Genomic DNA, 121,896 nt, shown 5'->3' on the forward strand with positions numbered 1-121,896 from the left:
AATTCACTGCTTTACCAAGAGCCTGAAAAGGTGTCTGGAACTAGGGCTGCAAACAAATCGAGCTGTTCGCGGACAACTCGATGTTCGTTCGATAACAGCTTGATTCGACTCGACAACAAACTGTTCTCGAACAGTTTAATGTTTGTTCAATAATGTGTTCGATTCGAGTTCAAACATACTACATTCAAGTGATTCATCCGTTCGCGAACACCCTATTCGCTTATTTGTTCATTTATGTTTGAAAATATGATATACATTATTATATATATATATATATATAATATGGTGCTAAGTTTATCGAGGATTTCCTAAGGCTTAGTGTTAAAAATGCAATTCTTCTAACTTTAAGGTCCTTAGTTCCAATTGTATTAATATCATATTTATATTTTTTTCATATTTTTTTTCTTTTTTATATCATGTTTGGTTTAGTTTTGATGAATTTTTTTTAATGGTAATCAATAACAAAATATTATGACGCTTTTGTTTTTTTTATATATATAATATGTTTGAAATATTTTTTCAAATGTCATCAATATTTAAATATATAAGTATATAGCATTTTAATTAATAAATAATAAATTATTATGATACATAGCATGGCAAATTTAATAAAATAATAGATTTTATAATCAAATGATATATAACATAACAAATCTAATAACATAATAGCTTCATATTTTTCCAAATGTAATCAATAATTAAATATTATGAGATAACATTTTAATTAATAAATAATAAATATAGTATGATAAATNTCTAATCTAATTGGAAGAAAATTTGTCTCTATTAGTTCCAAATTCACGGAGATATAACCTATCATATTTTTTCTCAGCTCCCCATTTATGAAGATATATAATCTACTGTGATAACCTATCATATTTTTGGTGATTGTATTAAACTATTATGTTATAACAAATTTAATAACGTAATAGTTTAATTAAACCTAAGTTATATATATATATAACAAATTAATCATACATTTGTATTGATCATATATTACAATAGACTCTTATACCACTATGAATTTATGGGTGTTGATACAAAATATATATGTAGACCTTTAAAATTTTTATGATAATTTATGTAATGATAATATATATATGATAACCTATAATTTTGATAATTTAATAACATATTAAACATATTTAATTTATGATTAATATATGTATGATAATAATTTTGTATATACACAATTACACACACACACACACACACACACACACATATATATATAAAATAAAAACTCAATAACCAACAAACTAACCTGGCCTAGCCCAAATTTGGTGTATATTTTTTATTCAAACATGTATTCGAACAATTAGTTGAACGATCACGAAAAGCTCGTTTTGTTAATCGAACGAACACGAACGGCCATTCTGTGTTCGTATGAGTTCGAACACGATTTTGAACAACCTTTTGTGCTTATCGAACGATTTTTGAATGAGGGTGTTTGTTCGTGTTTGGTTCGTTTGCAACCCTATCTAGACCCCAATAAAACTAGATGGTACCCAATTGATTAGATAGACTGCTGAAGTAAGTGTTTTTCCCCAAAAAGATAATGGCATGTGAGCTTCTATTAATGAGGCACAAACAACCTCCAATAAGTATCGATTTTTCCGCTCAACAACACCATTTTGTTGGGGTGTGTTAGGACAAGTAGTTTGATGAATAATATCATGTGTGGCCAAGTACTACTGAAAATCCGAACTTTGATATTCTCCTCCATTGTCACTTTGGAGTACCTGAACCGGTGCACTATACTACATATGAACCATTTTGTGAAATTTCCAAAATATCAAATTAACCTCCCCTTTGGATTTCATAAGACATACCCAAGTCATCCTTGTACAGTCACTAATAAAAGTAATAAACCAACGGGATCCACCTAAAGTAGTAACTTGTGATGGCCCTAAGACATTCGAATGTATAAGCATAAAATGACTTGGACTTTTGTTTATTGTTATTGGAAATGGGACTCGATGACTTTTTGATAGTTCACAAATGTCACAACAGAAGTTATTGATATCATTTTTTTCAAACAAACTTGGAAAAAGCTTTTTTAAATAACCAAATGAAGCATGTCCGAGGCGTCGATGCCATAATCGGATGTCGGATTTATGTTTATCTTTTTTAGAGTAATCTACTATCAAAGCCTACTGTACCATGGCGTGACTCTAAATCCAAGTAATTCAACTGCCCCCATCTAATACCACAACAAATCGTCTGCTTTGTTTGAATGCTTTTAAACTCACAAAATTCAGGCAAAAAAATCATCACACAAGATAAAGCTTTAGTTATTTTAGAGCTGACAACAAGTTATAATTCAAGGATGGAACAACTAACACATAATCTAATTGGAAAGTGTTTTTGAGGGTTAATGATCCTTCCCTAATGACTAGAGTGGACTCACCATTGGCAGTAGAAACAAATTTTTGGGATGATGTTTTAAGGTTAGAAACATGCCTAGAATCAAATGTCATATGATCGGTAACACCATAATCAATTATCCATATAATATTAGAAATAGATGTGCACATATGTAAAGACTTACCATCATTTCTAATAGTAGCTACAAATGATGAAAACTATTTGACATAGTCTTCCTTTTCCACAACAACAATAGAACTTCTCTTCTTGTTGTTGAGCTTGTTAGGTTTCATCTATGCATGTTGACTTTCAATCTGAGCTATCATTGTGAAAGTTTCAACAAAATTTGAAACAAAGTGTTTTCGTATAATTTCTCCACACATCATTTTTTTTTTAAGCCCTTTTGACTTTTTGACTCTTTTTTTGATCTTTTGACTTTGACATTGACTATAACTTTTTGACTTTGACCTTTTTTTTTCAAGTTAAAACAAATAGAATTAAAAATGCAAACTCACAAACTCCTTTCTGGTGCATATCGGTTTTGGAAGTAGATTAGAGATGGCAGCAACAGATCGGAGGGCAGATGGGCAGTAGCAGCCAGTCAGCAGCAGACGATTAGCTTTCAGTAGCAGCAATTCAGTGTTGGTGACAACAGAACGATAGCAAGAATGTCTTCGTTGGTGTCAAATCAGAAGCGACGACGTTAGCTTGGTGGTTTGATTTATTTGTTCTCGGCTGAAGCGGCGGCAAGAATGTGGATTGGTGGTTTGGGATTCAGTTGTGGGGCATCAGCAACGAACGATTTGTAGTTTGGGATTTGAAAATTTTCGACAGCGGCAACGACAACATGATCAACCGACGGTGGAATTTGGCGTCAACTTGATCTGACTTTGTTTGGAGTTTTGGTTTTTTTCTTTGTATTTTGGTTGTTGGCAGTGGCCAAAGTTGGTGGGGTGTTGGTTTGATTGGATTCTGGTGTTTGAGTTACAATAGTTTTCTCCTTCTTGGATTGACGATAGTTCNTGGTGGTTTGATTGATTTGTTCTCGGCTGAAGCGGCGGCAAGAATGTGGATTGGTGGTTTGGGATTCAGTTGTGGGGCATCAGCAACGAATGATTTCTAGTTTGGGATTTGAAAATTTTTCGGTAGCGGCAACGACAACATGATCAACCGACGGTGGAATTTGGCGTGAACTTGATGCTGACTTTGTTTGGAGTTTTGGGTTTTTTTGTTTGTATTTTGGTTGTTGGCAGTGGCCAAAGTTGGTGGGGTGGTTGGTTTGATTGGATTCTGGTGTTTGAGTTACAATAGTTTTCTCCTTCTTGGATTGACGATAGTTCTCCAGAAAATTTCCCAGCGATTAGATTTGATTTGATTTTAGAATGAGATAATGGCAGTGGTATTTGGATTAGAATTGGATAATTTCGTGGTTTTGAGATGGAAATGGCAGTGATGGTTTGCGTGTGTTGGTTGGTGTTTGGAGTGATTGGTTGTGGTCGTTTTCTCCTTGTCGGATTGACAGCCATTGGATGAATGTTTGCATGCCGGTAAATTTTCTGACGGTTGCTCTACCATGTGCAATTTTTTATATCTTTAATTCTATGTTTATTTGAAGAGTTGGATGTTTTAATTTATTGATTTTCATTATAGAGTTTTAGGCCTTATATAGACAAAATACAATCTATCGAATCTCCTAATTATGTCAGTCACAATATATAAACATAATTAGGAGATTACAGGATATCAAGAATATTATGAGTATTTTAAAACTGACAAAATTAGAAGATTATAAAATATTCAGGAAATCTTAACACTTTTATTATTATTATTTTGTAAATATTGTCGGTTTGTTGTAATATGTGTCTTTAGGGCATACATTCAACTCACTAGTAGATCAAAAAAAAAAAAAAAAAAAAAAATTCAATGCATATGATATACAAAAAGCCAAAAAATATAAATTTTAATGTATTGATACACTAATTTTTTATCTTCTGATGAACTTAAGGGTATATGTTAAGACAACCCAACACAAATATAAACTTATAATTAATCAATTCCTCTCTTTTTTTTTTCTGTTTTTTTTTTAACCCTTTGATTTCATTTTATTATTATTGACAACGGGAATCATCAGTTTTATGTTATGTTGTTTAAATCCTTCTTTTCTTATGATTAATATGAAGTGTTTATTTATTTATTATTTTAGACTTATCATATATTTTTACTTTTAGAAAATATTTTATTGATAATGAAAATTTATTTATTTCGTAATCTAACTCATTATTTATGCAACAAAAAAAAATTAAGAGTTGTCTATTCAATAAAATTTCTGTGTCCAATCTCCATCAGTGATGTTTGTAATGACAAAACTTCAAAAAGATTTTGAGTGGAAATGTGAAACGCATAGGTCATAACCACGACCACCTATGTATTTCTAATTTAATGAATGAAATTTTAAACTATTTTTTAATGAGTGATGCTATGGGTACTAATGAATGAGTACTAATATGTGTACTAACTAAAGCATAGTACCCGTACTATGCGCATAGTACAAGTACTATGCTTTAGTTAGTACACATATTAATACTCATCCATTAGTACCCAGAGTATTATTCTTTTTTAATTCTGACCAGCAGAAGTGCCTAAATCTTAGCAATTTCTAGGAGCATCAGATCAGATTGGAGTTCTAGAATTAGGGGTTGGTGACTCCAATTAATTTAGACGAACCGCCGCATTGTGTTGGGGAACTGTTGCTACAAACACAAGTGTCTCCTCCATATTATGAGATATTGTTAGATGTTCTTTTTTGGATTTTTCGTCCGAATAATACTTTGGATACTAATGGATGAGTACTAATATGCGTACTAACTAAAGCATAGTATCCATACTATGCACATAATACAGGTACTATGCTTTAGTTAGTACGCATATTAGTACTCACCCATTAGTACCTATAGCATCACTCTTTTCGTCCTAGTACTTGGTTTGTGAACACAAACACTCATGAAGGCTTTACAGTTTACAACAACCTAAAGAATAGAGATATTTATTGAAGATATAATTCTCAGCTTCAGTCAACTCTAATCCACCTCAGTCAACTCTAGTCCAGCTTCCAGCTCAGCACATTAGTTTGAAGGATTAGTTAAGAATAGTTAAGTTGGTTTTACTGATGTAACAGAATTAATTGTAACTACGGTTAGTTGAGTAGAACTACAGTTAGTTGAGTAGAGTTAGTAATATGAGTACTTAACTTAAGTCAAGTGTAAATGATTTCAGATGTGATTTTTACAATCAATAATATTCTGCATTATACAAATCTCTGTGTAAAAAATCTAATATGGTATCAAAGCATTAGGATTTTTTTCTTCAAATCAATAAAAGAAGAAAAGCTTAAATTGTTCATCAATTTTGTTTTGATTCAGTCGACGATTAGCTCAAAGTTAGCTCTCAGTTGGTGATTAGCTCAAAATTAGCTCGATTTGCTCAATGATTAGCTTGATTTGTTTGAATCAGTTGACGATTACAAGTCTGAATCTTCTTTTGTTTCTTTCGGAGCTTAAATTTGTGAATTACAGAGCAATTACACAAGATGGAGAATACTAGTGGGAAATGACGATGAATCTTCCAGGTTCAAACTTACCAAACTTGCCACTCTACATTCACTCATCAGATACACTTGGTTCAGTATTGGTGACAGAGCAACTCACAGGTACAAAAAATTATAGTATCTGGAGTAGGGCTAAGACAATTTCACTTCAAGTCAAGTATAAATTGGGACTTGAGATGGTACATGCAAGAAACCATCTGATTCAACTTTAAGTTCACAATGGAAGAGATGTAATTCCCTTGGGATCTTCAACACGGTTTCGAAAGAAATCTTCAATGGAATTGTTTATTCTACCAATGCACATCAAGTGTGGCAGGATTTATAGGAGCAGTATCACAAGGTGAGTGGAACTAGGATTTATGGAGTACATCGGGAAATTGTTAATCTCACACAAGGTACTATGTTTGTAGCAATTTATTATAACAAGTTGAAGGCATTGTGGGATGAGTTGAGTTCTATGATTAGTTTACCACCACTAGACAGTGTATCAGCTAAAGCATACTTTGATCACTTAAATCAACAGAGGTTGTTACAGTTCTTAATGGGCTTAATGATACTTATTCCATGGTGAGGAGTTAGATACTCTTGATGTCACCATTGCCTTCAATTAAACAAGCCTACTATATTGTTAATCAAGATAAAAGTCAGAGAATTTTGTCAAGGGCTGCTCTATATGCACAAAATACACAAAAAAAATCTAAGTACAAAGGGAAGAAGCCCTACATAAAATGTGATTTATGTCATCTGTCAGGCCACAAACAAGACACATGTTATAAAATACATGGGTATCCAGCAGATTTTAAAGGGAAGATGAATGGATCCAAGGGCAAATCATCAGCTCATCAAGTGCATTGACAGTCCAATGTTCAAGCATCTACTGCTTCTATTGATTCTACAAAAAAATCGCTTGGAACAATTCTCTCAGCTGAACAATATTCGCAGCTTCTTCAACTACTTGGTAAAGAGAATGTTTCAGCCTCAGCCAATGTAGTAGGTACTGCCACATCCCTTTTTTCTTACTATAATGAAACTGAAAATTGGATAATAGACTCAGGGGCAATGGATCACATGACTAGTAGGTTGTCTAGCTTAGATTCTCCTATCGATATGGATTCTAGCCCAAACCTTTATGTTGGCCTGCCCAATGGTAGCAAAACTAAGATTAGACACACTGGTTCTGTCAAATTGGATGAGAAAGTTAGTCTTGATCATGTGTTGCATTTACCATATTTCAAATATCATTTGTTTTCAGTTTCAAAATTCACTGCATCTAATAATTGTGCTGTTACATTCTATTCTGACTTTTGCTTAATCCAGGGCCTCTGGAATGGCAAGTTGAAGATGATTGGTAGACAATGTCAAGGCTTATACTTCTATGTGCCTTTTACACGGTCAACTCTATGAAATTTTGACATTTATGAACTAGCCAAAATGATTTCTACAAATGATGTTAGTAATTCAATAGTGAATAAAGTTTCAAGTTTTAGTTCTAAATGTGGTTCTTCTAGTTCATGTACTGATTTTCATGTTTGGCATCAAAGGTTGGGTCATGTACCAAATTTTGTCTTTAAACAGATGTTCAAAACTTTGCTAGTTGATAATCTTTTTCATTGTTCAGTCTGTCCTTTGGCAAAGCAAACTCGAATACGTTTTCTATTAAGTCAAAATATTTCAAGTTATGCTTTTGATCTTTTACGTTCGGATGTATGGGGACCTTATAAGGTTCCTACTTATGGGAATGCTAGGTTCTTTTTTACAATTGTGGATGATTGCACAAGAGTTACATGGTTGTTTTTAATGCAATTTAAATATGATGTTTTCCAAATATTACAGCAATTCTTGAATATGGTCCTTATTCAATATCATATGACTCCCAAATGCATCAGAGCAGATAATGGCTTAGAATTTTTCAATAAAAATTGTAAAGAGTTGTTGCAAAAGTTTGGCATTCAACACCAAAGTTCTTGTGCTTACTTTCCACAACAAAATGGTGTTGTGAAAAGAAAGCATAGGCATATATTACAAGTGGCTAGGGCTTTAAAATTTCAGTCACATTTGCCACATTTACTTTGGGGTCATTGTGTTCAAACAGCTGTTTATTTGATCAATAGATTTCCAACCACTGTGTTAAAAGGCCTTTCCCCATTTGAAATTTTTTTTGGCAAGTCTCCTTCACTAGCACACTTGAAAGTTTTTGGTTGTTTAGCTTATTCTACTATCTTTACTCCTAAAGATAAATTTTCTCCAATATCAAATCCATGTGTGTTTGTAGGATATTCTTTAGATAAAAAGAGATATTTACTGCATAATTTAGAAACTCATGCTATCCAGGTTACTAGAGATGTAGTCTTCTATGAGCATGTTTTTCCTTTCAAATTGTCTACATCAAATAAGTTTGTTTCCCCCTCATATTCTTTCTTAGATACAGATTCATCTGATTTCCTTACACATTCTGGACAGTTTTCTCTTCCAACCACAGAACCAGCTGTGACCTCTAGTCTAGCACCTATAATAGAATCCTATGATACACCAGCTAGTTTAGATCCTCCACTTGATCCTGAAATCTTAAGAGAAACCCCTCTTAAGCCTTTAAGAAAGTCCAATAGAATCACCAGACCACGCATTTGGACTACAGATTTTCATTGTCCTACACTAACCTCTTCATCACAAACTCATCTAGTAAACTATCCATTTTCAAATTGCATTTCTTATACCCATCTTTCACCTAAATACCATGTTTGTCTTAGCAAAATCTCTTCTTTAACTGAACATGACAGTTTTTACCAAGCTTCCAACGATCCTAAATGGGTTGAAGCTATGTCAAAGGAGATAAAAGCTTTAGAAGATAATCAAACCTGGTCATTGGTCTCCCTGCCTCCTGGTAAACATCCAATTAGATGTAAGTGGGTGTACAAACTAAAATTTAATGCTGATGGAACCTTAGAGAGGTAAAAGGCTAGGTTAGTAGCCAAAGGTTACACACAACAAGTAAGGATTAATTATGAGGAAACTTTTTCCCCTGTTGTGAAGAAGGTGACAGTGAGAGCTATCTTATCTCTAGCTTCCATACATGATTGGCCATTATATCATCTTGATGTTGACAATTCCTTCTTGCAAGGAGATTTAACTGAGGAGATTTAAATGACCTTGCCTTAATGTTTTCATAAGCCACCTAGACAAAACATTGTGTGCAAGCTTAGAAAATCATTGTATGTCTTAAAATAGGCTTCAAGGGCCTAGAATTTTAAGCTTACTTCTACCTTAGTTCAAGGAGGTTTCTCTCAGTCCAAGTCAGATTATTCTTTATTTGTTAAGAGGCATGATAATCAAATGGTTGCAGTTTTAGTTTATGTGGATGATATAGTAATTACTGGTAGCAGTTCAGAGTTGATAGCTAATACTAAGCAATTGCTTCACTCACATTTCAAGCTTGAAGATTTGGGGCTATTAAGATATTTTCTTGGTTTAGAGGTAGCAAGGTCAGTTAAGGGTATTACTATTTGTCAACGAAAATATGCTTTAGAGTTTATTTCCACAACTGGTTTATCTGGAGCTCGACCTTCTCTTATTCCTCTTGACCAGCATAAGAAATTTACCTCATCAGATTATGACAAACAGTTTGCCATTTCTAAAGATCCCTTATTACCTGATGCTGCCATTTATCAACAGCTCATTGGAAAACTTCTTTACTTGTGTATGACACGTCTAGATTTGAGTTACTAAGTTAATTTGTTGAGTCAATTTATGTTTGCTTCCAAAGTGTCTCATATGCAGGTTGCCTTGAAAATTGTTAAGTACATTAAACATGCTCCTGGTTTGGGGTTATTTTTCCCATCTGATAACACAATCCAGCTTAATGCTTACTGCGATTCAAATTGGGCTTCTTGTTTGTTAACCAGAAGATCAGTCACTGGCTTTTGTGTGTTCTTGGGGAATTCACTTGTGTCTTGGAAGTCTAAGAAGCAAGTTACAGTGTCTAGTTCTTCTTCAGAGGCTAAATATAGGGCCATGGCCTCTACTAAATGTGAGATTGTTTGGTTAGTGCGGTTATTTTCTGATCTTAGTTATCCAATTTGTTCTTGAGTCCCTCTTTTTGTGATAATTAGTCAGCCTTACATATAGCTTCTAACCCCATGTTTCATGAGTGTACCGAGCATATTGGCTTTGATTGTCATATCATTCAAAAGAAGATTCAACTTGGTCTTATTCAACCAAAATATGTCCCTAGTAATGAGCAGCGGTCTGATATTCTTACTAAAGCTTTAGGGAGTCATTTACATCATCATTTTCTGTCCAAGTTGGAAGTGCTTAACCTTTATCACTCACCAACTTGCTTGGGGGGGTGGGGGTGTGGTTATTGAAGATATAATTCTCAATCAACTCTAGTCCAGCTTCTAGCTCAACACATCAGTTTGAAGGATTAGTTAAGCATAGTTAAGTTGGTTTTACTGATATAACAGAATTAATTGTAACTACGATTAGCTGAGTAGAACTATAGTTAGTTGAGTAGAGTTAGTAAGATAAGTACTTAAGTCAAGTGTAATGATTTCAAATGTAATTTTTACAATCAATAATATTCCGCATTACACAAATCTCTCTGTAGAAAACCTAATAATGTTGTTGCAATTACCATGTTATCAAGCGTTGACAACATTATTTAAAAGATGTAAAAATATTTATGGAAATGTCGGAAAACAGAAAAGCAGTGGTCTGACAAGCAAAACAACTACATTTAGATCAACATAACAAGTTGATAACATAGGGTTATTTCCCAAACCTGCCCTAAGGTTCCAGTTTTCCTCACACCCCAAAGGTATGAAAAATTAGCACTGACCTCCCTTCAAATTTCAAGAATTATCTAATAGCTCTCCTCATCGGCCTTAATTGATAGATTTTTTTGTGTTCAGTGACTTCAGTCTATTTTATTTAACCCCATGAGATTGATTAATATCGTACAAATCCATTTTTGTTTTAGAAGTATTAAAAACACCCTTGCTGTAGTGATAAGTCTGTCTTACCCTTCCATCATTTACTAACTCAACAAATTTCTTAAATCTTTCACTCAATAAATATCCAAATCCAAAAAATCAACCTTGAACTTACAATTATATTTTCCGAGGGAAGGTTACACATTTAAACAAACATTTAATGAAAAAAAAAACAAAAAAAAAAAAAACTGAATTTTGGTAAAATGAAGTATTTTCCTTCAAAAATAATTAAAATAAAATTCATAAATAAATAATAAATTATATGGAAGCTATTTTTATAAGAACAATGAGGTAGGAGGAATAAAAAAATATTTTTTAAGTTGGTAAGTGATGGGAAAGGATAATATAGACTTTTAAGTTTAAAATCGAATGAAACTTTCGGAATAAGGGGAGGTATTGGGTATTTCTCCAAATGTGAAAGGAGATCAGGGCTTAATTTTTCGTACCTTTGGGGTGTGAAGGACTAAAACAGAAACCTCAGGGTAGGTGTGGGATAGTAGCTCAATAACATATATACATTATTTTCATTATTTTTAAACTTAGAACCTATATAATTACTTTAAAAATAAATATTTATATGATAGGCTTTTATTGAATTCAAACATGGAATAAAGAGATTAAAATTCTACGTGGCACCACAATGTTGTATTCTAAATTTTATATCCCAAAGAAATAATATTTCATTAATGATCAAATAAATAACATGATATGTTCGCAAAGTTGCAGGATAAATAATTAGTTTTTGAGAACTAGACAACTAGTGTTATAGAAATACAACAGGAATGAACTCAACAATGGAAAGGCATCTGAAAACTCATCCTCAATCTTCAATAATATTACCATTCGAACTGTACTCAACTGTAACAATTGAACTATAGACTTTTCACAGACTCAAATAACTCGCCACAATAATGAACAGCTGGCAAAATAATACAAGACAACAAAAATAAGAAATTATACAATTTTTCTAGGGGCAACAGGCAGCACACAGATCACTCAATGGAACATCAAAATACCAGATAGACAACATACTGCATGAAAAAAATAACCTTAATCCCCAATGGAGGTTTCTGCTCCCCTATTAAATTAACTCTCTTCCTCTCCATGCCTTCTTTCTGACATCATCAATCTATTTCCCATGGTGAATGTGGACATTTAGCCCTTACTACTGGGTTGAACTTGACAAATTTTTCATTGGGTTGGATCATCTAACTACAGTGAAGGAACCAAAACTTTCCGCCCAGCAATTTGACAGGTAGCAACAAGATGATGCTTAAACTAAAATAGTGTTACAAGTATTTTGTTCTTTGTAATTATCCAAATGGGTTCCCCCCAGTCGACGAGAAGGGTTGTTGGGTAGCAGGAGCTGAGTATCTACCTGCAGGCGGTTGATCTGGATTCATAAGGCCGAAACCAGCCACCTCACTCCCAAATCCCCCAACTCCTTGCTGCCTGTAAAGGATCATAAAAAAATTCAACACATATACCTTGATCTGCCAACAAATAATTAAAACAATCTACTTCAGATCCAAAAAAATAAAAGTTAAATCTCTTTTAGGTAGGATAGTTTATAAATTAGAAATGCAAATCATGTAAACATTTTGTTAAATGTTATCCTGGCAATTTTTATTTTTTTCCTTTTGCTGGCACACTTCCCATCAGATCTATGGTGGCCATTGGCAATCCATCCACTTAACAGATCCAAGTCTGACCATGAAAACAACAGGTTAAAACTTTATCAGGAAAATCAATGTAAGCTTGTTTTATTGCTGTGCAATAAACCAAGAAACTTAAGGTCAACCCCACTGCCCTCCCAGAAAAGAAAGAAAAACAGATTAAGCCAAGAACAAGTTCTAACACATTAAAGAGAGACAGAGAAAACTTCCAGCAATTACACCTAATTAATTTGCTTTATGTCATCCTAGGATTAGCAGATACCTTAAGAAACGTCAAACACATTTGGACTTGTCAATCGAATAGTTACCTGGAAAGTGGGATATTACTGGGTACTTGTGGTCCCATATACGCCCCTGTAAATTTGTAAAGCATTAGACGGGAAAAAAAAAAAAAAAAAATCTGTTTAAAGCACACCCAAAAGAAGAGGTTTTACTTGGAGGCATTGCTGATGCATACGTAGGTGCATGAGAAGGCATTGCTGATACATATGTAGGTGCATGGGAAGGCATTGCTGTTGCATAAGCTGGTGTCTGGGAAGGCATTGCTGATGCATATGTAGGTATATGGGAAGGCATCGCAGCTCCATATGTTGGTGCTTGGGAAGGCATGGCCAATGGATGAGGTGATGACTGGGGGGATGGCATCCAAGCTGGTGACGGGGTACCTAAGCTGGAAGTGCGCAATAAGCCAGGAGGATGTGACATATTTGGCAAAGCACCTTGTAAGGACACCATGGAAGGAAACTGCATCATGAGGAATACAAAACAACAAAATTTTACTAGAAAATACTTGATTTTAGATAACAAAAAAGTCAACAGCAATGAACAAGATCAGTTCAAACATACCATTTGGGCTTGAACTGGTGGTGATTCACTGTTGACATCAAATGGGTTTGTCGACTTTGACTGCACAAAAGTTGGCATGGGCTGAAACCATAAAATATACACAATTGTGAGTAACTTGTCGAGCAAAATTATATATAATAATCTTTTGGTATGTAAAGGTACCACTGCAGTATTATATTGCATTGAGAACCCCAAGGCACGAGGCGGACCAGTTTGCCACCCCGGAACTGCTTGAAAGGGTGAATAAGTTGAAGCAAACAGATCCTGCAATCAAACCGAGATTTATTACAAATATGTAATCCAGATGTACCACAAATATATCATAGGCGAAAACTTAAAGGAAATATCACCTCAGGCAGTTCTTTCCTTCCAGTTGACTTTACTTCCGCAGGTGAAGGTTGTGAGACACTCCCGGAATTGAACTCTGCAGAATTTGGGACAAATTGAGGAGCTTGCATAGCTGGTGCATTCAAAGGCCCTTGTGAATTCTGAGCATGAGACAAATTCCATGGCTGCCAAGAAGCCCAGGAAGCAAAAGTTTGAGCAAATACTGGACTAGAATGAAATATCATCTAAGATTTGAAAATACCACATTATTAAGCTCACCTGATTGCTTGAAGCTCCATGAACTGGTGCTGTAAGTTGTGGTGCAACATTTTGACTAACAGTAGTAGAAAATAAAGAATGTTGTTGATGCTGCACGCTAAAGGAATTACCAACATTCCCAGGCAATACTGGCGTTGTTCCTGGGGCAGCTGCCAAAGCATTAGGTGGGGGAAATGTAGCAAATCCACTAGCCGGTGCAGCTGCAGGGGCAACTGTACTAAAGGGAGAAATTGGTGTTTGCCCCACAGGTGCAACAGGTGAGTTACTACCAACTGGTAATACACCAGCATGAGCCACAGATGCAGTTATTGGAGCACTTGCACTACTGGGTATTGCAGATACTTCCAGAGAAAAGACAGATTCCAGCGTATTCAAATTTGGAGCTTGAGATTCTTTTGTCTCGGGGGCAAAATCAAAAGAGGCCCAATTGTTGTCATTGGTATGACTTGCTGGCTGTGCAACATGTTGAGGTTGAATACTCTGTTGTGCTTGTGTAGCTGTGGCAGTAGTAGGAGGTTCAGGATCAGCATCAAAATCAATTAAGCTTCCAGTACTCTCCAATTTGACTTCAGCTGGATTCTCATTGGCAGATCCCAAGCTGCTAGAAGATGCAGTTCTCTGAAAATAGAGATGATAATATGGTAAATCCATATCCCTTTCTATCGGTTCTTCCAGAAAATTTGGAAGAAAAAAACAAAAGAAAGTGTAAGAGAAGATGAAAGAAATTCAAATTGACATTTATGCAGATGTCTAGATCAGTAAAAATTAAGGTATATAATGTGAATCCTCAAATACGCAAATCAGTCGAAGACAAGTACACATTAAGTTCTCTTGGAATCACATCAGAGTGACATAGAGAGAGCCATACAGGATTTCTTTGAATAAAAAACATCAAATAATAAACCATAAAGGAAGAAAATGCAGTATATAAACAATATCTGGCTATTATTTGTCAGCACAAGTAATCTGACGATAAATTTGAAAATTCACTGTCAAAAGAAAAGCTCCCACTATTTAAAGTTACAATTTTCTAAAGATTACAATAAAGTAATACTGGAAGCATTGAAAAATATTGTCAATGCTTCCATGCTGATATCTATGGCTCTGCCGGCATGGCAGCTACTGGTGGATTATGGAGCATTTCTCTACCAGATTGAGAAACAAGAAGCAGACTTTAAGGAATAACTCATATTAACAAACATGAACAAGTATGCAGCTTAAATTAACGGAAGACCCACCTGTGTATGTGTAGAGCCATCGGCAGCCCTGCCACCGTTGGCTTTAGGAGGTTCACTTATACGAAGAGGCAAAACATTTTCTCCTAAAATTTCCCTAACAGGACGAACTATAGGGGGGCTAGATGACTCCAGATCTTTAGTTCGCTCAGGTGACCTGCCTTCCAGCTTTGAATCTCCATCGGATCCTTTCCGGCCATTTCCAAACCTATCATCTCTACGCCAATCATTGACAATCTCTGGACGAGCAGGACTACTTCTCCTATAATCACCATACTGTCGACTTTCTTGTTCATATCCAGGACTTCTTCTTTCATCATAACCATATCTAGAATTCCTATCATCACTTCTTCCACCAGGACTAGACCTGTCACCGTAGCGACGCTCAAATGTATCTTCATATGGTGGGCTTCGGGATCTCCCTTTCTCGTAGAAGTCTTCCTTATCACCCTAAATGACATGCCATTATTCAAACGACAATAATTGGAGACAAATCCATCTTACAATAGAAACAACCAAACATGTCAAATTCATTTTCAATTTAATTACATTTACTACATTATACCAGATAGTATCTCAAGAGAAATCAAAAAGAGAAAAAGTAGCATCTTACCATCTTTGCCCTCGGAGGCTTGTCATAATTCCTCTCACCACTGTATCTTCTATCCACATAAACATGCTTGATGAAATCTCGAAGTCTCTCAACATTACTGCCATTAAATAACTAAATCAGAAATGGGATAATTGTGAATACATATAACTAAACATAATTTAAATGAGTAATAACCTGCCATCGGGAGCAGATTGGCGTTGTGGATCCCATTCTTTAAAGTAAATTTCTTTTGCACGCTATATATACCAGACATATGATTCCAAAATAAAAAGCGAAGGATTAGTAATAAATATGACATGGGAACCAGGAGAGGTTTAACAAATCAAAAAAAGAGGAAGAAGAAGAAGGTATGTGTACCTGATTCCCCCCTTCCTGAAGAGCACTAACTTCTTGTGAAGTAAATTTAGCCATTGATATTGATTTGACTCTGTGCGTGAACTCCCGACTGGAAATATTTAAAATAGTTAAGCTGGGAAAGCAACTTATTTAACTCTCTCTCTCTCTCTAAGAAACACCGTGATGTACATGTATATTCAAGGAAACGTTTTTTTTTTCTTTGATCGGTGTATATTAAGGAAACTTATGAACAGAAAAAACTTGAAATCCCGGATAATAAGAAAATCATAGTCCAAACTTACTGTATTCCACTGCAAGTGGTGCAAACAAATGTCCAGAAATTTGTGCAAACATATTGTGGTCCCTGCTTGGCAGAAAAGTAAGTTAGCAATATTATAACAGGTCACATATTTTGCTTCTTCATATAGGAAGAATAGTTGCGCACACACTCAGATCCTGTGATATTCCTATTATAGTAAATGTACAATTGAAATTTGAGATATAAGGAGAACAAGGAATGATCACCTACTCGATCCTTAACTATCTATATGAAATCCCCAAGGAAAAACTTAATAGAGATTTGGTTTCATTTGCCAAAATTTGAATAGTGAGACTGCAATGGTATTACTCATGGAGTTTGGAGTCTAAACTTTGCTTATTCGACTATGTCCCCACCCACTAGTTGAGTCTCCAGAGTTCATATGATGACTTAAAACCATTATATTGCAAGACACAAACACTTCAGAAAGAACTTTGCAGAAGAAAGCAAATGCCAGTGAGAAGCTTATGGATATTAATCTATTTCTCTAATATATATATATATATATAGCAATTTATTCGTTGTTCAGAGATTCAAAGAGTTAACTAATCGTTCAAAGTCTACTGCACACCAGTAGAATTCTATCGCTTCTTATCATACTTTTAAGTGTCAGTCTACATAAAGCCTAAGTTGAGAAGTATTTGGGTTGCAAAATTCCATCTGTCCAATTTCCCCAAATACAGAATGTTTCCATGTCAAGCCTAAATAAGTTATAACATAATTCTTTTCATTATCAGCAAATAACTCGACTTATTCATTGCACCCAATTGTTCCGTCTTGTTACTTTCCCAACAAATTTGGAGTAATTTGTAAAGCATTACTTTAATTTAACTTACTTCCTGAGCAACCTATCAAGTGTTAAACAAATGAAACTAACTCAATCCTGGCACCAATATTTAATTAAGCAATCATGAAATATACAAATCCAGAACTTCATTTAATTAAGCACAAACAAGGATGCAATAGATGGCATACCAGACTGTTACAATTAATACATCTGCGATTATCAGTTAGTTTAAGGAGTCCCCGAATTATTCGCTCGTTTTTCTCCTCTTCCTTTACTCGATTCGCCATTCCAGTTTCCTGTAATTTAAAACCAATGCTATAAATAATGTGATCGAATTATCTCCAAAATGACTTACGAAAAAAGATTCAGTCTACTTCAATTTTCTCCAAAACGACACCTAATAACATAACAAATTTTCGAAGAATCAATCATCCGATTGTTCAAGAGGGTGATCAAGCTAAGAATATTTTATAGTGTTTTCATCTCAACAAAGATGCAAAGGCACTGTTTAACATAGAATATAAGAGATAAAGAAACGTAAACTGAAAACAAGTTAAAAATAATAAATAAATAAAGGAAACAAAATGTTTTTGGTTCCATACAAAACACAGTCTCCGCAAAAAAGGGAGCATAAATTAAACAAAACGCATAACAAAATTGGACGTTACTGAGCAACGGATCTGAGAAATCAAAGCTTGTGAAAGTGGAGTAAGGCGAGAAGAGAAGAAGAAAACGAACCTGAATCGGTTGGAGCAGAAGGAAGAAAGTTGGTTGAATTTAGGGTGCTTATTTTGAGCTGGTGATGATAGAGATCCAGAACTTAAGACTTAATTTCTTCGAATAAATAAAGCGCAGTAGACACCGAGAGAGAGAAAGAGACAGAGAGAGAAAGAAGGAGTTGCAGATCTTTCAAGGTTTGGTAACTATGGCTATTTTTTTGTACAGCTAAGAGCATAACCAAAGTCTGTTTTTCCTAAGAAGGAAGAGAGAGAGAGAGAAAACAATGTTTTTTTATTAAAAAGAGAATACAGAGAGAAGTATAAATATAAAGAGCGAGGTAAATGAGACGCTATTTTCACTGTGTTATCGGCTACCACTTGCTGTTACAATTACTGTTCCGTGTGCTTTCTTTGACTCAATTCAGTCTACTGCCCCAACGTTTCAAGCACACCAATCAAATGATTCGTTCTTTATTTTTTATTATTTTATTTATTTTTTAAGAATGACTGAAGTGAAAGGTAACTATCAAAAACAAGGGATTTAATTTACGAATTTGGGGTATTTTTGATAAATTATTAACGATAACTTATCTATTTAAGTTTAAAATCTTTTAGGATTATTATTCGAAAGTTCTGAATTTGAGTTTTTCTTAATTGCTAATAGAAATGGTTATTAAAATTTTTATTTGATCGATAGTTTAAAGGTCCCAAAGATTTAGTTTATGTGTGTGTAAACTGTCCAAAACTCCCAAGTCGTAATAAAAAAAAAAAAACTTTACTAAATTTAAAGGATCAATACTGAATTATGTATAAATTTCGAAAAAATTAGAAAAATAAATTATTGCTTACCAATATGTAAAGATTGGTTCAATGATTTTAGAATTTGTGTATAAAAATCTCAATGAATTATGTAAAATCTAGAAGAGTTTTTGAAAGATTTTAATATTTTATAAAATTGAAATTATCATAATGTACTTGCATTCAAGATAAAAAAAAAAAAAAATCTATTAAATAATAAGAAAATGGTAAATTTATTAATATTATCATACAAAAGAAACTACTTTACTTATATTTAATATGAAGTTGATTAATGAAGGCATATGAACCACTTGAGAGCCATCTTGGGTCAACTTTAGTCATCTTAAACACTAATGTCGCATCAACAAATTTTCATCTACACTTGCGAAAGAATAGACGTGTCAATAATCAATAATGAGTTTCAAAACTAAGTAGTTACCAAAATGTTATTAGAAAAAAGAGTTACAGGTTTTTTTTTTTTTTTTAATCATTTAGGGTGTTTAGATTAGTTTATGCGTATTTCAACTAATCTCTCGAGGTCTTGAAAGTTCGATTGAGTAATCCTCCCGTGACCATCTTTATTAGCGTCTAGGAGGACTTAAGCTTAAAAGCTTAGAGAATCTTTTTTTTTTCTTTTACTATTATATCATCTAATGGTGATTAAGATATAGTTTTTCTAATTATAATGAATCATTTATTTTAAAATCATAGATAGAACTTAAATAGAAAGTTTTGGTTGCACAAATATGTCCAATTGCATGCAAATTACACTTTTATATGTATATACAACCATGATCTTCAGAGCATGTAAGCATATATCAAGAATGTGAAAAAGAAATTGATGTTGGCTGTCGTCGAATTTGCTAAATAATGATTTGAAGTCTTTAAAACAGAACAAGCTTTAAAGAAAACTATAAAGTATTATTTGGATCTAAGCCAAACAATTATATTGTTCCCACAAATAATTAATATATATAGCATGTAACATGGCTGTCACTTTCAATATTTATAGACATGGCTTTAGTAAGGACGAGATAATTTTTTCTTCTTTAAATTAAATAATTTTAGCTAGTTAAAAAGTCATTTTTGTTCGTTACAATCATTGATGACTACTAAAAAAAATATATATACAAATAAACATAAGAATACGAGCAAAAAAAAGAAAATGAGTTTTTTTTTTTTTTTTTTTAACGAGACAATTATTTTACTAGTATCTAAAAGGTATGTTTTAAAATGATAAAGTAACTTTTGTTTACATATTCAAAAAGTGCTTTTATAAAGCTTAAAAAGCAAAAATGTTTATGTGTATTAAAGGAAAAATAACTCATAATCAGTCTATGAGTGTGCTATTAACCAAACTAATTTCTCTTTACCATAATATTATATATACAAAGTTAGGATTCTAATTTATTTATTTATTTAATTATCCTAATTGGGGTTATTTGAACCAGCTTAGTGCACATTAATTAATCCTTCGAAGTCCTAAAATTAACGATCTAGTAAAATTAATCCTCTAAAGTCTTAAACTTAATGATCTAATAAACTTTTTAGGGATCATTCCTATCATAGCATGTAAAAACTCAAATTTAAGAATTCATAAAACCTTTTTTTATTTTTTTACAATCAGATTAAGGGTGGTTTATTATTATTTTTTAACTATTTATTAAATTGTAGTATTAACACGAAAGAAACAATTATTTAATTATAGAAAACGACGTTCAACGGCCAGGCGCCTATTGATGGTTTATGGGCTCCTTTGAGGATCCAACCATCAGTTTACGGAGTGGCTTCATATTTGCTTAAAGCCGCCGTACAACGTGGGACCCAAAACAAACTGACAACAATATTCTTGCGGTGCTGAGCTGGCAAAAGCGTAACAGAAACAGACAAACGGGAGAGGAATTGGTTCTGGCTCTTTTTCGGCGCGAGTTCGGATTAAAAACGAAAAATATAAATTAAAATGAAAACTTGGCGCTCCATTTTCAGCATATCAGTGTAGGAACAGAGAATTAAAAATCATACGCAACAAAGTCAAAACTCAACTATTCTTTCTTATCGCGAAGCTCAACCGAGTATTCTTGATAGTTATTTTTGCTTGAAGAAAGAGTGAAAACCAATGGCGGAGTTTGTAGAAGATGACAAGGTAGAAGAAACAGAGTACGAGAGCGGATGAGAAGAGTCGGTGTTTGCTCTGGTAATGCGAAGAAAAAATGCAAGCGATGACGACGATGATTTTGTTAACAATGAAGGAGAGGCGAGAATAAGGATTGAACGGAGTGATCGGAAAGTTTGTGTTGGTTACGGAGACGATTCGGACGGTCTAGGTGGATACGACGACGGTGAGGAGGTGTCGTACGTGGATGAGCTGGCAGATGAGGGAGTGGAAGTATTTGAAGAAGAAGAGGAAAATGTTTATGAAAAAAAAGAATGCGAAGAGCGTTGTTATGAACAAGAAGTTTCGAATGAAGTGACGGTGAAGCAGAGCAAAGAAAAGAAAGAGTGGCAGCCGCCTGTGGATCCCAAAAACGGCGCGTTTTATATGCACGATGATCGTTCTGTAGGCCGTCGCCATAGTCAACGCAGGTACTTTTAATTTCTTTTTAGTATTGTATAGATCTTATTTAATTGATTTAAATCGTTTGTTTGACTAGAGTCTTAAAACCTTCAGTTACTCGCTTTAAATATCTATTGATTGATTAATTTTTTTGTTCGAAGTTGTATACATCTCTAATTCACTGTTAATTGCCAGGTTAATAGTATATATAATATATGCCCGAATACTTTATGAATATTTGTCTCTTTCAGGTGGAAATTTGATGAAAGGTCTAGGAAATTCAAAGATGATGAAAAATGGAAGCATGACAAGTTTGACGAGATGAAAGTGCAGGAAACATATGATAAGAAGTTTAATGCCCCGGTGAATAAGTTTTGTGTACATGCTGATTTTTCATGAATTGTAAATACAAATATGAAAGCATCAGCATGACAATTTGTTTAACTAATTATCAGGTTATGAGGACTTCTGAACAATATTATCAAGGACACCACAAGAATCAACGCAAAGCTGGTGGTTACGTTAACGCAAGCTCGTCTAAAACCCATGACAACATGAAAAATCAAAATTCATCTAGAATCGTCAGAGGGAGAGGGCCTATGAATTATAAACCTACTACAAGACAGTAAGTTAACAATATGGGTATATATATCCTTCTCATAATCTTCCTTGCATTGAACACATTTTTCAGATTAATATTATTTTGCTGAACTTTCAGGCCTAATAAGCCACTGGGCGAGACTTCTAATACCGAATTAGCAAAAACATTCTCAAGAAAGAAGTATGCTGACCCTTTTTTTACTAACACATTATTTTTTAATTGTATACATTTTTAACATGAAATTCATTGTCTGCTGACCTTTCAGATCCGGGAACTTTGTGGAAGTGGCTTCAAATACTGATTCAGTGAGAGTATCCTCACAGATTTCAAATCAAGAGTCTGATTCAGTACTTGCCTCTGAGGAGCTTGTTATGGCAGCAAACACGAGTTCTGCTTCGCAAATGTTTAATTCTTCCAGTCCTTCTAATCATTGTACCGGTGCAACACCGAAAAGGGATACACAACGTGGAAGAACATCGGGATATTTTCCAACTTCTGCACGTCCAAATCATAAAATATTGGCGCCAGAAAGCAATTCACTGCTTCATACGAAGATTGCCGCTAATCCTATTAGACAAGACCTGTTTTATAGAGAGAAGCTTATCCATCCAGCTCCTGAAAGTTATCTGACAAATCTGCCTTTGCAGTCTCCAGTAAGCTGGCTGACCTACCCGATAGAAACTCCCCAGGTGATGGTTCCAAGGGATTTATCTTTCTCAACAATGTTTACTCAACAGCTGAGCCCAATCTCCAAACAAGTTGGTGGAGTATATCCACAAGCACAGCACCCTGTTCTTCAACAAATTCCAGTTTATAGTCCACTTCAACCTCCTTTACAGTTTCTTCCTCTGGAGTTGAGTCCATGCTCCGGGAATGGATCTCAAGCTTCCTCTGAAGCATTGTTAGCAAACTCATATGAGCAAGAAACGCCAGGATCTCTACCCGGAGCAAGTAAGTCAAAAGTTGAATTTGGTGGAAAAGGAACAAGCTCACTTGAAGATTTCAGAAGAGGTTCCCTTCTATGTGCTGAGACACAGGGTGATCCGAACTTTACTGCCACTGCAGCACTTATTCCTAGTATACTACAATAGTTATTATAATATGTGGTGTGTTAACCTAATAATAATAACAAATTTCTACATCAACAATGCTTGTGCAAAATACTAGTTATAATTATTGTTTATTATCCAAAGGTTCCTTCTCTATCCATTGGGGTTGACTAGATGGAACTAGTATTGAATAATTCTAATATCTGCTAATATTGATCCAACTATGAATAGCTTAAAACTTAGTAAGCCAATGAAACATAGAGTTGCTTCTGGGAAAAAATTAGCCTTGGTTTTGATTTTTATCTTTCTATAATCATTAGAAGGTAGAACGTCCAAGTTCTTGGTTTAAATCTCTTAAGAATTTTCATTCATTTAGAGCTTGAATGTTTGGATATGCAGCTATGCGACCTGGTGGGCAGCACAGTGGTGATCCTGCTGTTAATACGGTGGTCTCTAGTTGTATTTCTCCATCGCATAATGGTCTTGGAAATCCCGAGATCACATGGTATTCTTAATGTTCCCCTATGGCTACTTCTTTGGAATTGCTTTCATGAATCAACTTTTCCGCTTAGATGCATCAAGGCCAGTATTAATATTGGATGTTGAGATTTTTTTATTGAGCCATGCTCATTGGTAAGCCTGTTTTGCAATTAATCTGACTGAATAATTATACTAGTCTAACAATAATTCACAAGGGTGGGACGCAGGGTTATGATTTATAAGTGAAACTAAGCTAGGGGTATTGCATGGCTGCATCTATGCTCCTCAAGGAGGATGGCTTGAGATCACCTCGTGTAGCATTTGAGGGTTTTTTTTTCTTTTTTTCTTTTTTCTTTTTTTGTGTTTCCATTTTCTTCTAATAGTTGACATTTGTTAAGATATTGAAACTAAATTCATCTTCAATAGCATAATAAGTGTAGATGTCATTTGAATGTTTATGCAGACCATGCAGTTTTATTTTGTTGAAAATTGATTTCTGAAAGGACGTTATATGAGTGGGATACTTTAGTAACGAGAATTAAGCTGCCTTTTTTTTAATAGCTAACCCCTTTTCCATATACTTTTATCCGTGTCCCATGAGATGAGTGTGATGTCTCCAGGTTGCCAGTTTTCCCAGCATCTGCTGGAACCGTAGGTGTCACACATAGTTCTCCAAATGTTACGGCTCATTCAACAGACAGTCGTCTTCTTGTGGTGTCACTAGGCTAGTGACATTGAAGGATTCCCTACTCTTTTTTTGTTTGTCATTGTTTTCTTTTCTGCTTGCATTGTCTTTAAAATATATTAATTGAAGAATGTTTTTCTTTTTCCGTTGAATATTTTATTTTAGTTTAGACATATTCTCAACAATGTTACAAAGAGACATCAGCAATCACTCTGATTATAAGCTAGGTTTTCTGCAATGATGAAGGTCACGATTCATAAAATTCATTAAAGAAAAGAAGTTAGAATGCCTGTAGGTCAATCGGATTTGACTTTTCTTTCTGTGTGGTGTATAATGAGACACGATTAGTGTCTTTAGGATCACTGCAAATTTATTTTCAAGGAACAAATACTGATTTCCATGCGTGGACAAACTGAGAAAACAAATTTTCAGGTAATGCAACTTGGCAATAAGCAATCTGCCTCCTACAAACGGAAACTGCTATGTTACTGGTGCGGTAATGTCAAAGGATATACCCTTGTGATTATGTGCCTACTAACCTGGATGTAACCAATTATGACTCCCTTGAAGGATATTATATTGCTCTAGAATTCCATTGCCTCTGTCTTGGTTCTAGACCTCACCCCTGTATTATATGTACGTAGGCGTTGTTATCTTAAACTTTCTGACGCAATAACATTCTCTATTTCAGACTGCCGTGCGTTTCTTAATCTCCATTAAATGCCCTTTCCCTTCTGAAGAACTACCTTTTTAACCCTAATTCATTTTAAATACCCTCCCCTCTCTCTTCAACCAAGAATTACTCGTCATAATAGTTTATAGAAACTTAATCATTGAGCTATTATGCAGTAACAAAACTGTCATTGGCAAATTTAGTGCAGCAATCTTCCAAGATAGAACTGGCTAGGTTTCTGAGTTACTTTTGGTTGTGCTAGAAATACTTCGAATTTATCCATTAGTTTTTTCTAGTTCAATACTATTAGAATTTTGCAACTACCAACCTGAGAAAAATGAATTGGGCACTTGATGATCAAGCGTCTAAAAAGGAAAATTAAATTTGTGTACGTTTTTGCTCATAAGTCATAATGAGCCTCTTCCCCATGTCTGTGTCTTTTGTGCAGGTATTTAAAGGTGAATATTAACCACCTAAAATGATAGATACAATAGTTCGTGGATTAGCCGGTTAGTTATTTGGTTGTTTCTAACATTTTTATATTTGTATAGTTCTCAAATGCTGAAATTTCTATTATCCTGTTTTGCAGAATTCCTTTCTCAACTCCAGTTATAGTTTCAGTTCTTCACGTCATGATATAACTCGAGACGCACTAGGTACAGGTGTTTTTGTTTATAAGTTCTTTGTCAAATATTTCACCATCAACGAATGGATTTGCTAATCGTAGAATTCTTTGACACGTATGCTGTGAATATAATTTTTTCTCAAAATGTTGTGTCTGTTTCTTCGTTTGCTGGTCATATTTTAGTAATTTCGAAATGGAATAAGGATGCTTTGGTAGTGTAAACTCTCTTACTTTTAAGTTTTATTTTAACAAAAGAAGTAAGATCATTCGAGAACCTTGGTCAGCATGCATTTAATAATGCTAAATATATGTTTTTAGTAAGAAAACATCTATGATATTACAGAGTATTGATGAGAGAAAATATTTATAAATGGTTTAAATGTATTGGTTGCTTGTATTGATGATAGTGCTTTAAAGCTCCTTTAAAATATGGTGATCAGGAATTTGGCTTTTTAGTTTACTGTTTTGGATTATCTTTCTGCTTGTTTGCTCGAGTACTTTGGTAAGTTTATTGAAGGGGAATTTCTTTTCTTGGTGAGAAATCTAAAGAAAAAGATAGCAGATCACAATTTATACCCATAATTTGTACATAGGATGGTAAAGGATTGAATCATATGACATATATCATGGATTGTTTTGTTCAAGCAGTTTTTGCAGAGGACCATTTTTCTGTGACTCCCTGTAGATCAGAGAAGCTACGATTTCCTTTGAAGATCACATCCTCACTTTTGTAGTTCCTTTACGGTATAGATACTCGATAAGAGCCAAAAAAATTATCATATTGAAATATGCAGAGAAGTCTTGTGCTTGCTTCTACTCTTGCTTTAATGAAGGTATGAATAAAGGAGAAAAATGAACAATGTAAACAGCTGCTTATTGTACTGATTTTTTTGAATGCTTTGAACTGGTCTGTTTCATCTGTTGCTCCAATTGTTTGGTCATGCTGCTATCGGTTATGACTTACGTATAGCTAAGTTTACTCATTGAGTCCTCCCATTAGCCGGAAATTTAAACCATTTTCAGTCCAATGGCACAGTATTATCAGAACTGCATTGAAGTGTACATGAGAATCATCAAACTGCCAAATCAAAAAATGAAACCACTTGATTTAAATCATAAAAAGGAAATTTAATTGGAAATTATGGCAACAACAGACTTTATGATTCAAAATATTTCATCAAATCTCACTGGTGTCAAGCTGAGAATCATCAAGATACTGTATCTTTAACCAAAAATTGAATGCAGAAATATTGAGACATCATAAAGCCACCAATAATAATAGGTCAATAATAATTGGGGAGATCCTAATTATCTGTCACGAAGGTACGACGTATCTAAATTTCTGACTATAAACTATCGTAAAATCTTATGTATAAATGACTAGAAAAAATTACGTGAAGCAGCTCTCATGTCTAAGAAGAAATTTATATCATTGTGGAGGTAAGAAGCACTGGGGCAGGAAAATTAGACATTCTGATATTCTACATTTACTCTATGCTTGGTACTAATGGTGCAACTAATACAATAGATCAATATTTATCTTTGAGCATCGTTTTTAAATTTCATAGAATTCACTCTGGTGGTTAGATTCTCAACGGTCTTGATTGGTTTTCTCTTAGACTAAAAACTCCACTCTGCAGTAAATATTCACTATCCCAATGTCAAAATGAGAATCTGCTGTAAATAAAGTTCCAGTTGGTGAAGTACAATACCACTTATGGAACCTTCATCTACTGCCTTATGGATACAAGTTCACACATATATACATATATGTTGCAGTGGAAGCTTGAAAACGGTGTTATTTTGGTTTTACTTATGCGGTGTCGTTTTGGAGCATGGTTTAGATAAGATCCTGATCGTCAAAAGCACTCAAATCCAATGGCTGAAAATTGGCTACTTGGTCAACAATGTTTAAACACAACTTTTGCAGAATCAAAGGGAGATAGCGAGAGTCTTTGACTGAAACATTTCTCTGTAGTTTTGCTGCTTCTTCTTGATAGATATTTGTAACTAGGAGGGTTGAGTGGTTAGGATATAATCATTCTTTAAGGGAGTTTGTTCTCTTGTTTAGAGGGTCCAGGGTGAGGTTCTCTAAGAGTATTAGTTTTAGGTTGATCTTGAATCAAGGGTATTATTGTGATCTTACATTGTGGGTTTGTATTGACGATTTCTTGAAATGATAGTAGTGCAGCGAGCTCTTCCATTTCCGGAGCTCAACGTAGATCTAACTTATCTAAAAGGATAAGTGAACCACGGTAAATTTTGGTGTTTTGTTTTTTGATCTCTTTATGTGTGTGTTTAGTTATATTGGATTGTTAACAACAATATATAAATATAAAGTCTCTGGTTTTTAAAACTACATGGACGAAAACAAAAACTCTATACTTGTGCTCGTCGCTGTAGCGTGAACTCCGACCTCTGTACGTTCTTGTCTAAATTTTTAACAAGCGGGTGCTGTTGATCAGTTATAACATTTTGATGTGTAGGATTACTTAAGTTATTGAATAGCTCCAACAGTTAGCTGAAAAACTAAAAGTAGTTTAATGGCAGAGTCGTTATCAAGTTTATGGTGCAATGCACCCTTACTACTCAATAAAATTACTACCCGCACAGGCAGAGTCTAGTTCTGAGTGGTCCTGATGGCTGTGCTTATGCTCTGCATTACATATTCTTTGTGGGATTAACATTATTATTAGGTTGCTTTGCAGATCCCAGTAATAGACTATTAGTTTCTGGTAAAGAATTCCCTAAACAAATCTTAGATTAATCTAAATCTAAAGAGTTGGTGTTGGATTCTGTTCTTAAGTGTATGTACATTTCGTGGTGCATGCAATTGTTTTTGTTAGAAGAAGGAATAACTTTATCAAGTTAGTTTAAAACCTGCTACAATTTTTGAAGTTTAATTGTCGGTGGCCCAGTGACCCTTCTATACGTTACATTCCAGGATGGCTATTGCTCGATTTGCCATTTACTTCTTCAAATGACTCTTTATATGATTTAAACTCTTTATTATAAAGAGTTTATTCATAAAAATAGGAGTCAAATAGACTCTTTATCTTTAAAATATAAATTAAAGAGTGAGTTTGACTCTCTATATTTAGAGAATCAAATTTCACTCTCTATCCCAATTTTAATTAATAAACTATAAGTTCTTATGTATTTTATTTATAATTCTCTCTTCCATTAAGTCTTTTTCTTAAAAATAAAGAGCATCTTCGTTAAATTTAAAGAGTTTATTGGATTTGAATAAAAATTGTATTCTTTATATTTTAAAATTATTGAAGATGCTCTTTATTTATATGAAAGATGCTCTTCAGAATAAAGAGCATCATTGAAGATGCTCTAAGACTCTACATATAAAATTGCTCACTTAACCTCATACATCATAGCATCTCCAATTGTGTTTTTTATTTTGAAGAGTATCTTCATTAATTTTAAAATATAAATAACACAATTTTTATTCAAATCCAATAGACTCTTTAAATTTAATGAAGATGCTCTTTATTTTTAAGAAATAGACTTAATGAAAGAGAGAATTAATAAATAAAATACATAGAAACTTTTAGTTTATTAATTAAAATTAGGATAAGGAATGAAATTTGACTCTCTAAATGTGGAGAGTCAAACTCACTCTCTAATTTATACTTTAAAGATAAAAGATCTGTTGGGCTCTTATTTTTATAAATAAACTATTTATAATAAATAATTTGAGTCATATAAAGAATACTTTGGATATACTCTTGTAATTTAATTGCTTTGATGTAGAGAGGTTTTGACTTTTGATCTCCATTTAGTGTGTAGTCCAGATTCGTTTCACTATACAATAAACATGGTCCCTGCATTCCTAATCCTGTTGTCCTCACCTCAATCTGAGTAGTTTCTTTGAAAGTTATGCCAATTACCACTAGACAAATAGTTCAAAATTTGAATAAAAGTAGAGGGTTTATTAAACAAAATAGCGTAGAATGTGATGAAGAGATCAGGATATAACTTGGAAGGCATTAATTTTATGTTGCGGTGCGCTACAGCCTACAGCGAACGAGAATAAGCTGGACCCTTTTTGCTCCCCCTTAACGATCCAAAATAGAACAATCTCCCTTCTCTTTTGCTGGGCTGTCAAAACATATTCCTAATGAATGGTACATTTGCAAGCTAAGCTTTTGCTCGTTGCCTTCTTCCCACATCAAAACTCATGTGACTTACACCTGCCCAACATGACTTTGTTTCTATCTTTCGTCTCTCTCTCTCTCTCTCTCCTCTCTTAAAAAGGAACCATCAATCACATGGACCAACCTGTAGAAAATAGACCCATTTAACTTAATTTATTCAATCCTCCAATCATTCATAACTATTCTGACCTCATGGAATCAATAATTCTACCCCCTTCTGTGTCATTTCATCCCCATTTTTATATTGAAGGCCATGACACAACACAAGTTGGTCACAGCTTCCACTCCTATAGTGTCATTGAAATTATTATTCTATCCACCACGTCATACTTGCTACTACGAATTTTTTAATCTTGCATGACTTAAAGTAATTACATTCAAATTCAATATATATTATTCCCTTCTGCATGCTTTGCGACACCATGCCCATATGACTAATTAATGGTGAGTGAAGAAAGTCAAGTGGCGATCAGTAAAAGTCTATAAAATATACATAACCAGAGAGCACTTAATGTAACTTTTTATATAATTTAACATGGAGATCGACAAGGAGTAGCATTAATAAACATATTCTAATGATTCAAAATGTGCATATATATATATATACTATAATGGAGATGCTTATCCAGATCCATCTATAAATATATACATTCGTTCTTCTTCTCCTTCATTTAGGACTCACTCATCATCACACGTCATAAAGTTTTTGGTGAATTGATGTTTCTAATTCCTCCACTTTGAAATTAATTTCTTTGCTTTACTTGCTTTTTAATTTCAGTAGGGTTTCTCTGACGACTAGATAACAGTAGTCACATGAGATGTTCACTCACTGTCTTCCAAGTTCTCTCACATGAAATTCCTCCTTTGAAGCTTTTAAAGAAGTTAAGGTGTTCATCACATGACAAAATCTAGTTGTGATTACAGTTTAACACTAGTGTCTTTTTGGATTGCTTGTTCCCTTGCCCACTATTGTTGACCAACTGATCTATATATAAAAATAGGTGGTGTCCTCTTTTCTTCTTCATAAGCTTGAAGCTTTCATTGGGTTCTGTTCTGTATGCATTTTTGTTTTCCCAATAAAAGTTGACCATATTAGCTTCTCTCTCCCCTATTTTTAAAATGCATCATAGACACTAGTTTGCAATAGAAATTGGTTTCTTTCCATAACAGTTATTGTTTGACTGTATGAGCATGTTGTAGTTTCCTAAGTAGAGGAGGGCCAGTTTATCTTCAGAGATTTGGATGACATGGGGAAGCTCAGTTTTGGCAAGATGTTAGATTGTCTTTGTCTTAATACAAGTTCATGTTCTTGTTTCTGCCTCAACACCTTGGAGAGTGAAGATGAATTTGAGGAAAAACCACTCATCATAAGTGAAAGAACCCAGTTGCTGAGGTTAAAAGATGTTGTTTCTGGTAACCAGACACTGGCGTTTCAGTTAAAGCCCAAGGTAAGCAAATTTTTTCCCTCTTAGAAAATTAAGTGAAAAAGTTCGTTTGATGTTCAGTTAATGAATCATTAACATGAGTGCAGATGGTGGTGCTGAGGGTGTCCATGCACTGCAATGGATGTGCAAGAAAAGTTGAGAAACATATATCCAAACTGGAAGGTATGAATCTTTAATTTGTGGAATGGTCTTTTTCTTTAATTAATTTCAAGTTAAGAAAGAACAAAATTGTTTTGAAGATAGTTTTCTAGGTAAAGTTCTTCAACAGTTGCAGATGTTCCTTCACATATCAAAGCTTGCTGTAGCCTGTATCCATTATTAACTTACCCTTTTGCTACAATAAAATTTTAATGAGTTGTGGGTTGAAATCAGGGGTGACATCATACAAAGTAGACCTGGAAAGCAAGAGGGTGGTGGTGATTGGGGACATAATTCCTTATGAAGTGCTAGAGAGTGTGTCCAAAGTCAAAAATGCTGAGATTTGGAATTCTTAATCAACCCTTATGATGAAGAATATCTTGCTCCTGCATGCGCACTTCCATATTTTCCAAAAATATACTCTTTGTTTCTATAAAATAGTAATTATTATCATAAGCTTGTACATTTCATGTTCTCAGGAATCTGTTGTTCTCTTGTGCAGATGAAATTTAAAAATATCTGTATAATCTTTAAGAATGTTATGCTTACTCACAATCTTAATAACCTCTTACTATCCTGTGTAAATATAACGGTATAGTATAGATACTATGCATATAGTACCTGTACTATGCCATTATATTTACACATATAATACCCGTATCATACCGTTATATTTACACAAGATAATAGAGGTTAGTAAGATTGTGAGTAAGCATAGTTTTATTGTAATCTATATATAGGAAGTTAAGCTTCCAGTTTGTCAATCAATATATATATATATATATATATTATATATATGAAGTTCATGCTCTGTACTATCAGAACTATACAATGACAAGAGAATTACCTTTCTATAAATTCTGATTCTGCTTTCATTTGGGCAGAATGGGTAAAAAAAAAAGGTTAATTGGTCTTTTATATGAAAATAATTGATATGACTATCAATTAAAATGTAATCAGTCAAGCCTAGTCCCAGATGAGTGACAGGTCTATTACAATCCCAACTTGATTATGATATGTTATTTAAGTTTCACCCAAACTCTTCTAATTCCCAAAATAATTAAAAATAAATAAATTTAAAATTTCCAAAATTATCCATTTTCTATCTTTTTTTAATTCTTTTCTTTCTTAAAAGCTTATTATTGGAAACAATTATGGAAAATCCATAAAAAAAAAAACCAACACAAGATTGAAAGAATATTTCCGGTCATGATTTTGCAGATACATTTTTTCTAAATCACAAGTATATTTGAACAAATTTTCATTCACTTCAAAAACAAACAAAACAAAAAAAAATTTCAAGAAAATGATTTGTTTTCAAACGAAACTATTGTTTATTAATTATAATTAAATAAAAGAGAAGTTAAAAAGGGTTAAGAAGAAGATACATTAAGAAGATTAGGAAATCGAGAAATTTAAAAGGATAAGGAAAAGGTTAATTTTGAAATAAAAGAAAATTTATTTAAATTTAATTGATTCTGAAACTTAAAAAAAGTTTAGGTGGGGCTTAAATAAGAGCATCTCCAAATGACTCTTTATATGACTCAAACTCTTTATGACAAAGAGTCTATCCATAAAAACAAGAGTCCAACATATTCTTTATTTTTAAAATATAAATCAGAGAGTGAATTTGGCCCTCTATATTTAGATAATTTTAATTAATAAACTACAAGTTCTTATGTATTTTATTTATTAATTCTCTCTCTTATTCTTAAAAATAAAGAGCATCTTCATTAAATTTAAAGAGTCTATTGGATTTGAATGAAAATTGTGTTCTTTACCATTAAAAATTAATAAAAATATTTTTTATTTATAAGAAAGATGTTCTTCAAAATAAAGAGCACCATTAACATCTTTTGCCATTAAATATCATAAAAAAGAACAAGGCCTTTGATAAAAAGTCTATAATCTAATTAATTAGCAGCTTATACCATAATTATTTCTAAGTTCTATTATACTGTAAATCCACTCATCCTAAATCTGCACGAGACGAGACGGTTTTAAAAACCAATTACTAGCGGGTACAACAATAAAACAATAATTTTTTATATTTTTTTTAAAATCGTCTGCATTCCCACATAATTGAACCTTTTGTCCAAGGCCAGTAAATAGGATGTAGCTAAAGATGTCAGAATGGCGAGGCCTTTTATTGTTCTCTCATCTCAATCAAAATCCCTAGAAATCAGAATGGTAAAACTTTTCTTCATTATTGTCCAATTCACTCTTTCTTGTCACAGGAGCTTGAAATTTGCTGTTAAAGAGACCACTCATTTCATGGGCCCGGTAGGTGGAAATTTAAAGACTCCGTGATATCAATTTACAGGAATAAAATCCCACTATCTGATCTTTTCAAATAAACAGCTGATGATAAAATTTGATCCACCTCAGATTTCATTTTCTTAAATTTACATGTAAAATCAGTCGGATTAATTCTTTTTTATATGTATATATAAAAAATGTGATTGATAACTAATATTAATAATAATAAAATAAATATTTTAAAACCTCGACAAAAATGAATAGTCAGTAGGGGACTTGGGCTCCGTTGGTTCCCTTTTGGGAATACTACTATTAGTATTCTCAATAAAATTAAACAGTAAAATTGAAAAAACTCATAATATTATTCACCTTTTTTTAAACCTCTTAAATTTGTTAATTTAATTAAATGCCCTTAAATATTTTTTTTAGAAATTACAAAAACACTCTAACAACCCACATTTACCAGATTTCGGCCATCACTGTCAGAAGATGGCCGGAATCTGGTAAAACGGCGAACTACCGGCTGAATATGGCCGGTAGTGCGCTGATCTAGACTTTTCCAACCGTATCCACGGTGGATCTGACCGGAAAAGGCTAGATCTTTGGCCGTAGCCAGTCGTCAACGACGGTGAACATATGGTCGTCATTGACCATCAACGACGACCATATGTTGGCCGTTGTTGACGAGCAAATGCGGCCAGATCCACCGTGGATCTAACTGAAAAAGGTCATATCGGATCACGACAGGTAAGATCCAACTGGTCATGCGTCGATACGGCCACTCCGGCCACCCTCCGATGGTGGTGGCCGGCTGTCATATTTTTTGGGTGGGTTGTGAGTGTTTTTGTTAACTTTTAATGTTTTATTATGGGGATGTTTAGTAAATAAATATATGAGGTATTTTTATTAATTTCCAAATCTTATATCGTAATACTTGTCCAATTCAAATTTTTTTAACTTTTTTCATAAAACTTTTCTAAAAAGTGTAAAAAAGTGAACCAAACGGAGTCTTGAATTCTAATATAATTAATGATCTACTCATATTGTTTTAGCCTAAAACTCTTGCAGGCCCAAAATGACTTGGACTCAACGGCGATGACATGAGGCCCATTGGACCCAATTAATGGTTATAGCTTTGATTACATTGTTCTTATTTTTCTCACCGTTATAACTGTCATAGACCGGCGAGCCGTGTGGTGCCCATGAAAACGGTGCGACTTGCGTGGCATAGCTTGTCATTGCCACGTGGCGAAAGTCAACTTTTTTTTTTTTAAAATTATTCCAGGCATATTCTTCTTCCTCCCAACTCAATAATCAAACCGTCACAGATATACAATTATCTCACGTAACTGAAAAAGATTCTTCGACAAGAGAATGGCCAAAGCTCTCTTTCTCTTCTCTCTCATCTTCCTCTCAACGCGTCTCTCGTGTTCGAGCCCCGATCCTCCAACCCTCGCCCACGCGGAGTTAACAAACTATGGCTTCCCAATCGGGCTACTTCCCTCCTCGGTTCAAACCTACGCTTTGAACCAGACCTCTGGCGAGTTCTCCGTGCAGCTCGGTGGCACATGTAAATTAACGCTCCCGCCGGACAACTATTTGGCTACCTACTCTAATAGAATTAGGGGGAAGATCGAGCAGGGTCGGATCGCGGAGCTGGATGGTATTCGAGTCTGGGCTTTCTTCAAGTGGTGGTCCATCACGGGGATCCGGTCCAGGGGGGATAATTTAGTGTTTGAAGTTGGAATGGCCTCCGCTAAGTTTCCCTCTAAAAATTTTGACGAGAGTCCTGAGTGTGACGGCCAGAAATCAGCCTCTTAATTTAGGTTAGGCTTTTAAAAAAATATTTTCTTTTTGGTTTTATATAACGAAATACTAAACTATATGCTTTTTACTTTCTAATTATGCATTTCTTAATTAGAGAAAACTTAAGTCGTTATGATATTGATGAATTAGAAGACATTATGATTGCATAAAAATATTTCTATGTACTGTAAAGATTGGGATTGAGCTTCTCAGTGCCACCCACTCGAAGAAAAGCCAGTGGCTTGGTTTTGGGGATATATTGGTTATAGGAAAATAAAATAACAGGCTAAAAAGGTTCAAGCCAGGGTTGAGCTTAATGAATTAAACTCTTGTTTGATCTTGATAAACAAGAGTTTATCAAGAATGAGTAAATTTTTTTTAGTGAATTCTTCCTGGCAGGGAAGATCAATTTGTCTACACAATGACTCTTTAGAAGATCTTTTGTTTGTGCTTTTAAAAGTTCTACTACAGCATGATCATTAAAACTGTTTAAGAGGAAACTATTTTGTTGAATCCAGTAGAAATTCCATCCTCCGTTACTACATTGTGTTCGACTACGTTGTATCGCGATATAAGTTTTTACTATTGTGGGTTGCCAATGTCTATGCTACATTACCTTCATTGAGACGTGTGTATAATCTTACTCAGTAATGTACATTGTTGATTGAATGAATGTGATCAAAACTTACTATGCAAATTTATTAGTTTTCTTCTTTCTTTGCAGAGCTTCCCATCTGCTGAAGAAATTATGTTAAAGAATCTTGGCATAAGGGAGAAATGACTGGGCAGTAAATAATTAGACGTTTCATGTCATCTGAACCACGGAAAACTCATTTATTTTCTTGTATGAATTTGTATATGTAGCACGGATTTCGACTACGTTTCGATCATCTCTTTGTGTTGGATAGGAAAAGGCTGCCCCTTTTCTATATTATGTGTTGGAGTTCTGAAATACTTTAACAGGATGATTATAACATGGTGCACCAAGTGAACAATTTTATCTCTCTCTGTTTGTTCTATTGCATTTGGAACGGATTAAAGATATCTAAAATACTTTAAAATAATAAAATAACTAAATTGAAGTTATATATCCAATGCTCTAAAACAACTGTAGAAGGGGATGAAGTGTGGGATATCCCCATTATATTCGTTAAATTTGATTTAAATCTAGAATTATCTAATGGAAATAGTGATGGAAATTACAAGTTATCAACTTTATTCTAATGAGTCAGAAAAGTATTGTACTTGTGGCGTGTAGTTTGAAACATTTTCAGCTTTACATTCAGAAGGCACGGTGCTTTGCGTGGAGATTATAATGGCTGTTTTGTTAAACCAGCACGGAACAACTTTCTTGGCTCCATCTTTATACTAGTAGGTAAAGTATATGTTTATGCTTTCAATGTCCTGGTACACTCACTGCACTTTTTTATTAAAAATTTCTAAAACCACTGTTTAACTTCAAATGTGAGCAACCATTGTCTGCCCAGTCTATTTCTGAAATTGTTAAAATCTCGACTCCATCTCCGTTTTTGCATGATACCCCAATTGGGTATGACTTCATGTAGGGGCAAAACGTTACTTAATTAGTAATGTTAATGGTAAAATATCTTAATTTTATGTTGTAACTGATGTGACAACGTACATGTTACTTATATATCATTTACTCTAGAGAGGTGTCACTAAGATGGCCTATTAGCCATCTGTTATTGGAACACAGGAGTTAGTTGGTAGTGTAATATTATTGCAATAAACAAAGTTCTCGTGAATGGTTAAAGAGGTTTCACTGAAAGGCAAATCGTCCCATGTGATCATCTTTAATGTACATTCAAAAGACGTATAAAAGCAATTGCATGCAGTTGTTGCAAAGGGTAAAGTAACAGAAGCACTTAATTTTACCAAAATGATGATGCAATGAAAGCTGCGGTGTGTGTTTCTTTCTTACTGTATTTGGTGTGATATTAAGTTGGTTAGATGAATTCAGGTCTTTCGACTTATCTAGTAAATAAATTGTTTTTTAAGCTTTTAATGTGAAACACAAGCCTCTGCTTCTCTCTAAATTTTTCTTTTGTTATTTAAAAAAAAAAAAAAAAGCCATGTAATATTAGCACAACTATCTCTTTCCTCTTCGTTCATACAGAGCCTGAAAATTTCAGTATGTTCCACTTTTATTACATGTAAACTCGATGCAACGGCGTCTGTAAAGGTAGGTCTTCATAAAGTTGCTTACTGCATACTCCTATGGAATCTGATCTCTACAAAGATTGTCTACTCGAGGCCTATCTTTTGCTCAGTTATTGTATTGATTTCAATTCAACTATTTAATCGAAATAAGAACATAATTCAACTGTGGCACATGGTCCTGATTAGGTACTCATATAATGGTCTCATTAATGTGATATATGGCAAGCGAAGTTGAGTTATGAATCGTCGCATCGGATTCTTTTTTATTTATTTATTTTTCTTTTTTGTGATCGGAAGTGTTGGATCAGTTTGCACGTACTTTAACTAATCCTTTGGGACCTTAAGTTGACAGTCGGATAAATCCCCTCAGTGGTCATTCCTATTAACAACCAAAGTAGAACAAACTCATGACCTCTTGAGTAATATACCCAAGAGTTCTAGTTAACTGTTGGCCTACCCAGTTGTTGTTAGACACATCAAATTCGTAGTGAATTATCCATGTTAGTTTGTTGTAGTGTAATTGATCAAATTGTTATTGGACATTATCCATGCATTATCTTCATATTAGGATAAGTGTTTTTGTGTGTTTTCAATTCCATTATCTTGCCGACCTTCCTTTAGGCAAAAGATTCACATGACTATTTTTGTCCTTACTTAAGTGGAAGGATCGACTAATTGTTAAGACGTAATTTGTTAATAACAAATACAAATTATGTATTATTTAGCCAACCATAAATTCTATATAATTCAATTATTAAATAACATAAAAAATAATAAATTAATTATCACTGAGTAATCAAGTAGTCAACTAAGACTCTTAAAAATATATTACTCAAAAGATTATGAATTCGATTTACCTCGGTTTTTAATAGGGTAGTTATTGGAGGTTTACCCGATCATTAATTTTAAAGTTTTAGTGAATTAATTAAAGGATGTGTAAGCTGACCCGGACACCTCAGTTATAAAACAATAAAAATAATAAGTTCCAGAAAGTGGAATAGGGAATTTATATGTTGTTTAAGAATGTTGGTCAACAAAACCAACGATTCCACACTAGCCCATGAATTTCATGAATCTTTGATATAGTCAATTTCACATTAACCAACCAATAAACTACATGGAGAATTAGAGTACACACAAAATATAAATTGGTGTGGAGAAACAGTTCAAGAAAAAGTGCAATGAATCATAAAAAGTACCAACCTCATTTTTGACATGGCAACTTGCTTGACTGATTCCTTCATTACTTTGAAGATTCTACTGACACGTATTCCACGAATCCCACCACCTTAAACCTCAATTAATTTCTTAATTATTTTAGTTAACCCATATCATTAACCTATTAATCAATTAATCTTGTAGTCAACAGTCACAAACAAAACTATATTCCCCATCAAAATCAATTGCTCGGATCCGACGGTTGAGATCAGATCATCAGATGCATATTCCCATGCAGTGACACAAAACATAAACCAGATAAAATACTGATTTAGTATCACCACCACCCGCAGTTTTATTTCTCGTGTTTTTCACGCACCAACCAGAGAGCCAGACATTGCTACATGCTCTTTTTCTTGTTATGCAGAACCAACCCTGCTTTTGCATTAATCCAATTTACCAAACGCGTAGTACCTGCGCGTGATTCTCCCTCCACGCTCCTCTTAACTTGAAAACGTGAACGACTCGTACAAGCTTGTTCTCTTTCTCTCACGAACAATTACAAACCAACTAACAACAACGAAGAAGTTTCTCTCTCAGTTTTGATTCGCGACTTCCCGAAGCTGAAATTCTTAGGGTTTTGCACCGTTCGAACCCTAGATTCCTCCCCATTCTTAAGAGGTATTTCGTCGCTTAGATTTGTTTTTCTTTTCACAGCTTTTTTCGAAATAAAAAATCAAGTTTTTTTAAAAATTCGTTTTTAGGCGTTCAGATCCGTTTTTCTTTTAGTTTCCTCCTCAGTTTGCTTTTTTTTCTGAATTGCGTCCCCGTCTCTTATCTGCTTTTGCAAATTTGTGCGCTTTTTGACATGTGATTTTTCTTATATGTGTTTTAGTTTGTTTTCCTGAAACCTTTTTCTGTTTGTTTACCGTTAAATTCACACAATGTATGAACATTTGCTCCTAAAATATTATTAGGAAGGCTGTATCCTGTTGCTTTTGGTTGTGAATTGTGTTTTATCAAGTGTGGTTTAATTTCTGTTCTTGAAAGTGTACAAGTTTTAAAAGTGAGTTCCATTGGTGTTTTAAGATGTGTTGGGAGAATTTTGTTTTTCTTTTATAATAATTAATTTTGTTGGTCATGTTTGTGCTGAATGAGATTAAGTCTGTTGTTTACAAAATAAAAAATAAAAAATAAAATTTATTAGATTGAGAAATTTTTTTCTGAAAACATGAGAATAATTTTGTCTTCAAGTATTAATCGTTAATTTTACAGCTATACATTGTAATTTGGTGTTGCTGTCACCTCGTCCTGTTTCATTGAAGCTGCATTGCGGTGCATTGCGGCTGAAGTAAATATAAAAAGGAAAAAAAAAAAAAAAAAAAAAAAAAAGAACAAGAAGTTCTACATGCACATAGGAGAAAACGGTTCAAACTTGTATGTTATATTTTTGTTTAATTGATGCAAAAAAAGGGGCGAAGAAAACAGAATTTCAATTTCTTTGTTTGTTTACGTAAAGATCAAAAGCTTTAGCTTAATTAAGCAAAACTGGGCTGAATTCTAGTGAAGATTGTAATTGGTATCACTTTAATATAGGAATTCCTTTACTTTTGTGGATTACTCTATTTATGTTCTATAGGAAGTACAAATACGCTTAGGATTCAATACTTATTCATTGTCACAGGGAGGCCTACTAACTAACTGTATTCAAGTTTTAAACAATGGATTTAGAAGATAAATTTCTTGCTAAAGGTAAGCTCTTCATCTTCATAATGTGTTTCTCTTTCGGTAGCTATTATTACTGTTTGCCTTTAAGTTCTTTTATATGCTTTATCCAATAATAGATAGAAAAAAAATATTTTATATTTTTTAAAGATGGTTTTGAAGGCCTTGCACGTACAACTAGGTGGTTGCCGTGTATGTTGTACTACTCATGATGTTTATTCAGTGTTTTTTTATTTATTTTTCTCCTGGGTTGGTAAACTTAGATGATTGATGAGGAAATGAATGTGTGGCTACGAAAAATTTGGGTTAGGCTTTGTTTTCTTCTGTTCTAATCAGTATGGAACAGTATGACTTGTTAATTAATTGGTATAGTTTCACTATGATCTTGATGTTGAATTCAAATAATGACTTTTGCTTGGGGATCTATTTTCATATCTTTATGATACCTTTGACAAAGATTTAGTTTATGTGTACTAATTAGTGTGAAATTAGATTTATGTTAACAAGGTGACTTAGGTTGAGTCCAGGCCAGGCTAAAAGCTGAGATAACAAATAAAGCACAATTAGAAACCTTATAATGAAGAATACGTGTAATGCATAGCAGAATTTAATTTAATGAGCATTCTGTTGTCTTCATGTTTGGATGGATTAAAGTTTGCTAAAAAGATGATTGGAAAACCTAATTGGAAGGAAGGTAAATACCTAATTGTGAATAATTCTCATGCATTATTAATATCCGATATAAAGATTGCAAATTTTCTTAAATATCCATGCAAACAGTGAAAACAATATGGGGAACCTTCGGTTTTTTATTCAATGATGTAGATTTGTCATAGCGAAATATTTTATTCAATAGATAGTCTAAAACTTAAGGCATTGCTTTATAGTAATTTTGTTCCTAGCAGACTTCTTATATGCTAGGTAATTATGACAATACAACAATGAGGTTCTCCCTCCCGATAATTAAAGAAATTTGAAAAATAATCTGATAGATACAGGTCTTTGGAGCAATACCAGATTACTGCATAATTCATTAAACTGTTTCCTCCTCTCCCAATTTTTTCAATTTTTTATAATTGCTTTCTGTAGTTCCACAAATTTATTTGATTTTCCTTTTAGAGATGTTCTTTTTTTCTTAATAAGTAAGAACAAGAATTTTTTCCTTTTAGAAATAATAAAATTAATCTTGAGCTTTCAGTCATATTTAATTGTAATTTTAACAAAGAAATAAAGCAATAAAAGTTTCTACGTTTCAGGAAAGTATTTTCAAATTTCAGGAAGAATTGGAAAAATGTTACATCAAATTGGAACACTAATTCTCCAAGGAGATTTTGAGGATATATGATTTAAAATAATTTAATTAAATTGAGTATAGAGAACCATTTAAGTGACTACCAAGTGAAAAATGGATGGTTCCCTAAACAGGCGTTCTAAGGTGGGATTTGTCATGCATGTATTTTGAAGCAGTTATATGCTAAAGGAATGTCTTCAGCTCTAAAATACATGTACCTCAAACATTTTGCAAATTTGATGTTTAATATTAATTGTATTTAAACCGAAGGCATGTCAATATTCGTCGTGTTGACGTCATTGCATTTTATGGTAGGCTGCCAAAAGGCCAGTTTTTTCTATATTACTTCGTGGCTAATTGCCAAATGGATCTTACAACCAGCTACTAGTTTTTCAATACAACTTTTCTATCTATGACCTGGTGAATCAAAATCTGATTATAATCTGTCAGATACAGTCAACATCTGGTCTGATTATATTTTCATTAAAGGTATTAAACCCTAAAAACCTTGATTTCCTTACCCAGGCGGCGCTGGCAAGATTCTCAACTACAGTGTGACAGATGTTACGGCAGTGTCAACCTTTTGGTCATTTTCTTTTTCTTAGTATTTCTTTGTTAGGAAGGATCTGTTAGTATCTTCCTTGTTTCAATCCATCTATTCTCTGTTCATCATGTAGAATCTCAGTGTATAACTGCTGCTTTCATTAGATGCTGTTTATGTGCTAGGCTTCTTCTAAGTTTTGAGTTAGTTCATACGATGAGTTTCAAGAATATTTGTTTCTTGTATGATGTTAATTTGCTTAGATAATCAACTTATTTTGATTTGGTGGTAGTTTAGCGGACATGATAATAGTCCGATTGATTTTTTCTGTTTTAAGTTCTGACTTAGTCCATACTACTTGTTATGTTATTGATTGGGTACCTATTGGCTTGAACATTCTTCTCTGGTTACTTATTTGACTATGTTGAATGACTGAGTAAAATTAACTAATTATGCTTGATCCTGTTTAGAATATATATACTCTTTGAATAATTAAGTTAGGAATTTGCTTATGGGCTTAACAGAAGTTGTGCTGACCATAGGAACAAGTTTCCCCCATTGATCCAGTTTTGTTTATGATTTCAGTTGTTGAGCATTCAACATATCCTGTTTAAGTCTAATATCTTCGTCGCGCATCATTTACATCCCTTGGTATAAGCTTTTTGTTCCTCATTAAAATATTGCTGTTTCTTCCTTTCTACTTTTGTGTTCCTCTTTCCTTTTTCTGTCTAGATATGTAACTTAAGAAGCCAATAGCTGGGGGAAGGGTGAGGTAAACTTGCCCTATCTTGTAATTGCAGTGACTTTACCATATTGCATTACTTTGGAATTTCCAGAGCTGCTTTGCACAACTGGGCAAGCTTGTGTTGTGATTTTGTCCTGGGTATCTCTAGCATCTCCACTGGGCCAAAGACATGTTGATGAAGTAAATACTGTAGATTATTGGGGTTTCTTAGATATGTAACTTGTGTTATGGACAAGATGTCTCACAGGTATTAGGGCAAAATGTATTAGGCTGTACCTGTCTCTGCTGATTTAAACATAAATGATGTAGAAGCTCTCTTCGCTAATCTCTCTATTCTCTCTCTCCCTGGTACACAGGAACATAAAAGCACTCACCTTTTCTTCATTTGAGGAATCTTCCCTATAATATTGGGTTTTTTATTCATCAATGATTGCTTTCTACCTATGTTATTGTCCTGTTGCAGATTTGAGACCCTGTAATGCTTTCACTTCCCTTGCTTTCTTGCTCAAGTCTATATGACTACAGGAAACTAATGTGGATGTTTCCTATAGATCTACCACTAGGTTGCTGGATTGATTTGTGGGATACTACTTCATATCATTAAAAACTCTAGTTATATTTCAGAAATTCCTATAAGTCAAAAGTTATGTGGAAAACTTGTGGTGGAACCAAATGTTGCAAAATGGATATGATTTCTTGAAAAATAGCTGTAATGAAGATGAAGTAACTATGGTGTTTTGAGTGAAAGAATGAGGAAGATAAGCTTAGAAAATGCCTTTCTGATGTAGACTTTTGACAATGATGCTGGATAGCAGTAGCTTTTTTAATGATTGATGCCAGAAATACTTTATTACAGTTGTTTTCTCTTTCACCAACTTGTATGTGTTGGCTTTAAACATTGGAATTGAGCTTTGTTTAGTTCAAGCTTCCTTTAAATACCTGTTTCTACCCAAGAATTTCTGACCTAATTTGGTTTTCTTTCCTGTACAGTTTCTGGTGTTCAAAGCCTTTCTTCCAGCGTGCAGAGCACCCCTGAGAAAATTGGGCATTCAGATGATGCTTCAAGAAGTCCAGAACTCCTCCAGGAGTTTCTGAAATGTGGACCAAAGAAGGAACTTCTTCGAAGTTGCTTTGATAAGGACAAGAAAAACTCAGCTTCATCAAAAAGCAAAATGGCTGAACTTCTGAAGACAAATAACAAGACAATTAAGAAGCATGACTCTAAAAAAGTTTCTTCAAGTCCCACCAATCAGCCTTCTAGGAAGCAACAGAGAAAAGGGGAGAACCCCATACGACTCCCTCCTCCTCCTGAGCAGTCTCCAGATTTTGGATGTTCAAACACATGGATCTGTAAAAATTCTGCTTGTAGAGCTGTTCGATCCATTGATGACACATTTTGCAAGAGGTGTTCTTGTTGTATCTGTCACCTATTTGATGACAATAAAGACCCTAGCCTCTGGTTGGTTTGTACATCTGACTCTGGTCAAGAGGACTCCTGTGGACTATCTTGTCACATTGAGTGTGCCCTTCAACGTGAAAAGGTTGGGGTTGTTGATCTTGGGCAATTAATGCAGCTAGATGGCAGTTATTGTTGTGCTGCTTGTGGTAAAGTTTCGGGGATACTTGGGTAAGTAATTATTGCACCCCTTGACTTAAGGATACAATTATAGCACTGACTTTAACTGGTTTCACTGTTTCATTTTCCTGTCTTCTTACTAAGTGAGTTCTCTTTTCTTGAAGTAGTTGCCTGATTTAGCGAGGTACATCATAAATTATGCTAATTTTTAGTTAATGTGATTGAGAGCTTAGTATCTTTCCATTGGTTGTCTATTATCTAAACATGTCACTGTTATTTTATTGAAAGATTTACCATGTGAAGGAAAAGGTCTTCTCTGGTTTTTAGCTTGATAAACGCATTTGCGTTACCTTCATGGCCTTTTTAAAAATTTAACAGTCTCTGTAACTAAATGCTGGTGAAAATGGATGACTCTTGCTGATCCTGCCCAGAGATGGAACCAAAAAAAATATTAAGAAATTAGGAAAGAGAGGAAACTGTGGTTTACTTGTGTTCCTGAAATAGGTTTTTCGAACCTTGAACTGATGTGAGTTTTGTGGTGTGATTTATTGATATGGCAGATGTTGGAAGAAGCAGCTAATTGTAGCTAAGGATGCTCGACGACTTGATGTACTATGTTATAGGATTTATTTAAGCTATAGGCTCCTGGATGGGACTTCAAGGTTCAAAGAACTGCATAATATTATAAAAGACGCAAAGTCCAAGCTAGAAACAGAGGTGGGTTCAGTGAATGGAATTTCTGCGAAGATGGCACGTGGCATTGTCAGCAGACTCTCTGTAGCTGGAGATGTGCAGAAACTTTGTTGTCTTGCTATTGAGAAAGCAGATGAATGGCTGGCATCTATTTCTAATGTCAATTCAAATTGCAGAGGTACAACCCATTGTAGCCCTTTTCTTTTCATACAATTTTTGTGAACAAAATATATACAATTTTAGCAAAGGAATAATAAAATTTCCTTGTTCCCCTCGCAGAGGATTCACTTCCTGCTGCTTGCAGGTTTTTCTTTGAAGAAGTGACATCTTCCTCTGTTGTTATTATTTTGATTGAACTGTCAACCGTATCATCTGATGATATTAAAGGCTACAAACTCTGGTATTGCAAGAGTAGAGAAGAGGTGCACACAAAAGAGCCTATTTGTGTTTTTCCAAGGGCTCAGAGAAGGATTTTAATTTCCAATCTGCAGCCCTGCACAGAATACAGTTTTCGGATTGTTTCCTATACAGATGCTGGTGACATGGGTCATTCAGAGGCTAAGTGTTTCACCAAGAGTGTGGAGATAATTCACAAGAACCCTAATTCAACAATAGCTGTGAATCATAAGAAGGCAAATACCCTTGTTGAAGGAAGTTGTTCTAATGCTGAGAGAGAATCCAAAATGACAATGGGAGTAAGTTCTGGCTTCAAGGTTCAAGACCTTGGAAAGATCTTGCGTCTGGCCTGGGCTCAAGAACAAGGATGCCTCGAAGGGTTTTGCAGTGCTGACATAGAAAAGTGCTGTGGAGCAAACAATGCGGTCAAGCCTGAAACTCCTGAAGAAGATCTGTTGCCATCTATTTCACGTGGGCTTGACTTAAATGTTGTCTCAGTCCCTGATTTGAATGAAGAACTAACACCTCCATTTGAGTCCTCAAGAGATGAAGATAATGGATGCACTTTTGAGCAAGCTGTTGAAGCAGATGATGATGCTGCTTCTCATGACATAGAGAAAAACCGATTAGCAAGATCTCATGGCAGTGGTGACTCCCAGACCTGGACCCATGGGCCAGCTGGAGAAGTGCCTGCTGTTGATTCCCAGACAGAGTTGTGCAGGAAAAGATCGGCACCCTCAAATGAAGAGCCACATGACTGCAATAGCACTCTGATTAATGGGTCTCCATTCCGCATTTCCGATGGTTCGGGTTGCTTAGATGAGAACTTCGAGTACTGTGTCAAGATAATTCGATGGCTAGAATGTGAAGGTCATATTAACCAAGATTTTAGGTTGAAATTACTAACATGGTTTAGTTTAAGATCAACAGAGCAAGAACGTAGGGTGGTTAACACTTTTATTCAAACTCTGATTGATGATCCAAGTAGCTTAGCAGGACAGTTGGTTGACTCTTTTTCAGATATTGTATCGAGCAAGAGGCCTCGGAATGGGTTCTGTAGTAAGCTGTGGCATTAGATTAGGAGAGGGCATTCTAAGACGCAGGATTGCTTTCTACTACATGATTATTCTTTCCTTGCAAAGAAAAAAATTACCTCTGATTGTTTCACTGTTGTTTGTACAGGCATTTTTTCATAATCACTGTCAGAAGTGATTCATTTGTATTATGGACAAGTTTGTCCAGCCAAAAGATTTGGGTTGCTGATTGCAGAGACAGGGGACGCCTTTTGAAGTTAAGAATTACATCCTGGAATTCATTAATTTCCTAAATTGTCGGAAATACATTTGGAGCAGTGGAATATTCATGAAGGAGAAATATTTGTATGGATACTTTTTTTAGTCGCCTTCAGAAGGGGTGCATGAATTGGTCACAGATATTTACTTTGTTGCATTCTGTTTAGCATTTCCCTTTTCAAGTTGCTTATTACTTGCATATACTTTGGTGAACAAGAGGTTCATCTGTTTATGCCCTGTCAACATTTCACTAATTCATCAGTCCAAAAAGATTTATCTTATTCATGCAAATGACATAATTTCATCAAATATTCTGTCTCTCTTTTCGTTTTAGTCATTACGGTGCGGGGCTCTCACTTCCCGCCAGGGCAACTCTTTGAGCAATTCTGTTGTCTTCATGTTTGGATGGATTAAAGTTTGCTAAAAGATGATTGGAAAACCTAATTGAAGGAAGGTAAATGCCTAATTGTGAATTTCTCATGCATTATTAATATCCGATATAAAGATTGCAAATTTTCTTAAATATCCATACAAACGTGAAAACAATAGGGGAACCTTCGGTTTTTTTTCAATGATGTAGATTTGTCATAGGATTATTTTATTCAATAAATGTCTAAAACTTAAGGCATTGCTTTATAGTAATTTTGTTCCTAGCAGACTTCTTATATGCTAGGTATAATGACAATACAACAATGAGGCTCTCCCTCCCGATAATTAAAGAAATTTGAAAATAATCTGATAGATACGGTCTTTGGAGCAATACCAGATTACTGCAATTCATTAAACTGTTTCCTCCTCTCCAATTTTTTAATTTTTTATAATTGCTTTCTGTAGTTCCACAAATTTATTTGATTTTCCTTTGAGATGTTCTTTTTTTCTTAATAGTAAGAACAAGAATTTTTTCCTTTTAGAAATAATAAATTAATCTTGAGCTTTCAGTCATATTTATTGTAATTTTAACAAAGAAATAAGCAATAAAAGTTTCTACGTTTCAGGAAAGTATTTTCAAATTTCAGGAAGAATTGGAAAATGTTACATCAAATTGGAACACTAATTCTCCAAGGAGATTTTGAGGATATATGATTAAAATATTTAATTAAATTGAGTATAAAACCATTTAATGACTACCAAGTGAAAAATGGATGGTTCCCTAAACAGGCGTTCTAAGTGGATTTGTCATGCATGTATTTTGAAGCAGTTTATATGCTAAAGGAATGTCTTCAGCTCTAAAATACATGTACCTCACCATTTGTCAAATTTGATGTTTAATATTAATTGTATTAAACCGAAGGCATGTCATATTCGTCGTGTGACGTCATTGCATTTTATGGTAGGCTGCCAAAAGGCCAGTTTTTTCTATATTACTTCGTGGCTAATGGCCAAATGGATCTTACAACCAGCTACTAGTTTTTCAATACAACTTTTCTATCTATGACCTGGTAATCAAAATCTGATTATAATCTGTCAATACAGTCAACATCTGGTCTGATTATATTTTCATTAAAGGTATTAAACCCTAAAAACCTTGATTTCTTACCCAGCGCGCTGGCAAGATTCTCAACTACGTGTGACAGATGTTACGGCAGTGTCAACCTTTTGGTCATTTTCTTTTTCTTAGTATTTCTTTTTTAGGAAGGATCTGTTAGATCTTCCTTGTTTCAATCCATCTATTCTCTGTTCATCATGTAGAATCTCAGTGTATAACTGCTGCTTTCATTAGATGCTGTTTATGTGCTAGGCTTCTTCTAAGTTTTGAGTTAGTTCATACGATTTTTCAAGAATATTTTTTTCTGTATGATGTTAATTTGCTTAGATAATCAACTTATTTTGATTTGGTGGTAGTTTAGCGGACATGATAATATCCATTGTTTTTTTTCTGTGTTAAGTTCTGACTTAGTCCATACTACTTGTTATGTTATTGATTGGGTACCTATTGGCTTGAACATTCTTCTCTGGTTACTTATTTGACTATGTTGAATGACTGAGTAAAATTAACTAATTATGCTTGACCTGTTTAGAAATATTATACTCTTTGAATATTAAGTAAGGAATTTGCTTATGGGCTTAACAGAAGTTGTGCTGACCATAGGAACAAGTTTCCCCCATTGATCCATTTGTTTATGATTTCAGTTGTTGAGCATTCAACATATCCTGTTTAAGTTAATATCTCGTCGCGCATCATTTACATCCCTGGTATAAGCTTTTTGTTCCTCATTAAAATATTGCTGTTTCTTCCTTTCTACTTTGTGTTTCCTCTTTCCTTTTTCTGTCTAGATATGTAACTTAAGAAGCCAATAGCTGGGGAAGGGTGAGGTAAACTTGCCCTCTTGTAATTGCAGTGACTTTACCATATTGCATTCTTTGGAATTTCCAGCTGCTTTGCACAACTGGGCAAGCTTGTGTTTGATTTGTCCTGGGTATCCTAGCATCTCCACTGGGCCAAGAGACATGTTATGAAGTAAATACTGTAGATTATTGGGGTTTCTTAGATATGTAACGTGTTTAGGGACAAGATGTCTCACAGGTATTAGGGCAAAATGTATAGCTTACCTGTCTCTGCTGATTTAAACATAAATGATGATAAGCTCTCTTCTCTATCTCTCTATTCCTCTCTCCCTGGTACAACATAAAAGCACTCACCTTTTCTTCATTTGAGAATCTCCCTATAATATTGGTTTTTTATTCATCAATGATGCTTTCTACCTATGTTATTGTCCTGTTGCAGATTTGAGACCCTGTAAGCTTTCACTTCCCTTGCTTTCTTGCTCAAGTCTATATGACTACAGGAAACTAATGTGGATGTTTCCTATAGATCTACCACTAGGTCTGGATTGATTTGTGGGATACTACTTCATATCTTAAAAACTCTAGTTATATTTCAGAAATTCCTATAAGTCAAAGTTTGTGGAAACTTGTGGTGGAACCAAATGTTCAAAATGGATATGATTTCTTGAAAAATAGCTGTAATGAAGATGAAGTAACTATGGTATTTTAGTGAAGAATGAGGAAGATAACTTAGAAGTGCCTTCTGATGTAGACTTTTGACAATGATGCTGGATAGCAGTAGCTTTTTTAATGATTGATGCCAAATACTTTATACAGTTGTTTTCTCTTTCACCAACTTGTATGTGTTGGCTTTAAACATTGGAATTGAGCTTTGTTTAGTTCAAGCTTCCTTTAAATACCTGTTTCTACCCAAGAATTTCTGACCTAATTTGGTTTTCTTTCCTGTACAGTTTCTGTGTGTTCAAAGCCTTTCTCCAGCGTGCAGAGCACCCCTAGAAAATTGGGCATTCAGATGTGCTTCAAGAAGTCCAGAACTCCTCCAGGAGTTTCTGAAATGTGGACCAAAGAAGGAACTTCTTCGAAGTTGCTTTGATAAGGACAAGAAAAACTCAGCTTCATCAAAAAGCAAAATGGCTGAACTTCCGAAGACAATACACGTCAATTAAGAAGCATGACTCTAAAAAGTTTCTTCAAGTCCCACCATCAGCCTTCTAGAGCACAGAGAAAAGGGGGAACCCCATACGACTCCCTCCTCCTCCTGAGCAGTCTCCAGATTTTGGATGTTCAAACACATGGATCTGTAAAAATTCTGCTTGTAGAGCTGTTCGTCCATTGATGACACATTTGGCAAGAGTGTTCTTGTTGTATCTGTCACTTATTTGATGACAATAAGGACCCTAGCCTCTGGTTGGTTTGTACATCTGACTCTGGTCAAGAGACCCTGTGGACTATCTTGTCACATTGAGTGTGCCCTTCAACGTGAAAAGGTTGGGGTTGTTGATCTTGGGCAATTAATGCAGCTAGATGGCAGTTATTGTTGTGCTGCTTGTGGTAAAGTTTCGGGGATACTTGGGTAAGTAATTATTGCACCCCTTGACTTAAGGATACAATTATAGCACTGACTTTAACTGGTTTCACTGTTTCATTTTCCTGTCTTCTTACTAAGTGAGTTCTCTTTTCTTGAAGTAGTTGCCTGATTTAGCGAGGTACATCATAATTATGCTAATTTTTAGTTAATGTGATTGAGAGCTTAGTATCTTTCCATTGGTTGTCTATTATCTAAACTGTCACATGTTGTTTAAGAATGTTGGTCAACAAAACCAACGATTCCACACTAGCCCATGAATTTCATGAATCTTTGATATAGTCAATTTCACATTAACCAACCAATAAACTACATGGAGAATTAGAGTACACACAAAATATAAATTGGTGTGGAGAAACAGTTCAAGAAAAAGTGCAATGAATCATAAAAAGTACCAACCTCATTTTTGACATGGCAACTTGCTTGACTGATTCCTTCATTACTTTGAAGATTCTACTGACACGTATTCCACGAATCCCACCACCTTAAACCTCAATTAATTTCTTAATTATTTTAATTAACCCATATCATTAACCTATTAATCAATTAATCTTGTAGTCAACAGTCACAAACAAAACTATATTCCCCATCAAAATCAATTGCTCGGATCCGACGGTTGAGATCAGATCATCAGATGCATATTCCCATGCAGTGACACAAAACATAAACCAGATAAAATACTGATTTAGTATCACCACCACCCGCAGTTTTATTTCTCGTGTTTTTCACGCACCAACCAGAGAGCCAGACATTGCTACATGCTCTTTTTCTTGTTATGCAGAACCAACCCTGCTTTTGCATTAATCCAATTTACCAAACGCGTAGTACCTGCGCGTGATTCTCCCTCCACGCTCCTCTTAACTTGAAAACGTGAACGACTCGTACAAGCTTGTTCTCTTTCTCTCACGAACAATTACAAACCAACTAACAACAACGAAGAAGTTTCTCTCTCAGTTTTGATTCGCGACTTCCCGAAGCTGAAATTCTTAGGGTTTTGCACCGTTCGAACCCTAGATTCCTCCCCATTCTTAAGAGGTATTTCGTCGCTTAGATTTGTTTTTCTTTTCACAGCTTTTTTCGAAATAAAAAATCAAGTTTTTTTAAAAATTCGTTTTTAGGCGTTCAGATCCGTTTTTCTTTTAGTTTCCTCCTCAGTTTGCTTTTTTTTCTGAATTGCGTCCCCGTCTCTTATCTGCTTTTGCAAATTTGTGCGCTTTTTGACATGTGATTTTTCTTATATGTGTTTTAGTTTGTTTTCCTGAAACCTTTTTCTGTTTGTTTACCGTTAAATTCACACAATGTATGAACATTTGCTCCTAAAATATTATTAGGAAGGCTGTATCCTGTTGCTTTTGGTTGTGAATTGTGTTTTATCAAGTGTGGTTTAATTTCTGTTCTTGAAAGTGTACAAGTTTTAAAAGTGAGTTCCATTGGTGTTTTAAGATGTGTTGGGAGAATTTTGTTTTTCTTTTATAATAATTAATTTTGTTGGTCATGTTTGTGCTGAATGAGATTAAGTCTGTTGTTTACAAAATAAAAAATAAAAAATAAAATTTATTAGATTGAGAAATTTTTTTCTGAAAACATGAGAATAATTTTGTCTTCAAGTATTAATCGTTAATTTTACAGCTATACATTGTAATTTGGTGTTGCTGTCACCTCGTCCTGTTTCATTGAAGCTGCATTGCGGTGCATTGCGGCTGAAGTAAATATAAAAAGGAAAAAAAAAAAAAAAAAAAAAAAAAAGAACAAGAAGTTCTACATGCACATAGGAGAAAACGGTTCAAACTTGTATGTTATATTTTTGTTTAATTGATGCAAAAAAAGGGGCGAAGAAAACAGAATTTCAATTTCTTTGTTTGTTTACGTAAAGATCAAAAGCTTTAGCTTAATTAAGCAAAACTGGGCTGAATTCTAGTGAAGATTGTAATTGGTATCACTTTAATATAGGAATTCCTTTACTTTTGTGGATTACTCTATTTATGTTCTATAGGAAGTACAAATACGCTTAGGATTCAATACTTATTCATTGTCACAGGGAGGCCTACTAACTAACTGTATTCAAGTTTTAAACAATGGATTTAGAAGATAAATTTCTTGCTAAAGGTAAGCTCTTCATCTTCACAATGTGTTTCTCTTTTGGTAGCTATTATTATTGTTTGCCTTTAAGTTCTTTTATATGCTTTATCCAATAATAGATAGAAAAAAAATATTTTATATTTTTTAAAGATGGTTTTGAAGGCCTTGTACGTACAACTAGGTGGTTGCCGTGTATGTTGTACTACTCATGATGTTTATTCAGTGTTTTTTTATTTATTTTTCTCCTGGGTTGGTAAACTTAGATGATCGATGAGGAAATGAATGTGTGGCTACGAAAAATTTGGGTTAGGCTTTGTTTTCTTCTGTTCTAATCTGTATGGAACAGTATGACTTGTTAATTAATTGGTATAGTTTCACTATGATCTTGATGTTGAATTCAAATAATGACTTTTGCTTGGGGATCTATTTTCATATCTTTATGATACCTTTGACAAAGATTTAGTTTATGTGTACTAATTAGTGTGAAATTAGATTTATGTTAACAAGGTGACTTAGGTTGAGTCCAGGCCAGGCTAAAAGCTGAGATAACAAATAAAGCACAATTAGAAACCTTATAATGAAGAATACGTGTAATGCATAGCAGAATTTAATTTAATGAGCATTCTGTTGTCTTCATGTTTGGATGGATTAAAGTTTGCTAAAAAGATGATTGGAAAACCTAATTGGAAGGAAGGTAAATACCTAATTGTGAATAATTCTCATGCATTATTAATATCCGATATAAAGATTGCAAATTTTCTTAAATATCCATGCAAACAGTGAAAACAATATGGGGAACCTTCGGTTTTTTATTCAATGATGTAGATTTGTCATAGCGAAATATTTTATTCAATAGATAGTCTAAAACTTAAGGCATTGCTTTATAGTAATTTTGTTCCTAGCAGACTTCTTATATGCTAGGTAATTATGACAATACAACAATGAGGTTCTCCCTCCCGATAATTAAAGAAATTTGAAAAATAATCTGATAGATACAGGTCTTTGGAGCAATACCAGATTACTGCATAATTCATTAAACTGTTTCCTCCTCTCCCAATTTTTTCAATTTTTTATAATTGCTTTCTGTAGTTCCACAAATTTATTTGATTTTCCTTTTAGAGATGTTCTTTTTTTCTTAATAAGTAAGAACAAGAATTTTTTCCTTTTAGAAATAATAAAATTAATCTTGAGCTTTCAGTCATATTTAATTGTAATTTTAACAAAGAAATAAAGCAATAAAAGTTTCTACGTTTCAGGAAAGTATTTTCAAATTTCAGGAAGAATTGGAAAAATGTTACATCAAATTGGAACACTAATTCTCCAAGGAGATTTTGAGGATATATGATTTAAAATAATTTAATTAAATTGAGTATAGAGAACCATTTAAGTGACTACCAAGTGAAAAATGGATGGTTCCCTAAACAGGCGTTCTAAGGTGGGATTTGTCATGCATGTATTTTGAAGCAGTTATATGCTAAAGGAATGTCTTCAGCTCTAAAATACATGTACCTCAAACATTTTGCAAATTTGATGTTTAATATTAATTGTATTTAAACCGAAGGCATGTCAATATTCGTCGTGTTGACGTCATTGCATTTTATGGTAGGCTGCCAAAAGGCCAGTTTTTTCTATATTACTTCGTGGCTAATTGCCAAATGGATCTTACAACCAGCTACTAGTTTTTCAATACAACTTTTCTATCTATGACCTGGTGAATCAAAATCTGATTATAATCTGTCAGATACAGTCAACATCTGGTCTGATTATATTTTCATTAAAGGTATTAAACCCTAAAAACCTTGATTTCCTTACCCAGGCGGCGCTGGCAAGATTCTCAACTACAGTGTGACAGATGTTACGGCAGTGTCAACCTTTTGGTCATTTTCTTTTTCTTAGTATTTCTTTGTTAGGAAGGATCTGTTAGTATCTTCCTTGTTTCAATCCATCTATTCTCTGTTCATCATGTAGAATCTCAGTGTATAACTGCTGCTTTCATTAGATGCTGTTTATGTGCTAGGCTTCTTCTAAGTTTTGAGTTAGTTCATACGATGAGTTTCAAGAATATTTGTTTCTTGTATGATGTTAATTTGCTTAGATAATCAACTTATTTTGATTTGGTGGTAGTTTAGCGGACATGATAATAGTCCGATTGATTTTTTCTGTTTTAAGTTCTGACTTAGTCCATACTACTTGTTATGTTATTGATTGGGTACCTATTGGCTTGAACATTCTTCTCTGGTTACTTATTTGACTATGTTGAATGACTGAGTAAAATTAACTAATTATGCTTGATCCTGTTTAGAATATATATACTCTTTGAATAATTAAGTTAGGAATTTGCTTATGGGCTTAACAGAAGTTGTGCTGACCATAGGAACAAGTTTCCCCCATTGATCCAGTTTTGTTTATGATTTCAGTTGTTGAGCATTCAACATATCCTGTTTAAGTCTAATATCTTCGTCGCGCATCATTTACATCCCTTGGTATAAGCTTTTTGTTCCTCATTAAAATATTGCTGTTTCTTCCTTTCTACTTTTGTGTTCCTCTTTCCTTTTTCTGTCTAGATATGTAACTTAAGAAGCCAATAGCTGGGGGAAGGGTGAGGTAAACTTGCCCTATCTTGTAATTGCAGTGACTTTACCATATTGCATTACTTTGGAATTTCCAGAGCTGCTTTGCACAACTGGGCAAGCTTGTGTTGTGATTTTGTCCTGGGTATCTCTAGCATCTCCACTGGGCCAAAGACATGTTGATGAAGTAAATACTGTAGATTATTGGGGTTTCTTAGATATGTAACTTGTGTTATGGACAAGATGTCTCACAGGTATTAGGGCAAAATGTATTAGGCTGTACCTGTCTCTGCTGATTTAAACATAAATGATGTAGAAGCTCTCTTCGCTAATCTCTCTATTCTCTCTCTCCCTGGTACACAGGAACATAAAAGCACTCACCTTTTCTTCATTTGAGGAATCTTCCCTATAATATTGGGTTTTTTATTCATCAATGATTGCTTTCTACCTATGTTATTGTCCTGTTGCAGATTTGAGACCCTGTAATGCTTTCACTTCCCTTGCTTTCTTGCTCAAGTCTATATGACTACAGGAAACTAATGTGGATGTTTCCTATAGATCTACCACTAGGTTGCTGGATTGATTTGTGGGATACTACTTCATATCATTAAAAACTCTAGTTATATTTCAGAAATTCCTATAAGTCAAAAGTTATGTGGAAAACTTGTGGTGGAACCAAATGTTGCAAAATGGATATGATTTCTTGAAAAATAGCTGTAATGAAGATGAAGTAACTATGGTGTTTTGAGTGAAAGAATGAGGAAGATAAGCTTAGAAAATGCCTTTCTGATGTAGACTTTTGACAATGATGCTGGATAGCAGTAGCTTTTTTAATGATTGATGCCAGAAATACTTTATTACAGTTGTTTTCTCTTTCACCAACTTGTATGTGTTGGCTTTAAACATTGGAATTGAGCTTTGTTTAGTTCAAGCTTCCTTTAAATACCTGTTTCTACCCAAGAATTTCTGACCTAATTTGGTTTTCTTTCCTGTACAGTTTCTGGTGTTCAAAGCCTTTCTTCCAGCGTGCAGAGCACCCCTGAGAAAATTGGGCATTCAGATGATGCTTCAAGAAGTCCAGAACTCCTCCAGGAGTTTCTGAAATGTGGACCAAAGAAGGAACTTCTTCGAAGTTGCTTTGATAAGGACAAGAAAAACTCAGCTTCATCAAAAAGCAAAATGGCTGAACTTCTGAAGACAAATAACAAGACAATTAAGAAGCATGACTCTAAAAAAGTTTCTTCAAGTCCCACCAATCAGCCTTCTAGGAAGCAACAGAGAAAAGGGGAGAACCCCATACGACTCCCTCCTCCTCCTGAGCAGTCTCCAGATTTTGGATGTTCAAACACATGGATCTGTAAAAATTCTGCTTGTAGAGCTGTTCGATCCATTGATGACACATTTTGCAAGAGGTGTTCTTGTTGTATCTGTCACCTATTTGATGACAATAAAGACCCTAGCCTCTGGTTGGTTTGTACATCTGACTCTGGTCAAGAGGACTCCTGTGGACTATCTTGTCACATTGAGTGTGCCCTTCAACGTGAAAAGGTTGGGGTTGTTGATCTTGGGCAATTAATGCAGCTAGATGGCAGTTATTGTTGTGCTGCTTGTGGTAAAGTTTCGGGGATACTTGGGTAAGTAATTATTGCACCCCTTGACTTAAGGATACAATTATAGCACTGACTTTAACTGGTTTCACTGTTTCATTTTCCTGTCTTCTTACTAAGTGAGTTCTCTTTTCTTGAAGTAGTTGCCTGATTTAGCGAGGTACATCATAAATTATGCTAATTTTTAGTTAATGTGATTGAGAGCTTAGTATCTTTCCATTGGTTGTCTATTATCTAAACATGTCACTGTTATTTTATTGAAAGATTTACCATGTGAAGGAAAAGGTCTTCTCTGGTTTTTAGCTTGATAAACGCATTTGCGTTACCTTCATGGCCTTTTTAAAAATTTAACAGTCTCTGTAACTAAATGCTGGTGAAAATGGATGACTCTTGCTGATCCTGCCCAGAGATGGAACCAAAAAAAATATTAAGAAATTAGGAAAGAGAGGAAACTGTGGTTTACTTGTGTTCCTGAAATAGGTTTTTCGAACCTTGAACTGATGTGAGTTTTGTGGTGTGATTTATTGATATGGCAGATGTTGGAAGAAGCAGCTAATTGTAGCTAAGGATGCTCGACGACTTGATGTACTATGTTATAGGATTTATTTAAGCTATAGGCTCCTGGATGGGACTTCAAGGTTCAAAGAACTGCATAATATTATAAAAGACGCAAAGTCCAAGCTAGAAACAGAGGTGGGTTCAGTGAATGGAATTTCTGCGAAGATGGCACGTGGCATTGTCAGCAGACTCTCTGTAGCTGGAGATGTGCAGAAACTTTGTTGTCTTGCTATTGAGAAAGCAGATGAATGGCTGGCATCTATTTCTAATGTCAATTCAAATTGCAGAGGTACAACCCATTGTAGCCCTTTTCTTTTCATACAATTTTTGTGAACAAAATATATACAATTTTAGCAAAGGAATAATAAAATTTCCTTGTTCCCCTCGCAGAGGATTCACTTCCTGCTGCTTGCAGGTTTTTCTTTGAAGAAGTGACATCTTCCTCTGTTGTTATTATTTTGATTGAACTGTCAACCGTATCATCTGATGATATTAAAGGCTACAAACTCTGGTATTGCAAGAGTAGAGAAGAGGTGCACACAAAAGAGCCTATTTGTGTTTTTCCAAGGGCTCAGAGAAGGATTTTAATTTCCAATCTGCAGCCCTGCACAGAATACAGTTTTCGGATTGTTTCCTATACAGATGCTGGTGACATGGGTCATTCAGAGGCTAAGTGTTTCACCAAGAGTGTGGAGATAATTCACAAGAACCCTAATTCAACAATAGCTGTGAATCATAAGAAGGCAAATACCCTTGTTGAAGGAAGTTGTTCTAATGCTGAGAGAGAATCCAAAATGACAATGGGAGTAAGTTCTGGCTTCAAGGTTCAAGACCTTGGAAAGATCTTGCGTCTGGCCTGGGCTCAAGAACAAGGATGCCTCGAAGGGTTTTGCAGTGCTGACATAGAAAAGTGCTGTGGAGCAAACAATGCGGTCAAGCCTGAAACTCCTGAAGAAGATCTGTTGCCATCTATTTCACGTGGGCTTGACTTAAATGTTGTCTCAGTCCCTGATTTGAATGAAGAACTAACACCTCCATTTGAGTCCTCAAGAGATGAAGATAATGGATGCACTTTTGAGCAAGCTGTTGAAGCAGATGATGATGCTGCTTCTCATGACATAGAGAAAAACCGATTAGCAAGATCTCATGGCAGTGGTGACTCCCAGACCTGGACCCATGGGCCAGCTGGAGAAGTGCCTGCTGTTGATTCCCAGACAGAGTTGTGCAGGAAAAGATCGGCACCCTCAAATGAAGAGCCACATGACTGCAATAGCACTCTGATTAATGGGTCTCCATTCCGCATTTCCGATGGTTCGGGTTGCTTAGATGAGAACTTCGAGTACTGTGTCAAGATAATTCGATGGCTAGAATGTGAAGGTCATATTAACCAAGATTTTAGGTTGAAATTACTAACATGGTTTAGTTTAAGATCAACAGAGCAAGAACGTAGGGTGGTTAACACTTTTATTCAAACTCTGATTGATGATCCAAGTAGCTTAGCAGGACAGTTGGTTGACTCTTTTTCAGATATTGTATCGAGCAAGAGGCCTCGGAATGGGTTCTGTAGTAAGCTGTGGCATTAGATTAGGAGAGGGCATTCTAAGACGCAGGATTGCTTTCTACTACATGATTATTCTTTCCTTGCAAAGAAAAAAATTACCTCTGATTGTTTCACTGTTGTTTGTACAGGCATTTTTTCATAATCACTGTCAGAAGTGATTCATTTGTATTATGGACAAGTTTGTCCAGCCAAAAGATTTGGGTTGCTGATTGCAGAGACAGGGGACGCCTTTTGAAGTTAAGAATTACATCCTGGAATTCATTAATTTCCTAAATTGTCGGAAATACATTTGGAGCAGTGGAATATTCATGAAGGAGAAATATTTGTATGGATACTTTTTTAAGTCGCCTTCAGAAGGGGTGCATGAATTGGTCACAGATACTTACTTCGTTGCATTCTGTTTAGCATTTCCCTTTTCAAGTTGCCTATTACTTGCGTATATTTTGGTGAACAAGAGGTCCATCTGTTTATGCCCTGTCAACATTTCACTAATTCATCAGTCCAAAAAGATTTATCTTATTCATGCAAATGACATAATTTCATCAAATATTCTGTCTCTCTTTTCGTTTGAGCCATTACGGTGCGGGGCTCTCACTTCCCGCCAGGGCAACTCTTTGTTTACTTTTTTTTTTTTTTTACTAATAATTAATTTATAATATATTTGAATAACTTAAAATTAAAGATAAGTGAAATAAATTAATATAATTGGAGAATTTATAATTTATAATGGTGCGTTTGGTTTATTATTTTGAATAGGATTTTAGGAATAATATTGGGTAGTTGGATATGGGAATATTAAGAGGTAAAATTTAAAAATTTATAAAAAAACCCCTAGATTTGTTAATTTAATTAAATACCTTAATATATAAAATGATAAAAATACCTCTACTATCTGCAGTGCCAGATTATGACCACCACCGTCAGAATCTGGTCGAAAAATCGTGTTACGATACAGACCGGTCAAATCTATGTCGTAACGCATCGTTATGGCCTTTTTCGGCCAGATCCACCACGGATCTAGCCGGAAAAGGTCAGATCTATAGCCTATTGTGGCCGCGATAGCCGGAAAAGGCCAAAACGACAGCCATCTTTGGCCGTCGTTCACGGCTAAAGATATGGCCGTCGTTTCAGCCAACGATGGCTAAGATTTGGCTTTCTTTGGCCGTCGTTCATGGCCAGATCTAGCATTTTTCGGCCAAATACGGTCAGATCGGTGAACTTCCGACCATTTATGGTCGACAGGTAGGCCGTTGTACAGATTCTGGCTACCACCAACGGTGTTTGTCAGAATCTGGCAAATATGGGTCGCGGGGGTGTTTTTAATAATTTTTAAACTTTTTTTAGGGTATATTTGATGAAATTAATAACCTTATGGGTCTAAAAATTATTAAAAAAATAGGGTAATATTTATAGAATAATATGTAAAACATTATTTAGAGAATAAGATTGAGAATATAGATAAAAATAATAAGTCAAACCTGCCCTAAGTATGTCTCAATTTAAAAATATATATATATATATTAATTTAATATATTAAGGAAATAAAATTTTATAAAGTTGATGGAGACGTATTCTCATAAAATGGCAAAACGACACGTTTTGGTAAAGCGGATTTGGAGTTTGAATGATATTTGATTATTATTTATTATCTCACAAGAACACCGAAACGTGAGGCTCACAGAGTTCTTGCAAAATTCAACTCTCTCTCACTCTTACCATGCAAATTCTTCATTCTCCATGCTGGTCACATCTCTCGTTTCAAACCTCAAAATCAGCATCAATAGCTGGTAATCTTTTCTACTCCTCACTTTTTTTCTTCCTAATTTAATTATACACATTACTTACTTGAATTATGGTGTCTTTGTAGCTTTACCTTCACCTGAGAAATGTCTTCAATTATCAGCCACCAACTGTTGTTTTCAGCCTCCAAAACTGGAAGGGTCTTTTTGGGGATTACGTAAACCTTCCATTTTGAGCTGTGGCACCACTAAAGCTGCTTCCGTTGAAGGTGATCTTTTATCTTACCTAAGTTAAGCAACAAAGAAAGCTTATTACGTTGTTCACTGAACTGAGTTGAAGATGTTTAAGGTTCTTAACTGTGATGTGCAACTTAATTAGTGGCATTGTCTGAGCCTAAATTGTTGCCAGTAATTAGCCCCTGATTATTTTTAATGTTGTCTTACATATATTCAGAATCATATATAAGCATAGGAGCAATGTTTAGTTTTCATTATCTTATAACTTACTTGACTATATAAAAAAATAATTTTTGAACGAAATAGAGACAACAACAGGAACAAAATATAGTAGTAAAACAAAACAAACAGTAAACAAAAAAATAATACGCGCATTTACCCTGGTTCACCTATTGGGGCTACGTCCAGCTGATTCAATATTATTGCAATATGCCTCACCTCTCTCGTTTACAATGAATGAATTTCCTCTCTCGTTTACAATGAATGAATTGCTCTCTCGCACATAACAAGAGAAAAATATGTTTATATACTAGGTTTAGAGATTAAACCTAGTTTTACAAGGACTCCTATTCCTAAGCCAAACCAAAAAGGAATTAGTAACTTTAAAGAAATCCTACAGCGGTTATACATGGAAAAGCCCAAACAACCTACGGCTTCGGGCGCTGCCCTCACGACCCCCACCCGCTCACCGGGGAGCGGGGCACCCGCCCGCTGACCAGGCAGCGGGACCCCCGAGTGCATCTCCGTTACCCATTAATGCTGAAGTAGTCGACAACTCCAACAATTTTTTATATTTATATGGTCTCTATTGCATGGACTGGAATTTTAGATATGTTTAAGTGATATATTCTTCTGTAAAGAGAAAACTTCCTGGAGGCTGATAGATTCTGCAGAAGAACGTATGGATTGCTTTACCGATATTGAAGTCTTCGTTACGCACTACACAATATTTCCTTCACATCTATATCAAAATGTTGTTGAATTTTAGCCCACGCAACAATATGGTGTATGTAAGGAGGAATTTTTTTTTTTTCTTTAATGTAAAAAACCTGATTTGTCTGCCATAGTTCTGTTTGTCTTGATAAAATAACTAATTTTGCCTTTTTTTGTTTCTTTTTCTTTTTATGTATCTTAACTTTTTCCTCTGCTTATCTTTTAGCTGGTAGCTCTGCAGTGTCAACCGAAACAGCTGAGAATGATGTACTGAAAGCCTTGTCTCAAATTATTGATCCAGATTTTGGAACTGATATTGTCTCATGTGGATTTGTTAAAGATCTGCACGTAGATGAAGCTTTGGGGGAGGTCATATAAAGCATAAATGTGAAAGATTACATAACATACATTTCTAGGATAATGATCTTACTTTAACACTTTGACTCTGCTTGTCAGGTCTCATTCCGGTTAGAGCTCACGACTCCGGCATGTCCAATCAAGGACATGGTAAATGATACAATAATGATACAATCACCATTGTTTTGATCAAGAAGTGACCTATGTATGGAATGGTAGACTATTTGATTTGTGGTTTGACGATTATTTAGTATTGGTCTATTGGAACTGTGGGGATGACTTGAAAAAGTGTATAACAGTATTCTCATTTCTTTCTTCCTCATCCTTCTTGTGGATCATTTTTCATGCACATGGTGCACACTATTTTTTAGTGGCCCATGTGTTTTTGAAACTATATATTCTTTTAGTTTAACCCGAGTATGTTGATTGTGTTAATCAACTTATGATGTAGAAGATCTAACAAGATTTGATTACATATCAGTTTGAGCAGAGAGCAAATGAGGTGGTGGCTGCACTTCCTTGGGTCAAGAAAGTCAATGTCACTATGTCAGCACAACCAGCCAGGCCTATTTATGCGGACCAACTTCCGGCAGGGTTACAGAATATTTCTAGTATTGTGGCAGTTTCAAGTTGCAAGGTAGACTTTCCGTAAACTTCTTGTTTTGCTTCCTCCATATGTATCTGTATTGAAGCTTACTGTTGTATTAGCATGCTTGCCATTTGAGGTTATCCAATAGTTAATTGTTCAAAGTTCAATTGTGTACCCAGAACATGTTTTAACATACCCTTCTGGCACATTTTGTCTTTTGTTATTTTTGAATAAAGGTAAAAGGAAAATATTATAAGTTTTGGATTTGAAGGGAAAGGATCTGATGAATCTTGTGGCTTTTAACGGTGATAGAAAACAAGAATTCTTTTATTCTTATGAAATTTATTTTTCTTTTTCTAGTGTGCAATTTTTACTCAGAAAATATTTCCTATGAAAAATACTATATAAGCCTTTTCACATTTAAAAAGTTTTTAAATATCTTTTTTTTTTTTTTTTAATCAATGCATTTTATAAGAAAACCATGCAGGGGGGTGTTGGGAAATCAACTGTAGCTGTAAACCTTGCTTACACTTTGGCTGGTATGGGTGCAAGGGTTGGTATCTTTGATGCTGACGTCTATGGTCCAAGTTTACCAACAATGGTCTCCCCAGAAAACCAACTACTAGAGATGGTAGAATTTGAAATTTTTAACATAGTTTAACTGCAGTATGTTGAAGTGATGCAATTATAAACTTCTACGAACTTCTTACAGAATCCAGAGAAGAGAACCATTATTCCAACTGAATACATGGGAGTCAAGTTGGTATCTTTTGGATTTGCTGGGCAAGGCCGTGCGATAATGCGAGGTCCAATGGTTTCTGGGGTTATCAATCAACTTCTGACAACCACTGAATGGTATGTGTGCTTCTGAGTATCAGTTAGTACTTGCATACAAATATAAAGGCTAGAAGAGTAATATTTGTTCACTAGTTCAGACATTTAGATATTTAGAAGAGTTACAGTTCTGAAGTAATCCACATTATGTTTTATGCATTGTATGTGTCCAATTGATTAAGGTCAAAAGCTAGCCCCAAGGGCTGCTTATGAAATTTCATGGCTACATAATATGAACCTGGTTATACAGGGGAGAGCTGGATTACCTTGTTATTGACATGCCACCTGGAACCGGCGATATCCAACTTACTTTATGTCCGGTCTGATTTTTCTGCACTTCCTTTTTTTTTGCCTAAAATGAATTGATATTGTATTGTTACTCTGATTTTAATTTTTTATCTTTCCTCATCTTCCATTTATCAATCCATACTTATATTCTTGCTCTTTGAAGCATGTTTGTGCAGCTAGGATAGCTATTGAGAAATTACTCTGGCATAGCTTCTTTTCTGCCTGAAACTGTTAATCTCAATATTTTAGAATTTGGTTGGATATGATGGAAATCTCAGGTTTTTCCATTAACTGCTGCTGTTATTGTTACTACCCCTCAAAAACTAGCATTCATCGATGTTGCAAAAGGATTTCGAATGTTTTCAAAGCTTAAGGTGTGAATTTCTATACATAATCATCTTTCCTTTCCAAATGATGATTAATCTCATCTATTGGACAATTCTGACTTCTATGACAATTACATTCAAGTTGGAATAGCATGTAACTTAACTTTTATGTAGTATGATGAGTTGAGTTTATATATGCCTAATTCAAACATTACTTATTTCTCATATATATGATTTTCCGTGACCTGATCATGCAAGTAGGTGCCATGTTAGCTGTAGTTAAATATGTGCCACTTTGTGCTGATGGAAACGCTATTATCCTTTTGGTAGAGGCTCTGGTTCTCAGGCATGACCTATCCAACTGTTATTTTTTGTTGATTTAAGAAATAAGAAATATTTAATGCTGGAAATTTTTGCAGTTCTCGTACTATTTTTTATTTGAGAAATACTCTGATATTCACCCACATATTTGCAGGTTGTTCCAGTTTGAATTCCTCATTTGTTTGATCTCCCATTAGACCAACAGTATGTCCGATGATAAGTTACTTTTAAGTGCTTATCCTTTGAAACCTACTCGTCAGATGAACTATAATCCCAGGAAAATTCTGCCTAAAAATTCTTGTTATTTTTCCTTTCATTTGATATTCATTTCGTTTGGCCCTGTTGTAACTAATTTTTTAATTAAATACGTATTTCTAAATTATATAAATGAAGTAACTTATACTTAAGGTATAGTCCTCAAGTTTTACTATCATATTTTATGCCTTGGACATGGATATTCTGTACTCCATTATGAATCAATAAAGTCTTTCTCATTACATTATTTTTGTAGCTATCTGCTTCTGGAGATAGTGAATGCCTGAATGGTGGCGATCCTCTAGGTGAAGTTGCAACAACATTTCAGGACCTTGGAGTTTGTGTGGTACAGCATGTGCCAGATTCGCCAACAAGGTATCTATCTCTTTTCCATGCTCTTATGATATGTTCATTAAGTTGGTGAGTTAATGAAAAGAAGCTTCCACTCTTTGTGCACATATTACCTAGAACTAAAACTCTTACAATCACCTCTGGACCATTCATTTTGATTTCTGGAGTTTTTATTCAAACTTCCAAGTTACTTAGGTGGAAATAAATAGTTTCTTTTGTTGTTGTCTTTCCTTATGTCAACAGCTGTTTCTACAGATAAATCAGTCAAGGCAATCAGGTTAAAGTACCAAATTCAGATGAAGAGTCTTTCTGCATCCTGCAACTGTGAGAGAAATGTCGTTTCGCCCAAAGTGTGGTATATGTGGATTATTTTGAACAGTTCATACTTTTTATTGTATTTAATAGCTAGGCTTTAATTTTTAATCTTAATACCCAAATTTAATTGTGATAGGGGCATATAACAATATAACCTGACTTAGCTCACTGAAATGGTGTTACCATTTGCTCAAGATAGTCAAAGATTCCAAATAAGATGTTATACTGCAGTGTGCTTATAAGTGCCACTGATAAGCTATATCTTGCATGCACCATTGAAACGGTGTTCCCAAAACTCATATTTCCAAAGCGAAAACATGACACTAAGAACAGTCCTTTTTTCGGTTCCTATTCAGAGTGATGGACAGTTTCTTACCTCACTTTTTTTTTTCAATTCAATGAATTATTGGTAATTCTAAGAGAGAGAGAGAGAGAGAAACATGGGTGTAACTTCTTACTAACTCATACTTTTGGTGGAGGGGGATGTGCTCATTGTACAAAGTCTTGGTAGGTAAGGAAATTGCATGAAAAAATTTCTTTTCACAGTAAAATCATCTATAAGAGCCATTAATGGATCTTGAAAGTGATTTGTCAGACCAAGAAAAAGTCATATTTAGACACAAACAATGTCTTGTTTTAGTTTATATTTTAGTTCACCATTTCAGTGATTTCCTTTTCTCCCTGTATCTTGGGGAAATGATGTATGTGTTAATATTCTTCTCATAGAAGAAATATATATATATATATATATATATTGTTAAAAGAACATTAGATTATTGTTTTATGAAGTATAAAACATACACTCTTCAAATGGTGGCCTTTTCATCCACACAAAAAATTTGAAAGTCTTTGATTTCTTCAACGACTTGGCACTAGAGCAGGTGACAGGTTTTAAGCAATCCTGAGACCTGGAGATTAACTTGATGGAAAAATGTTTACTGAAGTTAAAGTCTAAAAGGCATGTAATTTAAGACTTTTAAAGAGCAGTTGATGTAACAGATAGCAAAGTAACCAAACTCTTTTCTGCTCTTTGACTTATGACAAACGACAATGTTTTTCTAGAACAAGAAAGAATTCAGACGAAGTTTTTCTCTGTAGTTGATTTAATTTCTTGATTATCTTAGATTACCACAAGTTTGACTAAATTTTTTCCTCTTTTCCCCTCTTCATTTTTTCTGGTTTTCAAACAGGAATGGACCGGTGAGCAAAACTGGAGTACACTGATGTTTCAGAAGATATTGACCCTGAGAAATTCGGCCTATGGGAAACAGCCGTGTCATATACTTGGCCTGATGGATTTAGCCAGGTATATGCCTTTTTTGTTTGTAGAAGTAGAAAATATATATATTGTATTACTTTATGCATGAGGAAAATTTCTGAAAGGGACTAATGTAATGCAAGGAGGAGTTCAATTTTCCTGTAATGAAATTCAACACCTGCCTGTCCAAATATTAGTATTAGTTGATGTTCGAGTGTTACTGAATCTATGGCTAAATTCAAAACTTATCATAGTGGTTATGCTGACTCTATGCCCCATTACATATACTGCCAAAATTATTAAAATTATGTTGTACTATTTGTTTTTCTTTTAATTGTGGTACAGATAGCACCCTATGATCAGCTGCAAAAAAGGCGGTTGGTCGATGTTCCTCAATGTACTCCAGTACAAGCGAGGTAATTCTTGTTGCAGTTGATTATTGTGTGGACGGCATCAGGCCTTGATGTAAAAGTTTCTCAGCTTCTCATCTCTACCACCACAGCTTGATGGTATCAAGTGATTTTTAAAGAAACTAGAACCTGACAGAAGCTTCAAATAGTTACCTAAATATTTTTTTGTTTATATTCCTCATCCTTTTGATTTTAAACATTCATGTATAAGAAATCCAATAGGAAAATTCTTAAAATAAATGCCATGTTTTACCAAGTTGTATTTACATGACACATATTCTACAACACTATCGAACTTTGCATCTAGATCATTTTGAATGCACCCGGCGTTTCTCAATTGCTTTCCTTCTTATCTTTCTTTGTGGGAACTAATATGAGTGTTCTTCAATCTCAGTTATACTCAAGCAATAAATCATTTGCAGATGGAGAGCTACGAATTAACCGTGCTGTGGTTCTTGTAGGGTTCCTATCAACATTAATAACGTTAGGAACCGTCCTCTAATTAGAAAACAATTTGGTACACCCGTTTAATCGCAATTTTGATACCATCATTTTGCTATCAAGATTTGTGAGTTTCATGTGAGAATATTCCACCTTCCATGTAAATGATAGATCCAATGACACAGGGTTTTTCTTAATTTTTTTCTGTAATTGAAGAAAAAGAAATAAATTAGGGTGGTTCAAGAATGTCAATGTCGATTGTGTTCAACCGTTGGGGACCTCGGGATCATTGGTGGCATCACCATACCACCTAGCTTTCAGCTTTCTTCACTTTTAGCTTTAATTACTTCGAACTAACTATTCAATGCTGGGGCTTCTCGAGCTGACTCATTTCATCCCACTTGATTATCTTCAAATTCAATGAATCTTCGGCAGCTTTATATAAAGTACATGATTTTTTTTTTTTTTTTTTTAATGATCGGTGTCCGTCTCAGCTTACTATGTTTTACTAATTTTTCAGGACCCTAGAACTATAGGGAATAGAACTTCTATGACCACCCTTAATAGGGGCCGTGGGGACTTGAACTTGAGAGATATATTAGATCCTCTATTTTCTTTTTCTAAGAGGACTAAACTTAGAATATTATGTTAATTCTTCTTTTGCTCTTTACTTGTGGTTAAACCCTAAAATGTAATGATAAAGAATTGATATGATATCATAAGGTTTATTTCATTTTATCACGTGAAAAGTAAATATTACTAAAACTCTTAAAAAGAAATCAATAACTCCCCTTAAAAATAACAAAATTATGATAAAACCCTTATCAGGGTATTTAATACAACGATCTGAGAAATAAATCCCGTATCGCAGTTCATTTTTATTTATTTTGATTTATTGAATTCATTTTTTACATTCACTTTTTGATCTATTTACAAATAAATGATAATACGTTTCGAAGTATTTTCTGAAACGTTTTTAACTATTAAGATTACTTGAAAAAAAAAAAAAAAAATTGTGAAAAACTTTAAAATGTTTATTCGTCCCGCACTGGTATCGGCAATTGAAGTGTGAAATGCTGAAGTCCAATAAAATGCTTTTCAAAAGCGTGGTCCTCGTGGACCACTAAGGTTAAAAATATGGTTTTTTTAAGCCTCATTTATTATTTAAATTTCAATAATCATAAAATCATTTTTAAAATACTATTTACAAATATATTTTATTTTTTTCCAAGACTGTCCCTCTTTTATTTCCTAAATCTCTTTGTTAACCCCACGACCTATTTTCTCTCTTGCATTAAATTTTAGGCGCTATTTAATAAATTGGAGTGACCAAAATTTGACAGTTTTGAATACCAAGTTACCAACCTTTAATTTCATTATTTCAAAAAGATTTCTTATATTTATGTATATATTTTTACCACTTTTTACATTACAACATTATGTATGATTTCAATAATGACTACCTTGTAAAACACTGTTTTATCATCTTTATTTTTGTGCTATATTTTCACTGACATTTTTAGATGATGTTAAAGGTATGTGGATAAGAAAGTCTTGACCATATATTCGACCGATCGCCATGTTGATCGTTTATCTTCAAATAGGTTGTTATCATAATTTACACAGCATAAACTTCATAACCTTTAGCACCGTCGAGAGGTCTGTACCTTTTTTATTATCAGACCAGATTCTCATACTACTATAACGGAGACGAAGTGAATCTCTTATTTTTCTCAAAAAAGATTTTAGAATCGATCTAGTCTCAAAGGATATCAATCATATTATAGACTAAATCATACAGATAGGACCTATAAAATGTAACTTGATGCTCCGAGAAGCATAAACATGGATCTGATAGAGTAACTTCTATAAAAAAACATGATGGACCAAATTATTTAAAATTATATTATTCCTTTGAGTAGAAGCATGATGAGTTGTGGGCCAACTCAATAGTTATGTGATCTAATCCTTATATATATCTGACGACAAGAGAGAAGTTATATGATACCTCAAGGATATCAAATTAGTTGTATCATTATGATATATATTTTTCAATTTAACAATTGTTAATCACATTAATTATATAAAGATAAATGAAAGAGAAAGAGTATAAATGATTTAAACAATTTGATTAAATATAGGGACTGGACCCATATATTCTACATATAATTTTTCCCAGGATAAACCTGTTTAATTTGTGGTGCTCATTTAATGCGTTGCTTCTCATAATTACATCTTAGACTTTAGTGTACATATATTTTTTTATTTAGATTCATTTTTAAATATTATTGAAAATAATATTTGATAAATTGATTAAAAGTATTTAAATTGCTTTTAGATTTTAAAAAAGGCTTATACTTTTTATTACCTAATTTTTTTTTTATAATAAATTATTAAAATTCTTTTTGGAACATTATAATATAATGTGAACCTCAAGGGGTTGGCCTGGTGATCAAATAAGGTTTGCTCCATTTATTAACTTGTTGGGTTCAACACCCTTTCACCTTGAGATCACTACATATTTGTGGTTTATCTAGAACTTAAGTTGTAAAATGTTTAATAGATCCTAATGATTAGTTGAGATATACGTAAACTTGTTTGTCTTTGTTCGAAATATATATATATATTAGTTGGAGTAGAGTTTATTTCTATCCAACTATTGTGATTTATTGTTTTAAGATATATATATATATAGTTGTGGAGTAGAGTTTTATTTCTATCCAACTATTGTGATTTTATTGTTTTAAGTATAAAATTTATAAGAGCTTCAAGAAGTAGTTAAATACTAAAGAAGATTTTAATAAGAAAAAAGACAATTAACAGGGAAATCTTTGATATTTGATAACTTCATAAATTTTGAGGTGTCCCAAAATACAACAAAAACTGTATAATATATGAAGATGCAAGGAGCCGTGAGATTATCTATTATTAATGGTTGCATTGGAATTGAATGGTCAACAAAATCTGTGGGGGATTTTGTTTGGTCAAAAGAATGGACGTCTTATTTTTGTTACCCACAAGCTATTATTCACTACCCCAATGGTTTTGCCGCCCATTTGCTCCGCGCACGACACTCACTACTCCACATGCCCATTGAAGAGCTATGGCCACCTGTCTTCCACTCTTTCTCAAATAAATTAACCCACCCCATAAGACGAATATCTTATCATATAATAAATAAACTAACAGAACCTGCCAAAACTTCACTTTTTACGAGGTCTTTGTTCTTCTGTTTCCTGGACTGATTCAACCCTCATTTATATAGAGATGTTAATGCTTATAAACTCAATTTGGCTAATCCTATTGTCTACATCTTGCTGGCGTCCACATTAAGAAATTAATGCTGGGGTCCTATCCTAATCTCTTAATTGAACACTCTAAGATATTGGTAAAATTTTATTGCAACTTAAACACAAATTCTTTATGTCATGCTTTTTTTCCAACCTTATAAATTTTAGAAAACAAAAAACAATAACATTTGTTTATTATGTGCTTGTCAGAGATTCGAATGTCAAACCTTATGAGAGCAAAAAATACTCGAATCTTTAACTTTTAAAAAGTAGAAAATAATAACCGTTAATTATGTAGGCACTGATAAGAGATTCCAAAACTAACTTTATTTGAGCAGAACAATAATAATTATAATGTAAGTAGTACATTCCTAATACATAAGATTATTGTTTGGTATGTTCGTAAGATGCTTTGCACTAATTAGGGTTAAAGTACGGATTAGGTTGGCCGCTAAGCTAATAAGTTATAATTGTGATATATCTTTTGCTTATTTAATTAGTATTTATCCTTTGATATAATTTTATGGAATAATTCGTCTGATGAAGCGGCCAAGAAAAAGCCAGAATCTGTCACGAGCGAAGATCAAGTAGCTCTGTAGCTTTCCTTTACCAGTTACCACAAGAAAATAATAATAATAAAATTTCCATTCTAAAAAAAAAAAAAAAATCCTTTTGAAAAGTTGATGGACCGTCAATTAAATCCAAAAAGTGTAACCATTGATCTAAGATTCTAAGTAAGTAAATAATTCCATTCCAGCCTTTGGGATTATTGTGACGTCACTGTGATGTAATCATTATGGCATGAGGAAATTACCGTATCTTCTTCTAAGCCAATATACATGTGCATCTTTCCAACTTTGTCACATCATTGAGTAAATTAAAATTATATTAGGCCTACATTTTTTAACATTTTTAAGTCAAAAACCATATTTTTTTTCTTATATAATTGAATTTACAAATAGTAAATTAGAAGGGCGATATGAGTTTATGTTTTGGTTAATAGCATCATTAAGGTAATTAATAAAGGTATTCATACGAAGGAAAAGATTGAAATAATCACTACTGAATGGCCTGATAAAAAAACAAAAAAAAGTTTTATAAATTTGAATTCTTACAATCCCTAATAAAAGTGATCATTTGGCTATCAATTTTAAACCTACTGATAAAAAGAAAATATGCAACATGTGATACGCAACGCCTCCAGCTGATAATTTTGAACATCGGCAAAAAGGATAATCTATTTGGTTCCACTGGAACCTAAAAGTTAACTTTTGAATTTTGTAAGGAAAGGATACCTGGTCAAATATGGTGGTTGTAAAATCAACTATCGGTGATTCAATAATGATGCTACTCCGTCTCCGACTAGTATTTTGATTCAAGCTTTTGGAATTTAACTATTTACATGAAGCGGAGACTGGAGAGAAACATTACATATAAAAAGAAAATTATTTGAAAACGTATGAAAATAAAATAATAATAAATAATTTTTATTTTTATTGATGGAGGCAATAACGTTATCCTCTCTCATAGTATTAGTCACAAATAATAAACAATTGGAAAATATAATAAAATTTATGTGATGGAAGGTGGGGGTGGTGGTGGGGTCAAAAGTCTGAAGAATAGCAGATAGTCATTAATGGAAGAAAAAGGTCGGAGTTGGCCTTATCTTTGCACAGAATTATTAAATATATAAATTTAAAACACCAAACGAAACAAGACAAAAGAATGCTTTTTGCGTATGAACACATCACCCTTTAGATGTCCCCCCTTCACGCCTCCATCCTTTTCTCGTGGTTGAGCTGTCTTCGTTATCTGCCCCACCCTCTACTGAACATAAACTCATATTGCCCTTTTATTTTACTATTTGCTTTGTGTAAAAACAGGATTGTAATAATAATATAAAGGGCAGTTAATTATTGCATTTCCGCATGCAGAATTACAAACAATTTTGGTCAGCTCGGCCTACGACTACGAGCAGCAGTTAGGGTGGTGGGCCTCTTTTATCAATATATCTCAAAAAGAATGAGTAAATGATCCCAACCGCCCCCAATAAATTTTTAATCTGCTTCCTACGTCTACTGTATCAGCCTGCAATTTGACTTATTCAACTCCTACCTTGGTGCCGAGATTGGCTCTTCATTAATTACTACCCAATCCAAGGAGGAGTAATTAACTCTTACCCTTTTGCCTCCCCTTTTTCCTTACCGTTTAATCCTCTAATTATGATTGGCAATTTGCGGCTTGATTGTTCATACTTCATATGCGCGTTTCACACCATTGACTCTTGTTTCTGTAAGTTGACCATAAACAATTGAGAAAAAAAAAAAAAAAATGCACATGGTAATAGGATAAGTTCTTTTTCAAGTTTTAAGTAAAAGAATATTAAAAAAATATATATAATTATAAGGAGTGTTTCAAGAGAAAATTATAAAATTATAAATATATCAATATAACAAAAAAATAGATCTTTTCATGGTTTTTATTTTTACTGTTAAAAACAAAAGAAACCCGATGATATCAATTATGAATTTTATTATAACAAATATAAAAGTCACCTTGATTTTTTTGGTATTTACTACTAAGGCTCTCTTGCTTTCTAATATATATAATGGAGACCATCCATTTACTACAAACCATTCTGAGTACAGCTCTCCCCAGCACTACATCTACCTTTTCCTGGTGCTTTAGTTTCCACTAAACATGGTGATGCAAGAACAAGGTCTCTCAGTGGCCCTGAACGCAAAAGTCATCGGCTCCGGCACTGAACCCATGATTCTTGCACATGGGTTTGGGGTAGACCAATCTATCTGGGACAAAATCACTCCCTTTTTGGCTCAGCATTACAAGATTATAGTTTTCGACTGGCCCTTCTCAGGATCTGTTAAAGATCCAAACCTTTACGATCCTGTCAAGTACTCTTCGTATGACGCTTTTGCCAACGATTTGATTACTCTTTTGGACGGAAATTGTATAAAATCATCAGTTTTTATGGGCCACTCCATGTCTGGTATGATTGGATGCATTGCTTCTACGAAAAGGCCAGACCTATTTAAGAAGCTCATACTCATTGGAGCTTCTCCCAGGTATATCTTCAACCTAGATAAAGCAGAAAAGTTCACCTCAGTTATCTTACTTTTACATGCAAGCTTAACTTTTGTTTTTTTTTTCTTTTTTTGGTTTTGGTTTTGGCTTTGGCTTTGGCTTTCTTCTTCTTCTTCTTTTTTTAATGGTGATTATCCTTGTTTAAAGCATCAGCAGTTATGCGTACCCAAGTTAATCAATCTAACCGCAACTTTGTATGCTAAGTTTTTATACTAAGTTTGCTGAGACTTTATTGGAAAGAATTTTTTTTCTTATTTTCTTTAAAAATAAATTCCCTGATACGTTTTTTACTAACTTCCTCAATTTTAATTTTTACACTCCGATTTTTCTTTTTTAATGTTTTTTTCTTACTTGGTTCCATTATTTTTCATAGAATATTTCTGGTGATAAGCCAAGCTGGAGCATTTGATGCTAAAATAGATATATATGGAGTGATGTAGTAGGTAACTTGAACTAAAACAGCTTTGATATAAAGCATGTGATTTTCTTTAGTTATTTCGATCTCAAACGTGTGGTGGTGATGGGAGACTCAGTTTAAGATATATATATTGGCGTGTTCTTGAATCCTAATCTCGTTCACTTCAATTGTGTGGCTCATGAATCTTCTCAAAACTATATATTTTTCTGTGTCCTCAATAATTTCAGCTGCTTCAGCACAAACGCAAACAACCTTTAGATGGGATCGATAGTAGCTTAAGCTAAGACTTTTGTCTCTTTAGCTTAAACTACTTGCGATTAATAAATAATAACTTGTTCACTAAAAATTCCACAAAATACTGAAGTACCAGTGAAGCCGGCCGAAAGACATTAATAATGGGTCCAATTTTATGTCTTTCTGTTGTCTCTATAGGGCTTAGATAGTTAGGTTAATAGTTATTAATTTGTTGCCAACAAGAAAAGTTATAAATTAAATTTCATTCTCATATTAATATTATATAGGTACATAAACACGGATGATTACGAAGGAGGGTTTAGCAGCTCAGGGATTGAGGAAATCATTTCAAACGTGGAAACCGACTATCTCAGCTGGGCTTCAAACTTTGCTTCTCTTGTTGTGGACTCAAAAGATCCCCTCTCGGTTGAGAAGCTTCAGAAATGTTTGAGTTCAATGAGACCTGAAGTTGCATTACCCTTGGCCAAAACCGTGTTTTACAGTGACGAAAGGGAAATTCTGGATAAAGTTATTACTCCATGCACAATCATCCAAACTACTAGTGACATTGTTGTTCCAAACTCGGTTGCTCACTACATGCAAGAGAAGATTAAGGGAAAATCAACTGTGGAGATGATAGAGACTAATGGACATTTCCCACAGCTCACTGCTCACCAGCAGCTTGTTCAAGTCCTTGGAGGAGTGTTAGGGTTTTGATCTTTGATCGATCTTAAGAAGATATAATATGATATATACACATATCTATCTCGTTTTTCTTTGTCTGCTTATTTAAGAGAAATAAGTCGCTAAATATTTGCCTTTAGTTTGTTGTGTTCTTAACTTGATAGGAACTATATTTTGAAGGATGGGATGTAGAATGTGTTTTGTGTAGTAAATTTTAGTTGGAATTTAATAATATGCAGCAGCGTGGTTGGAAGTCGTTTATCATCTCTCTTGAGTTGATACTTGGAATTAATTCAAGGTAGTGTCATTGATATATAGCTGGATGGTATATACGTGCAATTACTCGATCGGCGGCCAGCTCAAACTAAGAATCACTACCCATGATGGAAATAACATATTCCCAAAAGTTTTTCATTTAGACACTTGCCATTGAAGGAGATGCTGCATATCTCAAAGTTGAGATCCATGAATTAGAGACATAGGAAACTAATATATACAAAACCTTTTTTTAGGTTAATTTCATATAAAATATATATAGTCTGCTAGATCCGGGTCAGGCTTTGGACTTCAAACCGTATACGTTTTCTTTCTTCGTAGAAAAATAAAAATTAAATAAAATCAATTATATATAATCACATCCAATAATCCAAAGGATAGCATATCAACTTTTAAGCCGTCCTGTAGAAGTAGAACCCATTAATTGCGTTATATTCCAGTCCAGTTCAGTCTATAGTTTGATTAATGAATACATGCTTTCCAGGCGATTTTTTCTTAAACATGCATGCTGAAATTAGAGAACCAATGTGAGTTTACTTGTGGATAGAGTAATAACTACTCTTTCTAGAATATATCCAAAAAAGTCACATCCGAAATGATGTGTTATCCTTTGCGGTATTAACACATCATTTATCGTATCATCACTATATACGATTACACGTTTCACTTAAAGTTTTTTGGGATATCATTTGGAGATGGGTAGCATTAACCTTGTGGATATATATATAATCATTTTTGTTGTTCAGGTCGATTTGTATGCACCTCAATTAATCTCTGAACCTTAGAATTGTCAACTGAGTAAAAACCCTAGTGACCATCCTTATTAGTACTTAGGGGGATTCAAACTCAGAAGTTTATAAAACCTCTTTTTGTTCTTTTATCATCAAACCATCCAGTTGTGGTTAACCTTGTGGATATTTAACACTATCAAATGGTTAACTCTATCCACTAAGATTATTTTCACACTATATATTTAAGTTAAAATCTGTAATACCTATAGATACTAAAATCTATGGTCACGAAAAGAGGGTCTATCATGTGACGTTGAGGCCATATACAATCCATTGTACCTGCATACAAAGTAAACAAGCGGGAAACTTACGTAAACACCGGTGTGGTGTCTGTCATAAACACTCTAACGCTCAAGTCAATAAGGTTGAATGAGGAAATTTAGTGAGGGTTAAGGGAATGAAGGGTTACCGGCAGTTTAGTCGGAGATTAGAACCACAGTGTAGGTGTATAATTCTTAGAAGTCAAAGTTTGGGTGCAAGTAAGTGGTATTGAGATTGAATGCCTAAACATATGAGTGACTCTTGTTTATATAGTAGTTGTAGGATCTTCGTATCCTAGGACTTTGAATCCATAATGGTAGAAGTTTAGTGAATAGAAAAGATCCTCATTTACTTGTTATTGTGTGGACGGCATCAGGCCTTGATGTAAAAGTTTCTCAGCTTCTCATCTCTACCACCACGCTTGATGGTATCAAGTGATTTTTAAAGAAACTAGAACCTGACAGAAGCTTCAAATAGTTACCTAAATATTTTTTTGTTTATATTCCTCATCCTTTTGATTTTAAACATTATGTATAAGAAATCCAATAGGTGAAAATTCTTAAAATAAATGCCATGTTTTACCAAGTTGTATTTACATGACACATATTCTACAACACTATCGAACTTTGCATCTAGATCATTTTGAATGCACCCGGCGTTTCTCAATTGCTTTCCTTCTTATCTTTCTTTGTGGGAACTAATATGAGTGTTCTTCAATCTCAGTTATACTCAAGCAATAAATCATTTGCAGATGGAGAGCTACGAATTAACCGTGCTGTGGTTCTTGTAGGGTTCCTATCAACATTAATAACGTTAGGAACCGTCCTCTAATTCAGAAAACAATTTGGTACACCCGTTTAATCGCAGATTTTTGATACCATCATTATTGCTATCAAGATTTGTGAAGTTTCATGTGAGAATATTCCACCTTCCATGTAAATGATAGATCCAATGACACAGGGTTTTTCTTAATTTTTTTCTGTAATTGAAGAAAAGAAATAAATTAGGGTGGTTCAAGAATGTCAATGTCGATTGTGTTCAACCGTTGGGGACCTCGGGATCATTGGTGGCATCACCATACCACCTAGCTTTCAGCTTTCTTCACATTTTAGCTTTAATTACTTCGAACTAACTATTCAATGCTGGGGCTTCTCGAGCTGACTCATTTCATCCCACTTGATTATCTTCAAATTCAATGAATCTTCGGCAGCTTTATATAAAGTACATGATTTTTTTTTTTTTTTTTTTAATGATCGGTTGTCCGTCTCAGCTTACTATGTTTTAGCTAATTTTTCAGGACCCTAGAACTATAGGGAATAGAACTTCTATGACCACCCTTATAGGGGCCGTGGGGGCTTGAACTTGAGAGATATATTAGATCCTCTATTTTCTTTTTCTAAGAGGATCAAACTTAGAATATTATGTTAGATTCTTCTTTTGCTCTTTACTTGTGGTTAAACCCTAAAATGTAATGATAAAGAATTGATATGATATCATAAGGTTTATTTCATTTTATCACGTGAAAGAGTAAATATTACTAAAACTCTTAAAAAGAAATCAATAACTCCCCTTAAAAATATTACAAAATTATGATAAAACCCTTATCAGGGTATTTAATACAACGATCTGAGAAATAAATCCCGTATCGCAGTTCATTTTTATTTATTTTGATTTATTGAATTCATTTTTTACATTCACTTTTTGATCTATTTACAAATAAATGATAATACGTTTCGAAGTATTTTCTGAAACGTTTTTAACTATTAAGATTACTTGAAAAAAAAAAAAAAAAATTGTGAAAAACTTTAAAATGTTTATTCGTCCCGCACTGGTATCGGCAATTGAAGTGTGAAATGCTGAAGTCCAATAAAATGCTTTTCAAAAGCGTGGTCCTCGTGGACCACTAAAGGTTAAAAATATGGTTTTTTTAAGCCTCATTTATTATTTAAATTTCAATAATCATAAAATCATTTTTAAAATACTATTTACAATATATTTTATTTTTTTCCAAGACTGTCCCTCTTTTATTTCCTAAATCTCTTTGTTAACCCCACGACCTATTTTCTCTCTTGCATTAAATTTTAGGCGCTATTTAATAAATTGGAGTGACCAAAATTTGACAGTTTTGAATACCAAGTTACCAACCTTTAATTTCATTATTTCAAAAAGATTTCTTAATTTATGTATATATTTTTACCACTTTTTACATTACAACATTATGTATGATTTCAATAATGACTACCTTGTAAAACACTGTTTTATCATCATTTATATTTTGTGCTATATTTTCACTGACATTTTTAGATGATGTTAAAGGTATGTGGATAAGAAAGTCTTGACCATATATTCGACCGATCGCCATGTTGATCGTTTATCTTCAAATAGGTTGTTATCATAATTTTACACAGCATAAACTTCATAACCTTCTAGCACCGTCGAGAGGTCTGTACCTTTTTTATTATCAGAGCCAGATTCTCATACTACTATAATCGGAGACGAAGTGAATCATCTTATTTTTCTCAAAAAAGATTTTAGAATCGATCTAGTCTCAAAGGATATCAATCATATTATAGACTAAATCATACAGATAGGACCTATAAAATGTAACTTGATGCTCGAGAAGCATAACTATGGATCTGATAGAGAACTTCTATTAAAAAAACATGATGGACCAAATTATTTAAAATTATATTATTCCTTTGAGTAGAAGCATGATGAGTTGTGGGCCAAGCTCAATGTTTATGTGATCTAATCCTTATATAATCTGACGACAAGAGAGAAGTTATATGATACCTCAAGGATATCAAATTAGTTGTATCATTATGATATATATTTTTCAATTTAACAATTGTTAATCACATTAATTATATAAAGATAAATGAAAGAGAAAAGTCATAAATGATTTAAACAATTTGATTAAATATAGGGACTGGTACCCATATATTCTACATATAATTTTTTCCCAGGATAAACCTGTTTAATATTGTGGTGCTCATTTAATTGCGTTGCTTTCTCATAATTACATCTTAGACTTTAGTGTACATATATTTTATTTATTTAGATTCATTTTTAAATATTATTGAAATAATATTTGATAAATTGATTAAAAGTATTTAAATTGCTTTTAGATTTTAAAAAAGGCTTATACTTTTTATTACCTAATTTTTTTTTTATAATAAATTATTAAAATTCTTTTTGGAACATTATAATATAATTGTGAACCTCAAGGGTTGGCCTGGTGATCAAATAAGGTTTGCTCCATTTATTAACTTGTTGGGTTCAACACCCTTTCACCTTGAGATCACTACATATTTGTGGTTTATCTAGAATTAAGTTGTAAAATGTTTAATAGATCTAATGATTAGTTGAGATATACGTAAACTTGTTTGTCTTTGTTCGAAATATATATATATATTAGTTGAGTAAGTTTATTTCTATCCAACTATTGTGATTTATTTGTTTTAAGATATATATATATATAGTTGTGGAGTAGAGTTTTATTTCTATCCACTATTGTGATTTTATTGTTTTAAGTATAAAATTTATAAGAGCTTCAAGAGTAGTTAAATACTAAAGAAGATTTTAATAAGAAAAAAGACAATTAACAGGGAAATCTTTGATATTTGATAACTTCATAAATTTTGAGGTGTCCCAAAATACAACAAAACTGTATAATATATGAAGATGCAAGGAGCCGTGAGATTATCTATTATTAATGGTTGCATTGAATTGAATGGTCAACAAAATCTGTGGGGGATTTTGTTTGGTCAAAAGAATGGACGTCTTATTTTTGTTACCCACAAGCTATTATTCACTACCCAATGGTTTTGCCGCCCATTTGCTCCGCGCACGACACTCACTACTCCACATGCCCATTGAAGAGCTATGGCCACCTGTCTTCCACTCTTTCTCAAATAAATTAACCCACCCCATAAAGACGAATATCTTATCATTATAATAAATAAACTAACAGAACCTGCCAAAACTTCACTTTTTACGAGGTCTTTGTTCTTCTGTTTCCTGGACTGATTCAACCCTCATTTATATAGAGATGTTAATGCTTATAAACTCAATTTGGCTAATCCTATTGTCTACATCTTGCTGGCGTCCACATTAAGAAATTAATGCACTGGGGTCCTATCCTAATCTCTTAATTGAACACTCTAAGATATTGGTAAAATTTTATTGCAACTTAAACACAAATTCTTTATGTCATGCTTTTTTTCCAACCTTATAAATTTTAGAAAACAAAAAACAATAACATTTGTTTATTATGTGCTTGTCAGAGATTCGAATGTCAAACCTATGAGAGCAAAAAATACTCGAATATTTAACTTTTAAAAAGTAGAAAATAATAACCGTTAATTATGTAGGCACTGATAAGAGATTCCAAAACTAAACTTTATTTGAGCAGAACAATAATAATTATAATGTAAGTAGTACATTCCTAATACATAAGATTATTGTTTGGTATGTTCGTAAGATGCTTTGCACAATTAGGGTTAAAGTACGGATTAGGTTGGCCGCTAAGCTAATAAGTTATAATTGTGATATATCTTTTGCTTATTTAATTAGTATTTATCCTTTATATAATTTTAGGAATAATCTCTGATGAAGCGGCCAGAAAAAGCCAGAATCTGTCACGAGCGAAGATCAAGTGCTCTGTAGCTTTCCTTTACCAGTTACCACAAGAAATAATAATAATAAATTTCCATTCTAAAAAAAAAAAATCCTTTTGAAAAATTGATGGACCGTCGTTAAATCCAATAAGTGTAACCATTGTCTAAGATTCTCAGTAAGTAAATAATTCCATTCCAGCCTTTGATTATTGTGACGTCACTGTGATGTAACATATTTCATGAGGAAATTACCGTATCTTCTTCTAAGCCAATAACATGTGCATCTTTCCACCTTTGTCACACCATTGAGTAAATTAAAATTATATTAGGCCTCATTTTTTAACATTTTAAGCCAAAAACCATATTTTTTTCTTATATATTGAATTTACAAATAGTAAATTAGAAGGGCGATATGAGTTTATGTTTTGGTTAATAGCATCATTAGGTAATTTAATAAGGTATTCATACGAGGAAAGATTGAAATAACACTACTGAATGGCCTTAAAAAAAACAAAAAAAGTTTATAAATTTGAATTCTACAATCCCTAATAAAGTGTCATTTGGCTATCAATTTTAAACCTACTGATAAAAGAAAATTGCAACATGTGATACGCAACGCACTAGCTGATAATTTTGAAAATCGGCAAAAAGATAATCTGTTTGTTCCACTGCAACCTAAAAGTTAACTTTTGAATTTTGTAGGGAAGGGTAAGGATACCTGGTCAAATATGGTCGTTGAAAAATCAACTATTGGTGATTCAATATGATGCTACTCCGTCTCCGACTAGTATTTGATTCAAGCTTTTGGAATTTAACCATTTACATGAAGCGGAGACGGGAGAGAAACATATACTAAAAAGAAAATATTTGAAAACGGATAAAAAAAATAATAATAAATATTTTTATTTTTATGATGGAGGCAATAACGTTATCCTCTCTAATAGTATTGTCATAAATAATAAATATTGGAAATATAATAAAATTATGTGATGGGAGTGGGGGTGGGGGTGGGGTCAAAGTCTGAACAATAGCAGATAGTCATTAATGGAAGAAAAAGGTAAAGTTGGCCTTATTTTGCACAGAATTATTAATATATAAATTTAAAACACCAAACCAAACAGACAAAAGAATGCTTTTTGCGTATGAACACATCACCGTTAGATGTCCCCCCTTCACGCCTCCATCCTTTTCTCGTGGTTGAGCTGTCTTCTTATCTGCCCCACCCTCTACTGAATATAAACTCATATTGCCCTTTTAATTACATTTGCTTTGTGTAAAAACAGATTGTATATAATATAAAGGGCTGTTAATTATTGCATTTCCGCATGCAGAATTACAAACAATTTTGGTCAGCTCGGCCTACGACTACGACAGCAGTTAGGGTGGTGGGCCTCTTTTATCAATATATCTCAAAAAGAATGAGTAAATGATCCCAACCGCCCCAATAAATTTTTAATCTGCTTCCTACGTCTACATGTATCAGCCTGCAATTTGACTTATTCAACTCCTACCTTGGTGCCGAGATTGGCTCTTCATTAATACATACCCAATCCAAGGAGGAGTAATTAATTAACTCACCCTTTGCCTCTCCTTTTTCCTTACCGTTTAATCCTCTAATTATGATTGGCAATTTGCGGCTTGATTGTTCATACTTCATTGCGCGTTTCACACCATTGACTCTTGTTTCTGTAAGTTGACCATAACAATTGAGGAAATATAAAATACACGTGTAATAGGATAAGTTCTTTTTCAGTAAAAAATATAAAAAAAAAAATATATAATTATAAGGAGTGTTTCAAGAGAAATTATAAATTATAATTATCAATATAACAAAAAATAGACTTTTCATGGTTTTTTATTTTTACTGTTAAAACAAGGAAACCCGATGAATACATTATGAATTTTATCATAACAAATAAAGTCACCTTGATTTCTTTGGTATTACTACTAAGGCTCTCTTGCTTTCTAATTATATAAATAGCCATCCATTTACTACAAACCATTCTGAGTACAGCTCTCCCCAGCACTACATCTACCTTTTCCTGGTACTTAGTTTTCCACTAAACATGGTGATGCAGAACAAGGTCTCTCAGTGGCCCTGAACGCAAAAGTCATCGGCTCCGGCACTGAACCCATGATTCTTGCACATGGGTTTGGGGAGACCAATCTATCTGGGACAAAATCACTCCCTTTTTGGCTCAGCATTACAAGATTATAGTTTCGACTGGCCCTTCTCAGGATCTGTCAAGATCCAAACCTTTACGATCCTGTCAAGTACTCTTCGTATGACGCTTTTGCCAACGATTTGATTACTCTTTTGGACGAAATTGTATAAAATCATCAGTTTTTATCGGCCACTCCAGTCTGGTATGATTGGATGCATGCTTCTACGAAAAGGCCAGACCTATTTAAGAAGCCATACTCATTGGGCTTCTCCCAGGTATATCTTCAACCTAGATAAAGCAGAAAAGTTCACCTCAGTTATCTTACTTTTACATGCAAGCTTAACTTTTGTTTTTTTTTCTTTTTTTGGTTTTGGTTTGGCTTTGGCTTGCTTCTTCTTCTTCTTCTTTTTTTAATGGTGATTATCCTTTTTTAAAGCATCAGCAGTTAGTGCTTACCCAGTTAATCAATCTAACCGCAACTTTGTATGCTAAGTTTTTATACTTTGCTGAGACTTTATTGGAAAGAATTTTTTTTTATTTTTTCTTTAAAAATAAATTCCCTGATACGTTTTTTACTAACTTCCTCAATTTTAATTTTTACACTCCGATTTTCTTTTTAATGTTTTTTTTCTACTTGGTTCCATTATTTTTCATAGAATTTCTGGTGATAAGCCAAGCTGGAGCTTTGATGCTAAAATAGATATATATGGGTGATGTAGTAGGTAACTTGAACTAAAACAGCTTTGATATAAGCATGTGATGTTCTCTAGTTATTTCGATCTCAAACGTGTGAGTGTGATAAGTGCTTATCCTTTGAAACCTACTCTGTCAGATGAACTATAATCCCAGGAAAATTCTGCCTAAAAATTCTTGTTATTTTTCCTTTCATTTGAATTATTCATTTCGTTTGGCCCTGTTGTAACTAGATTATTTTAATTAAATACGTATTTCTAAATTATATAAATGAAGTAAACTTATACTTAACGGTATAGTCCTCAAGTTTTACTATCATATTTTATGCCTTGGGACATGGATATTCTGTACTCCATTATGAATCAATAAAGTCTTTCTCATTACATTTATTTTTGTAGCTATCTGCTTCTGGAGATAGTGGAATGCCTGAAGTGGTGGCTGATCCTCTAGGTGAAGTTGCAACAACATTTCAGGACCTTGGAGTTTGTGTGGTACAGCAGTGTGCCAGGATTCGCCAACAAGGTATCTATCTCTTTTCCATGCTCTTATGAATATGTTCCATATAAGTTGGTGAGTTAATGAAAAGAAAGCTTCCACTCTTTGTGCACATATTACCTAGAACTTAATACTCTTACAATCACCTCTGGACCATTCATTTTGATTTTCTGGAGTTTTTATTCAAAACTTCCAAGTTACTTTAGGTGGAAATAAATAGTTTCTTTTGTTGTTGTCTTTCCTTAGTGTCAACAGCTGTTTCCTACGATAAATCAGTCAAGGCAATCAGGGTTAAAGTACCAAATTCAGATGAAGAGTTCTTTCTGCATCCTGCAACTGTGAGAAGAAATGATCGTTCTGCCCAAAGTGTGGTATATGTGGATTTATTTTGAACAGTTCATACTTTTTATTGGTATTTAGTAGCTAGGCCTTTAATTTTTAATCTATAATACCCAAATTTAATTGTGATAGGGGCATATAAACAATATAACCTGACTTAGCTCACTGAAATGGTGTTACCATTCTGCTCAAGAATAGTCAATAGATTCCAAAATAAGATGTTATACTGCAGTGTGCTTATAAGTGCCACTGATAAAGCTATATCTTGCATGCACCATTAGAAACGGTGTTCCCAAAACTCATATTTCCAAAGCGAAAACATGACACTAAGAACAGTCCTTTTTTCGGTTCCTTATTCAGAGTGATGGACAGTATTCTTACCTCACGTGTTTTTTTTTCAATTCACATGAATTATTGGTAATTCTTAGAGAGAGAGATAGAGAGAGAGAAACATGGGTGTAACTTTCTTACTAACTCATACTTTTGGTGGAGGGGGATGTGCTCATTGTACAAAAGTCTTGGTAGGTAAGGAAATTGCATGAAAAAATTTCTTTTCACAGTAAAAATCATCTATAAAGATCCATTAATGGATCTTGAAAGTGATTTGTCAGACCAAGAAAAAATCATATTTAGAACAAAACAATGTCTTGTTTTAGTTTATATTTTAGTTCACCATTTCAGTGATTTTCCTTTTTCCTCCCTGTATCTTGGGGAAATGATTTGTATGTGTTAATATTCTTCTCATAGGAAGAAATATATATATATATATATATAATTGTTAAAAGAACATATAGATTATTTGTTTATGAAGTATAAAACATACACTCTTCAAATGGTGGCCGTTTCATCCACACAAAAGAATTTGAAAGTCTTTGATTTCTTCAAACGACTTGGCACTAGAGCAGTGACAGGTTTTAAAGCAATCCTGAGACTCTGGAGATTAACTTGATGGAAAAATGTATTAGCTGAAGTTAAAGTCTAAAAGGCATGTAATTTAAGACTTTTAAGAGAAAGCAGTTGATGTAACAGATAGCAGAAGTAACCAAACTCTTTTCTGGCTCCTTTGACTTATGACAAACAGACAAAATGTTACTTTCTAGGAACAAGAAAGAATTCAGACGAAGTTTTTCTCTGTAGTTGATTTAATTGTTCTGATGATTATCTTAGATTATCCACAAGTTTGACTAAATTTTTTCCTCTTTTCCCCTCTTCATTTTTTCTGGTTTTCAAACAGGATGAATGGACCGGTGAGCAAAAGCTGGAGTACACTGATGTTTCAGAAGATATTGAACCTGAAGAAATTCGGCCTATGGGAAACTATGCCGTGTCAATTACTTGGCCTGATGGATTTAGCCAGGTAATATGCCTTATTTTGTTTGTAAGAAAGTAGAAAATTATATGATTGTATTACTTTTATGCATGAGGAAAATTTCTGAAAGGGACTAATGTAATGCAAGGAGAGTAGTCAATTTTCCTGTAATGAAATTCAACACCTGCCTGTCCAAATATTAGTATTAGTTCGATGTTTCGAGTGTTACTGAATCTATGGCTAAATTCAAAACTTATCATAGTGATGTTATGCTGACTCTATGCCACATTTACATGATACTGCCAAAAATGTATTAAAATTATGTTGTAACTATTTGTTTTTCTTTTAATTGTGGTACAGATAGCACCCTATGATCAGCTGCAAACAATAGAGCGGTTGGTCGATGTTCCTCAATGTACTCCAGTACAAGCATGAGGTAATTCTTGTTGCAGTTGATTATTGTGTGGACGGCATCAGTGCCTTGATGTAAAAGTTTCTCAGCTTCTCATCTCTACCACCACAGCTTGATGGTATCAAGTGATTTTTAAAAGAAACTAGAACCTGACAGAAGCTTCAAATAGTTACCTAAATAGTTTTTGTTTATATTCCTCATCCTTTTGATTTTAAACATTCATGTATAAGAAATCCAATAGTGAAAATTCTTACAAATAAATGCCATGTTTTACCAAGTTGTAATTTACATTGACACGATATTCAGTCAACACTATCGAACTATGCATCTAAGGATCATTTTGAATGCAGACCCGGCGTTTCTCAATTGCTTTCCTTCTTTATCTTTTCTTTGTGGAAGAACTAATATGAGTGTTCTTCAATCTCAGTTATACTCAAAGCAATAAATCATTTGCAGATGGAGAGCTACGAATTAACCGTGCTGTGGTTCTTGTGCAGGGTTCCTATCAATATTAATAACGTTAGGAACCGTCCTCTTAATTACAGAAAACAATTTGGTACACCCGTTTAATCGCAGATTTTTGATACCATCATTATTACTATCTAAGATTTGTGAAGTTTCATGTGAGAATATTCCACCTTCCATGATAAATGATAGATCACAATGACACAGGGTTTTTCTTAATTTTTTTCTGTAATTGAAGAAAAAGAAATAAATTAGGGTGGTTCAAGAAAGTGTCAATGTCGATTGTGTTCAACCGTTGGGGGACCTCGGGATCATTGGTGGCATCACCATACCACCTAGCTTTCAGCTTTCTTCAACCTTTTAGCTTTAATTACTTCGAACTAACTATTCAATGCTGGGGCTTCTCGAGCTGACTCATTCATTCTCCCACTTGATTATCTTCAAATTCAATGAATCTTCGGCAGCTTTATTATAAAGTACATGATTTTTTTTATTTTTTTTTTTTAATGATCGGGTGTCCGGCTCAGCTTACGTATGTTTAAGCTAATTTTTCAGGACCTAGAACTATAGGGAATAAGAACTTCTTGACCACCCTTAATGGGGCCTGGGGGCTTGAACTTGAGGAATATATTAGACTCTTATTATTCTTTATCATAAGAGGACTCAAACTTAGAATATTATTTTAGATCTTCTTTTGCTCTTTTACTGTGGTTAAACCCAAAATGTAATGAAAAAGAATTGATATGATATCATAAGGGTTTATTTCATTTTATCACGTGAAAGAGTAATATTACTAAAACTCTTAAAAAAGAATCAATAACTCCCCTTAAAAATATTACAAATTATGATAAAACCCTTATCAGGGTATTTAATACAAGCGATCTGAGAAAATAAATCCCGTATCGAGTTCATTTTTATTTATTTTAGATTTATTGAATTCATTTTTACATTCACTTTTTGATCTATTTACGAAATAATGATAAACGTTTCGAAGTATTTTCTGAAAACGTTTTTAACTATTAAATTACTTGAGAAAAAAAAAAAAAAAATTGTGAAAACTTTAAAATTTTATTCGTCACGCAACTGGTATCGGCAATTGAAGTTGAATGCTGAAGTCCAATAAAATGCTTTTAAAAGGCGTGGTCCTCGTGGACCACTAAAAGGTTAAAAATATGGTTTTATTTAAGCCTCATTATTATTAAATTTCAATAATCATTAAAATCATTTTTAAAATACTATTTACAAATATATTTTATTTTTTTCCAAGACTGTCCCTCTTTTATTTCCTAAATCTCTTTGTTAACCACGACCTATTTTCTCTCTTGCATTAAATTTTAGGCGCTATTTAATAAATTGGAGTGACCAAAATTTGACAGTTTTGAATACCAATTACCAACTCTTTAATTTCATTATTTTCAAAAAGATTTCTTATATTTATGTATATATTTTACCACTTTTTACATTACAACATATGTATATTTCAATAATGTACATACCTTGTAAACACTGTTTTTCATCATTTTATATTTGTGCTACTATTTTCACTACATTTTTTAGATGATGTTAAAGGTATGTGGATAAAGAGAAGTCTTGACCATATATTCGACCGATCGCCATGTTGATCGGTTATCTATCTTCAAATAGGTTGATTATCATAATTTACACATGCATAAACTTCATAACCTTTTAGCACCGTCGACGAGGTCTGTACCTTTTTTAGTATCAGAGCCAGATTCTCATACTACATAATCGAGAAGACGAAGTGAATCATCTTATTTTTCTCAAAAAGATTTTAGAATCGATCTAGTCTAAAAGGATATCAATCATATTATAGACAATCATACAGATAGGACCTAAAATGTAACTTGATGCTACGAGAAGCATAAACTATGGATCTGATAGAGTAACTCATTAAAAACATGATGGACCAAATTATTAAATATATATTATTCCTTTGAGTAGAACATGATGAGTTGTGGAGCCAAGCTCAAGTAGTTATGTGATCTAATCCTTATATAATGCTGACGACAAGAGAGAAGTTAATGATCCCTCAAGGATATCAAATTAGTTGTATCATAATGATATATATTTTCAATTTAACATTGTTAATCACATTAATTATATAAAGATAAATAAAGAGAAAAGATTATAAATGATTTAAACAATTTGATTAAGATAAGGACATGGTACCCATATATTCTACGTATAATTTATTTCCCAGGATAAACCTGTTATATTGTGGTGCTCAAATTTAATTGCGTTGCTTTCTCATAAATTACATCTTAGACTTTATGTACATATAGTTTATTTTTTAGATTCATTTTTAATATTATGAAAAAATATTTGATAAATTGTTAAAAAGTATTTAAATTGCTTTTAGATTTTAAAAAAGGCTTATACTTTTTATTAAACTATTTTTTTTTTTTATAATAATTTAAAATTCTTAATTTGGAAGCATTATAATATAATGTGAACCTCAAGGGTTTGGCCTGGTGATCAAATAAGGTTTGCTCCATTTATTAACTGTTGGGTTCAAACCACCTTTCACCTTGAGCTCTACAAATTTGTGGTTTATCTAAACATTAAGTTTGTAAAATGTTAATAGATCCTATGATTAGTTGAGATATAACGTAAACTTGTTGTCTTGTTCGAATATATTATATATATTGTGGAGTAGAGTTTTATTTCTATCCAACTATTGTATTTTATTGTTTAGATTATATATATATATTAGTTGTGGAGTAGAGTTTTTTTCTATCCACTATTGGATTTTATTGTTTTAAGTATAAAAATTAAGAGCTTCAAGAAGTATTAAATTACTAAAGAAGATTTTAATAAGAAAAAGACAATTAACTGGGAATATCTTTGATATTTGATAACTTCATAAATTTGGAGGTGCCCCAAAATACGAACAAAAACTGTATAAATAGATAATGCAAGGAGCCGTGAGAATGTATCTTATTATTAATGGTTGCATTGGAATTGAATGGTCAACAAATCTGTGGGGAATTTTGTTTGGTCAAAAGAATGGACGTCTTATTTTTTGTTACCCACAAGCTATTATCACTACCCCATGGTTTGCCGACCATTTGCTCCGCAGCCCGCACTCACTACTTCACATGCCCATTGAAGAGCTATGCCACCTGTCTTCCACTCTTCTCTCAAATAAATTAACCCACCACATAAACGAATATCTTATTCATATAATAAATAAACTAAAACAAAAACCTGCCAAAACTTCACTTTTTACGAGGTCTTTGTTCTTCTTGTTTCCTGGACTGATATACCCTCATTTTTATATAGAGATGTTAATGCTTATAAACTCAATTGGCTATCCTATTGTCTACATCTTGGCTGCGTCCACATTAAGAATTAATGCAACTGGGTCCTATCCTAATCTTCTTATTGAACACTCTAAGATATTGGTAAAATTTTATTGCAACTTAAACACAAATTCTTTATGTCATGCTTTTGTTCCAACCTTATAAATTTAGAAAACAAAAAACATAAACATTTGTTATTTATTGGCTTGTCAAGGATTCGAATGTCAAACCTTTGAGAGCAAAAATACTCGAATCATTTAACTTTTAGAAAGTAGAAAATAATAACCGTTAATTATGTAGGCACTGATGAAGAGATTCCAAAACTAAACTTTATTTGAGCAGAACAATATAATTATAATGTAGTAGATACATTCCTAATAAATAAGATTTATTGTTTGGTTGTCGTAAATGCTTTGCACAAATTAGGGTTAAAAGTACGGATTAGGTTGGCCGCTAAGCTATATAGTTATAATTGTGATATATTCTTTTGCTATTTAATTAGTATTTATCCTTTGATATAATTTTTATGGAATAATCTTCTGATGAAGCGGCCAAGAAAAAGCCAGAATCTGTCACGAGCGAAGATCAAGTAGCTCTGTAGCTTTCCTTTACCAGTTACCACAAGAAAATAATATAATAAAATTTCCATTCTAAAAAAAAAAAAAAATCCTTTTGAAAAATTGATGGACCGTCGTTAAATCCAAGTGTAACCATTGGTCTAAGATTCTCAGTAAGTAATAATTCCATTCCAGCCTTTGGATTATTGTGACGTCACTGTGATGTATCATATGGCTGAGGAAATTACCGTATCTTCTTCAAGCCATATACATGTGCATCTTTCCACCTTTGTCACACCATTGAGTAAATTAAAATTATATTGCCTACATTTTTTAACATTTTTAAGCCAAACCATATTTTTTTTCTTATATAATTGAATTTACAAATAGTAAATTGAAGGCGATAAGTTTTATGTTTTGGTTAATAGCATCATTAAGGTAATTAATAAAGTATTCATACAAGGAAAAGATTGAAATAATCACTACTGAAGTCGATAAAAAAACAAAAAAAGTTTTATAAATTTGAATTCTTACAATCCCTAATAAAATGATCATTTGGCTATCAATTTAAACCTACTAGATAAAAAGAAAATGCAACATGTATACCAACGCCACTAGCTGATAATTTTGAAAATCGGCAAAAAGATAATCTGTTTGGTTCCACTGCAACCTAAAGTTAACTTTTGAATTTGTAGGGAGGGGTAAGGATACCTGGTCAAATATGGTCGTTGAAAAATCACTATTGTGATTCAATATGATGCTACTCCGTCTCCGACTAGTATTTGATTCAAGCTTTTGGAATTTAACCATTTACATAGCGGAGACGGGAGAGTAACATTACATATAAAAAGAAAATTATTTGAAAACGGATAAAATAAATAATAATAAATAATTTTATTTTTATTGATGAGGCATAACGTTATCCTCTCTCATAGTATTAGTCACTAAATAATAAATAATGGAAAATATAATAAATTTATGTGATGGGAGGTGGGGGTGGGGGTGGTCAAAAGTCTGACATAGCAGATAGTCATTAATGGAAGAAAAAGGTAGAAGTTGGCCTTATCTTTGCACAGAATTATTAAATTATAAATTTAAAACACCAAACGCAACAAGACAAAAGATGCTTTTGCGTATGAACACATCAGCCGTTAGTGTCCCCCCTTCACGCCTCCATCCTTTCTCGTGGTTGAGCTGTCTTCGTTATCTGCCCCACCCTCACTGAATATAACTCATATTGCCCTTTTATTTACTATTTGCTTTGTGTAAACAGGATTGTAATATATAAAGGGCTGTTAATTATTGCATTTCCGCATGCAAATTACAAACAATTTGGTCAGCTCGGCCTACGACTACGAGCAGCAGTTAGGGTGTGGGCCTCTTTTATCAATATATCTCAAAAGAATGAGTAAATGATCCCAACCGCCCCAATAAATTTTAATCTGCTTCCTACGTCTACAGTATCGCCTGCAATTTGACTTATTCAACTCCTACCTTGGTGCCGATATTGGCTCTTCATTATACTACCCATCCAGGAGGAGTATTATTAACTCTTACCCCTTTGCCTCTCCTTTTTCCTTACCGTTTAATCCTCTAATTATGATTGGCAATTTGCGGCTTGATTGTTCATACTTCATATGCGTTTCACACCATTCTCTTGTTTCTGTAAGTTGACCATAAACAATTGAGGAAAAAAATATAAAATACACTGGTATAGGAAAGTTCTTTTTCAGTAAAAGAATATTAAAAAATATATAATTATAAGGAGTTTTTCAAGAGAAAATTATAAATTATAAATATATCAAACAAAAAATAGATCTTTTCATGGTTTTTTATTTTACTGTTAAAAACAAAGGAAACCCGATGATATCAATTATGAATTTTATCATAACAAATATAAAAGTCACCTTGATTTCTTTGGTATTTACTACTAAGGCTCTCTTGCTTCTATATATATAATGGAGACCATCCTTTACTACAAACCATTCTAGAGCAGCTCTCCCCAGCACTACATCTACCTTTTCCTGGACTTGTTTCCACTAACATGGTGATGCAAGAACAAGGTCTCTCAGTGGCCTGAACGCAAAAGTCATCGGCTCCGGCACTGAACCCATGATTCTTGCACATGGGTTTGGGGGAGACCAATCTATCTGGGACAAAATCACTCCCTTTTTGGCTCAGCATTACAAGATTATAGTTTTCGACTGGCCCTTCTCAGGATCTGTCAAAGATCCAAACCTTTACAGCCTGTCAGTACTCTTCGTATGACGCTTTTGCCACGATTTGATTACTCTTTTGGACGGAAATTGTATAAAATCATCAGTTTTTTATCGGCCACTCCATGTCTGGTATGATTGATGCATGCTTCTACGAAAAGGCCAGACCTATTAAGAAGCTCATACTCATTGGAGCTTCTCCCAGGTATATCTTCAACCTAGATAAAGCAGAAAAGTTCACCTCAGTTCTTACTTTTACATGCACTTAACTTTTGTTTTTTTTTTTTTTTTGGTTTGTTTTGGCTTTGGCTTTGGCTTTCTTCTTCTTCTTCTTTTTTTAATGGTGATTATCCTTGTTTAAAGCATCAGCAGTTAGCGTACCCAATTAATCAACTAACCGCACTTTGTATGCTAAGTTTTTATACTAAGTTTGCTGAGACTTTATTGGAAAGAATTTTTTTCTTATTTTCTTTAAAAATAAATCCCTGATACGTTTTTTACTAACTTCCTCAATTTTAATTTTTACACTCCGATTCTTTTTAATGTTTTTTTCTTACTTGGTTCCATTTTTCATAGAATATTTCTGGTGATAAGCCAAGCTGGAGCATTTGATGCTAAAATAGATATATTGGAGTGATGTAGTAGGTAACTTGAACTAAAACAGCTTTGATATAAAGCATGTGTGTTCTCTAGTTATTTCGATCTCAAACGTGTGGTGGTGATGGGAGACTCAGTTTAAGATATATATTATTGGCGGGTTCTTGAATCCTAATCTCGGTCACTTCAATTGTGTGGCTCGAATCTTCTCAAAACTATATATTTTTCTGTGTCCTCAATAATTTCAGCTGCTTCAGCACAAACGCAAACAACCTTTAGATGGGATCGATAGTAGCTTAAGCTAGACTTTTGTCTCTTTAGCTTAAACTACTTGCGATTAATAAATAATACTTGTTCACTAAAATTCCATAAATACTGAAGCTCATGAAGCCGGCCGAAAGACATTAATAATGGGTCAATTTTATGTCTTTCTGTTGTCTCTAAGGGCTTAGATAGTTAGGTTAATAGTTATAATTTGTGCCAACAAGAAAAGTTATAAATTAATTTCATTCTCATATTATATTAGGTACATAAACAGGATGATACGAAGGAGGGTTTAGCAGCTCAGGGATTGAGAAAATCATTTCAAACGTGGAACCGACTATTTCAACTGGGTTTCAAACTTTGCTTCTCTTGTTGTGGACTCAAAAGATCCCCTCTCGGTTGAGAAGCTTCAGAAATGTTTGAGTTCAATGAGACCTGAAGTGCCTTACCCTTGGCCAAAACCGTGTTTTACAGTGACGAAAGGAAATTCTGGATAAGTTATGACTCCATGCACAATCATCCAACTACTAGTGACATTGTTGTTCCAAACTCGGTTGCTCACTACATGCAAGAGAAGATAGGGAAATCAACGGTGGAGATGATAGAGACTAATGGACATTTCCCACAGCTCACTGCTCACCAGCATCTGTTCAAGTCCTTGGAGAGTGTTAGGGTTTTGATTTTGATCGATCTTAAGAATATAATATGATATATACACATATCATCTCGTTTTTCTTGTCTGCTATTTAAGAGAAATAAGTCGCTAAATATTTGCCTTTAGTTTGTTGTGTTCTTAACTTGATAGGAACTTATTATGAAGGATGGGATGTAGAATGTGTTTTGTGTAGTAAATTTTAGTTGAATTAAATATTAGTAGCCTGGTTGGAAGTCGTTTATCATCTCTCTTGAGTTGATACTTGGAATTAATTCAGGTAGTGTCATTGATATATAGCTGGATGGTATATACGTGCAATTACTCGATCGCGGCCAGCTCAAACTAAGAATCACTACCCATGATGGAAATAACATATTCCCAAAATTTTCATTTAGACACTTGCCATTGAAGGAGATGCTGCATATCTCAAAGTTGAGATCCATGAATTAGAGACATAGCAAACAATTTATACAAAACCTTTTTTAGGTTAATTTCATATAAAATATATATATCTGCTAGATCCGGGTCAGGCTTTGGAATTCAAACCGTATACGTTTCTTTCTTCGTAGAAAAATAAAATAAATAAAATCAATTATATATAATCACATCCAATAATCCAAAGGATAGCATATCAACTTTTAAGCCGTCCTGTAGAAGTAGAACCCATTAATTGCGTTATATTCCAGTCCAGTTCAGTCTATAGTTTGATTAATGAATACATGCTTTCCAGGCGATTTTTTCTTAAACAGCATGCTGAAATTAGAGAACCAATGTGAGTTTACTTGTGGATAGAGTAATAACTACTCTTTCTAGAATAAATCCAAAAAAATCACATCCGAAATGAGTGTGTATCCTCTGCGGTATTAACACATCATTATCGTTGCATCACTATATACGATTACGTTTCACTTAAGATAGTTTTTTGGGATATCATTGGAGTAGATTACTTAATTATATATATATATATATCTATATATATAGTATATATATATATATATATAATAATTTTACATATATATATCAATGCTGGGTCAGTCATTGTGTGCACCTCAATTAATCTCACACTCTAAAACTGTCGACTGAGTAAAAGTCCTAATGACCATCCTATTAATGCGTAGGGGGATTCGAACTCAGAAGCTCTAGAACCTCTTTTTGTTCTTTCATCATCAAACTATCTAGGTGTATTAACCTTGTGGATATTTAACACTATCAAATGGTTACTCATCCACTAAGATTATTTCTACTATAATTTAAGTTAAAATCTGTAATGCTGTAGATATTAAATCTATGGTCACGAAAAGAAGGTCTATCATTGAGGTTGAGGCCACTTACAATCATTGTACCTCACACAAAGTAAACAAGCGTAAAATTTACGTAAACACCGGTGTGTGTTTGTCGTCGCACTCTGACTCAGTCAGTAAGGTTGAATAAGAAATTTAGTGAGGGTTAAAGGAATGAAGGGTTACCAGTAGTTTAGTCAGAGATTAGAACCACGGTATAGGTGTATAACTCTTAGAAGTCAAAGTTTGTGTGCAAGTAGGTGGTATTGAGATTGAATGCCTAAACAGATAGTGACTCTTGTTTATATAGTGTTGTAGGATCTTCGTATCCTAGACTTTGAATCCATAATGTAGAAGTTTAGTGAATAGAAAAGATCCTCATTTACTTGCCACGTAGGACTAAGAGTCCTAATTCACATAAGATCCAGAATCTTGGGTGAATAGGATATAACCTAAATAGGAAGGTCATAATTATCTTGGACCTTGGTGAGCTAATGGTGATGCCCAATCTAAAGAGAGACAGGTTTGGGCCGTGTGTTTTAGCCCGTATGAATTCTAATGTTGGTCCAACCAGAATCGGAGCGAGACTTGGGCTTACGTAGTATAATAGGCTCAAGACGATTTTTGCCCATATATACCTTATATCATGTCAACTGCCAATAAATTATAGCATATTATGTATTAATGAATTTTTGTAGTCGTCATTTTTTTATTTTTAACCATATATATAATTTGCGTTTATTAACTGTGTTTTATACGACACGCAACATTGTTTCTTTATAGGTTGATGGTTCCGATAGTACTAGTACACCATGGTCACATATCTCACTATATTTGACAATTTCATAGATGGAATTTGGTAAGGAAAACTTCTAAATCTTAACAATAAAATATATGGTTTTTTTTTTATATATTTTATAATTAAGATCTGAAGTTTATCCGAAACCATATATCATTTCCAATTATGGAAACAACCAAAAGGATAAAGACTACGAAACGAAATTCAAAACTTTATTGAGAGTCTTCTTATAATAGACCCAACCATGAAACGAAAGTGAGACTGCGAGTGTCAACTAGATAAAAGCCCAATGGGCCTCTTCACAGTGGTAAAGTCCTCAGGGGATACATGATTAAATTTAAACCTCCTAATTGCGTATAACTGTAATTAAAACTGAACGTGAAGGACAAATGAGTAAAGAAAAAAACCCAAAAGCTCGCCCTCTCGGTGAGTTACCTTAACAGTCTGTTTCTCACATTTCTACCTTCCATATAAAGCATGAGAAGTTTACTCACTGCTTCTCAAATTCTAACAAAATCATCATCCACACTCTTTCTTAATCCGACTACAGCAACAATCTCTCACTCTCAACAACACCAATTTACTTGTTCTTTTTTCAAATTTTCTCCTTTCTCTAACTTTAACTACCGAACATACGCGATCATGGCTGCCTCTGCGACCGAAGAGTTTGTCAAAGGAAATGTACATCCAAACGGCGTCGCTGTCATCACTCTCGATCGTCCCAAAGCTCTCAACGCCATGAATCTAGGTTATTTCCTTTTCTTCATTTTTACTCTCTAAATTTCGTTTCAGTGATTGAATTCTTGAATTGTGTCACTTAGTGCGTTATCTTGTTATTTATTTCTTTAGTTAATTATAATCAATGCCTCAAAACTTTTTTTATCGTTTAATTAATTTGAAAAAAAAAAAAAAAAGATTCCGTAGTTGGTAAAGTCGGATATATTAGACAAGAGTAGTTAGAAATGTGATTATATATTTACTTATGACGAATAGATATGGTTTGTACACATAAACATATTAATTTTAACTGATATGTATTGAATCTGTATGATTAAATAATTTGAGTTGCAATATAAAACGTCAAACTTATTTGCGTTTTAATTTTACAAGTTATGGATAAATAATGTTTCCTGCCCTAATGTTTTGATTGGTGTTTTTTCTGAGTTACACTTTTTGTTAGTGCTGGATAATCTGGCAGATTGGAGAACGAAAATGAAAGTTCAGCAGACAGAAAATGATATTTTGTTTTCACTGATTTTTTACTCTAAATTCATTTGTTACCTGAAGAGATATTTACTTTTTTGTATTTATTTGGTTATTTTGGTAGTTCTTCTGTGAAATGAGAAGTGTGAATGATGTTGACCTGTTAAATGAATGATATGAATGGCTAAGATTGTTTGCATTCCTTCTTGAGGAGCTGGAAAATTATTTGCTTTAAGTGTTTTGGATGAACTTTCAGCTTGTTCAATTTATGGTCAGGTTTGCGTTTAATTCTTTTGGAACTGATAAGTCAGTGTTAAGTGCTCAAACTGACTTATTGCCAGCCCTGCATATTCTTTCTAGTATGGATTCTCAATGCTGTCTGTTTCTTATTTTCCTTTGTCAGTAAAACCAAGTTTTAATGACAATTTTCTGATGTTTAAACCAAATGAGTCAGAGAAAATTAAAGTCTCTTTTGCAAGATCAAGCAAAACATTCCTTCAGTTTTTAATATTTTGGACTCTGTGCAAAATTATAAAATCAATTATTTTTTATGAGATTGAACTGCTAATTTGTTACTGTGGGCATTTACTCATGGTGGATAGCTTTTTTTGATATTTATGCTGATATCAGTTGAATTTTTTGATGCTTCTCTTCAGCTCTGGTTCTGTTTATACTAAATTGTAGGCCCTTGATGGTACAGATATGGACATAAAATACAAGAATTTTCTTGATGAATGGGAATCAGACCCAAGGGTCAAATGTGTGCTAGTGGAAGGCAGCTCACCTCGTGCCTTTTGTGCAGGTAATTAAGGAACAAAAGAGTTTCTTTGTTGGTATTCAATAACATTTTTCTGTTGTTTATCTCTGTTATTCTGTTGAAGAAGTTTTTCTAAGTTTTCATTCAGGTTAATTATATTTTACAAACTTATCGATGCGAGTTCCCATGCATATGTATAAACATTTCTGGGTTATCTTCTATTTAGTTCTAGGGCAGGTTTTGAAGGTGATCATTCATTCCAAATGCAGGGATGGATATCAAGGGGGTTGCTGCTGAAATTCAACGAGACAAAAACACACCTCTTGTGCAAAAGGTTTCCTTATAATGCATATCTTGTGCTGGGGACATTCGTCGCTTGCTTACTCAATCAATTGATGATCGCTTAGAAAGCACCATTCAAACCATTTGGTTTTTCTTTTTCATTTTTCTAACTTTGTTGTGTAGGCTATTGTGTTGTTTATTTTAACTTGACTTGCTCAATGCTTGTCTGATTGATAACCTAGATCTTAGTTTACATGCAGGTGGTGATGTCAAGCAGATCACAACCAAAAATCAACTGTCAGATATGATTGAGGTCTCCTTGTGTCCTTCTAATTATAGATTATAAAATTCATCACAATATGTAACACACAATGTTAAATCAAGTGGAAGATAAAGTACCTTGTCTATCATAGTTGCTTCAATGCCAATAAATCAGTGATCAACCTTCACGGAACCATTTTTGCTTAGTCATTGTCAGCCCTTATAGGGCCATTCCTCTGTATTTATCTAAAATAATCCAGGAAAATGTCCCTAAAAGAACTTTTTTTGAAGAAAATCAAAATCATTTTTTTCAAATTCTAATCCAGAAAAATGTTTGTAGTTGTCATTTATGATATGATATAAGACTTTTGTCACATAATTTTACTTCCCGAACATGGTTTCAGTCACTCAAACAAGTATTGGTTTTTCCTTTCTACTATTTGGAGGAGGATCGCAATTTAATTATACGTTTCTTGGTGTTTAATAAATTTTATTGTGATTAAAGTGTTTCTTCTTAATAATTGTGGCAGAAAATAAGTGAGATGATGTTGAATATGAGAGAAGTAGCTAAAATATGACTTTTGATATGCCTGCATTTAAGCATAAATGCTCATCCAATCATCGTGCCACAGACGCTCATGTTATTTTATCTGTGTCATTCACATTATTGAAAATCAAGCTGATAAGATCTTCAGTTCTAATGTATTTACATTAATACATACGCATTGTTCTATTGCGAGCTTGATATTGACCTCATTTATGCAGTTCATGTGCTACCAGTTATGGTGGTTTATTTTATGATGCATGCATTTTGTTCTTATTACTTGGATTCAACCTCATTATTTTCTGAGTTTCAATTTATATTCTATGTGGTTGTCCATTAGTTGTCTTTCTATATTTGTGGTTATATTCTATTCTGTCTAGTGAAATAAATATTACGTATTATGCTGCATTTTCTGCCAGGTATTTACTGCAGAGTATTCTCTGATATGCAAAATTTCTGAGTATAAGAAACCATATTTGAGCTTAATGGATGGCATAACAATGGGTTTTGGAATTGGTCTGTCTGGTCATGGTCGATACAGAATCGTAACAGAGGTATAATATTGTTGACTTATTATACAGATATCATTTGGTCTGATATTTTAAATTGTAATGGAAATGTAAATGTAAATTTCTGATCTCAAATTTTTATTTTTGTTAATCCCTTTCAGAGGACTGTCCTAGCCATGCCAGAAAATGGAATAGGCTTATTCCCAGATGTTGGATTTTCATATATTGCAGCAAAAAGTCCGGGAGGAGGATCTGTTGGTATGGTTTTTGTTATCTGAATTGAGATAAACAGAATTGGCTTGTTGCCAAATGTTGAATTTGCACTAATAGGTTCTTAATCACTTAGATTGGAATTAGGATTGTGGGCTAGCTATTACCGAGTCTCTCTCTTTTAGATATCATTTCTGTGATTGCAAAAGGCTTACTTCTAACTACTAGAACTTTTTCCATAAATTATTTGAGTTTGAATTCTCTGTCTTTTTTTTTTCTTTTTGGACCGAAAGGGATTCTTTTCTTTTGTCTATTTTAGTTTTTCCTTGATCCATGTAATTTTTTACTCATTCAAAATAATTTCGCCATATCCATCTCAGCCTTGGGTAATGTATTCCAAAATTTCTTTTGATGTTGAACATTTAAATAATTTGAAGTTCTCTCTTGGTTAACTTAAAGATTTATTTTCTTTCTTTTACAAATGGGCTTCTATAGATGGAATGGCTTCCATGAAACAGTAGTTGTTGTAGTTTTTGGCAGACCCTCTCTTTTGCAAAATTTGATTATCAGAAATTTCTTTCAACCAGTAAACCTTGGATCTCTAATTGTTTCTTTCCTTTTTCTTGAAGCAATTTGTACGTTTCTTTTGGTTGAGGAATCGGATACTTTCATATTCGATAATCCAATATTCCCTACATCATTTCTTGTCTGGGATTTGGTTGTGTAGTTAAAATGTGATTTCGTCTGATTCTGGATTTCAGCATACTTGTTGATGGTGATAAAATTTCTTCTATTTCAACCACTATATTAGTTTAATGTTTTAAGTCTCAAAGTGAAGTTGTTTGTGGGTGTTTTTTTATTTATTTATTTATTTTTTTGTTAAGATTTGGGCTCTTGTGAAGTGCCTGCTTATTTCTTCCCCATAACTTTTGCCTTTTAGACACAGGTTGTTTTATATGTTAATATACAAATAGTTTTCTTTTGAAGTAGTTGATGGCATTCTTCTTTCTTTATTTTGTCATTACTTTGTTTTTGGCGTTTAACAAACTCTTAAAGTATTACAGGTGCTTATCTTGGACTGACTGGAAAAAGGATTTCCACGCCTTCTGATGCATTGTTCATAGGACTTGGAACGCATTATGTCCCATCTGGGAATTTAGGTCCACTGAAGGAGGCCCTTTTGGCAGTTACCTTGTACATCTCTCATTATCTTTCTATCTTTGAGTGGCTGCTTTTGTCTTATTGGAAATGAGTTTGCGGCATTTAACGATTGTCTGTTTTGATCTGATTGAGTTTTATTATGGCCTTCTATAGATTACTTTGCTTGTGATTAAAATAAAATCTAGTTACTTAACAACATGTTGTAAAATCTTCGCCCATTCCTTCAAATTAGCATTATTAGATAATGAGAAACCCACCATTTTGGAATTTTATTTTTTTTATTTTTGTTGCTTGAGATCTTAATGGTGGCGCTTAGAACTCTGTTAATTTATAAATCTGGATCCTTTTCTCAAATTTGAGGTTTGTAATGCATATACTTGCAGTCTACAGATGGAATTTCTTCATGGTTTTAACCAAAAAATCTGCTGCTTGATGTGTACTGGAGGAACTCTGTAGTGATCCTTATTTATAGATGTTCTCTGCCTTCCAATTAAAAATTCATCTAAAATTTTGGTGATGCAGTTCCGAGGATCCAGATCAGGATATCAAAGCACTTCTGGCAAAATACAACAGTGATCCTGAGAGTGAGGCTCAATTGAAGTTGCTTTTACCGCAAATAATTTCATCCTTTGGATCAGCAAAGTCAGTTAAGGAGATAATTGAAGAGCTAAAAAAATATCAGTCAAGTAGTGAGGCTTCAGGTAAACTAATTCAACCCATTTGGTCTGCAAAAAGTAAAATGAAATAATAAAGTATTGGTGTTCGACTTTCCTCTAGGAACTCTTATGTTTTCTGTGATGTTGAGTTTGAGTTGATCTTCATCAGAGTCTTGATTCATTTTTGTCTATTTCCAGTGGTACACTGGGCTAATGAGGCTCTTCAGGGTCTTGGAAAAGGTGCTCCATTTTCTCTTTCTTTAACACACAAGTATTTCTCCAAAGTTGCATCAGCATATGGAAAAGCTGACAATGAATTATCGAAGGTAAAGATTTGGGGTTGTATTATTAAACTTTTTTATTTATGGTGCACACTGAAAAGTAACATGCTTTTTCGTCTGTACATGGTTGCATTCAGCTAAGTGGTGTGATGAAAACTGAATATCGAATTGCTTTAAGATCTTCTCTACGAGGTGATTTTGCTGAAGGTGTCCGAGCAGTCTTAGTGGACAAGGATCAGGTTTTCTCACTATTATCATTTGAATAGAAGTTTATAAAATATGTGTTACTTCTGCATTTTTTGTCTGATTGTTTCATTAATAAATTTAAAGCGACTCTAGTTATTGCTAAAAATGTATCCATGATTGCCCTTTCATTATATGATGTATAGATTGCATATCTTTCTCAGTACTGTTCATGATATGTTTTGCAGAATCCGAAGTGGAAACCATCGAGCTTGGAGGAAGTTGACCAAAGTGAAGTGGAAGCTGTATTTGGACCACTGGGCCCAGAAGTTGAGGAATTGAAAGTTTGACTCTCTGAGATGGAATCGACCTACTTTTCTTTACTTCGGGAAATAAGCGGAGGATGGATACTGTTCCAATATAATTTACATCAGAAAATGAACGAGCTGAGTATTATGAATATTCTAGATGATAATTGATTACTCTGAATTTGGAATCATATGTTTCTCAGAGACACTACTATAGTTATGTTACTAAATAAAAGCCAAAATATGGTGGCGAATTGTACAATGGGAAACTTTGCTATCTTCAGTCAATCATATCAAGTATATGTCTAGTCACCTCTTTGAGTGGCCTAAAATTTAAAAAGAGATTTCCAGCTGTCTTTCTTCCTTTTTCAGAGCTGAAAAGTGAAAAGCGACCTGTCTTCCTTTTTTTTTCATATATAGGAAAATAATAATTCACCGGGATAGTATATTGAATTTATGCATCGTGATAAAATTTTAATCGTTAATTAATTTTAATTTAATATTAATTAATAGTTAAGATTTTATTATATCATTCTATGTATTATTATTAATGATTATAGTATTATATATATAAAATAAGGTGATAAAAAATTAATAAAAAAATAAAATAAAAAATAAAATTTATTATATTTATTTTTTTATTCTTTTTTTGTTATTTTATTTTATAAATAAATTTTTATAAGATTTCTTTATAAGTGTAATATTATTTATATTTTATTTTATGTTAGCAAATTACCGGAATCCTTCTCTTCCCTTCCGTAATGAATCATCGTTAGTGGACCGTGACTTCTACTACCGCCTAGGCCGTCCCTCAACTTAAAGAAATTTTTTTTATATTAATACATAAAATAGAAATTTTGATGATTACTACACACCCCTAGTCAAAAATTTTTGAGCCACATGAAGTCATGAACATCAATAATTACAATGCATTCCTCTTACGTTAGTTTTAGCTGTTTGAAATGAACGATGCACTAGAGTTGACCGTCAAAAAGACCATTTTATCTCTGAAATGTATTAGATAAGAATTTGTAATTTTAATATTTCCTAATTTTGGAAAAAAAAAAAAAAAAAAAAAAAACTTTAGAGCATGAAAAGAATTTTTGAAAAATTTCATTATAAATAATGAAAAAATTTATAATTCTGAAGAAAATTTCTTTCAAAATTTAGAAATAATAAGAGAATCCAAAAAAAAAAAAAAAATTTAATTTAACTTGTTTTATTTAAATTAATTTTTTTTAACGCATTATCCGTATACAATGCATGAAAGGTTTTTATTTTAGGGGGCGTTTGGTTGGAGGTTATATGGGATTACTGGGGTAATGTCATCTTATATTACTTGATTACCATGTTTGGTTGTTAAGTAATATATAGTTGTTAAGTAATATAAGATACCGATAATCTTCAAATACCAATAGTGGTTACTATTGGTAATATCGGAGGTAATCTGATTACCTCAATTTTCTTAGGTATTCTGAAATTACCAGGGTTATCTTTTTTGTTACAATTTTATTCCTTATTAATAAAAATTTTGGACAACAATACCCCTATTTTAACACAAATTTACATGAATATCCTATTTCAATTTTACCCTTGTTTAATTAAAATTTTGGATAATAATGCCCTTATATTTAAAATAATTTACAAACCACCACTGCCACCCAGCCACCACCGCCGACAGTGGGCCAACCACCATGGGCCGCAACCGAAAAATCATTAGTCTCTAAAAAAGAACGAGATTCGGTGGGAGACTCCAGGAGGCTTCGATATGGCCGTTTCCGGCCATATTGATGGCCGAAAACGGCCATATCATGTCAGATCCATAGGCCAGATCCCTGGCCATTAGCGGCCAAATTTGGCCTGATATGGCCATTTTCGGCCATCAATATGGTTAGAAACGACCATATCGAAGCCTCTTGGTCACGGTCAGCTACTGATGGGGACTTTTGGAGACTTCTGGCGGTGGTCTGCGGTGGCGGCAGGTGGTGGAGGTGATTTTGTAATAAATTAAAATTTTATATAAGCGGGGGTGTTTTAACTAAATCTGAAATATTGGGGGTTAAAAAAAATTATTCAACAAGTAATAATAAAAATAATATTTGAAAATGGGACAATTTGATAATTTAAATAGCATATCCACCATTTTATTCCCCATAACCAAACATATTAATATAAAATACCTACCAACTAACCAAACACATTTTTCTAAGATTCCCAGTAATCCAACATTCCCAGTAATCTAACATTCCTGAACCAAACGCCCCTTTAAAGTTTAAGTCCATTTTATCTTAGTTTACTATTACCTAAAACTAATTTGTTTTTCATATTCATAATAAACTTTACGTGATAATGACTACAAAATATGGCGACATGTGAAGACATAAGTAGAATCAATGTTCTGAAAACCAGACTAGACCGTTCGATCGAATGGATGACCAACACCCTCTTTGGTTCGATTTACTATTTTCAATTGTTCACCAAATCCCTAATTTGACCGCCAACGAACGAGTGACTATCAAATGCCGGAGTTAGAGAGATTTTGTAGAATGGAGACAGACGGTTCAAATAGTAGTGTCGAATTGAATTTTAGACGTTGAAATTAGTTGAAAAAATCAATCCCATACACGAATCACAACCGACGACCGGGAGGCTTCCAAATGCTAAGGTTAAATAGGTTTTATAGAGTGGAGGCCGATGGTTCAGGTAGTGGTATTGGATTGAATTTTGACCACCGAAATCAACCTAAATGTGATCAGAAAAATCAAAACCTTAACTGTTATAGGAGTGTGTTTGCAAAATTTTAAACCTGTGAGGACTAATAATGTTTTTAAGGGTGCTTTTGCAAGATTTCAAACTTTTTGGATCACAAGAAAACCACCAACTTAACCAATTGGACCGATCAACCCTAGACCCAAGCCCCTTACCCATGTGGTACCCTAGGTCGAGTTTCAAAACATTGAGTACAATAAAAAATATCAACGTTTTAATATTTAGTCACAAGTTTTACTTGCCCCTTATTCCCTCCAACATATCTTTATGAACATTCCATAACATTATCTTTAAAATTTATGTTTAAATTATCTTTGGTTCTTTCATTTTATTTTACCTCCAATCAAACATTGATGAGACGAACCTCATTAGAATTGCTATAGGCCACGTGACACATTGTGATTGAGCACTACTAATTACTAAATACTAATAATAAAACTAAACTTACAACTTTTTCATACAATTTCTTTATACAACCTGAGGTAGTAGCTCGCAATTGGTCAGTTTACATTTGGATAGATAGGACCCATTGCGAGCTGACCAATCGTGAACTATCACATCAGGGCTGTATGAACAGGTTATATAAAAAAGTTGTAAGTGTAATACTACTCAATTATTAATACCTTATTTTTCCTTAACAGAAAATGCTCAAATTCTTTTTTCTTTTTCACAAATATAATTAGGAGCAATCTCCCCTTCTCAAACTTTGCAGCAGATCCAAGTACCTAAAGGATTCAGGACAAATGTACCTGCAATATCACGGAGAAATATTAGAATCGTTTGGGGATAGACTGTTACGCTGTGAGTACTATTCGCATAACAGGTGGAAGTTGAGCATTGTGACATAGCAAAAGTATTTTACTTGCCCTTTAAAGCAAATCGAACATTAATAAGCACAATATTCATCAAACCAGAAGAACTTAAAGAGATATCAAGCCTTGAATTCTACTTCGATATCACATTTCCTTTTACTGAAGGTTAAGAAATAATAGAAAGGGTAATACTAATAACAACCCAATTTTTTAAGGTTGTGGGGTTGACGCATCACAATATGAGCAGTTTGTGCCATCTAATTGTGCAATCTAATTTAAGCTTTACCTAGGTTCTGAATCAATAACACAAGCGACTGTTCTTAGCCCTCTTGATCTATATCTTAATATATCAAGTTCTAACCAGCTAAGACAGGAAGATGAAGACCAAAGCTCTCTCTCTCTTTTGAACTGATTACCCTAAACTGCAAAAAGCAAATGAAGGAAAAAGTCAAAGAGAAAGACTCATACCCATGTCGAAACAAGAAATCGGTGATGACAAGTGAGCAGTTTGGCTTGAAGAATTCTGTTCTACGTATGACATTTGCAACATGTGTGATAGGGATCAACTTGAAGCTCTCCACTTCTCCATCTGCAACATGTAACACCCCATTAAAATGAAATGCAAAACAAATATCTCACACCATGATGCCTTGTATTGAAGAAAATTGTACTTCTTTGTTGTCACCTTGATTCTCAGGTATGAAATCCTCAGGTAGTTTCAAATCATAACAAACTAGAACATCTCTTTTATATCGGTACCCATCAATGTCCATATAGGAAACAGCACCCACTGGTATAGCTCTGTGAAAGAAGACAGTAAGGTTTTATCAGAATCTTGGAAGTAGGTCTTTAAAGCAAGGTTTAATTTCCTATCCAATACAAGCACGCTAAATATGTTGACATTAGAACTACAATTCAATGATTGGAAGAAAGCTTACCCATTGGATATTGACCTAGGTATTCCTGCTTCCTCTTCACATTCCTTCATAAGATTCTCCCCACAAGCAATACCATGTGGCTGCAATTACCATCACAATATAAAAAATAAAGAATTTGGTCAGAGATATAATGAGCAAAAAGATTAGAGTACAGGCTTGCAAATGAACAGAAATTATGATCTTCGTCTTATCAACCACACTTCCTTCAGTTTCAGCAGATGAAGTACTGATACCTCCAAGAATTGCAACATGCAAGAACAACAAAGATTTTCCACTGGTATCAGGTTTTACGATAAGCTATTTCTGGTCTGAGCTCAAGTTCATGTGGTTTTGTTGAAGACCTCAGTGATTAATTTAATGTTAAAAAATGTCAATCTAAGTTTCTCTGGCTTCAAAAAGACTAACCAAATTTAAGCATATACTTGCATAACATACAATATAAGTTAAACATGAATGTCATTCAGGTTTGCATATTTTATAGCTAACATAATGCATAGCACTTTTTATATTTTTTATTGCCTTTGCTCCTGTCCTACAAGAGAAGGATACATGAAGGTAAAGGCAAATCAAGATCAAACAGTGATCAGCAATTCAGCATGATGTGATAACCTCTTCCTAGCTTTCCAGATAGAACCAATTCATTGTAAAACCTTAGCAGAAGCTCAGAAAGTCAATCCTGTCAGGAAAATCAATTACATTATTTTAGAATCTTCTGCTGCATTGCAATTGAATGATTTACTGGAAGCACATCGTTCAAATTTGAGATGAAGGCCTTGGTCATATTCATGTGGCTTTCAAAAGTTGGAGCATCCCTAAATGAACCTTGCTCAGGTACCATGCTTTCCCCTTTTTCATTTTTATTTTTTATAAAAAAGGACTGTGGAAATGAATTTATTATAAGATAACATTAAACTCCATACAAGTCTTAAGAAAGATCCAAAGACAACCGAATGAAAGCAAGTAAAAGGGTGTTATTACAAACCAATCCTCCAGCAACTAGATGATCAAGCATTCCTGGATAAGTAGGTTTCACTTGACTTCTTTTTCCAATCCATAGAAATTTCTGCCCATCTATTTCGACATAGCCGTTCATATGAACTCCATAAGCCTGTTTCCAGAGGAGGCATTTTGCAGAGACAAGGAATTTATCAAAGCCAGTACATGAAGGAGGAAATCATAAATGAAAAAAATTGGTTTTCAAAGACAGTGCAACAAAAGCATCAAGAAATTTATCAACGACTACACTCTTCAAATGATACCACACTAATGACAGAAAATAACACCATCTACTACAACTGAGTCGCTATCATCACATAAACTTCAATAATATGCTGAATAGTATATAGATGATCATGATCTAATAAAATCTGATTCGGTTATCTTAACATTATCATGCTACATGCACAATGTATATTAAGAAACAATTAAGTTTTTTTTCCAAACGCTAAAAGTTCTAAAGTGCTACGCATAGACCGACCTTTATTCCAAAATATGGAGCAGCTGCACGTTCAAGGGAGAAAAAAATTGGTGCCCCGAAGGATGATGTTACAGGGTACAGCTAAATAAAGGCAATCGAATTCAAAATTAGCCGACACATAGAACCAAAATCTTATCAAAAACGAATTTAATTTCAGTTACCCATAACATATTATTCAAAGTAATCATCAAAAGCAGTAGTACCTCATTTCTTATACCTGGAATCACTTCTTCCCCCAAGCATTTAATTACTTCTCCAACAGCTTTCGTCCTGTCCTCCGCTGTTTTTAGCTTTGAATTTAACGTCACGTGACATCCTTTGTCCTCAGAATAAACGAATACTTCACCATATCTCCTTAACTGCCAAGCGAAACTGCCAAATTTCAAAACAAATAAATAAACAACAATTAACCTAATTGTTAATCAGATGTACAGTATTTTTCATACCGATTATGTAAATAACCCACAACTTGGCCCTGGATGATAAAAGGAACAAACTCGGATTGCAATTCCTGCATAATATTTCAATTAAAAACAATAAATAAATAATAAGTCTGGGAAATTAATAATTATTAATGATTCGTTTAGTTTGATCGAGAATTACTGAACCGCGATTGCAGATTTTTATTTTTTCGAAGTAGCCGTTTAGATCGGATGAATCGTCGGGAGAATAGTCTGGTTGAGAGACTTTAACGACGTCGTTCCACGTGAAGCTACTGCTGCTAAAGCTAATGCCGGATGCAGAACGTGAAGAAGTAGCTAATTTCATTGAGCTACGAGAAGAAAAACGTGCCGGAAACGTGGTTAGAATATTCTTTGTAAAAACATGAGAACATTTGGAGTTGTAGAGAGATATGAATGAGTGTCGGATTGTTTGAGTATTGCAGGCCATTGAGAGAGTGAGAGAGCCACGAATTGTGCGAGAACTAACAGTGCAGCTAACAGTGATTGGGTATTTTGAACGTAATTGAGCTCCAACTACCACGTTTTTCTGCTTCGTGAAACCACTCCCATCGCGTAGTAAGGCCGTGTTTGGTTGAAAAAAGAAAACGAAATAGAACTTATTAGCAATAAATCAAATAGAATAATTTGATGTAATTATATTAAAAAACAGAGTAATACTACACTTACAAAAAATTTTTACAAAGATCTCCATACAAAGTGATGTGCCAAAAAATGATTGGAAGAGTGAATTTAATGAGTTTGACATTTTTTTTCATTCTTCCATTCATTTTTTGCCACCTCACTTTGTATGGAAATCTTTATAAGATTTCCTTGTAAGTATAGTATTATTGTAAAAAATATTATCTAATATAAAGTTATAAACTTCACTTGGGACACACTTGCCCCTTTATCATTTACTCCCTAATTAACTAATTAGGGCTGAGGAAGGGAAGGTGGAAAGGAATTGGAAAGCCACAAACAAGATATGGTGCCCACAATACTCCCGCCTGGATTTCCACTCCTTACCAATACATTTGATTTTCTTCAGGAAAAATTTAGTGGGATAAAATTCTAAATAAAGAAACTAATTAATATACCGTAAACTGGCGTTGAACATGCTAAATTTGCCTCATTTGAAAACCTTGCCAAGAAAACTTGACTAAGAAAAAAAGAGTATAATACAAAGTTTGTCCAATATACTGATTTCTTAAAAAATTTGCTTCCCCTGGTTAGAGCTCCCCCTCATTACAACATAGATTGTCATGAATTAATTTGGTTGCTTACTAAACCAGAGCATGCCGATGCTATACACCAATTTCTCAAAAGTTCAATTCGATAACAATATGCATTTATTGCATACTTTTATAAGGTGCTAGAATTTTTTAAATATCAGAAAATTTTCTAACCAAAGTTTACTTTAGTAGTGTCACGATATTTGTTATGCCATTTAAGTAAAAACATTTCTCGTGTTGACACTTGATTTTGGACGCCAACTACTCGCACGTGAGAAGCGTTAAGTGGATTTAGGAATCGCACGTGATGGATCTATGAGATTTGAATATGGAGCTGAAATTATATATGTTGCAGAAAATATAAATAAAAGATTGGCAATAGGGGTTTTTATAGTGGTTCGGATGCAACAAGCGACTCCTACATCCACTGTTATTTTATTGATCTCTGACTATTTATATGATTTTTCCCATAAGGCATACAAAGATGAAGAAATACATTGTTTACAGAGAGAGAATGAAATGAAGCTCAAATCTCAGCCCCCTCTCTGTCTCCGGGAAGAGGAGTGCCTATTTATACACCCTTGCACTCAATGTAATGAGTGTTTTGTAAGTTGTCTTGACACATGGAAGGCTCTCGTCCATTCATCTCTTTGAAATAAAGTTGGTGAGAATATCTTTGGAGATATGGGCTTGACAACTGATACAAGAACACATTAAATGAGCTGACATAGGCGTGATTTTTTAGACATAACATCTCGTTTGCTATCGGGTTTTGTTGGAGTTTAGAGAGGTACTCAGCATCAGTTCATTGACTAAAAAAGTTATGTTCAATCTAGTATACTATAATAAGTATAACAAAACATCTATTGTATTAAGATAGTATTTCAAAATCAAGTATCTTTTCATCATCATTTTTAGGACGATATAATTCCTTCTATGGATCAAGAGACCGAATGTTTAGGAACTCAAGGGATGAGCTTTAACCATATTAAAACCTTCATGATCTTTTTATAATAAGCTAATTGATGATCTAATTATTCTATCTAAACAATGCTCGATTTGTAAGCTGAGATGATGTCATGTTTTATGTAGATCCTTCATTTTAAAATCTTTTTCTTCAAGTACTTAATAGTCTTTGTGAACTATTTAAGAGTTCTAATTAATTAAATTCATGTCATCGACATATTCTATCCCAATTGGCAAAACCAAATACTAATTTTCTCATGAACACATAAAGGCATACAATATTATTAATATATCCTTCATTTCTCAAGGTTGCACTAGGACAATTATATCATGTTCGTTTGGATCATTTCAACTCATGCAAAAATCTTTGTTTTTGGCAATTTGAACTTCGTTTGTTACAATATTTCACCACTATTATGTCCTTATTCCAAATACAAATGCACGTTTGTTTCTCTATTTTCAAAATCATATTCTAAATTAACAAACTTTTTTAATCCTCCTAAGTTTGTTAATTGACAAAAACACCCCTAACAAAAAAAATTTATAAATTGACAAAAACAGCCACACCTACCCATAGTTGCCAGATTCTGGCAACCACCGTCAGTGGTGATCGGAATTTGTCACAATGGCACACTATCGGTCGTAAATAACCGGTAATGCATCAATCTAGTCTTTTCCGGCCAAATCTAGCCGAAAAAGGCCAGATCAGCACACAAACGGTCATATCTGGCAGGTCATGCATCGTAATGCCAGATTCTGGCGATGATGGCAGAAATCTGGCAACTATGGGTGGGTATGGATGTTTTTGCTACTTTACAACAAAATTATATATTTGGGTGTTTAGTTAAATTAGCAAACTTATGAGATTTTTTTTGTTAATTTTTAAATTATACCTCGTAATAATCACCCAACTCTACCTACCAATAATATTAAAAAAATACGACTCTAAATAACTAAACAAACACACAATAATAATGATTTTCATATAAATATCAATATCTATTATACCTGCAGCTATATAGTGATGATATCCATGAAATGCACATGAAGTCATTTATAAACTAATAAATTAATTAAAATGATATTGGTATTTATATAAGTAAAATGTCTCGTCTATTTTCTTAATTTTTATAATAAATTTCATATAATAAAAATATAATATTACTGTAATTATTAAAATGATATGCCCTTTGCCTTCAAGAGTTTCTTGTGAAAAATAAAACATGCTTCAAATTACATATTAAAAGGAAAAGGGAAATTATACCTACATCACGAATAAATTGAATGGTATACTGAACATTGATATTTGATAAAAGGGGTTAAGTGTAAGTCAATTATTTACAAGCAAATTAACACACTAGTTTTACATTATATAATATAAATCAAAAAATAAAAACTAACACAACTAATAACTGAGAAGAATAATTTCAATATATTTTTTGCTTTTCTTTTTTCTGTAACTTAAACCAAACGCATATTTCAAATCAAACTATCTAATAAAGATTCACAAAACCCGCGTAGAGCCAAAAGAATACTGTATTCTTTTATTCCTTCTCATTTTGAATTGACAATCACGCATGGCTTGCTTTCCGTATAAAACTAGCATTACTTCTCAATTCATTATCGTTCCCGGGAGTTCTCATTCCCCGGTGCGCTTCAATCGAAGTCTTTCCAGCTGGAGCCGGATAACGTGCCAGAAGATGTCTTGTTCGACCGAGAGCGATGTTCCTACTCTCAGAACCGTCACCATTTCTTACTCGGAGCTCAAGGCAAGTTCCTCTCCCAACCTCTGTTTTTAACTTCAATCATATGTGGTTTAGTGTAAATACAAGTGTCTGGAAAGTTCTGATTTTTTCTGGAGTCGACTGAAACAGGACAAGAACGCTGACTTGTCGATGAAAATTGAACAAGGGTTTGGACCAGACGGGCTTGGAATTCTCTCCGTTACAGATGTATGAATTCAGTTTTTCTCTATAGTATCTGTGTGCAATAATGTTATTATACTGTATAATGAGTATTGTTTTGGGACATGATCATATAAGTATAACCTGAAGTACATGGCAGGGCCTTCAACAAATGCTTCAAGTTAATGTTTTTCGTCTGTAATTTAAAGTGTCTCCTTTTCAATTTAATTCATGTATCTAGCATGGGCTCTTATATCTGAAATTTTGAGAACTAGTTATTTTTTTTTTATTTTTTTTTTTTTCATACTTCTAAAATTATTTTTTCGTTGTTTTTAATATGCTTGTGATTACTTTTCTGAATTTCAATGTTTGATCCTTGTAGGTTCCAGGGTTTTCTTCATTGCGTCAGAATCTTCTGCATCTTGCACCAAGGTACAAGATTCAAATTAGTTTTTCAATATCCATCTCAAGCTTGCTGTTATGTTTAAGCTTTAGGAAGTACTGAATCTACTGATGTATTTTTTTAGGAAGTATTTTTTTAATTTAAATTTCTCACAATATTCTATTTTATCAGATTAGCAAGTCTGCCTGAAGAGGTGAAGAAGGATCTTGAAGATCATCATAGTAGGTAATGATGTTGTTATCTCTCTTCTGATTTCCATATATTTAGACTGTTGACAGTTGACTGGATGAGATTTCTCTCTATATTGAGTCAACTACTACCAAAGCTCAAGAACCAGTGTTGTTTTTTTTTTAATATCTCAATGTCATTTTTACTATATGGATTGTTACATATCTACTGAGGGGCTAACTATGGCACAAATATGGAGGTGTAAACACTATGCTGCTTTATTCTTTTCTGTAACTGTTCGGCTAGATTTTCAAATTTCAGTCTGTGCCTCTAGCTTCAGTTAATTCCTGATAATGTTTGACACTTCTCAGAAAATAATAAAATTAAGTGAATTTTTGCAGTATTTTTTAGCTGATTTCAGCGTTTATTATAGCTTTTCTTGACAAATATTTTGGAAGATCCATAATGTTATTTTATGCTTTGTACCCACTGTTGCCTATAGGTATAATTTTGGATGGAGTCATGGGAAAGAGAAGCTTGAATCTGGAAAGCCCGGTAGGTATTTCAATTTTTAATTTTTAAGAACTATTCCAACAGCTTAAGTCAAATATGATAAATTTATTCTCTAGGGGAATGACGAAAGTGTTGGAAACTTCATTATATTTAATGTTATATGAGTTTTTTTTATTAGAAATACTGGGAACCTTCTGATGGTGGTATTAAGATGGTTTTTCAGAATGTTTATGACATAGTATGAGGTAGATTTAGTGATTACTGTTGTTGTGTTAGTGCAGAATTTTTTTTCTTTTTTAATTCTATTCCTGTCTTTGTTGCACAGACATGTTGAAGGGTTCCTTCTATGCAAATCCAGTATTGGATGTACCTACAACCGAGCCATCTTTGATACAACGGTAAATGTATTAGGAAAGACTTCTAGTGCTGCTTCCATTTTCTCATCTTCCGAGGTGTTATTGTAGATTTTGTGTCTGAGCAAAAAGATTGTGAAAGTGCGGATAAAGTAGGAATAAGAATGGGTGGATATCTATCTCTAATATGATAAATTTACCCTATAATTTTATTAAATTGATCCACTAAATCTTCCATTAAGATGTAATAGACTTATGTCTCTTTGTCATATGCAGATCGGATACAGAAAATATGACTGTGCTTAATTGCTCTATTTATTACCCATGCTCTGTCTTTTAGGTATCCCTCCTATTGCGGTTCAAATATATGGCCTGATAGTGCATTGCCCGAACTTGAAGTGGGTATGTTCACAAATGTTTACTGCATAATTTTCTCAGCTTCAAATAGTGACGAATTTTTTCTGCAAACTGGTTATTATCTTGTGTGGTAAATTTTTTGTTTTTTTTTTTTTTCAGACCTTCCTAACATGATTTTAGGATTCTTTATTGAAAGCTTTTATTTGAGTCTTTGGGATGCAGTCTTGCAAGCTATATTACCAATCCGTAACCACTGTACTAAGGCTTAATCTTAAATTATAATTTACATTAGATTTTCATTATGCTACAACCATATGGAGCATCTTGACATTAAAGGAAGTCGTAATCTGTCCAGAATCATATGCTTGTTTGTGGAATATTTGTATGTGATGTCTATTGGTTTCTCTGCTTGCGATCTATTTGTAAGTTTTGTTATATTATGTATTAATTTATGATTTCTTTGTGTTTATTGTTGTGTATATGCGTGCATGTGTGCACTGCTGAAGTAGCTGATGTTTGTGGCTGGCATCGGTGGAATTATTTTTCTTCTATACGACATATTTCTAAAATAATCTTTTTTGGTATGAATCTTTGCCATATTTATGAACAAGATGTTATGAAAGGGAGTGAATTTTTGTTCCTTGTATACCAGTTCTTATATTTCTTGGGTTGGTTATTTGGCTTTTCAGTGTGCCTCATAACTATTTTATCTGCCTACTGAATTTTAATTTTTTTCTTTTTAGCTTTCAAAAGTCTTGGAAAGCTGATCCTAGATGTTGGACTGAGGGTGGCATTTCATTGTGATCGATATGGTAAATCTCCCTTGCTTGAAATTGTGGCTTTTATATATGGAGGTTATCAATGATTATTGTCTTTTCCTGACTCTAATTTAGATATTTTATAGGACAAGTTGAGTATGTGCATATATGGTTTATGCCCTTGATTTTGTGAGAGTTTCAAATAACTAGATTCTGGGAGATGTGTTTCATACCTAAGAAGCTAATAATTCTAGTTTTTTACACTTCTTGTTATGTGATAATAATATATGTTTATATGGCTTAATAGATCTTCTATTGAGATTAGAAGTTCCAGGGCTGTCTCATATTAGATTTGAAAGTTTGCTTTTATCAGGCCTGAAAACTGTGCTGCGCTGAAACCAATTGGACACATAGCCAAGTGTGGCCTTCTTGTTACTTTGGCTTCTTTGTTTTTAATTAAATTTTCGTCCGAAAAGATTTATAATTTTCTTAGTTTAATGCTTATAATATCACAAATGAAACCTTTTGTACTATCTATACTCTTATCTATCAGTATAAGATGATAATATATATGCTAATATGGCTGCATGGAACTGCTTTTAGGCTTTAAAAACTAGGATCAGTCACATTTCAGGTTGAGCCATGCTGATCTCAGGCCTGAATCAACCATCATGTATGAACCTTGGTAGGCTTGGCCCTAATTGAATAACTGCCAGCTGTGGCCTTCTTGTTGCTTTTGTTTCTGTTTTTCCATAATGTTCTCTTTTAAGAATACGACCTAGTTTTCTAATTTGAATAGCTATTTTGGCATCCATTGACCTTAGTTTTGGATAATCACTTGATCAGTGTCTAAAGGAATGAAAATGCATGTGGATGAAGGCCTTGAGCAAATACTTCTTCGCTCTCGATGTCACAAAGGCCGTCTGCTTTATTACTTTCCAGCACAAGAGAGGTATCCATTTTGTTTTTCTCATCACTGTTTTCCATAGCTAAAATAGATATATAAGTTTAGGATATAGTAACTTATTTGACTTAAATTGTGACACTCATATATAATCATCAAGCCATTGCAGTCTAATGATATGTGTGTGTGTGTGTGTATTGCTTGCAAACCTCAAAATATTTTTTCAAGTCATGGCAATCTTACAGGTACATAAATATTTAGATCAATTATGTCGTCAAATTGAAATTATAGGATCAGCATTTAACATTATGGTGTTGCTTTTAATTATCTCTGTAATGCATGATTTCATTAAAATGACAACAAATTCATTTTATGAAATGTTGGTTTGCTTCTAAATGAAGCTTTATCTCTGAATCTAGTCACAACCAAGAGATGACTAATAAGTTATAATGCTTGGATGTCAATAAATATATTAGTACCATGCAAGTACATATTCGTAAGATGTTGCATTCGGTGCCACTTTCTTGATTGGCATTGTCATCTGAAGGCAATTTTATATGCTCCCAACCAGGGAAGAAATGAGGCATAGTATTGGCAAACTTTTTAGATTTCTTAATTGCTTTTACTCATTGTTATTACTTCAGTTTCTAGCTTAAGCTCTGATATTCCATCAACTAATTTGGGGAAGTATGAGATGTAAACCACTAACTGGGGAATTCATGGCTAGAACTAGATTTAAGGATTTCTATGTTTTGTTTCTATTAATGTAATTTGATGAATGAGCAATCATCTTTTGGTTACATGATATGCCACATACTCTGTTGCTGAGATGAGGCAGTTCTTCCATTTTTATCTCTTCAGCCATGACTTTTCGGCCTTGTCAGCAGTCATGGTTTATGCGAGTTCCTACACTTTCATTGTAGCTTTTTGTGGTGGATAAGATTGTTGATTTAAGAAAACTCTTTTTGTGAAAATGTACCAGTGGGGAAATAAACAAAAACAAAGTATCCTTAAGTTGCAGTGCATTATTGTTGTATTTGTTCACTGAATAATTAATATGGGCTTCCATAAATGATCTTATAACTAGTAGGCTATGACTTGCAGCAATCATGTCCAAGATGGTGACTCGATGTCATCTTGGTGTGGGTGGCATACAGACCATGGCTCATTGACAGGTGATTGGTTTTTATTCTCACCTAATTTTATCATTCTTTCTTGCCAGAACATTAGTTCATAGCTAGCTCATTTATATTTTTTTATTTGTTGAATCATTAGGTCTAACTCACTACACTGTACCAATAATCAATAGTTTTTACCAACCACACTATTGCAACTCATAAACCTTAATAGTTTACTATAGTTCAATTTTTTTTATAATGATGCTGCAGTTTATATTTTAGACTGCATAAATATATTGATTCCCTTATACCTGCAACTTTTATTGGCTTAATTTAAGGTAACAGTTTTTGTGAAGTTAAATATTATATGGATTTCAAAGAAGAGCTTGCCATTCTCGATCTTGTGACACATTTTTTTAGTTGTTTTTGTATCTAACTTTTTCTTGAATCCAATATGTAGGTCTGACCTGTGGTATGTTTACAAGAGATGGTATTGTATTACCTTGTCCTGATAATGCTGCTGGCCTCTATATAAGAACACGGACTGATCAAATTGTCAAAGTATATATTCTTGATCATGATATCCAGCAGTGCATATATTCAATCATGATAATTGACAATCCTAAGGGCTTGTTTCAAAGGGTTCTTCATTGGATAGTAAAAAGACAAAAATCTTTCTGATAAGAAACAAACTTCATTGCAAAGAATTTGTATTATGAATGTCTGCCTAATAAATGGATTGAAAACTGCATTTTCAGTAACTGAATTCACATTACTGACTACCATGTGTCATATAAAAGGATAGATTTGTTACCTTGTAACTTGTTTCCTGTTTTAACATAAGGTTGTCTATGGAGAAGATGAGATAGCATACCAAATTGGTGAGACAACTGAAATACTGTCAAGAGGTTTTCTCTGTGCAACACCTCATTGTGTCCGGGTACGTTCTATAATCATCTTTTTTATGTGTTTGGAAGACTGGCAAAAGTTCATCAAAATATGCCATGTATAATACTAATCATAGAATTTACTCAAATAATGTTTTCTGGGTTTTTGTTCTGAGGTTTATCTCGATCTGGATTTTATTTCTTAGATAGTATGTGAGGCTCATCAAAAGAAATTTATTACAAGGGTGCCATTGCTATTTTTAGATATTTCATGAAGTTAATTCTAACTTGAACTAAGACAACAAAGGTTCGAGTTGGCTAGTTGCTACTCCATGTACAAGTTATTGAACTTAGGTTCTTTGCAATGGATAGGTGCTTCAGCTTTTAGACTTTTTATTTATGTCTAAAAAAGTACAAAATGGGTTTAGACGGATTTGAGTTTCCAAGATACACAGTTTGTATCATTTAGATTAAATTAAGTATTTCCTGTCTTAACTTCTATGGAAACAATATCTTCATGTTCTTACACTTAGTTATACACCCCATGTACAAGGGGCTACCCCCTTGTTGTCTTTCTAATAAATTTATACTTTCCTAAGGTCAAATATTAAGCCTTTGTTGTACTGAGGGAGTTCTGTTATCTAACCATTGACAAGGCCTTCTTTCTTAGTGAGTTGATGGCTGGGCCTTGTCTTTGTATACTGTGATAAACAAGTGACTAGGTGCTTATGTGTCTAAATTTTGTTTTGATCTCTTTTATTTTTCCTTTAGTTTGTAATGCCAAATTTACCATGCTAACGTCTGTTATTCCTGTGGTCTATCAGGCACCAAATGGAAGGGATGCTTCTGGTGTTGACAGATCCACATTTGCATTATTTATGCAACCAGACTGGTATATTTCTGTACAGAGATTAGTTACTTTTTGTAGACAAATTTATCTGAACAAATCTATATAGCTTTAGCCGCAATGTTGTTATACTAGTTTATGGAATTCCTTTCGTCTTTTTTTAGGGACGAAAAGCTTAACTTTCCTGAGGAGGTACACATTCATAAAGAGGTATCTAATATAAAATCCTATCCTGTGATGATTTTCGGGCACCAGTTATGGACACAGTGTGAAAACATATGCTGAAATTTTCCAGCTGCAAATTATGTAGTAAAAAAGAGTCGAAAGTGATGTGACAATCTGTTTGGGGTTTTTGCTTTAAGATATGCTTCTGAGGCTGACTCTTTCAAAAGCTGGAACTGAATAGAACACAGTGAAAAGTATAAAATTTTCAAATCACTAAAAGGGGAAAGAAAAACTGAAAAAGTATGGCTTGATTCATCTCGTCTGATTAAATTCACAACATGCATTTTAGTGGATTATTAGAAAACATTGTCAATTGTCTAGCATGATCAACTTACATATTATATCGAATAAGGGATCCGTCAAGAAGTTAATTTTTTTCATATGCAATTGGTTGAGTATAATGGTAACTTAATCGACTTTCTTTCCGTTTAATTTTCAGGTGATATCATCAAATTCAAATGGATCTCTTACATTTGGAGAATACTCAGAGAAACTTCTCGACAAATATTACCACCTGAAAACATAAAAATTTATCATCCAAATTTCCTCTAATGCTGTGGCCCGTGGGAACTCAGTATGAGAATTCATCCTGACTAGATGAATGATTGAAATCAATTGTAAGTTGACATTGTTGAATTTCTACAAGCATATCACAAAAGAGAACAAAAAAATTTTAGGGGTGAGCACGGGTAGCAGGTAGAATCGGAACCTACGAGTAGAATAGAAATCAGACACTGTGTGGTTCCAGATTCGATTCCTACATGTGGAGGAACCGAAACCGGAACCAAAAGCTGCAGCGGGTACTTTGTTTTGGAACTTGGGCTGAAATAAATATTTGTGAAGCGAGAGGTTTATTGTAATTTTACAAATAAAAAAATTTTAAATGGAAAAAGTTAAATTTTTACAATAGCCTAATTAAATAAATATACAATTATTCTTATTATATTTAAATTATATCATATAAAAAAATTTAATAAATTATAATATATTAATATTAAAGTTTTGATTAATTAAGTGTATAGTTGGAATTAAGACCAATTAAAAGTGTTTTAATGTTATTAAAAAAATTATTTTTTAATAAAATAGTATATTTGGTTGAATAATAATAATATAATATTTAGTTATTTAATTCAATTATCAAGTTCTAAATATATCATTACATTATAGTTAAATGATTATTTAATTAATTATAATATTCTATTATAAACATTAGTACAATATTTAATTAAATTATTAGAAATTTAATTAATTATTTCTTCTATTTTTATATAATTGTCGTTTTAAGCCTCTGGACAGTTTTTAATAAATCAATTTCATCTTTTCTCAAATTGACTTTTTTCTATGATA

General features: G+C 33.6%; 13 protein-coding genes and 1 pseudogene across 17 annotated transcripts; 12 read left to right on the top strand and 2 right to left on the bottom strand.

Annotated features, from left to right (window-relative positions):
• Positions 1 to 9,301: 9,301 nt before the first annotated feature.
• LOC116114826 (uncharacterized mitochondrial protein AtMg00810-like) lies at positions 9,302 to 10,054 on the top strand. Its single transcript, XM_031400969.1, has 2 exons — positions 9,302 to 9,665; positions 9,732 to 10,054. Exons 1-2 carry the CDS (start codon positions 9,302 to 9,304, stop codon positions 10,052 to 10,054), a joined length of 687 nt encoding a protein of 228 aa, XP_031256829.1.
• A 1,702-nt stretch (positions 10,055 to 11,756) lies between these two features.
• On the bottom strand, positions 11,757 to 18,383 carry LOC116114783 (probable ADP-ribosylation factor GTPase-activating protein AGD14). The gene is made up of 14 exons (XM_031400920.1): positions 18,116 to 18,383; positions 17,566 to 17,673; positions 16,574 to 16,635; positions 16,293 to 16,380; positions 16,110 to 16,171; positions 15,936 to 16,032; positions 15,326 to 15,772; positions 14,088 to 14,705; positions 13,832 to 13,993; positions 13,644 to 13,745; positions 13,482 to 13,562; positions 13,070 to 13,379; positions 12,944 to 12,989; positions 11,757 to 12,411 (listed from the first exon to the last, which is right to left on the bottom strand). The coding sequence occupies exons 2-14, from the start codon at positions 17,662 to 17,664 to the stop codon at positions 12,273 to 12,275; spliced, it is 2,313 nt and encodes a 770-aa protein (XP_031256780.1). The 5' UTR covers positions 17,665 to 17,673; positions 18,116 to 18,383; the 3' UTR covers positions 11,757 to 12,272.
• A 2,708-nt stretch (positions 18,384 to 21,091) lies between these two features.
• LOC116114827 (protein MLN51 homolog) lies at positions 21,092 to 24,307 on the top strand. Its single transcript, XM_031400971.1, has 7 exons — positions 21,092 to 21,477; positions 21,700 to 21,811; positions 21,904 to 22,073; positions 22,167 to 22,229; positions 22,315 to 23,126; positions 23,498 to 23,603; positions 24,199 to 24,307. Exons 1-7 carry the CDS (start codon positions 21,092 to 21,094, stop codon positions 24,305 to 24,307), a joined length of 1,758 nt encoding a protein of 585 aa, XP_031256831.1.
• Positions 24,308 to 30,821: 6,514 nt separating this feature from the next.
• Positions 30,822 to 32,077, top strand: LOC116114840 (protein SODIUM POTASSIUM ROOT DEFECTIVE 2). Its single transcript, XM_031400982.1, has 3 exons — positions 30,822 to 31,178; positions 31,262 to 31,337; positions 31,548 to 32,077. The coding sequence occupies exons 1-3, from the start codon at positions 30,978 to 30,980 to the stop codon at positions 31,667 to 31,669; spliced, it is 399 nt and encodes a 132-aa protein (XP_031256842.1). The 5' UTR covers positions 30,822 to 30,977; the 3' UTR covers positions 31,670 to 32,077.
• A 2,809-nt stretch (positions 32,078 to 34,886) lies between these two features.
• On the top strand, positions 34,887 to 36,382 carry LOC116114791. The gene is made up of 2 exons (XM_031400934.1): positions 34,887 to 35,398; positions 36,103 to 36,382. The coding sequence occupies exon 1, from the start codon at positions 34,947 to 34,949 to the stop codon at positions 35,391 to 35,393; it is 447 nt and encodes a 148-aa protein (XP_031256794.1). The 5' UTR covers positions 34,887 to 34,946; the 3' UTR covers positions 35,394 to 35,398; positions 36,103 to 36,382.
• A 2,883-nt stretch (positions 36,383 to 39,265) lies between these two features.
• On the top strand, positions 39,266 to 46,906 carry LOC116114804 (VIN3-like protein 1). Of its 2 annotated transcripts, XM_031400952.1 has the most exons (5): positions 39,266 to 39,398; positions 40,402 to 40,469; positions 44,010 to 44,646; positions 45,156 to 45,466; positions 45,568 to 46,906. In XM_031400952.1, the coding sequence occupies exons 2-5, from the start codon at positions 40,439 to 40,441 to the stop codon at positions 46,758 to 46,760; spliced, it is 2,172 nt and encodes a 723-aa protein (XP_031256812.1). In that variant the 5' UTR covers positions 39,266 to 39,398; positions 40,402 to 40,438; the 3' UTR covers positions 46,761 to 46,906. The 2 variants fall into 2 exon arrangements, with proteins under 2 accessions (XP_031256812.1, XP_031256813.1); XM_031400953.1 differs by lacking the exon at positions 40,402 to 40,469.
• Positions 46,907 to 51,749: 4,843 nt separating this feature from the next.
• Positions 51,750 to 59,390, top strand: LOC116114801 (VIN3-like protein 1). 2 transcript variants are annotated; one of them, XM_031400949.1, is made up of 5 exons: positions 51,750 to 51,882; positions 52,886 to 52,953; positions 56,494 to 57,130; positions 57,640 to 57,950; positions 58,052 to 59,390. In XM_031400949.1, exons 2-5 carry the CDS (start codon positions 52,923 to 52,925, stop codon positions 59,242 to 59,244), a joined length of 2,172 nt encoding a protein of 723 aa, XP_031256809.1. In that variant the 5' UTR covers positions 51,750 to 51,882; positions 52,886 to 52,922; the 3' UTR covers positions 59,245 to 59,390. The 2 variants fall into 2 exon arrangements, with proteins under 2 accessions (XP_031256809.1, XP_031256810.1); XM_031400950.1 differs by lacking the exon at positions 52,886 to 52,953.
• Positions 59,391 to 60,892: 1,502 nt separating this feature from the next.
• On the top strand, positions 60,893 to 64,843 carry LOC116114779 (fe-S cluster assembly factor HCF101, chloroplastic). Of its 2 annotated transcripts, none has more exons than XM_031400916.1 (10): positions 60,893 to 61,009; positions 61,090 to 61,230; positions 62,358 to 62,500; positions 62,588 to 62,638; positions 62,970 to 63,125; positions 63,553 to 63,708; positions 63,790 to 63,932; positions 64,162 to 64,231; positions 64,478 to 64,573; positions 64,787 to 64,843. In XM_031400916.1, exons 1-10 carry the CDS (start codon positions 60,940 to 60,942, stop codon positions 64,796 to 64,798), a joined length of 1,038 nt encoding a protein of 345 aa, XP_031256776.1. In that variant the 5' UTR covers positions 60,893 to 60,939; the 3' UTR covers positions 64,799 to 64,843. The 2 variants fall into 2 exon arrangements, with proteins under 2 accessions (XP_031256776.1, XP_031256777.1); XM_031400917.1 differs by having other exon boundaries at positions 63,565 to 63,708.
• Positions 64,844 to 65,008: 165 nt separating this feature from the next.
• Positions 65,009 to 87,330, top strand: LOC116114781 (fe-S cluster assembly factor HCF101, chloroplastic-like). The gene is made up of 5 exons (XM_031400919.1): positions 65,009 to 65,050; positions 84,808 to 84,931; positions 85,151 to 85,275; positions 86,478 to 86,600; positions 86,913 to 87,330. The coding sequence occupies exons 2-5, from the start codon at positions 84,832 to 84,834 to the stop codon at positions 86,985 to 86,987; spliced, it is 423 nt and encodes a 140-aa protein (XP_031256779.1). The 5' UTR covers positions 65,009 to 65,050; positions 84,808 to 84,831; the 3' UTR covers positions 86,988 to 87,330.
• LOC116114780 (strigolactone esterase D14) lies at positions 73,778 to 75,864 on the top strand. Its single transcript, XM_031400918.1, has 2 exons — positions 73,778 to 74,249; positions 75,208 to 75,864. Exons 1-2 carry the CDS (start codon positions 73,867 to 73,869, stop codon positions 75,635 to 75,637), a joined length of 813 nt encoding a protein of 270 aa, XP_031256778.1. The 5' UTR covers positions 73,778 to 73,866; the 3' UTR covers positions 75,638 to 75,864.
• Positions 87,331 to 93,353: 6,023 nt separating the features above from the next.
• LOC116114828 lies at positions 93,354 to 95,095 on the top strand (annotated as a pseudogene).
• A 2,402-nt stretch (positions 95,096 to 97,497) lies between these two features.
• On the top strand, positions 97,498 to 103,744 carry LOC116114792 (3-hydroxyisobutyryl-CoA hydrolase-like protein 3, mitochondrial). Of its 2 annotated transcripts, none has more exons than XM_031400937.1 (10): positions 97,498 to 97,868; positions 99,024 to 99,125; positions 99,623 to 99,675; positions 100,587 to 100,721; positions 100,838 to 100,934; positions 101,951 to 102,080; positions 102,570 to 102,748; positions 102,902 to 103,029; positions 103,122 to 103,223; positions 103,416 to 103,744. In XM_031400937.1, the coding sequence occupies exons 1-10, from the start codon at positions 97,598 to 97,600 to the stop codon at positions 103,515 to 103,517; spliced, it is 1,299 nt and encodes a 432-aa protein (XP_031256797.1). In that variant the 5' UTR covers positions 97,498 to 97,597; the 3' UTR covers positions 103,518 to 103,744. The 2 variants fall into 2 exon arrangements, with proteins under 2 accessions (XP_031256797.1, XP_031256795.1); XM_031400935.1 differs by lacking the exon at positions 99,623 to 99,675 and adding an exon at positions 99,350 to 99,414 and having other exon boundaries at positions 97,499 to 97,868.
• Positions 103,745 to 106,848: 3,104 nt separating this feature from the next.
• LOC116114793 (nudix hydrolase 20, chloroplastic-like) lies at positions 106,849 to 110,514 on the bottom strand. The gene is made up of 9 exons (XM_031400938.1): positions 110,075 to 110,514; positions 109,918 to 109,982; positions 109,675 to 109,843; positions 109,472 to 109,552; positions 108,977 to 109,102; positions 107,995 to 108,074; positions 107,742 to 107,857; positions 107,525 to 107,645; positions 106,849 to 106,993 (listed from the first exon to the last, which is right to left on the bottom strand). Exons 1-9 carry the CDS (start codon positions 110,360 to 110,362, stop codon positions 106,924 to 106,926), a joined length of 1,116 nt encoding a protein of 371 aa, XP_031256798.1. The 5' UTR covers positions 110,363 to 110,514; the 3' UTR covers positions 106,849 to 106,923.
• Positions 110,515 to 113,635: 3,121 nt separating this feature from the next.
• On the top strand, positions 113,636 to 121,397 carry LOC116114774. Its single transcript, XM_031400910.1, has 15 exons — positions 113,636 to 113,881; positions 113,987 to 114,064; positions 114,399 to 114,448; positions 114,591 to 114,644; positions 115,090 to 115,142; positions 115,426 to 115,498; positions 115,794 to 115,855; positions 116,554 to 116,622; positions 117,415 to 117,520; positions 118,577 to 118,647; positions 119,051 to 119,151; positions 119,435 to 119,530; positions 120,302 to 120,369; positions 120,489 to 120,534; positions 120,989 to 121,397. The coding sequence occupies exons 1-15, from the start codon at positions 113,690 to 113,692 to the stop codon at positions 121,073 to 121,075; spliced, it is 1,206 nt and encodes a 401-aa protein (XP_031256770.1). The 5' UTR covers positions 113,636 to 113,689; the 3' UTR covers positions 121,076 to 121,397.
• Positions 121,398 to 121,896: the final 499 nt, after the last annotated feature.

The sequence above is a fragment of the Pistacia vera genome, unplaced genomic scaffold, assembly GCF_008641045.1.
Source record: "Pistacia vera cultivar Batoury unplaced genomic scaffold, PisVer_v2 Contig723, whole genome shotgun sequence".
NCBI classification, from domain to species: Eukaryota; Viridiplantae; Streptophyta; class Magnoliopsida; order Sapindales; family Anacardiaceae; genus Pistacia; species Pistacia vera.

What these genes read in the sequence shown, in the direction of transcription:
- LOC116114780 (XM_031400918.1), top strand. Translation starts at nt 73,867, where the DNA reads ATGGTGATGCAAGAACAAGGTCTCTCAGTGGCCCTGAACGCAAAAGTC. An exon ending in CTCATTGGAGCTTCTCCCAG is followed by an intron (nt 74,250 to 75,207) that starts GTATATCTTCAA and finishes AATATTATATAG; the next exon opens with GTACATAAACACGGATGATT.
- LOC116114827 (XM_031400971.1), top strand. Translation starts at nt 21,092, where the DNA reads ATGCGAAGAAAAAATGCAAGCGATGACGACGATGATTTTGTTAACAAT. An exon ending in CGTCGCCATAGTCAACGCAG is followed by an intron (nt 21,478 to 21,699) that starts GTACTTTTAATT and finishes TGTCTCTTTCAG; the next exon opens with GTGGAAATTTGATGAAAGGT. An exon ending in ATAAGAAGTTTAATGCCCCG is followed by an intron (nt 21,812 to 21,903) that starts GTGAATAAGTTT and finishes ACTAATTATCAG; the next exon opens with GTTATGAGGACTTCTGAACA.
- LOC116114783 (XM_031400920.1), bottom strand. Translation starts at nt 17,664, where the DNA reads ATGGCGAATCGAGTAAAGGAAGAGGAGAAAAACGAGCGAATAATTCGG. An exon ending in GAAGGAAAGAACTGCCTGAG is followed by an intron (nt 13,746 to 13,831) that starts GTGATATTTCCT and finishes GTTTGATTGCAG; the next exon opens with GATCTGTTTGCTTCAACTTA. An exon ending in CACCAGTTCAAGCCCAAATG is followed by an intron (nt 13,380 to 13,481) that starts GTATGTTTGAAC and finishes CTCATGATGCAG; the next exon opens with TTTCCTTCCATGGTGTCCTT.
- LOC116114792 (XM_031400935.1), top strand. Translation starts at nt 97,598, where the DNA reads ATGAGAAGTTTACTCACTGCTTCTCAAATTCTAACAAAATCATCATCC. An exon ending in TCTCAACGCCATGAATCTAG is followed by an intron (nt 97,869 to 99,023) that starts GTTATTTCCTTT and finishes TTGATGGTACAG; the next exon opens with ATATGGACATAAAATACAAG. An exon ending in CTGACAATGAATTATCGAAG is followed by an intron (nt 103,030 to 103,121) that starts GTAAAGATTTGG and finishes GGTTGCATTCAG; the next exon opens with CTAAGTGGTGTGATGAAAAC.
- LOC116114840 (XM_031400982.1), top strand. Translation starts at nt 30,978, where the DNA reads ATGGGGAAGCTCAGTTTTGGCAAGATGTTAGATTGTCTTTGTCTTAAT. An exon ending in CGTTTCAGTTAAAGCCCAAG is followed by an intron (nt 31,179 to 31,261) that starts GTAAGCAAATTT and finishes ACATGAGTGCAG; the next exon opens with ATGGTGGTGCTGAGGGTGTC. An exon ending in ACATATATCCAAACTGGAAG is followed by an intron (nt 31,338 to 31,547) that starts GTATGAATCTTT and finishes GGTTGAAATCAG; the next exon opens with GGGTGACATCATACAAAGTA.
- LOC116114826 (XM_031400969.1), top strand. Translation starts at nt 9,302, where the DNA reads ATGGTTGCAGTTTTAGTTTATGTGGATGATATAGTAATTACTGGTAGC. An exon ending in TGGAAAACTTCTTTACTTGT is followed by an intron (nt 9,666 to 9,731) that starts GTATGACACGTC and finishes TTGCTTCCAAAG; the next exon opens with TGTCTCATATGCAGGTTGCC.
- LOC116114804 (XM_031400952.1), top strand. Translation starts at nt 40,439, where the DNA reads ATGGATTTAGAAGATAAATTTCTTGCTAAAG. An exon ending in AGATAAATTTCTTGCTAAAG is followed by an intron (nt 40,470 to 44,009) that starts GTAAGCTCTTCA and finishes TTTCCTGTACAG; the next exon opens with TTTCTGGTGTTCAAAGCCTT. An exon ending in AAAGTTTCGGGGATACTTGG is followed by an intron (nt 44,647 to 45,155) that starts GTAAGTAATTAT and finishes TTGATATGGCAG; the next exon opens with ATGTTGGAAGAAGCAGCTAA.
- LOC116114781 (XM_031400919.1), top strand. Translation starts at nt 84,832, where the DNA reads ATGCCTGAAGTGGTGGCTGATCCTCTAGGTGAAGTTGCAACAACATTT. An exon ending in TGCCAGGATTCGCCAACAAG is followed by an intron (nt 84,932 to 85,150) that starts GTATCTATCTCT and finishes GTCTTTCCTTAG; the next exon opens with TGTCAACAGCTGTTTCCTAC. An exon ending in GGCCTGATGGATTTAGCCAG is followed by an intron (nt 86,601 to 86,912) that starts GTAATATGCCTT and finishes ATTGTGGTACAG; the next exon opens with ATAGCACCCTATGATCAGCT.
- LOC116114801 (XM_031400949.1), top strand. Translation starts at nt 52,923, where the DNA reads ATGGATTTAGAAGATAAATTTCTTGCTAAAG. An exon ending in AGATAAATTTCTTGCTAAAG is followed by an intron (nt 52,954 to 56,493) that starts GTAAGCTCTTCA and finishes TTTCCTGTACAG; the next exon opens with TTTCTGGTGTTCAAAGCCTT. An exon ending in TGTCAATTCAAATTGCAGAG is followed by an intron (nt 57,951 to 58,051) that starts GTACAACCCATT and finishes TTCCCCTCGCAG; the next exon opens with AGGATTCACTTCCTGCTGCT.
- LOC116114793 (XM_031400938.1), bottom strand. Translation starts at nt 110,362, where the DNA reads ATGGCCTGCAATACTCAAACAATCCGACACTCATTCATATCTCTCTAC. An exon ending in GTGGGTTATTTACATAATCG is followed by an intron (nt 109,844 to 109,917) that starts GTATGAAAAATA and finishes GAAATTTGGCAG; the next exon opens with TTTCGCTTGGCAGTTAAGGA. An exon ending in TTTCATACCTGAGAATCAAG is followed by an intron (nt 107,646 to 107,741) that starts GTGACAACAAAG and finishes TACATGTTGCAG; the next exon opens with ATGGAGAAGTGGAGAGCTTC.
- LOC116114774 (XM_031400910.1), top strand. Translation starts at nt 113,690, where the DNA reads ATGGCTTGCTTTCCGTATAAAACTAGCATTACTTCTCAATTCATTATC. An exon ending in GAATTCTCTCCGTTACAGAT is followed by an intron (nt 114,065 to 114,398) that starts GTATGAATTCAG and finishes TGATCCTTGTAG; the next exon opens with GTTCCAGGGTTTTCTTCATT. An exon ending in TACTTTCCAGCACAAGAGAG is followed by an intron (nt 117,521 to 118,576) that starts GTATCCATTTTG and finishes TATGACTTGCAG; the next exon opens with CAATCATGTCCAAGATGGTG.
- LOC116114791 (XM_031400934.1), top strand. Translation starts at nt 34,947, where the DNA reads ATGGCCAAAGCTCTCTTTCTCTTCTCTCTCATCTTCCTCTCAACGCGT.
- LOC116114779 (XM_031400916.1), top strand. Translation starts at nt 60,940, where the DNA reads ATGCAAATTCTTCATTCTCCATGCTGGTCACATCTCTCGTTTCAAACC. An exon ending in TAGATGAAGCTTTGGGGGAG is followed by an intron (nt 62,501 to 62,587) that starts GTCATATAAAGC and finishes TCTGCTTGTCAG; the next exon opens with GTCTCATTCCGGTTAGAGCT. An exon ending in TGGCAGTTTCAAGTTGCAAG is followed by an intron (nt 63,126 to 63,552) that starts GTAGACTTTCCG and finishes GCATTTTATAAG; the next exon opens with AAAACCATGCAGGGGGGTGT.